Consider the following 134,105-nt stretch of genomic DNA (forward strand, 5'->3'; position numbering starts at 1 on the left):
GAGCTCTTCATCAGACCTGACGATTGATTGTTGATTGATTGATTGATTGATTGATTGATTGATTAATTGAAATATTGTAACAGACTTTCCAGGAAAAGGCAAAGGGGCGAGATGACCTGTTACCGTTCTACTTCTGCCTTTTGAGTTTGCTTTAATATGGGGGGAGCCTACTTCTCCTATTACTGTAACACCTTATTGCTGTGTTTCCGTAGGCTGACGGATACATTAAGTCAACAGCATTTGTCATGCCTCTGCCTGAAAGCGCGTCCACTGTTTTTTTAATCGCTGCCTGACATAGCCTATAGGCCTACTTTTTGGACAAAGGTTTGTCTACACTTAACCTTTGGACATGGCCAAAAAAGCAATTAAAGCTGCTTTTAATGATCTGAGCAAGCCTGAACTGGAGGCATTCTGCAGCGTTTTGATTGATCGCAAAGAAGAACCGCGCATTCGCTGAAGCGCAATCGAGGATAAGAGTATAATACAGATTACAGATAAAATTGTTTCAGCTTTCACTGAAAACCACGCCATTGACGTTGTTGTGGATATATTGAAAGAAATCGACTGCAACGAAGTTGCAAAGGAGCTAGAAGAGAGTAAGTAGGGTAGGCTATAGATCACTTCCATGCTTAATTGTGGGCTCGCTACAGCGAGCACACACTAGTTATTGCCAGCCTATATTTATTCTTTATTTATTCCACCCGTTTTTTTGACACACTACTACTTCCACATACTTTATGCTAGAAATTTAGTTCAAACTTCAAACTGTTCAGCTCTTTGCAGTGATGGGTGCTTGTATTTTTATTTTTACAAAGTTTTATACTTTTTATACTTTTTAACTTTTAAACTTTTTTTTACATCCTTTATAATGAGAGTCGATGGAAGAAAGGTCCCATTTTTCACAGTTAACTTTTTTGAGCTCTTATTACTCCGTCATACTTTCACTTTGAAACTTCATTCAAACTTTATAATGTTCATCTATCTTTGAACTTTCATTGGTGAAAAAGTTGTTTTGAAAAAGTTTATACTTTTTAAAATATTTAACTTTATTTATAGTTTTTGCCTCCCATAGACAATGAATGGGATTTATCTCTAAATCAAACTCACTTTTGCAGCCTCATTACTCTGGCATACTTTGTCGTAGAAACGTGATTTAAACTTTAGAACGCTCACACGACTCTGGACTTTTTCGTGGTTCAAACCGTATTCGAATACGTTAAACGGTTTTTCCAAAATCGCAGTTCAATCGCATGCCGTTTCGCGTAATTAGTGCCATTTTAGAGTGCGGGCCTTCTTTGACTAGAGTGTGGAGACTGAAATTCTTTCCTTGAAAATTTACCAAACAAATTGTCGTCCCGGCCAAAGTATTCATTTTACACGCATGTTCTTTTGTCATTTTGTAGCCACACATGTCCTCTTTCACACAATGTGACCACCAAAGCACAGAGACATACAGAATGTGAACTACGGCCTTTTAAGTGACACAAAAACAGTCAATCTGCTCATTGACCTCCATTGTATAATTCTTACGAGGAAATTATCGCGCTGACAATTCTTAACTCGCTCTTATAACCACATTTTCAATCGTACCAACACCACAATCGCACATGGTGTACCTCAATATCTCAGGCCACTCACAGCGAAAAAAATATTTGCATTCGACTTTTACTTTTTGCGATAGAGCAATTTGTTCGGGGCATAGTTTTCCCCCCTTCAGAACCATTGTAATCTCCCAGTCATAGTACTGGCATAGAACTTGGAAGTCTTTTACTTCCACAGCTGAGACATATAAGGGCTTAATTACAGGGCTGACATTAAAGTTACAAGATCTCAATGAGTTGCTCTGCGATACCTTGTGAGCTTGTAGGTCTGCTATTTGTGCAATTGGCTGGCCTTTACACAGCTCTCGCAAGAGCACGCACGCACGCACACACGCACGCACGCACGCACACACGCACACACACACCCTGTCTTCCTATTGGCTGGCCTTTACACAGCTCTCGCAAGTGCACGCACGCACGCACGCACGCAAAAAAATGAAAAAAAGTATTTTTTCCAAAAAAAAGTATTTTTTCCAAAAAAAGTATTTTTTCCAAAAAAAGTATTTTTTCCAAAAAAAGTATTTTTTCCAAAAAAAGTATTTTTTCCAAAAAAAAGTATTTTTTCCAAAAAAAAGTATTTTTTCCAAAAAAAGTATTATTTTGAAAAAAAAGTATTATTTTGAAAAAAAAGTATTATTTTGAAAAAAAAAGTAATTTTTTGAAAAAAAAGTAATTTTTTGAAAAAAAAGTAATTTTTTGAAAAAAATGAAAACTTAAAAAAAAAAAACTTTAACCTCTTTTTTTTTTTTTACTTAAAATAAAAAACTTGAATTTTTTTAATAAAGATTTTTTTTTTTTCATTTAAAGAAAAACTTTTAAAAACACTTCTACAGCTTCCACATACTTTATTCCGCTTTATGCAGTTATTTATGCTTAAACTATAGTTTTTCCAAATGTTCATACTTTTTTTTAACTTTTACTTCAGCTTTAATACATTTTCTACTTTTGTTTACAATATGCTACAGTCCCGAAATATTGATTATGGATTTAGACCACCAATGGGAACACTATTACTCCGGTCCCCGAGTTTCAAACTTGACACGGCAAAAACTTTATACATTGCAATTTATGCGAGCCCACGCAGTTTCTACAGGAACTGCCTTTCTAGTTACAAATCATATTGCATGAATAGGCAATCATATAGACAGGCCAAGCAATATATGCTATATATTATAATGTTCTTAACCTATAGTTTATAGGTCCGCTCACTCCGCTGTAATTGTCACCATATATTTTGCCAATTTGGCAGTGGCACAGGAACATTCAACATACCGTAGTCATCTTTCTTTCACTTTCACTTTGGGGAAAGTTTTGTTAGTTGTCTTGTTAGCTTGTCAGTCAGTGTTAAATTAGTCGACTTAAATTAACAGTTTGTTGCTATTTATTAACAACTATTAGCTCGTATTCACGTTTTAATTTAAACTGTTTATATTTTATGTCTTGCAGAACAATCCAAAGGAACGACTGCACCTATCCGTGAGTGGTTGACTCTAAACGTATAGTCTCTTTTTGAAGGGCGGGGCAGATTGGAATATCACTTCCACCATGGGCATAAAACGTGTAACAATGTTTTATTTCTTGCAGCCCCTGTAGCCCCAGCCCCACACGTGGAAGTTAGAGGTAAGTTGAATTTGGGTATAGTAGGCCTACTGTAGTTGGGTATAGCAACCAATTACCAAAGTAATTGAAAAAACAAAACAAAAAAAACGACTTTAAATTAAATAATGAATCTAAACTATACATTGAAGCCATCGGATATTATAACTTAAACTTGCCATTCCTATATTTGGCAATAATAATAAAATAATAATCCGTACTGCTACATGGATTCTGCACCATTGTAAAAAAAAGGGCTTCAGTGTTTAATGAGATTAATCGATTTAGTTAAAACAATTTTCTTAATATTAATATATTACTTAATTATTATATAAAAAATAAATTACAAAAAACATGCATCTCAATTATTCAATTAATAAAATAAAAAAATCAATAGAATAATTGCTAAGAAAATAACCCATAGTTGGAGCCCACTGTGATAAAGGGGTATTTTGATCACTTTCAAACAGTGGGTAAACTTTTACAAATTCCATTTTAACCATGTTAGAAAACACACATCCCTGGTTTTGGTGACTGATATTGTTCTTCTAATGTGTTTTTTATTTTATTTGTATTTTTCCAAGAAAATTATAAAAAGAAAAAAGTAATTTGACAAAGATATCCAGTTCCCAGCGTTGCTGAGGTGGTATATGCTAGGCTACCGACACTTCCCAATGCTGAGATGCAGGCACCACCTGCAAAATGTTGCCATGTGCTGGCTGAGGCCGCATCTTCCATCCAATATAAAAAAGTAATGGTCAGGTCATCCGCGTAACCGTATTTTCCGGATGTTGTCTCCGGTAAGTCGTAGATGTTGAACGATGTGAAAGGACAGACCCATAAGGAACACCATTCCTCGGTCTTCTGAGCCTGATGCACTGGCTATCGCTGGTCACTATGACAGCAGCACAACGCCAGATCTTTTGGAGCTTGGACCCCGGAGTCATGATGGGTAGAAGGAGCAGAGCCAAGCATATGTTTTTGCTCTCTGATGGATCAGGGTAGATGTTGTCATGGTCTAGTGATTTGCCTTGCATTAGTTTGCTGATGGCTGGAGCTCATGATGCTGTGAAGTCTCCTGAATATTAGCATCCACACTGGTGGCCCTGGAGAGGGAAGACACCTCAATTCAACTCAATCACACGCTCACCTCACACGCCTCACCTCACATGCTGCCAATCGGGAAAAGTTCCTGTCTGCACCCGGGAAGCAGCCGTTAAGGAGATGGGATGTGATGGTGTTTGGTGTCACCACTCACCAGGCACGTGCACATACTTCTTTAGAAGTGCCGTTGCCGTCACATCCACTTCTTCCTTGCAGCTAGCCTGCTGATCAGGGCCGGCTGTAGCCTGGCCCGGGTGGGCAAGGCGAATATATGGGGGGGGCATCCCGCACGCACCGCATAGCGTAATAATCCCCCGAAATGCATAGAAAACTATGCTATCTATCTTCTCCTTCTTTGACCAACAGTAACCCAATTTCAATCCGCACCCTGTTGGCAGTGGCGTGCACAGACATTTAGAGGGGCAGGTGGGAAGTAGGCGTGTCTGATACAATTTATATCAAAAAACTAAATATTGAATCAAGCAACTTAAAAACTGTCTTGGGTGTATAGAAAAGCCTACATGTTAAAATGACCCCAGAAGTGTTTTAAAGTGAAATACCCATTTAAGTGACATAAATTAACAGTTTGTTTCCAACTTTATATAGGCTATATTTATGCATGTGATTGTGTTCACCTTTTGAATTTGAATGCTGTTTTATTTTTTGCAGTAGAACCCAAAGACGCAGCTGCATCTGTCCCAGGTTGGTGCTTTTGAAAGTTGACTCTAAAATTGAGACATTTCATTTAGGCCTACTTGCATTTAGCATTACTATATATTCACATTGTAGTCTGCACAGTCCTTAGGATTTGGATACTGTATAAGCTGTAGTGTTGTTGCTTAAAATATCCTTTAATTATGCACATTTTGGGGCGCTGAAGGCCTAGTGGCGCATACCAGATACACACAGTATAGGCTCTAATGCAGCCTAACAGCGAGTCACAGGTTCACAGGTTGGCGGCCTTTGCTGTGTGCCACTCCGTCTTTCTCTGTTCACTCTCTGTTTCCTGTTATCTGTCCTTCTTTACTGTAGGCCTACTATCCAATAAAGGCCCAAAACATATCTTGCTTGTTGGCTATTACTGCTATTACTGCATGTATTTTGAGCATGGAGTCTCATCCACAACTAAATGTTCCTTTCTTCAGGGATTGCCTTTGTGAAACAACAACGGGCTAAGCTGATTGAAAGAGTGACCGCGATCTCATCTATCCTGGATATGCTCCTTGAGCATGGTGCTATCAATCATGAGGCCTACAGTATGGTGAGGTTTAAGCCCACCAATCCGGAAAAGATGAGGGAACTCTATATATACCTGCAGAACGACAAAGCCAGACAAATGTTCTATGAAGCTCTTCAGGAACACGAGAAATTTCTTCTTGAGGAGCTGCATGGCAATTAAATTTATTTTTAGGCCAAACAATGTAGGCTACAACTGAGAATACCTTTTTGGACCATGATGCTTTCTGTTAATTCTCATGTAAGCCTATCCCTCCACACTTTGTAATTCCAATGTTTTCCTAATTCGTACAAATAGCAATTTGTTTTTGTTTTCTTAAGATTTTATTGATCAGAATATGTAAAAATATGTTTGTTGAATTTAAAGTATATCATGGTACATGGTATTCTTTCTGATTACTACTTTGTCCTTTTTATTAAAAGATTCTACGCAAATTATTTTTGGCTATAGTTCATAATGTTTGAATTTTCAAGTTTGATTGATTGAATATTTTATTAGACATAAATGTAAAAAGTTAACAGCAACTGAGTACAGTCAAACACATCTTGTTTCCATTTAGTCTCTAGAAGTTAAGTGGGTTTCTTACAAAGAAATGTTTCCTAGAGCAATATAGGATATTATATATAGGAAACCTCTTATCTCCATGTTTCGACTTTGTAATGTTTAGTTCGGCCTACATCGTCATACAAGGGTTTCACATAAAATGAGTGAAAATATAATCTATAAGCGTTGCAATGCGACATGTTGTGAGCTTGTAGATTGGATATTATCACTATTTTAAATGTTTTTTCTAAATAATAAATAACTGTTTTGGTCATACAAATCAAATCAAACTTTATTTCTAGAGCACATTTACAAAGACCAGAGGTCAACCAAAGTGCTGTACAAGATCATAAAAACAACTTAACAAGCATACTGTACAAGGTTTACACCCGATATGTATAGGCTATTCACATTCACATATACTGTATGGGGTGGTATAACATTGGTGGCCCAAATGCCTAGATAATACACTGCACAGTATTCTCTCTCTCTCTCTCTCTCTCTCTCTCTCTCTCTCTCTCTCTCTCTCTCTCGTTAAAGATAAACAGTTAAACTACAATGTGCAATAGTACAATCCATATCAATAGCATAATGTAGCATACCCTAAGGCTGTAGGATTAGGTTTTACTAGGTTTTACTATAAGGAGCTATAGTGCCGAGTCCCGACTATACTGCAGAGAAACTAGTAATTATGGGCAAAATATTATCTTTTTTCCTGGTTCTTGTCAAGGCTGTGTAAAGACGGAAAGATTAGATGTGTCACATTCTGCGACGTGAACTGCCCTGCAGTAAACAGGTGCTGAAAGTTTGATGCAATGCACTGAAGAAGTCATGTGAATGCTATGGGTGGCTTATTCATGACATTTGTCAAATAAAATAATACATACACATTAGTTCTGATCTCTTGTTTGTCTATGTTCACAATATAATTTTGCTGAGGTATCGCATAAGAGGTGGCAGATTACATTAGTTATCACACTGAAGTAACACATTTTTTTTCAATGAATTACTCAAAAGCAATGAGATACGATAAAAGGTAAGCTGAAATTGATAGAAAATATGTGTGTTATAGATTGCCCACAGGGTCCCCACTCCCCAGCAAAAGTATAGTTAACATAGCATCACAATCATTTGAACAACTTCATCCATTTAGCCTATATGTTGGCTATTCAATAATATCAGATCTACAAGCTCATAGCATGTCAAAGACTCACTTCATACAGAAAATGTTTTGAATAATTTGATATTTTTTTAATCTTTTCTTCTGGGGATCCCTGGCAAAACTTTTTCAGATGTGGCCCGGGGCCAAATAGGCTACCGGTACACATTTAATTTGGGGTCCTGCCTTAATTGCACAAGTTGCAGTTGAATGAAATGTGGGTAATATGCCATCCATATAGCTCTAGCAGCATAAACATGACAACATTCGGAAATGGAATTCCCTGTCCTTAAAAATATTTTACATTTTTTTTTTTTTTTTAATAAAGTCTTGACCCTTATTGTTGCTCATGCTCAGTTGCACTTGCTGGGCTGCTAAATGGGCTACCTTATAACTACATTACCCATCATCCTTAGAGCCAGGAAGCTAATAACAACAAGCGACAAGGGCTAGCACCACAGATGTCCTTAGATGATGTCTCCTTGAACAACTGATCTTGGCTTTTGCGAAGATCAAAATAAAAATAAAAGTGCCAAGATTCACAAGCGTGCGCCAAACAGGTTTGTGTTCTTCATTTAAAATGTATGTTGAAAAAAATGCTAGAATGCGGGTGTATATAACTATATATAGAATATCTAGCAGCAATAACTAGCAGCAATAACAGTCAGCAACCGCGGCTTGCATAACTAGCTGCCAGCCTGCCACTGTGAATGTGATTTGCTCGCTGATATTCCATACTACCCCCGCCCTTAGAGTATCCCCCGCCCTAGGCTAGCTCTGGTCCATAGCTAGCCCCAATATGTTCCCCATAATGATTGATTGAAATATTTATTAACAGTTTGCAAAATTACAGTACATTTCAAGCACAACTCAATACAAAGACTGTTAACTGTGAGTGGACGACCCAATAAACCAGTCCATTACACTTGTTTACAAGAGGGTCCACCATGTTCAAATCATCAAAACATTCCTCAGTCTATAGTGGGAATAGGCATGCTTGGGTCCGTGGATATGCACGGTTTGGGATATCCGTGGATATGCCTGTTCCTCTCCGATGCTGATGTGCATCACTTCAATGTCCACAACTTCAGTTATGATATGGTGACTTCTCCTTGCACCAGCCATCCAAATACACTTTCCAGTGCAACTATAGCCCTAAATTCAGTCTCTCCATTTTTCCTGTGACCATTTTCCAATATTGGTCTCCACCAATTAGGAGTCGGACTCCTAATTCCACTGCATCCATCCCTATGATGGGTACATCTGCTATGGGCATTCCTTTTGCTTCCAAGTCCCTCCTTATCTTTCCGTTTGGCGCTTTAATCATAGAAGAGCTCAACTTGGGTGTTTCCAATAAATGGACATCAATGCTTTGATTGTTCTTAATATTTCTCAAACGAGCCTTCACTTTCCTGCAGGTAATTCTCTGGGGTGTTTTGGAACCAAACGCATGCATATTCAACGTTTCTTTACCTATAACTGGCAAGACGTACAAATAGACACTTCTATATAGCCAAAGAACAGAACAGGAATTCATCATAAAGGAGGTAAAAAAGGGAAAAGAAACGTAACAGTGAGGGGAAAAAGGGGTGGGGGGGGGGATTCAGATTCTACGGGGGCCAGTTTCAAATTGCAGCCGTCCGTATAGGTGCCCTTTGAGATCGGTTTTGAAGGAGTCAAGGGATGTCTTAATGACTGTTGGTAGGGTGTTCCACATTTTGGTGTGGAACACCCCCCCAAATCCCCCCCCCCCCCCCCCCCCAATCCTGTTGCCTGGTCAGCTCTGACTTGTGATAACAAATCCATTCCATCTGGCAGAAACGCATATAGTATTTGATCACTACACATTCACACGGACCACATTCTCTGTACGCGATGGGATGGCATTACAGCAGCATAGTAGTAAACTCCGTATGCATTTTGGAATATGAAGGACCAATGCAAACAAGCCATAGGCTTTCTTAGGTTACATATAAATCCTCTTAACAGACCTTGTATTGAACTATAGGCCTACTTCCTGTGTTTATTTCTGCAAACTGTTACGGTATTCAAATCAATCAATCAAAAAACATAAAACATCCTTCAACTAGAAAATGGCCAATGTGAAAAGAGTGGGTATTCCTCAGCCTAGTAGGAAAGTCAGTGAAAGAAAAATTTGACATCAACCGGGTTAACGGTGCCGGAGATTAGCTGGTAACGGACGTTGTCACACACACTCACGGACACACAAGAACGGAGTGCAAAACATACTCTCTCCCCGTGCCTTCGGCCTGGTGGAGACAATAAATCAGGTTGCATGATAATAGTGTTCTATGGCTGTATATTGTATGCATAATATGAACTCTTGCCCATTAGTTATAAACTATGTTGATCTAAGAGGATAGCGCACCAGATAAGAGATTGTGTTTGTTACATAAAAAGTAATTAATATGAACAAAACATCTGCCATTCTAGGGCTGCTTGCCATTGTTTGAATTAATTTACCCATGCTGCTGATCTGGTTATGGAGATGTTGACGCAGTCTTTATACCAAACCTGGCACAAGGCATTTCACTGCTCAGTGCTCAAAATGTAATGATAATGTCACATTGATTGACTTTTAACTGTACTGTCGTCATCTTTAACAAATCATAATGTTTCCTCTGCAGGAGCCTCTGCACAGCTTGCAGATATGAGTTACACGTTCCAGCTGTGTGTCACCCGAAGTAACTTCCATCATGGCAGTTTTCAGCTCCTCTTGGCACGACGGACCTTGCAGTTCCGACTACTCAGCTCCAGCTCCAAGATTAGTCACAGTCTTAAAGAGAGCTACCGACGGCTGCAGCTGCCTGAGGAGGGCAAGAGCAGCCCTGCCCAGGTGAGAGAGGCATACCTCCAAATGGCCAAACTGTACCACCCTGACTCTGGGGCTGCAACAGCAGATGGCGTCCTTTTTGCTCAGGTAGAACAGGCCTACCGTGCCATATTGGCACACCAGAGCCAAGTGAAAAGGAACGATAGTGCTAGGGAAGAGGACGATGACGAAAAGAGAAACAGTGTGGCACCTCAACACAGACATTACCTCAGCTACGAGGGCATAGGTTCGGGTACACCCAGCCAAAGAGAACGACAGTACCGTCAGTTCCGTGTGGACCGGGCAACTGACGAGGTTTTGAACTACCGTCAGATGGTACACGAGAAGGCGGCTGCGGAAGAGGGTGCTCTGGTGGACAGGGATTTGCGTCAGCGCAGCCGCAAGATCAAGATCACTCAAGCTGTGGAAAGATTGGTGGAGGACCTCATCCAGGAGTCAATGGCCCGCGGAGACTTTCAGAATCTGAGTGGATCTGGAAAGCCACTGGACAAGTTTCAGCACAACCCATATGCCGACCCTATGACCCACAATCTTAACCGCATTCTCATTGACAATGGCTACCAGCCAGCCTGGATCGTCACACAGCGAGACATCCGTGAGACAGCCGGTGAGATCCGCAGTAGGCTGCTGGAGGGTAGGGCCAGGTTGGGTGACCCCATGACCCCAAGGGAACGTGCTCAATGGGAGCAGCTATGTGCATCTGTGGAAGAAGAGCTGTCCAAACTCAACAAGATGGTGGATAATCTTAACCTCATCGTGCCAATGCTCAACATGCAAATGGTTCACTTCAATCTGGCACGGGAGGTTAACCGTGCTGAGAAAGGAGCACGCCAGCACAGACAGGACAAAGAGAAAGAGAGGGAGAGGGAGAACAGGAAGGAGAGAACTTCCGCATCTAGACCTAAAAACACTAAACAAGGTCTGATATCATGGATGCAGAGTTTACTGAGGTGAAAATACTGAACATTCAATTCAATTGACAGCAATGTTTGAAATTAACGTTTTTATTACAATACACCAAAAACAAGTCATGAAGATGTACTTTAATCATGGATTTATTTAATATGAAATCTAAGTTATAAGTCACTAAGCATTGATGCTACATAGATACAGTTATACAATCTAGCTTTCTCCTAATCAAATTTATTTGATTGTTTGATTTGTTTGGTTTTCTGGAATCTGGACAATTTCATCAAGATACATTAAGAAATGTATTTGACAAGCAATGTTTTTGTGTTGTGTGTATGACTGCAATGGTTTTCTTGACTTAGAGGAACTGAATGTTGGAAGTGCTGGTTATGACAGTTACTTTCTATGGTGCAAGTGTCTGTGGCATTGCATACATACTGTATTTGCTGAATAATCCTAATTTAGTATCATATTGTAATGTAATCTTTTGTTGCCATGCAACATTACAATTTATAGTAAATGAATTAATATAGTAAACTTTTGCATTACAGTATGTTTCAAACCGCAATCATATGATTTCTAACGCCCAAGCCTCACCAATGCAACGCCTTGCAACAAAACAGTTTAAAGGACATGTCACACCAATGCAACAACTTGGCAACTACCATTGGGGATAATGGTTTCATGCAACTACTCGCAACCATTCGGTTGCAAGAAGTTGCATGGTGAATCATTGGTGAGGTTTGAACCTTAGCCTCCATCTAGCCTTCTAATTGCTCCAGTGTTGCAGGGTTGCAGATGACGATAGAGTCTTTGTCACTGGTTCTATTATCTGCAGCTGGGCCATGCAGTGCTTGAACAACAACTCTAGAAGGGGTTTTGACCTTGTCCCAGTCATACGCAATGTATTGGTGATAGGGATCATTGGAGTTTTCCAGCTTTTTGGAGCGGATGTAGCTAAGCATGATGCCAAATGTGAAGAAACTGAACATGCCCACGACCAGCAAAATATACATAATTCCCTGCGACTGAGCTTGAGCCCTTGCCCCACCCAGCTGGAGCACAGCCTGCTGGGTGCTGTAGTTTTGAGGAGGCACTGGCACTAGTATGCCTGTTCCGTTTAGGCAGTGCTGCAGAAAGGCATACAGGACAGACTGTAGCTCCGTGCTGTTGATGTGTAACATTCTCCACGTCTGATGTCTGTTCAGTGGAAGTACAACCAAGACACCTATGGCCGGAGAGCAGGAGTTGAAAAGAATATTTGTTCAGGTTGACAATCATTTACATCACAAAATAGGAATTATTATCTGAGCTTCCTTACATGTAACAGGAGATGTGTTCTACTTCTCGTTGAGGGAGCACCAGCTTTTCACACTTGGGTCTGTATTTTGGTTGACCTTTGTGAAAGCGAGAAATGTGGTATGTTTTTTGTACAGACTAAAAGACTTGAACCTTACTGCACCTAAAATTTCGGAATATTTGAATAATTTAAGAAATACATTAAAAACACAAATAAAACAATCTTACCTCTTAAAGGATCTGTAATTAGTGCATGTTGCCAAAATTCCTTCAGAAAAGTAGATTATTACTGTTATTCCTAATGGTTAGATATAAGCCTCGTGCACGTCTCTGCAGTCTGTATAATCCAAATACACCTAGACTCAAGATGCACATCTCATCTCCCAACTCTGCCCTCCTACTTCTAGCTCATACGTATGTACACACCAGTCACACAGAATGTTCAACTTGTCAACACATTTAATGAAATGAGGAGGTCACAGGACAAGGTCAGATCCTCAGTAATGGGGTGATTTTCCTTCTTAAATCACAACAGGACATGTAACATCTGTGGACGATACAAACGCTTTACTTTATGTGCATAGTTTGTGTTGGGGTATAAGGCTTATTTTATTTTAATAGTATTCACTAATCTATATGCAACAGTGGTTGATACGTGAATAGGTTTGTAATGCACAGTATATTGTTGCTGTCTCCAGCCACCACGCTATCTCCAAGTGTGTGGGTTTTATAAATATTGAACCATTGAAAAGTATCAACAAGAATTATTAGTTAGTACTAAATAACATTGGATCTATTGGAAAATGTATACGTTTTTTTTCTTCTCCATTTCATTTTCTTAACCCATTTTGGGCGGGAACCCCTTTTGGTGTTTCAAGCATTCTGTTATACTTTAAGTATTGGAAAATAGCAGATCTACAAGCTCATGAACTTGTAGTTCTGCTATTTTTGAAAAATCGTAAAAATGCGGCACAAATCTTTGAATAGGTATATATTCTTTCAGAGCGAACGTTTTTTTTATTTTGACGTCGGGCCTAAATGGGTTAAAATTAACCGTCCGACAGCGATAATATGTACTCTCTGTACAAATGTTGTCATCGTGCATTAGGATGGAGCTGGGCAGTGACAGAACAAAGAGCTTTCAGACTGGCAAGACAGCGGAGAGACCACATCCATACTCAGACAAGATTATGTTACAGCGCAATCACCTCCAAACGTCCTTGTCTCAACGACTGTGCAGATCCTGTGTGTTCGTTCACCAAAAGCCTATGGTAGGTAAAAGGGTATTAAAGATATAGGAACTGCCATGCCAAGTATAACAAAAAAAAACTTAGTTTAGTATTTCAATGTGTAGCAGGTGTAATACCAATTTTCTTGATCTATCACTGCAGCTCCAAATGCCAAGACAAGATTTTCTGATGTGTTTAGTTTGTAAACACTGTAGTAATCACAGGTTCACCGAATATAAAACCATCAATAATTAAATGAAATCATTGATTAATAATCAGTCCATATTTTGGGTTATGTCATACACCAAATGTTTATTTTTATAAAAAATAAAATAGTGAACATCTAAATAGCTATTTTCACTACAAGGTATAAATAGGGCTTAAGTGGTTAATCGATTCATTTACATAATATATTAAAAATATATATAAAAACTCCTAGAATAATCTAATCTAATAAAGTAATCAATAGCTGCATCCCTAGTATCCGAGAAGAAAACATACACTAATAATTATGCTATGCAATGATCTTCAATGATCTAAAACATTCTACATTTTATTTCATTAAGGGATTCAAATCTAAATTCAGACCCGTCTGAAGTGAGTGGTACTGTACTGTACTGTACTGTACTGTACTGTACTGTACTGTACTGTACTGTACTGTACAAGCCCTCCTCCCTGGCCTGTGTGTGTGTTAGGCTATGCAACAGTGACACTTGGTGGTGAACAGACACTATAATGCTATTTTCCTGCTTGGACAGACACAGACCAGGGACAGACAGACCCAGGGACACACATAGCTGTGTAATGGAGTGGTTGCACCACTCAAAAATCAAGATGTTAAATGGAATCTTCTTCAGTTTCGTAGTGTTGTAATCCCAGTTGACAACTGTAGAGTGTGCTAGATGTTCTCTTCACCTGGTAAATAAAACAAAAGTAAAAGTGATAGTCAAATGTCTAGCTGCCAAAAAAGAGCCACTGACATCGACTGCAGAATGTGATATTTTGCAAACCAGTGATAATCTTAATTTTCTTTGGTTAAAATAAATGTTAAAAAGCTCTATATTGTGATAGTACTCATTGCTATAGAGTGTTTGTTCAGTGACACGAGTCTCCATGTCTCCAGCTTTTTATTAAACAGAAAATGCATTTACTGAAACTGCCATGGGATACCAATTTTATCCAATCAGGATAGAGAACGCAGTCAGGATACAGACTGCAAGTGATGACACAAAGAAATGAGCAGACACAATTGAAACTGGAACACTATAAAAAGTTAAGCTCCTAAACAGCTACTCTCTCCTGATTGGCTGAAATTCTGTCACTTACCTGAATTTTTTTCTCCTGTTTATTAAAGAGCTGGAGTCTATAGCAATGATTACTATCAGAATATAGTGCTTTTACCGTTTAACTGTATTATATATCTGTGACATTTTGTTTTATTATCTCTGGGACCCCAATCTACAGTCTGAGGGTGTACAAATGGAACCAAATGGACAGACCCATAAGCATCTATTTGGTGGTTCCTGGGCCTGAAGTTGAGAAACAGTGACTATCCCAACTTTAACTTACCAGGGTTTTCTGGCTGCACCCCACCACAGCTCTCTTTTGATTCTACAGGTCTGGAAACAACAAAGTTAAATGTTAATCGACTAAAACTAAACCATGGCAAAGAAACAATAACATAACAACAGATAATGCAAGCTCGAGGTATTCATCTCATCTAATGTTAACTAACCTATTGGAAGCTAATGATTCTATTGGGAGAGTGTGATGTAGGCTATTTCTACAATGATAGAATTATACATTTATTACCAATAGAGTTAGAGGATGTAAGAGAGAATTATTCTTTATTGCATGAATATGCATAAAATTATGTTTTTAATAATACAATGAGTACAGGACTGAAGAACTTGAAGAAACTGATATAGTTTCTCACACATTAATCAAATGAAAAGCCAGAGTGCTGTGTGGTGCACTGGGCGGTGAGGCTCGTAGACAGAATATTTAGGAGATGAGACCATCTGTTTGTCTTTGTAAACTGTTAGTACTTTATAATAGATCTATAGATTCTTTATTTAGATAGATAGATATAGATTTTTGCTTTTATCCGACTTGTACCTGCACCAAAAATAACAGATGTACAAGCTCACAATGCTCACTCTACAATGCGTTGTGGGATTTTAGATTGGCTATTTTCAGTGTGTGACTCTAGCGTGCAACAAAGTATTAAGGAATTTGTGTACTGCTGCCCCCATTGACCTGGTCACTGTGACCATCATAAAGACCGGAGACTCACGTGTCTTGAGCTTTCAGGGCTTTGCGGGCCGACCGGGCCTCGTGTTCGTCTGAGATCTTCTTGTAGCAGTGCACCATCACCACAATCAACCACAGCTGCAGAACCACGATGAGCACATACATCATGATCTCTGCGACCACAGCCGTCAGCTCTCGATTGGCTGGGGAGAAGGAGGATGGCATTATGGAACTGCAGTACAGTGAATTGTCCTGGGTATGTACTGTACACGCACACATACACACAGTCTAGTGAATTCTCTTGGGTATGTACCTCGCACGCATGCACGCACATGCGACACACACACACACACACACACACACACACACACACACACACACACACACACACACACACACACACACAGTCTAGTCTAGTGAATTCTCCTCAAATGATCTCACTGTGTTGGCAGAACATTGTGTTGCTTTAAATATTGTTACATTTGTTTCATGAAACAAAATTAATTAATCATTTAATTATTTAGTTATTTCTTGAAACAAGTAATTTATTATCATATAAAGAAGAGAACATTATTATTAAAACAAGCTAAATTATATGCCAATGCAGTAAGTTAATTTGTCTTCTAGACATTATGTTGAAAGAAGTCAGTAAAGTTTCCCAAAAAGCAATAAACCTAGCGGCAGCCACAACCTGCCCAACCACTGGTGAGCAGTGAGGATGTTGCAAATAATTGGCAAAACACTAAGACTATTGATAACATAACATTAATTAAAAATATATATAGTGGGATTCCTTGATGTAGTCCAGGAAGTAAGTGAGCCCAGTGTCCATGACATTCATGGACAAAGAAATAATATCTAAAAACACATATTACCCACATAAAAATGTTTCTTGTCTCCCAAACATCATTAAAATAAGATCTGGTTGCAAAAGGGGTGAAGTGTCCCTTCAATAGTTTAACTCCTGCTTCTTAACTGTGCCGTATTAAGAAGCTCTGTTGTTTCTGCGCGGGCGAGGTCGCTTCTCGCCCTCAGGGCGTCTTACTGTGGTATATAAATATACTTTGCCTTTTCAGTGGTCAAATATGGAACACAGCATAAACAAATCACTAGGTTGACTCCTCACCTACAGCCACCACGCTAAGCTCCACGTCCTTCTCTATTATGACATCCTTCTCAAACAGCGGGTCGTAGAAGAGGGCACGCCGGAAGATGCAGCGGTATGTACCCGTGTCGTTGAAGGTGACATTGTGCATAAAGATAGCTCCTATTTGAATATCTTCTTGTTCCGTCCCTTGCCACGTCAGGCGATCGCTGAAGTCTTCATGGAGGATGCTGGCATTGGGGTGGTCATAGTGGAAGATCTGATTAGGTAGACAACAGAGATAATGACTAATTATCTGAAAGTGAAAATGTTTACTGAATATGTGCTGCTACCTGGAGATATAGCATATTTCAACAGTGAATTCATGACTCCAATGGTGATATAATAGATTACGATTGATTGACATGTTATGAAAATATTGTGCTAACCACTTGGTCTATCACCAACAGATCGACAAATGTTAAACATTTTCATTTGTCCAATTTGCCTTTGTCTGTTACAAGGTCTCCTAAGGCAAGCCAACCTGACTGACAACAGCATTCCTTATTTAGCTGTCGGTGAATTAATTGACCCCAGGCCAGATCACAAATGCATATATATACTCACATGTCTGAATTCCTCCTCGCCACTGTCGCCAGCTGGTTGGAAGTACCAGTCCACAGTGGCTCGGGCAGTCACTTCCTCTCTCATCTTGCAGGAAATACAGCCCAGAAGGAATCCTTCACCAGCCACAGCTTCTGTCATAGAGTCCACCTCTGCACAGCCACCATGGCACTGAGACACTATTATAATAATAATAATAATACAATAACAACATTATTATTTAAATAATAATGTAATGTAATGTAATGTACATTAAAAGGTCTTCAAAAGCAAATAAAACAATTTCAAAAAGTTTCAGAAAACATTAGTTTTTGTTATTGGTGGTGGTGGACCAGGGCCAGGTAGACTAGCCCTACACAGACACACTGCACCTGCAGAACCATGTCCTTCCCTTCTCGTTTCACTTACCGCATAGGCAGAAGACAACGGAGATAAATAGGCCTAAGTGGCGTGTCATTTTCACTCCCACTTGGCAGTGTAACGGAACTCGGTCTTGTCCACTTTTGTCAGCTCAAAGTGTTAAGAATATATTGTCTGTGAATAGGATAACATTATTCCAAACAGTTTCCAAAAGAGTCCGTGTTCATCGCGACAAGCCTCTTGCCCTGAATGTTAATCAGCCGATTGTGAGCCTTTTCCTCATATGTTTAGAGATCAAATTAGTAACGATAAGACTCAATTAGAAACACTGAACACTGCGTCAATATAGCATTCAAAAAGGTCCTGTAGCAGTAGGTCTAAAGTCTTCACTGCAGCCACGTCTGAGTCTAAGACAGCTATATTTAGTGTGTGAATCCATGTGTGATGCATGTTTAAAATGTTTCAAGCCCAAGCCAAGTTGGAATCGGAGCAGTTGAAACAGCATTCTACTATCATGATAGGCTACCCATAGCCTAGGTACAGTGATCTTGCCTCTTCTGATTAATGTTTTGCATAGTTGTAAATTACATTTTTATTTAAGGATTGTAATGAATTCAGTAGCAGAGATGCAATTATTAGTTCTAAATTAATTTACCCCGCCGGCATCTATTTCCATTATGTCATTGTCTTGTGTATTGTTCAATGTAATTTTTGATATAATGTAATTTTCAATTCATGCTTCTTAGAAGAATGTTTGCCAGGTCTGATATGCAAAATGATGCTGTTGACCATGTTTTGTTAAGCAAATCAAGTTAGACAAACAAGAGGTAGTCAACAAACAGTGACATAAAGATCTGTTTTTAAGAATCCTATGTCTATCATATTTTTTAATAATGGCGATCAGTCATGTAGCCTTGCATTGGCATTAATTACAAATATCAAGACATTTGATATTATCAAAACAACACTGAATGTGAACAAACAAATAGTAAGCTTCTTAGCAAAAACAGTGATGCCTTATGAGTGATTGTTATTTAACTAAATCATTGTTATATAAAGTTTATGATATGTATACAATTTGTTCATTACAAGTCCACAAAGGCTTGAACCAGTATCGGTTGTCTTTTCAATTACATTTTACATAAAAAATCACACCCGTGTGAAGTGAGGGGCACTAATATATTAAAGTCTCATGTTGATTAGGTGATGTAATGGTGATGTAAAACAAACGGTGCCAACACAAACATAAACGCCATTAACAATAAAGAGACAATAAAGAGCCCCTCAAAAACAGAGCACATTTGATTTAAGATACAATATTGTTAGCCTATACTGTATATTTTCATGTCATATTTGCTTTATTGAGTGTGCCTTGTTTGAGCCAGCAGTGATGATCTTCCCATTAGCTCATTACCTGTAAATCGTGTTCCAGCACATTGTAATTGTGCTGTACTATAGCAATAATCATCTTTCTCACTTACAATATCATTCACACACTACAAGCACAACTATTTATAGGTTTTTACAATATTGTATATAAACCTTTTGGTGTTATTATCAGCATTGATACACACTATCAGAGGCTCGTACAGTCAGTCAATGCCAACAACCACATAGGGAAACAAGGGTACTGAAGTCAAGGCTGAGAAAACAGACATTGACTAAAGTCCTTGTCTTAAACACTGTTTTAATCAAGAAGAGATGAATGTGGTACATGTTAACACACTGTGTTGACATGATGGGACGAGCTTTGTTTTATTTTTCTGTGCTTTGCTTTGTGTCTTTACAACTCTGACTGAATAGGCTACGTCACACATTCGATAGTTTCTACGTATACTGCCAGAAATGTCATTAATGCAACTGGGTTGTGACGCATCTCTTAGTCAGGGTATGAGTATGAGTGCTATTTGACTGAGTTGGATGTCAAGGCTGTTTTCACGTCATGTGACTGTATGACATAGGAACCCCTGAGCTCTCCTTGTCTCTTTTAACCTTGAGGTGGCCAATGAATGATAATGATGCTAACTGAATCAACAGAGTACTAGCAGCACAGCGACAGACATGTACAGTAACTGAGCAGACAGAGTGAGAGAGCGAGAGATACGGGGGCTAGAGAGATAGAGAAGGACGGAGGGACAGAGAGAAAGACCTTGGTCAGCTGCATATAACAAACTTCAAGGAAATGTTGACATAATGATAAACCTGTGTGTGTGTGTGTGTGTGTGTGTGTGTGTGTGTGTGTGTGTGTGATGACAGAGGTGCAACACTCTCTTTCTCACACACACGCACGCACACGCACACACACACACACAGAGTGACACACACACAGAGTGACACACCTCCCTTCAGTGTATGCTGGTGCTTTTTATTTTTAGCTCAGATCGAGTTTCCAGTCCCCAATCCACCGCTCAGAAGCGCTCAGCAGCATAATAGCCGCTAGTGACTTGGAGGGGTGTGCAGACTGTGCACTGCATGGTTACTTACAACACATCCTCTTGCATCCTGCATTGGCACCGATGGAAGTGGAGCTGTCCAAGTCGTAATGGCAAGAAGCAGGCTGAGGTGACAGAAGATTGAAGATGTCCTGTAGATTTTTTGGAGAATTCAAAAATGCCAAGTCATTGCAACACCCATTGTCTAGCGAAAGCACACTCAAAGCTGATAGGCAGTTTGTGGTGAGTAGCCTATCTGCCCTTGCCCTGGCTTGTATACAGTTTATTATTTTAGGAGAGCTATTTGAAATGACCAATCAGATCATGTGTTTACTTTAATTCAGTCATTGTTTGTATTCATAAATGTCTCTAAAAATCTGTTGTTATAAGAAACAGGAAACAGAGTAGTCAAGAGGCTGCAGAGATTTGAACTGGAAGAAGGAAATTTAAATGTTATTGGCATACAAACTAAACGACAGACTTAGTTGAATTTAAGGATGTATATCAATTAATCTAATTCAATTTAATTGTGTGTATTTAATTCCAATGTTTCATTCAGAATGTACTCATATGAAATGAAATGCTACATTTCACAGATCTCCTTTCTTGTATTCAGTCTTCTGACAAGGTGACCTAACCACGTGGTTTGGAGGACAGGATATCATATGCTTACAGGTTGCATCTGACTGTAAGCCACTAGTTCAGAATAGTGAAACAGTGAACATATGAGGCAATGCTGCGGAGGGATGCAAGAGGTAAGTTCCTGAAAAGTTTTTTTTCCAAACATACAATTAATACATTTGCATTATATTACGATCATCACGTCACTTCACAAAATGCACTAAATACCGGTATGTATGATTATGTTATAACAGTATTGTGGGGCAAAGACTCGAGTTCAAAATAACTGCACGAAATCTTATTCGACACAAGGGGTCGCAATATTCCTTCCAGATGCTTTTACTGGTAACTGAATTATATTTTCACTCTCCCCTCAGTCCCTGCCCTGTCCCTTCAATTTAGCTACATTTCAGGATATTTTAGGCTTTCCCAGTTCGCGTAAAATGGTAGTGCTGTTTTCGGTTGTGTATCTAGGAAGGAAACCCATTTTAAGAATACACATTAACACATTTAAAATACTTTGATTGAAAAGGAAAGCATGTAATCGTCAGTTTACATTAACTGACGTTAATCGTCAGTTAATGAATACTGAATAGTAGCATTTTGCCAGTAGCCAGTATGTGATCTAGGTCAGACTAGGTGGGACCACTGGGATGAATGAATACAAGGGAACGGTAGGAATAGGTGAGATTTTGATCTAAACTTCAAACTTCAATAACATGTAGCGTAGTCTACAGTGTTAAATTGTGACATCGAATTGCTGACCGGTTCCGGTTGGCAAATAACATACGCAACAGCGAATAAAAAGTTATATTAATTTTGAGCTTGCGCTGAATCTTACTGCAGAACAGTTGGTATTGGACTGAAGTCTGAAGATACAATATCGGCTTTTGTAGACTCGTGTAGATGGGATGCGCTTCTGAATCTCAGCTGTTGCTTGAGTTGCAGGCAGCCCACATCCTTTCTCTGAACAGTTATTTCCCGGACCGTACCACAAAGTTTGCCATGGGGGTAGTTCGTCTGCTAAAAGAAGACATAGTATGTATTTATTTGTATAATTAGAAAGATAACGGAACCGTGGTGTTACGAAGACACGGAAATGTGTCGGATGGTTTGTGTTTTTACCTCGCAACTATGCAAACACTGTGTTTTCTCACCGCCCCCCCCCGCGTAATGAGTTGATCGGCCCCGGCATCGACTTCATTTCGTTTTACTTCAGAGACAAAAAGCTTGTCTGTGCGAGTTTAAAAGCCAGCAAGCTACATACCTACTGAACTCTACTGGCGTTAGACGGTCGTGTAGTTTGACGAGACTTTTATATAATCATGTTTTTAAATAAAAAAATCGAGAAGTGTCGTCTAGGGTTTTCGTTATTGAAAATGATAATTTATTAGCCCGATAGACATCTTTTCGGGAGCTGTCGGCACTCTAGACTAGAGTACGGAATTTGTAGCTGGCTGAGGCTAACTGTTAGCTATAGCTGTTCGATGCTTTTCTAAGAATGTTGATGTGTTCCTGCGAAAAAGTGGATTTTAATATCACTGCTCGCCCCGTCGCAAGGCTCGTTTTCGAGGCCGAGCAAGATAACAGAAATGGAGGAAATTCATCAAATGGGAGGTAGGAAATAAAAATACATATGCGAATTAATGTCACGTTTGCGGGTTCCCAGTTGGCCCCTGCCTGATTTACAGTTTAGCTTTGGGCCTGGGTGTTTTAATTCTGATGATAAATAAAAGATGCAAAGTGTAATTTGTGTAAAGAAGCCAGGGGCTGTTTGCCTCTCGTATCGTATGTTGCAGATCACACTCAAACCACTAATTTTTACTTGAGACGAATGCGTCACTTGAGCTCAAGTAAACAAACCAACTGAATCTGATAAGTTGATGATAGTGTGATATCACACACAGCAAATCGTGTATGCTGCCTGCGCCTGCGAGACAGCGAGCTGACTTCTAGGGAAGTTATGACTCAGTAGCGATTACGGCACGCACTGCTTTGTTGTTACATGATCTATTATGGGTCAAAGTTAGCTGAACACAACCTCACCTCTGCCCTTTACTGTCTTGTTTTATATATATGGGTATAGCTAGTATAAAATACAAGCCTGTGCGGAGCAGAGGGCAGGAGGAGAATTATGATGGATTACACTGGGCAAACACCACCATGCCAAGATTGTTCTTGTTCAAACAGATCATAGCAAATATTGTCTGGCTTGGCTTGGGTTATTGCTTTGGAAGTGCCTGCTTAATTGAAATCAAACGAGTGACACACATAGTTAACACATACACTAATCCCACATTCTATTACAGTTTTGTTTATGTTATAGCTCTGGCAGTAGAGCTATAACATGCTTTAGTTTGATTGTGGTTGTGTTGTTGAGGCTATTATTATTATTATTATTATTATTATTAAATAGTGACATGCACTCTTTTTTCACTTAAGGATATTGTTTCTAGCCTATGTGAGATCATTTGTCTACATTTAGTGTGGGGTTTAGGAATTTTAAAAGAGAGAATACCACACCGTTTTTAAAGCTCCCCAAACGGTGTGCAGACTTATTCTTTCGTTTGCAGTCTGTTCTTTTTGTTTGAGCACCCGTTTAATTAACCTGGGATGTGCATGCACCTCCTGACCACTTTGGGTTTAGGAATTTTGTCATTGTTGGACTTGGAAACAGCTTTGTATTCATTGCTCACAGTTTTGAGAATTTGGTGATGAGATATTGGTCGAACCTGTGATGGTGTTAACCTGACTCCGCCAGATTGCGGCAGTATTGAGTTCACAAGTTCCCTCCTCCTACCTTGATCTGGTCTCTCTCAAGCAGAAACGATGAACCGGAAGCAGCGGGACAAAAATCTGATATCTCTATAATACTTTCGAGTTGTAGGCTTGTTAGGTTGTGTTTACATTTGCCCTGTGGCACAGCTACAATACGTCACCAGTCTCGTGTTGATCCCGCCTCTAGCGGCCGCATACGGCTGCATATCGCTCTTATCAGATTTTGTTCAGAATTTGTCTCTGCCTGAGAGAGACCAGATGGGAGCAGGACGAGGAACTCATTGCTGCCTCCAGCTGGCGGAGTCAGGTTATGATGGTGTTACCTGAAAATAGTATATTTCTGGTGGTTAGTGCAGTCTCTTTTGTTCAAATTGGTTTGGCTGTTGTTTCAGAGTTACTACTTGAAGGGAGTGCGGATTTGCAGATTAGTCTCCTACTAATATACGGTAGTATCCAACAAATGTTACAAAGCTGGGCAACGTGAAAAAACAACCCTACCTGAATACTAAGCCTATTGATCTGCATCCAAATGGGAACTAACAATCTTGGAATGTGATACTTGACATTCTTGGAATTGGTTATTCAGTTCAGACAGTGTCAGCGAACCAACAGAAACAGTCTTTGCCTCACAATCATTCATTCGAGCGGTCATGGGGAAACGTTATCTTTCAAAACTACTTTATTACAGGATTAGTGTTTGGCTACTATTTTGAATGCAAAGTGTCTCTTCCCCTCTCAGACCCCAGCCACCACCGGACATAGGTCTGTGTTTATCCCGATCCCATGCTTGATGAGACTCATTATGCAAGTGGAACCATGTGAAATCTGCTGAAAAGGGTGGGCCAATATACTGAAGGAGAAAAAGGATTCTAGACCTGGTGAGGTGCAGAAATCAACTGCTTGTTTGGCCACAGGCCTAAGCTTTGACAGGCTGGACATCTAATGGATTATCTTAAAAATATGGTTGCAGAGAGTTTTTAATTTGTGAAGGACTGCTACCACCATCACCCTGATGCATCACTGACTGGGGGAAAGCTCAGAAGAAAAACACCACAATGGTGTCATCTATATTGTTCTGCTGTTAAACTATTATAGTGCATAATGCATTTCTTTGAAAATACAATTTGAGAAATACTTCAACTTAACTAGTCTTAATCCAAGGCGTGCTGTGTATCACACAGACGTTGTGAAGGGATTTTCCACAAAGTTCCTAAGAGAAACATGGCATGACTGGAACCTCCCATTCAGTCACAGTCAACCTCGTCTCTCCAAACCACTGCTCTGGGCCCTTAAACTGACTGAACTGACTGAAATCAGCTGAGGTATGTGGTGGTGAGAATGATGACAATGTCCTCACCAGGCAGACCAGAAGGTAACACTCTGGCTCAGCCCATCTCCATCCCCACGCTGACTATCCTACCACCGTCCTCTGACACAGAGTCCTGGTCTTGCTCGCCTAGCCCCAGAGCCTCACGCTCCCACAGACACACTCGACTGCACCGCAGCAGGACCCGTGCGAAGAAGAGGACAGAGGAAGAGCAACAGGCACTGCAGGTCAGCTCTCCTAAGCGGCAATGGGAGTTGCCACCACAAATTGTTGTGGAGACGGCTGAGAAGAGGCGCAGCGCAAGTTCCCAGAGGAGCCTTTCGCCTTCCCCCTCTCTGTTTTCCCAGACAGAGGGAGAAGAGCATGTCCAGGACCTCCTCCTGCGTCCTCCTTCTCGCTCCTCATCGCGTAGCTCGTCCCCCATCCGTCGTTCCCGCTGGTCCCTCAAGAGCCTGCTCAGCAGGGACTCCGACTGGGACAGTGTCAGCTGCAGGTTAGTGCTCTGGCTTTGCCCCGAATAGAATGTGATTGTGAACACAGGATGACTAAACACTATTGTGATGGTATGCCAGTGGGAATTTAGGTGTACAACTTAAGACTACTGTAGTTAATTGTGGTGTTCCTCTTCGGCCGCAAGTCATGCAGTGAACTATCGGGGTCCTCCCTTCAAGGTTGGGCTCACTTATCTTGTGGCTGCAGCAGCCCGATGTCACAGTGGTTCAGAACAGAGCGTCCTCACAACATCCGTGTTATGAATGTGGGTTATGCTTGTTCTTTTCACTCAAAGGAGAATTTGCATGAATACCTACAGTTGATAACCCTGATTTGTTTGTGAGAGAGACTAAAACCTTGCTGCCTGAACTATAGTTATGTATGGTGTTTAAAAGCCACTGGAAGTGGAAACCCAAAACGATAGCTTTCTACTATGTAGCTCCAAAAAAACTAAACTTAGTTAAAACTATCCTATTTGTTTTAGTGGTGCATGCAACCACTCCTATAGACGGCTATGTGTCTCTGGGTCTGTCCCTGGCTGTGTCCCTGGGTCTGTCCAAGCACAAATAGCTTTTGGTTGGTTTTCACAACCAAGTGTCACTGTTGCGCAGCCTAACACACACACACACACACACACACACATATTAACTGTATATATAGTGTTACAGTACAGGGAGTCAGGGACCCCCTGGGGACGCCCACACGTTGTCGGTAACTGTCATTTCTCAACCGTTTCGGACGCGGGCGGCTTGCCGGAACCGGACCGGCACCCTGGCCAGGATCCTGTGGGCCTGCAACTTCCAGGGACCCCCTGGGGACCCCCACACAGAGTTGCACCACTCACTTCACACGGGAGTGATTTGTTTTTTCTATATTTTTTTACCATGCTTTTGCAACCAATTTAGTTTTCCACCCAGTGTCAAATGTCAATTATCTACTGTAATCCTGGGTGCTACACTCCCTCTGCCATCCTGGGGAGAGCAACTGACTGACCTCATGCTTCCTTCTATGCATGAGGAGTCAATCCGCTTCTTTTCACCTGACGGGGGGGAGTTTTCCCGGTTGGATGTAGCTTGTGGAAGGAACACTGCATGCTTTTTGTGAGGGTACGGGCCCGGGGTACCTATCCTAGGCGACACTGGGAGAACATGAAAACTACACACAGAAAGGCCCTTTCACTAACTCCACCCAGGGTGACAGCCCTACCGAGTACTGACTGTGCTACTGTGCCCCCTCTAACTATGACGAAGTTTTATTTAATAACACTAAACTTTATCATGCATTTTGATAATATTTCAAGCAATATTTTAACCACATTAACTCTAGCATCCCTACTCTAGGCAGTGGGCACGTCATAATAGGCAAACATTCTGCAAAAATAGCCGTTTTGTAAGCTCATAACATTATTATCATGTCACTCACAACGCATTGCTTTGTGAGCTGGTAAATTGGCTATTTTCAGTGAAGAGATTGGGTGTAGGGGGGAAAAGAAGACCATGTACAGACCCCTAATGAACCCTGGTATAAAAGGCATCTTAGATGCCAAAGCGGGGGCCGGGCAGGACAACTATTTTGGAACATGTTGGGACTGGAGTTAATTAGCTAATGTCTGAAACCACAGAGAGGACCGTCCTGATTAACTTGGGTTGATTCATGGCATGATGTTGTAAGACAAATAAATAGAAATCGCAGCAACACCCAGCTGATGGAATGTCAGCGATCAGATTATTCACAATATTGAATTCCAATGCTGTTATTATTTATTATGATGATCCATATTTGATGGTATCCACATTTATCCACATTATACTTGCAGTGAATATAGCCTGCATCCTGCATAGACTCACTAAATTGAGAAAGGAGTAAGGACGCAATCATGTCACCCTCCGGGGGTCCTGGGATGCAATAATGTACTCAGTACTGTACTCTAATGCCGTTAAAGTAGGACTCATAAAATGTCCCTGGGACCCATCTAAAAGACCACCCCTGGGTCCCGGGACCCTTTACATTGAAAACCTATTTACATCACTGACTTGGCAATTGGGCATGTCATTATAGTCATTCTTTCAAGAATGTCACCCGCAATGACAACAAAGCGGGGCTTAAGTGGTTAAAGGTTGTGAGGTATGAGACTAAACAATATTTTAACTGGCAAAACAAGGTTATGTAAAGTGAAAACCGTAAGTTATCAGGTTTATGTGAGGAATGGAACTAAGAGTACAGTCAGTCACAAGTAGCTAGAGGTGGTCTTAATGCAGCACTCATCCTGCCTCTGATTCATGACATCACTTCCCACCAATAGGAGTGGGTTCTGTGTCTGATGATGTCATGTGAGTCCAATCGGAGGAGGTCCCTGGCGCTGCTGCAGTCAGTGTGCTCTGTGGGCCTGTCAAAGGGCTTGTAGGGCAAGCGGAGGGTGTTTCTCTCTTTGCTCCATGTGAACAGCTGTGCCCTTGTCCACTTCATTTACCCAACAATATATTGACCTAGTTAGGTGCTTGATGATTGATCATACATATTGCTTTAACTCTGAGTGGAATTATATTAATCTAATCTTGTGTTGTCGGTTGACGTTTTAAAACGGTATAAGGGATTTACAATTTGGAAAAACCAGTTCACAAAATTAGGGTAAACCTTAAGGCACACTCCTTAAGATAGTGTTCATGTTCTCCGTCTTACATGGTCCTCCACTTCATGTCAGTCATCTATAGACTACAGCCCTCTAGGCTGTCTTTGTCTTGGCTCATAACCAAGACTTGCTTTGGGCTTATTTAGGCACACGGGAAGAAATATTTGACATTGATAAATAATGACAGCAGAGGCATAAACCGTTTATGCTATTGTAAAAAGCGAAAATATGTTTATAAATATTTATTTTTTTCCCGGGCCTGTTGAGAACTCTAGTTGTTGCCGGCTGCTGCACAAATAACTTGGGGCAGGCCCGTCTAGAGTTTGAAATTTGAATGGACAGGTATACTAAGTCAAAAGGGAGACATCAAAGAGGAAGGATGGATGGGGAAGGATCAACATATGGAATGTCAGAACGGGTTCTGATTCTGAAATGTATCCATATATGGAGATCTAAGGGTTTGACGTCCGATGTAGAGTTGCTGGCCAATAGTGATGACACCAGGGATCTCCATATATGGGCTTAACTGCGATAGCAGGTCTCATTACTATGACATCAGGGTCTCCACATCTCCATCCCTGATGATGTCACGAGACCTGGGTACCATATTTGATGCCCGACACACTGACGCGAAATGCTCGAATCCATAGGTTATCGAATCCATAAACCCGATTCGCTCGCAATCGGGAGTCTATACGTACATCATAGATGTATGATGTCACAGACTGGCCACATGAATTCTGAGCTCCACAGGAAGACACACTGTTATTCAACCATATCTTGTTTTTATTAAGCTGAAGGTACTCTTCATTCCTGACATTCTTCTGATGTTCAGCTTTTCTATCTGGAGAGATAAGCCTTGCGCAAACGATGCAACACCTTGCCCCATACCAGCACTACTGTATTCATTGGAAACTTAGTTCTGTCAACAAATCTGATTGATTCAAATATAGGTTGGAAGTGCATATTGGATTTGGACCCTATTAATTCAAGCAGGAAACTAGATTTGGCATTGCTGAAAATGTGCTGAGAGCAATAGTGCATGCACAAAGAGCCCCTTCTAATTGGCTTACAGCCAGGCAATCTGCCGTAATCAACTTGCCTCACTGCTCCCACTTTTAATGCACTCTTTGAGTGATTCTTTTTCATGGTGTGGCATTGTAGGGCCTGAGTCTTCTAGAAAGAGTTCTGTGAGTATGTCTGTCCAGAGTCCAGACCAGGGCTATTCTCATAAACCAGGGGTAAAAATAATAAAGTCTGCACATTAGTAATATGCATTGCTCCACATACTTTGGTTTAGTCATAAACAAACATCTATCTATGTGATCGAAACATTAAACAAAAAGTACAGGGAGAATATCACTGTTGTGCAGATCTTAAGTTCATCTACATCCTGCACCTGGGCACTTCAGATCTCTCTTGTCTAAACTCACAAGAAAGTAACTCCCCCAAATTCTTTTTCACTATGTTTTAATTGTTTTCTAAATATATTTTTTTTTAATTCCTTTTTTATACTGGAAGTCAAAGGCGGTCAAATCGACCAAACCTTGCCCAAATATGGAGACAACAGAGTCTGATATGAACATGGAAGCCACACTGTTATTATACCCCATCTTGTTTTTCTAGAAAAGTTTCTCAAATAAAGTCAAGGGAGTACTGGAGTATTTTCTGGCTTCACCCAGCTAATGGCTGCTCAGATTGACCTTGATGAGTACACAGGGGGAGCTGTTAGGGGATAAGTAGCCTGGGTTTAATATAATTAGTTTTTTTTTTGATCTGTTGAGGAGCAGAATTAACTTTACACCTCGTAATCAGGCGTCCTGTCCATGTCCAAATTGTCCATTTTGTATTCTAACTCGTAGCATGAGTCACAGCGTAGCAGTAACAAAAACGATGCGACGCCAACCAGAACCCCCCCCCCCCACACACACACACACACACACCTTTTTTGCGGCTGAGGAAAGCCTAGTGGCACAAGGTTAGGGGTTGAGTGTCTTGCTCAGGGAAATTTCAACTTGTACAAGGGTCAAACCAGTAGTAACCTTCTGATTCCCAGACAACTTATCTGACCCTGTAAACTACGGCCACTCCAAATAAACATGTTTGGCATTCTTTTTAAAAGACCACACCAGCATCGAATCGATAATATATTATCATTTCTATTCACATCATATCTCATATTTACCTAAACAGTCCATTCTCTTAGTGGCTTTATTTTTTACAGCCATTAGGACAATGAATGTACTAAATCCTCAAATATTTTTCACATAATGTGAATTACTTTTGTATGTAGTATTAATCATGTTTTTTGCTCCCGATCCGATTCCGATCATTTGATTTTGAGTATCTGCCGATCAGATATTAATATTTTATAGAACACTTTTGCCATATCACAATAGTACAATATCACAGACAATATCCAGTCTAATATCATGATATACTAGGGATGTCCCGATCATGTTGTTTTTGCTCCCTATGCGATTCCAATCATTTTGAAAATGACGTTATTGGCCCCCGATTTTCGATCAAGTGATCGGATCAGGACAACTCTACAATTTTGTCAATGTTGACAAGTTACATTTTTATACTTTACAAATTACAGAGAGTCTACTATACAGGTTGGTTAGTTAGACTCGGAGTAGAGCCGCTGCTTATATGTGCTTGGAAAGGAGCCAGCTTAGGTGGCATCTAGTATGGATGCCTCCCAACTACCAAACGTCTCTAGGGAGGTCTTCACTGCACGTCCCACTGGAAGATCCTGGGGCAGAACAAGGACCAGATGGGGGGGGATTACGGTACATGCGCTATTTTTTTTTAATTGTTCAATTAGCCCATCTACATCGACACGTTGTGAGCTTGTGTCTGAAGGAAGCCAAACAAAAATAAGTTTTACTCTTATACAAACTTGAGCTTGTAGATTGGTTATTTGAACTATTCAAAAATGTTTTTCAAAATAGTTTAAAAAAAAAGAGAAGAAAGACAGAGAAGTTTAGGGATAAGGGGTAAGGCACTGACGGAAACCAGCCTACTACTAAGGCTGGGTAAATGGGTATGTTACTAGAACCATAATCTTGTGTTGATAATCTACTGGTCTTGTTCCGAATTTCCGACATGTCAACACACAGTAGCCATGTGCCTACAGACTAGCCTACAGTACTTAACAGGTCACACATGGACCATTTGATATGTACGAGTTGCATCGGCAGCTTTTGTAGCTTGGTAAAAGCTGCGACTGGAATGTATCTATTGTTGTTATTGAGGAGCAGATCTTTTTTTCTCACCTCCGTCTTTCAGCAGCATAGCCTGAGCAAGAGCTCCATTGACTGGGGCTGGGCTGCCCAACAGACACTAGTCACCATACGCTTCTGTTATGGGGGTTATGCGTTTTAGCGTGCACCGTACCGTACCTGCACCGTACCGTACCTGCGAGTGAGTGTGAAAAAAAATATTGGTACCACGCCGTGACACCACTGCATACATACACACACGGCCAGTCATGGAGCAGTTAGGCATAGCTCAAAAGGGCAAGAAGTTTAGTGATAATATAAGGGGTAAGGCACTGGTGAAAATAGGGCCCTATACTGTATCTCCACAGTCCACATTTGCGTGGGAACGCCTCTGGATCCCCTAGGAGGAAGTTGCTAATGTTGCTCTGGAGAGCGAACGGGGAAGTCTGGAGCTCTCGCTGTTGCCCCCCCGCCACCTGACTCCGGATAAGCGGTTACGGGTGGATGGATGGATAGTTGAAGTTTAATTCAATTCATTAAAATACAAATAAATCCCAGAATGTAGCTTTTCCTTTTAATTTAACCCAATACTCTTTAGCCTCTCTTTTATACTCTTTGGCCAGGTTGTTTGTGAGCACTGAGCATATTGCTTGACATACACTGTATGTTGTATGTTTATGCACAGGGTGAGATTGACTGCAGTGAAGGACAGAGCAAGGGCAGTGTATGTGGGTATATGCCTGGGGCTGCAGACTGTGCAGAGCATGTCCACCAAAAACAGAACAGAGCTTGTTGTAACTCTGTAACTGGCATTGATCAAGAACACTTGCAAACCCCCGCTGATATTATGGTCCTTTTGTGCAAGGAGCCAGTAAAATATGACTGGTTTGAAGCCTACAGTAGATTACCCCTGCCTTCGGTTCATTCCTTCATCGTGCCCATTTGGCCCATGAACTCAGAGTTTACAACAGGCCACTGGTGAACCTCAGAAAAGCAGATTACAGAGAGGGAGATAGAATGGAGGAGCTGTGGCTCTGACCAAACCACTGTGGATTATAATGTGGTCTCTAATCCAGAGGGATGGTCGGGAGCCATGTGGTCAAGGTGGATTCTCTAAAGGCAGCCATGGCCTTTATAATTACAGTGCCATAATAAAGCCTGATCTGTCCCATATTTTCGTTATTAGATGAAACACTATGTGGGTTGCCTTGACGTCTATAATTAGCTGAGTCTATTCTAGTGAGATATTTTTTATTTAACCCAATGCATGTAGCCTATCCTACCATCTCTGTCGCGCTGCTTTCTCCTGAACTTTCAGCCCCATGTTGTTCTGGTAGAATAGAACCCCGGCATAGATCGTCTGGTCTCTGACTGAGTCTGCTTTATCATCCTTATCGCGGTCCCTCAGTTGAACCTACTGTAGACTAGAGCCATTCCTCTCACTCGCACAGTGCCTCCTCCTCCCCCTCCCTCCTTCCTCGTCCCTTCTCCCTCTGTGTTCAGTAGTGCAACGGGGATTACTGATGAGCGCAGCAACCGGGTGCTCGTTACCGGGGTCCTGGAAACGGACGAGGTCTTGTACCTGGCTGCGAGTGTGTCGGTCATGGTGGGGAACGGTCTGCAATAATGGGGTAATGGGCACGCATCCATTCGCCAACCCGTGTAGAGGAGAATCATGGACACACTGTAGTAGCGGCTGTTGGACAGTGTCTGTGCACACAAGACCGGTGGTGCCATATTGATACGGATCGAAGCGGCGCGTGTGTCTGGACATCACTTTCATCGCAAACCACTTAATGACATGTTCGAGTAAGTGATACTACTACTACACAACTTTAGCCTCTTGCTTGATGATATTCTCATCGGGGAAGGATGATGTACGTGCCTTTTGTTTATATTAGGCTACATAGCGGATTGAATTCACTGGAGCATTCCGTCCGTGTGATCAAAGGAGTCGCAGCCTGCATATCCAATTGGGAATATGGGTGGGACAGCCATGGTGCTGCTGCCTATTGTATATATATATGGGACCAATCTGCTACCGATTGAATTGAACAACGTGATCGTGTGTGGTTCATTGCTCGGTTACACACACAGTAGTCTCTGCCTCGAGGCGTGCATTATGCTATTCGACCTACTAACAAGACGAGACATCCCAGTCTCGTTGTTTTACTTACCGTATATTATCTGGAATCGTTTCCCTTGCAGTTATATTAACACTCTGCTCCGCCACGGTGTCGGTCGGAGCGAATATGTTTAAACATCTCCCTTTAGGCCTATATAGCATATAGCATGTATGTACACTCATAGAAATGAGAGGAACATTCTGGCTATGTTGCATATAGCCTTTCCATTACGCCTGCTGGAGGATTAAGTTAAGTTTGTAAACACACACTGACACAGATTCACACGAGCACGCGCGCGATTTGGCGGCTGTCCCGGTCATATATATGGATGACACGGTTTGACACAACAAGCTTATTAACGGTCTGCTGTTCCTGAAGGTAGCTTAGCTTAGTGTCACTTTACATCACTCTCGAAATGGTATGGGAGGAATTAGTTCATATTATTATTATTTTTGTAATCAGATTATCTTTAGATAATAAACCAAGCATAAGATAATTATTAGTTTATTATCCCAAATGATTAAAATCTGGCAGGTGTAATGTGCAGCCCTCTGTGCTAGCCACTCCCAATTCCCATGCTGAGATTGACAGCTCTCGGTGTCACCAGTTATTCCATCAGTCAGGGACGTTTCCTTGGAGATGCTGATATTTACACCCTGTACTCCCACCCCCCTACCTCTGGTCACCAGGACAACGGCAGTCCAGTTGCATTCTGGCAGGTTTAAGGGATTGGCGCTGATTCGGAAAGAGAGAGAGCACAGGAAGGGAGGATAATGCAAAGAGGGGGTGAGTGCAGCAATAAAAAAAGAGAACTGAGTGTGCAAGAAAAGGGAAAGTGAATCAGTCAGTGAATATGAGACCGGTTTTATTTGAGGAAAAGAGTGTTCAGTCCTTTCTGAGTGGGTCCTTATCTTCCTTGATTTAATTATTGAAATGATCAAATAAGTTGAGATACTGTTCATTAGGCTAATTTGTACCAAATAGAAGTAACCTAGTACTCCACACTGGGTATACTATGTGTGTGAGTATTAATCACTGGTCATTCATATTCAATGTTATGTAGATTTCACTCCTGGAGGCTAATTTAATTCACACGAGGATAAACGGATGTGTGTGATTCACAGGCTTGTTGTTAGCCTGACTGTGGCTCATTTCACTTTTAAAGGAGTGACGTGCAACTATGTTGTGGCATAAATAGACATTTTCATGGGTCCATGTTGTGAACATGAGATTAACCTGTTTTGGCAGCAATAGAACCCTAATAGAGACTGTTCAAGCAGAAACAATACTTTGGTTTTAACAGAAGTATCTGTATCTGAAGTGTAGGCCTACAAAGTGAGATGTGAATCTACTTTATAGCAGCAGTATTATACAAGCTTGACTTTGTCTCATGGTTCTCTGTTTGTGATGACCCAAGGGCTAAGACAACATTGTAGCCTCATCTATGCTTACATGTTCAGCTTGATTAAGCGGAAATAACCACTCATTAGACAATTTATTGAACTCGTTGCCTTTGCATCTTTACTTTTTTTTGCCCTGGAAGAAAGGCTCAATGGACCTGTTGTAACTTGACCCCACAATCTCTCTTGCAGCAGTCAGCTGTTCATTATTCCCAAGAAAACTGCTAGCCATGTGTAGCTTGCATTTTCTCACTGAGATGGAGGTTCAAAGTCCATTTGCTGTAAATGTCTTTACTGCAGTTCTCTAGCTATAGTAATTGGTTCAATCGATGCTACTGGCAAAGCAGCTGAGTGATCTGTTTATTTTGGTCCCTTCGTGTGGGTTTGGCACACCGTAAAATTCTTAGTGTTAATTAATTTTAACTCCTAAGAGTGTACAAATGGAACCAAGTGGACCTGTAGTGCCCATTTGGTTCCATCTGTACACTAAATTGTACAAAGGGATTATACAAGTGTACAATTTTACAAATTAATTATTAGTACACTTTTGGGAAATGACACTGAGGATTTCAGCTGTGTAAGGGGATTGTGAGATGTGGTATAACGTTGCCTTTCTGCTTAGCCAGGCATTGCTGTCCGTACAGAGTGAAGCTGCTTTATAAAATATGAGCTAACCTCCGAAATCCGAGCTAACCTGTGTCTCTTTCTCTCTCTCTCTCTCTCTCTCTTTTATTTTTTGCTCGTTCAGTACGGCCAGTAACTCCCCACGCAGCACCCCTGGCAGTTCTCCCTCCCTGCGCCGCAGGGTCTTGGGGGGAGGCAGAGCCAGTGAGAGTGAGGGAGCAGCAGGGGAGAAGAGCAGCGGCGGTGGTGGTGGCGGAGGGGGTTTGGACAGTCCCCTGCCACACATACCTTCTGCCGCCTCGCTCACCTCGGCCTACCCCCTCGCCTCACGCCACTTCAGCCGCAATGCCAAGGTAAGGGGATATTACCTTGCATTGAACAAAGGAATAAAATGCCCTTTCGTTTGCCTTTTAGGCGTGGTAAACAAAAGTTGCACAGGGCATTATGACAAATTTACCTAAATATATAAAGAAATGACGAAAATGGCCTCAAGCCTCAAGCGCTGCCTCAAACATGTAAACAAAGAAGTGAAAATGGTCAGCTTGTCGTTGATCTAGGCGACAACGTCTGCGTTACACGCTCCCCGTCTGAAAATACCTCATCTGTGTGTGTATAGGCAACCTACACAGCTTGACCTAACGCAGGTTCCCTGGCTGCTTGTAGTTTAGTTTAAATATTTTCATTAAGGAAGGTTAACATGTTGGTATCAGTGTCTGTCGAGTGTAAGGTTAACACCCACTCCACCCCACCCACTGTAATTCTGCAAACTGTTAATAAATATTTCAATCAATCAATCAATGGCATGGACATCCCCCGATACTGGCTTTCCAGCTAACCAACTAACCGAAGACATGACATCCCTAGTCATGTTACTTAGTGTAGCACGTTCTCTTTTACTGGATAAGATAACATTTTTAAATATGAACTGTCGACACATAAACAAAAAATAAACAAGCTCTATTAAAGCATTCCTTTCAACACAATAACGCTCATGTGCAAATGAAGTGTTTCTTTTAGCTGACCAGGAACAGCAGTCCAGTTGATCACTTCTTATACTGCTAAAATAGTGTTTACAGTTTGCATGTTTCCGCTGAATAAAGTAATGAATGAACAGAAAACACCAACCAAAGACCATAGGACTTTTCGGCAGTTTGGAATGTTTATCTCACTGATTAAATCTCACACCTTGACATTCATGCTGATTATTTTCCAAGCATGACATTGTTTGTTTTCAAGGAATTTGCTTGAGATAGGTAATCCAATTACATTTTGATGCAAGTAAATGTTTTGGTCACGGTGTTTTAATGCATTTTACAAAGCTGTGAATAGACAATGATGTGTATTGATGGCGGTATGGTAACCTCGCCTCACCAGGCTTTCCACCGCCTCGGAGGAAAGCCTGGTCTCTGTTTCAAAAGTCTGTATGATCCGAGCTGGGGCCGGATGATGTGGTTACGTCATGTTGTAGTATTGTTTTGTAGTCGCCAGACAGGATGAACAGGCGGCGACAACTTCCTTTTCCCTCTCAATAAAAGCTCTCACTTACGAGAGCTTTTATTGATTTTATTCAAACAGGAAGCAACAAACAGCTTCCTGTTTGTTGTAGGCAAACCATTGCCTACAACATGACGTAAGCATATCATCCGCCTCCAGCCCGGATCATATACCGAAATGAAATGGTGCCCAGGCTAGCGGTATGGCCCTTTTACACTGTATATATCACGTAAAATTGTAGATCTGTAGGTCTAGCTGATGTTACACTTCATTTATACCCCATTGTGCGCTGGACGGTGTCGTGCCAAAAGTAGACGATCTACTTGTAGTTCAGCTATTTTGGCACGTTCACACTTTAAACACCAACACACAACTTTTGAAAGGGGCGTGTTTAATTACTTTTACCGTTTATCTGTCAGTTTGTGCTTAACATATGGTGCAGTGATTCAGGTGTGTGACACTGATTATGATGATTTTCAAAATGGATCATCACGATTAGAAAAATATACCCCAGGTGGAAAAATTACTCTTATGTGTCTGTAACGAAGACTCGGACGTTGGGCTATATGACATATGACATGTCTAGTATGACAATCCCTATATTTGGCCCAAGCCGACCTAGTGCTGATATCAGATAGATGTGGTAGAACCATATATGGATAGATCGAACTGGCTTAGTCATCGTGACAAGCATAGTCGGAGAATATATAACAAAGGTCGGCTTCAGGGAGAAGGCAGAAGTCGAAGCATCCTGGTTTAAGTTCTAAGTTCACCACTGCGGGGGTCCTAACCTAAGTAATCACTAATCAGCAATAGGGCCTTGAGCTATTGTATAGTGTCTTCATTTTAGACGGTCTGTGGGAACTCACTGGAGTGTTTAAGCTAACATGGCCCTTTAATTAATGCTTAGCAGCTGACTGTTCTAATGATTGTTGTTTTTCCACGTCAGCAACACATGTACATCAGCCTTCAAAAACAGAAGTGCTGCTAATTCTGAAAGTACCGGTACATGCAAACTGCTTTTTGAGCTTGAGGTTTTAAAAGATCAAATTAAAATGAACAAACAATGCTGTTCATTTTAATTTGATCTTTTAGAAGTGTCTAAAAGCCTGACCCTACTACAGCAATACGTAAGATCAACGAGGATAAAAAACACAATGAATGAATGAGGCTTATTTCCATTGTGGTTCCCTGGGGGAAATAGTTATTGTTCGGTTTGCATATGAATGTAGGCCTACATTGTTTGACTTTTATACCTGAAGGTAATGTTTCTACTGTAGTCCTAGAAAGCAGCATTGAGGCAGTCTGAGTCTGCTGTTGCCAATATTTGTAAACTGGAGTGTTCTGTTAGCCATTGTCACATACTGTATACTAGAGAGGACATTGGACACTGTTGACCACTGTATAACTATGTGCTGTTCTTTTCTTTGCAGAAAATGCAGAGCTGGTACAATGTAAGTATACATTAGGAACCCGTCATTAGGTGTTTCCACTTCAGGGCACATTATTTTTCTGATTACAGGTTGTCTAGAGAAGGTCAACAGTAGTTGACTTTGTGAAATGGAAACAACTGGTGCTGAAAACAAGGCTGTTGTGTTGTATGTCACCTGCCATTACATTTTTCTTTTCAACTATCAGAATTTTAAGTTTCTCGCTGTATTTACCCCCTTCCTATTTTGACTTTATGCCTATTTAATCATTATTCTGTTACGTCTTTCAGCCTCTGTTGTTTGTTCTTTTAGACTACGTTTCACAGCCTAGCCAAAGGGCATCGGTTGTACCTGCTTGGAGGCAAGTCAAGAGCTAGAGTAACGGTTCTCCTTTTTCTGCCCTATTGCCATCTCAGGTTCTCAGTCCCACATACAAACAGCGCAACGAGGATTTCCGTAAACTTTTCAAGAAGCTGCCTGATACCGAACGTCTAATAGTGGGTGAGTGGCATGCAACCATGCACGTCATATGTACACACAAACAGTCACACACATTACACAAACAGACCCGAACGAAGGTAGTAGTAGGTGTGCACTCCCTGACTCTTTGTCATCCTTCTCTACTACAAACCTTTCATTGTGAAGATGGCTGCATACCAGCCAAGGTTGGGGTAATTCAAGTTTCACTTCAAAATGTAAAGTGAGAACACTGTTCAGTAATTAAGAAGAATGATAACAGTCATTCAGAGTAAATTATTTCATTTAAAACAAGAACTGATCAATTATCAGTATTACCAGTGGCTGCCTTATATCTCCAGAATTGTGCTATGAAATGTAAATATTTTATATAAAAAAAGGGGGTTTCTTTTTCTTTTTTTAATCTAATCCAGTGTGCACGTAACGACGACATGCACATGATGTGCACAACGGATTTTAATTGCCTTGTATTTGTCACAATGACGATAAATGGCACAACCTCTACACTTTGGTGTCAAGCAGGAGGCACTGAAATTATTAACAACAACAGGATCTGTCGAGGTGACTCTGTAACTGACAGTGTAGCAAAACTCTGATGGAAATGTTTGTATTTGCTTGTATTTGTGCACTCGGGTAGCATATTCTCCAAGCTTGGCAGGTACAAAGAACATCTCTCATGTGTCAAAATCGTGGGGGTCCACGGATCGCCGGGTCGAACGGGGGTCCCCGTGGCGGCGCGGGGGTCCGCGGTAGGCTGCGTGGGGGTCCGAATGTGTTACTGTTAAATCAGCTGGTGTGTTCTGCTTTGCTGCGCTGTGGCATCATGGCGGCGGCGGTGCTCACGTGACCGTTTCGACTATGGCATTAAATGTGTCTTGTTGCGTCCCCCCCCTCTATGGGTTTCGTAGAAAGGCAGCCAATCAAAAGTGCGCGTCAGTAGACGATATGTCAACTCTATGTCGAGGTATTCATAGACCAGTGCTTTTCAAGCCACTGGTAAAAAAAGCATAAACCTTTCTCTTTCCTCCTTGAAAAAAGGTCAGATTTGACCTGCATGAGTATAGCTGTTTGGGTGGGTTTGTCTTTGTGACGGGGCTTTTTTGCAAACCGCAAGTTTCTTGTGCACACTGCCAGTAGTAGGCTATTAATGTTTTTCATATATGTTTTAGACTTTTTGAAATATTTATAGTTACTAGACTCCCTGTGGAGGTGTGGAACGCGTATGTCGAATTTGAAGTCGGTGAGGCGAACAGTTCTCGAGTTATGTGATTTACAGACGTACTCACGTACAGAGACGTGCATTTATAGATATATTATTTATTATTATTAAAATGTATGTCAATGGGGCTCTAATTGGTGTACTACGTCATATATATGTCATAGACGAGTAGACGACTTCATAGATTGCTGATGTCTCAGGCTGCACACACTAAGTCTGAGATCTGCATTGCAGCCACGCCGTTCCCCTGATTAGATTTGTAAATACAATTTACTTCCTGGTTTAAGTCGAACTGGCAATGGAAATCCAGGAAATGGAATTAATCTATGTATTGTAAACTGAGGTCTGCGGTTGTTCTCAGTTTCTTTCTTTGTTTCCTTATGCCTCTCTGCTCTGTTCTCCAGACTACTCCTGTGCACTGCAGAAAGACATCCTGCTTCAGGGTCGACTCTATCTATCAGAAAACTGGCTCTGTTTCTACAGCAACATCTTCCGCTGGGAAACCACTGTAAGACACACACACACACACACACACACACACACACACACACACACACAAGCCCTCATGTAAATTGAATGTGTGCATGGCAGAGAGTTATTACACTCTAATCAGATAACGTTCCATTTAAACACACTTAGTCACTGAGCAATATAGATATACGCCGGTACTTTAGTAAGATAAGAAGAACTTCATATGCATATACAACCACATACTGAATCTGGGCTGGTCCTGTTTGTAGATCACCATCCTGCTGAAAGACGTGACGACTCTGACTAAGGAGAAGACTGCCAAACTCATCCCAAACGCCATCCAGATCAGCACTGACCATGAGAAGGTCAGACACCAGCACAAATTAAGCTCATTTTTTTTACTTCGATATACGACCGTGACAGCAGCCCCATTCTTCTCTTTCTTCCTGCTAGCATAGCCTTGTCAGAGCATGTAAATCATGCTCCGGCGCCCTAGTCTGGATGCATACAAGGCCATTAGTGGCTGTTGTTGCCTCTGGGAATCTGCTATGCACAGCATCTCCAAGTATATATATAAATATTTACTGCTACTAATATTTACTACTGTATGACAGTTAATGTTTGTTTGATTTCGCTGTTGTTTTTGGTTATTGAAGCTTTGGGAAATCAGCTGTTGTTGCCCTTTGATCGTACTTTGACATTGAAAGAGCAAACATCCGCAGGGAGGTCATCCCACTGTCCCACATTCTTTTTTTGTCACACTTTTTTTTTGCCGTCTCACACTATCTCCCTCTCTCCCTCCCTCCCACCTTCCTTTCTTTTTCACTTCCTTCCTTCCTTTCTCTCGCACTGTTTTCCCCTCATCTCAGCACTTCTTCACGTCTTTCGGAGCAAGGGATCGCAGCTACATGATGATTTTCCGTCTCTGGCAGAACGCGCTGATGGACAAGGTACCGCCTTTCCTCCCTCCTACTGGCTGGTGTTCCTGCTGGCGTACTTGACAGAGCTGTAGTTACATAATGACCAGTGGTTCCCAAATGGTGTGCCATGGGTTTGTGACTAGCACACATTTTTATTGCAATGTATACAACTATAGTATACAACACTTTTTGCACTCTCATTTCCCAATACAGAAGCTGTACATTTTAACCCATTAAAACCCATTGGACTGAGATCAGATTCACAGTTTTCTGAAAAAGCTATGTTTCTATGTCAGTCCTTCTTCGATTTCTCAAAAATAGCAGACCTACAATGCTAACACCAAAAGGGGTTACCGCCCAAAATGGGTTATATCAAATGGGCATCATAGCCAGCATGATACATTTACATGTTGTACATATTTGACTGTTTATATAATGGCTAAACCGACAATGTAGTGACATACTGCATAGCAAGACACTGGCCAGAGCTAGAACCTGTTTGATGATATTGAATATTGTGTTCATCCACCAGCCTCTGTCCCCCAAGGAACTCTGGCACATTGTCCACCAGTGTTACGGCACTGAACTGGGACTCACTAGTGAAGACGATGACTATGTCTCCCCCACCGCCGAGCACCTGAACGGCCTACTGTGAGTGTTGAGACATTTTAATTAATTAATTAGAGGTGCACATAGTCTATTTCATTGGCCTTGCACGTACATCTAGTCACTGTCTACATTAAAATCTTCATCACATATCCAGTCTATACCTAGTCTTGCATAGCCAGGCAATTGACTGCTAACAAACCTATAGTGCATTTCTAGTATCTATCCTATACCCAGCCTTATTTGTCCAAGCTGATACTGTGATAAGTTATCTTCCTGTTCACCCGTTGATGAAGCAGCTGACCAATTGACTAAATCAAGCTAAAATGCCACTGTCCTCTGCGATACCTCTAGCTTTGCATGGTGTTGGCTCAAACTAACACAGCTGTATTCATAGATGGAAATAGGCATTGTGTTTTTTTAGTTTTTTGTTAGGTGAAACCTGTTTAGTGAAAGCTCATGAAATGTAGACCACCTAGTCATATTGACGTGGTGACGTGATTGGCTGCTTCTAGCCAATGGGACAGCAAGCAGCGTCAAAGCTCCCTCTGGCCAATGGGAAGGGGAGAGGCAATATCCCTGGCAGGCTGCAGACAGACAGTGCAGAAGAGTAGCATGGTCACACTCACGGGGTGACAGGGAAGGAAGAGTTACGCCCGACACAGCGCATACTACAGTTTTCGAGACCGAAAATCTTAAAACATGAATAACTCTTGATCTAAATCAATCCGTCCAATTCTAAGCAAAGATTCTGTGATAGACGGCCCATCGCGGTCCAGTTACTAGTCACGGTAGATTTAACCATACCTCCCGTTGTTGTCGATCGCCTCTAGAGTGTTTTGGCTACATTTAGCTGCTCCAGCCACATCCGGGATAACATCCGGTCTGTTGGTGAAAGTGCTCCACTGCTATAAATCGCTGGGCCCACTGTTTTAATGGATTAAATAACCCCGGGCAATCGGGGTGTTAAAAAGGGAGCAGAAGTAGCAGAGATGGACTGGACCCACACATACGTGCCAAACGCGCCAGCTTCACTTCCACTGTATGGTGAGAAAAGAGGCAGTGCGTTAATGGCGCTGAAGCGTGTGAAGGCCAGCGGCTTGATGCGTCTGGGTTCAACATTGATGACACCAGTCAATAGGACAGAAGTGCTGTGTTGACCCCTCTTGGCAGCCATATCACTTATAGTTTTCTTTCAGTGAGCCAACACTTCCAAAGTACACACCATAAAAACGGCACTCCAGTCCATACTTATGCCAGCACTGCCCAGAAGACAACATGTAGAATGTTGTTGAGTCCAGCCATAGGGTCCAACTTAGCACATGTTATGCTCTCCTGATTAAATTCCTGAAACGAAGTGTCTGGCGACTCCACGGTATTGAAGGAGACATGTGGTTGTCTACACACTCTCCCTAGGTCAACAGTGGATCTTCTTGTTTTCATTCAGGGGTACATTGGGTACATTGACAGTCATGTTGATCAATTTATATAATTCATTATAACATGTTGATCTAACGCTAGTATATTTCTCAATGTCTTTGTCAATAAATAAGGCGATGAGTACGTAATTAACAGATTATTGCCAACAATTAATCATTGGCCTCGATTGTTAAACCTCAGCAGGTGTCAAATGCCTGGATGATAATGCATATACTGTATGTGTACCTATATTATTTACCCTATTTCCTCCCCTGTCTTCCAGGCCAGGAGATGAGTCAGGCTCCGTCACAGATCTGTTGGACCTGAGCTCGGCATCAGTCCTGTCCTCGGGCAGCTCCACTCCTGTTGTGGTGCCCTCTATGCTGGCCTCTAGTCCCGTCTCTACAACCAGCCTCGGGGGCTCCTCGCCCCCTTCCTTTGCCTCCTGTCTTCCCATAGAGGTGCCTTCCTCGTCCGCCTGCAGACTCGGCACCGATCCTCCGGAGCCGAGCCCGCCCAGCTCCCAGAGCTCGCCGCCCTCCTCTACACATACCAACACCTCTGCCACTGCCTCTGCCTCATTTGTAAGTTTCTAACTCACAACATGCACAAATGCTAGGATATTGGGTATTGGTTTGAGACTCTTGGGATCGTCGGTGAAGCACGCCAATGCCAAGAAACACCACGATTGACACACATTTGTAAACGCTACTTCTTTCAATGGAAGGCGTGTGTTCTTTGGCCCTCATTTATCAATTGAGTGTAAAATCTGCATGAGAGATAGCATGTCGTCAAGGCATAATCAACGTTTATGGAGTGATTTGATCAATGATGATCGAATCATAAACATATGGACGTGCGTCGCCAGCACATAGGCTGCCGGCACACATGCAAGCCTTGCATGTGCACACATGCAAGCCTTGCATGTGTGCTGTTATGTGCTGGCGATCCCGTCCTCCCGACTCCCGAAAATGATCTCGCTTTTATCTGAATGTACTGTCAAAGCACTTATTTAAATGGTGAATGATCAAGCCCCTTACGTCTATAGCCTACAATTACAAGTGCGCTCGCATATATATGTTTAGGCCAGTTTAAAGCACTGTTTGATTAAGCACAAACTAGTACATTGTAAACATGTTATATTGTTTTTAATTGCTTGTAAAGTTGGAAATCTCTTTATTTTAATTTTCTTTACATGTAGGCCTATATACTGTACATACAGTTTTATACGAGTAAGGCGCGCAAACGCGGGAAGCGAACGCAAGTAATTTCGGCGTGCACCCACCCAACGCCGAGTTGATAAATGGGCCGTAGTGTCTAAAATGTCATACAAGCCCCAACTGTGTCCATTTAGAAAATAATTATAGAATAGAGAAAAAAACTAAGGGGGAAAAGTCAGATTACAAATGGGCAAAATAATGTAAAAGAGCTGTGTATACAATTGCATTATTTCCCATATCTCAGAGGGATAGTTTAGTTTCCAAGCAACATTGTCCCCGGAAACTAAACAAAACTAAATCTGAGAAGCCAATGCATCCATCTGGGTTATGGGGACAATGTCCTCAAATGAAAGCGTGATATCGGTGACAGTCCTAGGTGAGAAAACGTACAATCCAAATGTAAGTATAGTGACATGATGTGAACTGCACATGCCTAAGGAATGCTTTTCACCAGGGGCTTCATATATTTAGCTATCCAAGCATGTTCCACCATGTTGAATTAATTCTGTTCACCTAGTCTGACTTCATTTTGAGACAACAACAAAGTGGATAAATGGATTGGTTTGTTGACTGTACTGTATATGGATGTAATGTGAACTTCATGCTGCACTGCGGTATGTGCTACTCGGGCAGAGGCAACAGGCGGTCAAGCTGGGTCTAGCCTCTCCTCTCTGTCATGTGAGGGTGGTGTGATTTCCTTAATAACGTCCTGGTGGTCAACACATTAACCCTGGTGTCCCTATTTTGGGCATAATATCATAGGTGAACATTATGAAACCTTTTCGGACAATTTCCAAGTACTTGCATTTTAAAAAATTGCTGATCTACAAGCTCTCAGCACACCGTGATGGAAGCCTGCAGATACGCTATTTTCACTGTTTGTCATGCGACAAAGTATATACAGCTACAGTATATGTGCAGTACAGTGCTAATGCCTAACATTTTTTATTTTTGTCATCCGTCCCTGCTGCCTTATTAGTATCTAGAAGAGGGTGTTGAGGGTGCGGACAGCCTATCGGATTCAGCCAATCACATGATGCCCCCTCCATCCGCCAGCCTGGGAAACCTGTCGTCATTGGACATCACAAATTACGAAGAACTTCCCACGGACCCCAGCAACTCCTCAGACACACAGGAGGAGAGTGAGTGTTGTTTGGCCTTCCAGGTTATTCATGCGTCGAAGTAGGGCTTAAGTGGTTATGGCACCCACAGTTTAGTCATTTATCAAAAACCAAGGAAACTGGTGAGAGGGGGACATTGTTAGTACGTATATTTAGGGTCAATTTCGTTTTCCTTGTAATTGTAGCTGATGGGATCAAATATGAGAATATTTACACACACACACACACACACACACACACACACACACACACACACACACTCTGCAGTAGTTTTCAAAAAACATTTATTTGTTGGGTAGAGTGGAGTAAGTAGGTACAGCTGTGGGACGAACCATAGTTTATCATAGTTTTCACCTGCACAACAAGCCAAAATTATTATTAATAATAATTATTACAAAACTGGTAAACAACATTATATAAGATCCATGGTGGATTTTCATGAGGTCATTGACCTGGCATGGATCTAGATATGATGTGCATAAAATTCTATAAGCTATAAGTACAGTACAACCATAATGTGGAACTATCTCCAAAATTGAAATGCCTCACCGCCTAACATTGTGGTCTGAAAGTGTATTTCAGGATGCTCAAATGTGCAAACTGAAGACAGTTTTGATAGTCTTTGACAAGTTTAAAGGGTTTAAGTGGCACATTTCTGTGTGAGTGACACATTTATTCTTTTTAATTCTAGAAAGAATTCTAGAAAGAGCACAATGTCACAAAACGCCAATAATTCTCAGTTGTAGCCCTAGATTGTGTAATAATTGATATTTGCCCCGTGCAGGTGAGGTGGAGTCCTTCTGCCCTGACCTGAGTGGACGGCTGCACATCAACATGGTGGTGCGCATGAGCGTGGACAAGCTGCACGACCTGCTCTTCTCCAGCGACACAAACTTCATCCGCCACCTCTTCTCCCAGCGCCACTTCACCGGTATACCATACACAACCCCCACACAGCGTGCGCACGCACGCACACACACACACTCAAGGACCCCCAAATTAATTTACATCTGACAATATCTTTTGCTAGGGACCGCATACAAGATTCATGTTCTTTTTTAGTTTTTCAATGTTTCACATTTCTTTTTAACTTTTTAAAGATTTTTGGGAAAATGGCAGATCTCAGAAGATGACAAGCTCATAATGAGCTTCAGATGTGGATGCTAAATGAACACATTTAGCTGGACAAATACCCAGCAGCGAATCCTAAGAACATTCAATAGTTGGTTAACAGAAGCAGGGCATTGTTGTTGTTGTTATTGTTGGAGGTCTAGCACATGGACACATGCATGTGCAGAATCACATGGCCCCTTGTGAAGTGGACATCACACGTTTTGCATGGGGTATGGATGGTACTTATTTTCAATTTAGCCTTTCTGCTTTTTTGTATTCTGAGTCTAGTTGAGAACACCATTTGGTTATTCATGCGTCTGTCCTCTGCTCTGGGGACATACTGTAGGCGCCACCGCACCGTACCGCTAATGAGCTTTCACAGTTTTTGTTTACGCTGTGTTAAACAATAAACAACCCTACGTCACTTGTCAGCCTATCGTTTGTTTCTCCTCTGTATTTTCATGCAGTCCATTCTTTGGCTCGACAACACATATTCAGGTCACTAGGGCGTCAAGCCATAATAATTCAAGAACTCTCTTTCATAAATGCTGTGTCTTGCCCAGAAACCATGGTAATAGTGAGTTGCTCATTTTGCTGTAGTTTACAATTGATGCATAAAGGAAGCGGAAGCCTTTGAGTTCACTCAGTTGGTGTTCTCCCCGGTTGGTGCCCCTGCCAGCTTGGGGTGAGGGGGTGTTGTGTGAATGTAATGGGGGCATTTCTTTCTTTTGTTTTTCATGAAAGTGTGTGTACTGACCCACTCTTTTTCCAGCTTTTTGTTCCCTCGCCACGTCTGCACTCGCTTATTCTCCTCACCATATCCCACTACACTTCATTGATAGATTCCCAATCTCTTATCTATTTTTGCTCGGTCTCGAACTCACTCTCTCCCTCTGTAACACCATCTTTTGCTTTATCTTCTCTCCTTCCCCGTTTTGTCTTGCATTCCCTCTCTCTGTCTTATCTCTTCCTACCCATCCTGCTCTACTCATTCCCTCTCTCTGTCTTATCTCTTTCTACCCATCTTGTTCTACTCATTCCCTCTCTCTGTCTTATCTCTTCCTACCCATCTTGTTCTACTCATTCCCTCTCTCTGTCTTATCTCTTCCTACCCATCTTGTTCTACTCATTCCCTCTCTCTGTCTTATCTCTTCCTACCCATCTTGTTCTACTCATTCCCTCTCTCTGTCTTATCTCTTCCTACCCATCTTGTTCTACTCATTCCCTCTCTCTGTCTTATCTCTTCCTACCCATCTTTCTCTACTCATTCTCTCTCTCTGTCTTATCTCTTCCTACCTTCTTGCTCTACTTATTCTCTCTCTCTGTCTTATCTCTTCCTACCCATCTTGCTCTCTCTCTGTCTTATCTCTTTCTACCCATCTTTCTCTACTCATTCTCTCTCTCTGTCTTATCTCTTTCTACCCATCTTGCTCTCTCTCCCTCTGGCTTATCTCTTCCTACCCATCTTGCTCTCTCTCTGTCTTATCTCTTCCTACCCATCTTGCTCTACTCATTCTCTATGTGTGTCTCAGATCTGTCTGTGGGCGAGTGGCAGCAGGACAGCAGCAGTGGGAACACCAGCCGTGTGCTTAGCTACACCATCGCCATCAACAACCCGCTGGGCCCCAAGACCGCCCCTGTGGTGGAAACACAGGTCAGTCACTGACAGAAACACCAGGTCTTTGTAGAGACCGCCCCTGTGGTGGAAACACAGGTCAGTCGCTGACGGAAACACCAGGTCTTTGTAGAGACCGCCCCTGTGGTGGAAACACAGGTCAGTCGCTGACGGAAACACCAGGTCTTTGTAGAGACCGCCCCTGTGGTGGAAACACAGGTCAGTCACTGACCGAAACACCAGGTCTTTGTAGGCCACTTTCGTCGCATGGCCTACATAATGTACATGGTGATGGAGTTAAAAGCATGCATACTCTACTGGATTGGTGCTTAGTAAACACTACACTACACAATGCTTTAGAGATGTTTATTTTATTTTATTTATTTTTCAGGATTACTGCTTGACTATTATTCTAGCCTAATAGAAAGGACATTTGGTGGATGTTAATGTAGAAGAGCATTGGTGTTCTATTGGTTGTTTGGTAGCTGAAAACCGATTGGGTGGCATTATTGCTTAATGGCCTCTACAGACTGTAGGAGTTTTAAAGTTGTTGGCGAGTCATTAGATCGTTATGTATTTCACACTACAGGAGTCTTTTTTTTTTTTTAATCGACTTATTATTATCTGTGTGGCTTTCACACTAAACAATTGATAGCCGACTAGGCATCACACACTGCAAGAGTTCACCAAGATGCGATCCAGACCAGATACATATAGGCTACATTTATTTTTTCATTCCAATTGATTTTGACATCTCACGCACGTGCAGGATTTCATGATACAAGCACGAGACCGACACAGGACGCCTCTCTCTCTCTCTCTCTCTCTGCGTGCACGCCCGGCCACACACACAGGATAGCCAGGCTACACAGGGCTAAATGTTTGTGATAGCGTATAGCCTACGGCCTACGCATAGGTGGCGTGTATGTAAGGCTAGGCATGGCTTAGCCTTCCCAAAAATTATGCTGGGTATCTTTCAAATGTATATAATATACAGTATGTGCGCAGCATTATATAGAAGGCTATTGTGTGTGTCTCTGTGTGTGTTGTCACTGCCCCCTGGTGATCGCTGATCGAGTAGGCTAATAATACAGCAACTGGCCTAATCAGCATATGATTGGCTACTTGGCATGTCTGTAAACCTCGTACTTCCAGTCACTTTGTAGCAAACTGTAGTGCACGCTGGTTTGTTTTGGAAAACGGCAAAAAGCTAAATGGATATAGCCTACACCCTACGGTCTTTTTCAAGACAAAGATAAAGTAATTCAGAAGAAGCTGTGAGTCGGCTGTCAGCAGCACCAGTGACCGCATGGTTCATTCACACTCCTGCAGCAACACTGACACGGTCAGTGGAGAGGCTGCTGTCTGTGAAGAGCCATGAGCCGGGAGGGGCAGCAACACTGCCAGGTAATCTCCACACTGACTTGAGATCGAGGAAAAACCCCATCTCAGCCAAATTATCCCAAAACAATGTCTGATCATCTATGGTCTATCGATACAGTCGACAGAAAGACAGACGTGTCTTACCTGTCCCAAGGCAGTGCATATACAGAAGCATCATTGTCTGTCTGTGTGATACCGGGAAGCCACATTCAGTTCATGGTTATGATTATGATTATGACTACAGCCATCAATTATTTTCGAGTTTAATTATGTTATTTTTTGGCCTTCAATCAATTAAATTGTTTACAATTACTTATTAATTGTTGCCCTATATACAGAAGCATCAAATGATTGAACGTCATTGTCTGCCTGTGCTGCTGGTGGTTATTATACCTATGTTGTGCTGTGTCCTCCTCCTACCCTGCTCCCAGACACTGTACAAGAGCAGCGTGCGTGGTGAATGCTACGTGGTGGACTCTGAGGTTATCACCTCGGGCATCCCCTACCAGGACTACTTCTACACCGTCCACAGATACTGCCTCACCTCCATGAACAAACATAAGAGCAGGCTCAGGTACGTTTGTTTTGCCACATCATGGGGTTTGGGCCGCCCTGGGAGGCTAATTGCAACTAGCCAATCTACAAATCTGCAATCTACGTGTCACAAGCTTGTAGATCGGCTGTTTCCTTTTTTCTTTTAAGCCATTTCACAACAGGGGGCCACAGCCAGAAGTTGGGGAACATCTAGCATAGGGAATAACTTAATTCCTGCATAATTTATGCTTCAGCGTGTCAACACCTGGTTTTTCTTTTGGAAATTCCTTTTTATTTTCAAGCGACATGTAATGTTGCACGACCAATATTTGGAACCCTTCCCTATTAGCTGTGAAGGCTTGTAAGGCCTGTCGGAGAAATGCTCTTGCTCCTACAGTTCATGGTGGGAAAATGTAGGTAGTTTCTGTGTTGGTGTTTAAGTTAGCTGTGTTCTCAGTATGGTTTCACATCACCACCTCCACTCCGCCATTTCTGACCACAAAAACATTGCTACTGCATGGGCTGACACTGTGTGTTTTTTTCCCTCTCGTTAGAGTGTCGTCAGACATCTGCTACAGGAAGCAGCCGTGGAGTCTGGTCAAAGCTCTGATAGAGAAGAACACCTGGAGTGGCATTGAGGAGTACTATAGACATATGGGTGAGTCTTTCTTTACCTGCCCCGGGGAAATGGTAGACCTTCATCATTCCTGATGAAGAAGTATTAATAAACTACTGGGAGCTTAACAACGGTGTGCGGACATCCTACCTTTTTTCGAAATGGTTGACCAGCCATTCCCATCCTGTGAGGATATTGCAAGTGGGTCCTCAAATAATTTTGGCAAAACACTGCAATTTTAATGATAATATAACATTATTGTTGTTATATCAATATAGACATAATTATAAACCAATGTCATGTATTTTTTCTTTTGTGATACTGATGAAAGCAAATTAAATGTATTATTATGTATTAAGGCATATTAGCCATGGATTCTTCTAAAGTATACTACGTTTGTTCCATCTATCCAACCCGGACAAAATCAATTGATTGATTATGCTCTGAAAAATGCACACGGCCCACCCATCTGATGACTTGGATCAGATGGGTAGGCCCTGATCCAGAAAAGACGAGACTTCGGCTATATCCGGTAAAATTTGAACATTCTTTCCGATTGCTTGGTTAAAAAGAAAACAACGATAAGTGAGCTAAACGGATGCTTGAGTCACATGCATTACCTAGATATACTTGAAGAATAGTACATAAGCCTACAGCTTGCTGGTTGCGTTTGTCCACATGTGTATGACGAATAGTCTATAAGACTACAGTTTGCTGGGTGCGTTAGTCCACATGACACATGTGTATGACGAAAAGTCTATAAGCCTACAGCTTGCTGGGGGGCGTTTGTCCACACTCCACATGTGTATTGGAAGCTCTCATTAACGTTATCAGTGTGTCACAAGCCTGTGCTATCGTTGGTGATGTGTGCTGGGACATGGACATCCTTTCCCCCCCCCCCCATCAACCCTTTTCAAATGCCTAGATTTTTAATGTCCCCTTCTTAATGTCCAGAAAGATTGTTCCAATCTGAAAGCTTTTAAGACCAAATGTTCATGATATAATCATCCATCCATAGACTTTGAGCAAGACATTTATGATACCTTCTGGTGTAAAGTACATAATGTTTTCCCAAATGTAATACGGTATGTTTAATTTGCCAAAGGAAGACATGTTGTCCACCCTTTGATTAAAAAAAAGTTACTAATTGAGTCCTGATCATAGTATGTATATTGAGTAACCCCATGCCTTTTTTATGTCTAATGGAGAGTCTTGTCCCATCTCGCGCAACTGAAAAGGATCTGAATTCCATACCTGTGTTCAAATGAATCCAATGTAATGATTTAGTCACAGGCTCTTGCTTATACTTTTGGTTGGTTAATATACACACTTACCGGTAACTACTTTGACTTGAGAGGTTTCTGCCTGACAGTGACACAGTGTTTTTTCCCCCCTCCTCTGTTTCTCCAGAGAGCGAGGTATCCAAGCTGGAGACGTTGCTTCAGACGGAGGTTTCTGTAGTGACCACGGGGGAGGTGGTGGACGTGGAAACGACCAAGACGCCACCCTCTCTGCGTCGCCGCAAGCGCATCAGCTCCCGACGCCAGGGGGAGAGGGAAGGGGCGGGTGTATGCGCTGGAGATCGAGGAGACAGGGTGATTGGAGAGGAGAGGGACAGGCGCGAGACCAGTAAGTCAGCAAGCATGTTGGCCCCAGCAAAGTTCAGAATTTGATTATCTTTGGAAATTATTTCTTCAGAAAGGGTGTTATAAAACACTGTTTCTCAACATCTGGTCTGGGGTGCATCAGCGTCCAAATGGACCTTTATGGGTAACTCTGAGAGTGTCCTAATGGAAGCATTTTCTATTTTCGATACCCCAATCTACACTGTAAACTTCTTTGCTCTATCAACTATCAACGTTTGCTCTATCAGCAAGTTTGTAACTTAATTTTGAACTGTAACCAGCCATCATCTGTGCACCTTATTTTATTGTATTTCTTTTAGCTAACTAGTAAAAATGGCAAGTCTTGACAGTCACTTTACCCATTGGACAAGATATTTCTTTCCTTTACTGGTCATGCATTAAATTAGCCTGGCTAATAAGCCAGACTAATATCACACTGACCAACGGCTGATTCGGTCTGGCTTATTAGCCAGGCTAGCATTAAATGGAATTTAGTTATCTCTTCATGTTCAGTGATATGCTGACATCTAGTGGTGGTATGTGGAACTGCCAAACAACACTGAACATCTTGTTAATTTTGGTGTTTTCTAGGTGCTCAGTACATGAAACTAGGAGAACGCTCAAGTAGCAGAGGACAGAACAATATATCCACCATCCTTCTCATAGTCAGCTTCATGTAAGTTTGTGTGTGTGTGTGTGTGTGTGTGTGTGTGTGTGTGTGTGTGTGTGTGTGTGTGGGGGGGGTGGTAGCTGGCCATTGAGTTTAAAAAAAAGAAAAGAATCCTCTCGACTGCATATCAAGTAGAGTTCTCAACGGGCCTGAAAATTAAGGACCGGCCCTAACTGATCAGGCCAGAGGTTCGGCCTGACCCGACTAATTAGCATAGATTTGAGGCCCGATCCGTTGGGTCAGGCCTGGCCGGGTTCGGGCAGAGTTTGAGAACTCTAATATCAAGCAGTTTTCACTTGGTTCTCAAACGTTGAACATATGACGAACTGAGGAAGCTGGACTCAACTGGCTTTGATGATCTTGCAGTGAAAGTGATTTTGTGTGTACCTTTTGTGCTTCTGTGTGTATATTCTTCCTTGTCCTGATCAACAATATGTTGCAGACAGGAATGAAGTCATGTGTGTCTGTCCATTAATTATTAAAGGAACTACAACATGCATTTTAAAACATTCTTTTTATATTTAATATATTGTTTATCGTATGTCCTTCAAACGTATTTCTAGTGGTTTGAGCCTAAATCACCACTCTGATATAACCAGTTCAAAATCTTCCTGATCTTCCTAGATTATTATCTTCCAGGAATTTTCTTTCCTGCTGTCTTGCTTTAATCCACGTCTGAATGTGTACTTGTTCAGACATGGTTGGATATCTCCTCTGCATACTAACCGCTGCTCAATGCCTTTCCTCGCCATTTCTCTCTCTTTTCTCTTCTCTCTCTTACCTTCTTCATGTGCGTAGGATCTGTATCAGGTACCGTATGCGAGGCTTTGATATTAACTACATTCATCTCAAACCATTCATAACAGAATGAGCAGAAAAAGTGCTGAGTGGATTGATGAATGAATGAATATTTCCCTCCCAAAAGGCACTGAACTTTGATCCATTCCTAATGTTTCCATCCATTGTACAACACCTGCATTTTAGTGTTTATTTTTTTGTATTTTTGACATTTTACGCTGCTCACTCCTTACCCCTAATTATTTATTTTAACATTTACATTTTTGACTTGTCACACATAATTTAGCATTGTCGTCTTCTCTTTTCTGTCCATGTGAAGTCTGGTGGTGCTGGTTGCCCTCAATATGCTGCTGTTCTACAAGCTGTATTCTCTGGAGAGAGCGGCTCATACACTGGAGACATGGCACTCCTATTCAGTCGCCGACAGGTAAACTCAAAAGCATTTTGATTTTACTTCATACTCTGACCCACAACTCCCACCCCAACCCCAACATTTGTCCAAGGTGCATGGTCACCTTTTCGTTTGTATTTGAAGTACATTTTGATACCAATAGTTTTGCACTTTTACTCAAGTCTATTTTGAATTCCGGGGTGTTTCTAAGTTTCAGTATTTTCGTCTATCCAGCCTCCATTATATGATTCAGTATTGACACTTTTACTTAAAGATGGAGTGCCGCGATTTTTTTCCACCCTAAAACATGATCATCAGGTCTTTTTTTCAAAAAAGTGTACAGTATTAGTTAAAATGTTATGTGGGCACGCCCACCAGTTCATTAAGTATACCTGAACTTAAGACTCACCCACATCTGTAGTTGTATGATAAAAGGGGAGGGGCTGATAGTGTGATGTCACTATATTACTGTTTATTTCATTGGCCCGTTTGACTGTCAAGGGTTCAGCCTCCAGGAAGAAACCCTAAATACAAAGTGAATATATCATTGCACATAAAAACGACTCCAGGGTGTCTAATGAAGTACTGTCACCTCATAGACACATGAAAAATTGTGGCACTCCATCTTTAAGTAAAACATGTGAGTACTTTTTGCTATATACTAGTGTCATGTCAAGGCCTCAAGGGGGTGTACTTGTACATCAAGCTGCCTCACGCTACAGAAACAGGAGATAGGCCCCTCCCTATGGGCCTCGTGGCTCGCCAAGGCTTACTTAATTACTTTTTCTACCACTGCTGTCAGTCCTCTGCCCCAGACAGCAGGGGAGTGGGCCCAGGTCTTACAACTACAGAGACAGTTCCATCAGGCTCAACTCAACAAGTGGCAGCAGATCCTCCAGTCCTCTGTCTCACTGCTGGACCAGGTGAGTGTTACGCCAGGGCTCCACCGGGCGCGTCACCGTCACAGAATGTTCCCTTTTTTATCAATGAAGGGTGGCTCCACTGCCCGCGTTGCGTCGCGTCTCCGTCACCATTAAAATTGAACCGGTTCGTTTTTTGACACACGCGACGGAGACGCAACGCGCCCAAACGCGCCCGGTGGAGCCCTGGCGTTATACATGTGAGCACACCACTCATTTTCAACATTTTACTCTTTTGAGCTGTTGTGTGGAAATAATAAAAAAGTCCCCCCATTCTGTGTTTTCTAGAACTGGAGGTCTGAAAAAAAATCATTATTAACATTGTCAATCAAACATTGTGAGTGGTATTCCCCATTTCCACACGAGCAAAGGCCACGGTGTAATTTCACCTAGAAGTCCTGACGTCACTCGTTCATCCCCTGGGTCATGGACGTTTTTCTCTATGGATAATTACTTTATTGAATAAACGACAACGTTTCGATCTCAGTAGATCTTTGTCAGGTCAGTCATATACTGACCTGTCAATAAAGTAATTCTTTACCTCCTTCCATGATTGCCTTATTGGCCCTGCACCCACTGTCGAGGTGCGTGTAAATAGGTATGCTCTCTATGGATAATAACATTGGAACATCTTAATATCATCGTTGTCCAAAAACTGTCTCTGCAATATTGTCAGGGAGGTGGCGTTGTATCGTTTACGATTGTCACTCATATTTGATAACACTAGCAGCAGATATGAAACTTGTAACTTGCACTACATAAATGATGGTGCCAGTGCAGAAGCAATGGAGTCTATTCATAGTCATACATAAAGTGATAATGCCTGTGTGACAGCCCTACACAGTATGTAACCAAGACGGACATGGCGGCACGGATTAGCACTCTGTCACCATGTCGTTCTTCAGCCTGTTCTATAGAGTTGACGTGGCTTTTGATACGAAGAAATGTCTAGCCTGTCTGACTGCAGCTGCGTGAACAGATTGTGGCTGCGGTGGTGAGTGCCTTGTTCCGCTCTGCCGTGGCTACACACCGCTCACAGGGAAGCTCACCTTGGTTGACGTGCTGTGTGGGCCATCCGTACCACCATCTGTAGCACTGTGTGGGCCATCCGTACCACCATCTGTAGCACTGTGTGGTCAAAGGCACTGCAGCAGGATGTTCTCAATTAACCAATAAGCATTGTTAACCTATTTAGGCCTGACGTCGGAATTAAAAAAAAATTAGCTCTGAAAGAATATATATTCAAAGATTTGTGCTGCATTTTTACGATTTTTCAAAAATAGCAGACCAACAAGCTCATAGCGCGTCACTCGGTGGCGCGCTATGTGGCGCGCAAGTTGAAACTTGAGAGACTTCACTGTATTTCTTTGTCTCTCCCCCCCTCTCTCTCCCCTTCCTGTATCTCTCTCTCACAAAGATGAAACAGTCTTTAGAGAAGCTCCACCATGGCATTGTCATTCCCGAGGCGCAGCAGGACCTCCCCACAGAACCCCCGGCAGAATCCCTGACCGAGTCCTGAGCCTTTCCCCTCCTCACAGCACCTCCCCCTCACAGCCTGGCCTTAGAAGAGCCCTGCCTAAAAATAGAGCCTGCGGAGTGACGTGGGAGGATGGCTGTGATGGCACGAGGGGGTGGAACGTGTCAGGTTAGGTCTGTCCACATCGAAAACAGGAAGTGACGTGCTGGAACTATGTTACCCATATCTCTCCTGGCCTGAGAGACTTGAAGCGGTGGCGTTGGCCATCTGCCAATAAAAAATAAATAAAATAAACTATCGCAAAGTTCGCAAACATTCAGACTGGAAGCTCTCAGGACTTCAGCAATAACATATAGCTGCAGCTGGGGATCTCAGCCAGTGAGTACTGTATAAAACAAAAGGCTACAGGGCCATTCACTCCAACAAACCACTTCACCCCACCCTTCATCCAAGGGACATATAAAAAAAGGCCAGCTGCATTTCAGGGTGAATTGAACTCAAGCCAACTGCATTTCAGTACTCTCATTGGGCAGTGACAGACCACTGATTTCAAAATGGACGCTCCTTTTTTGCCTCTGAGAGTGTTTCCGAAATGGAGCGGCTCAGCAGGGAAGGGAAAGGGCACAGTGATTCTTGGAAGTTGGAGGTCGAGGTCGGTCCTCCTAGTCCTGGGAACATAAGATACTCGTGGCCTTGATCTCAAGCCTGCTGATGAAGTCTGACTCTGCAAAGGGTCTGATGAGAGAGACCACCACAAACAGTAGCGGTGGAATAGAGAGTGCCTGATGGGGAACAGGAGTCTCCCAGTGATCCCTCTCTTTCCTCGTCCCTCCCTCATTTCTCTCCATGGGGATTTGTTCCTTGACTTGATCCCCATCAAAGATGCTGCATCTTCTGTGTGTATAAGGGGGTTCGATTGTGTTTATTTAAAAAAATCAATCACACTCCATATCCATATCCCACTCACTCTGTGTTCCATTATGTAGTAGCCATAATAGAAGTTTTTTTGTTTTGTTTTTTATGGCAAGCTGGCCTGTGCTGGTGCTAGACTTTTGCTCGGTCCTTATAGAGGAATAGTTGGGGTTCTTTGCTCTCATAATGGCCTTTGATAGTGATGAGGAATGGTCTGATACCACAACATTTATTTTGTCTTGCAGTATAATGAATTGTCTGTCCACAAAGCATTTTCTGTATTGTCTGCCAGCAACACAGTCGGTCAAGCAAAGTATAAATTAGGCTTACAATGCAGGACAAGTGGATGAAGGGGGACTTCTGCAATAGCCTTTTCTTTTAATTTAAAACTTTTCATTTCATCATTTCAATGTCAGTCTGACTGAGTTCATCGGGACAGCGAGCTGCTGGTGGGTGTTGCCTCGGACCGCTGCAGTATTTATTACCAAATGACTTTTTGAACTTTCAAATAGCAAAATAATGTCCTTTTCACAAGAAGGCATTTGGGCTTTTTGTGCTCTGTTTTGCTGTTGGACCAAGAAAAGAGCTATATGTGAATTCTCTGAATCATATTGGGCATAGCAATACGGACAATTCGGTGATTCTAGTACTTTTTGAATGTTTCAAGTAATGTAGAATATAATGATAATAATACATTGTGTGTGTGTGTGTGTGTGTGTGTGTGTGCGCGTGCGTGTGTGTAAATATAGAGGGCAGCAAGATAAAATAAAGAAGACGTGAGTATGGACTTGTCGGACATGCGTGCGCATGAGGAAAGGTCCTTGACGTTACATCCTCAAATGTTACATTACATATTGTGATTTTTATTATGAGTTGTGTGTTTTTCTTTTTTTTTGTCTGTTTATTATGGAGATTTCTGTTGCATATTTGGTCACTCACTCCTACCTTGGACTGGAGCAAGACTTGAACTGTTCAGGGTTACTGTAGACTTGACCAGGTAGGACTGTAGATGCAATAACGATATAGATGCAATAACTACTTTGTGGTCCAGCCAGGCTGGTGTTTTTGAGATGAAAGTACAAAGAATGACAGAAAAAGGACCAACTTAAGGCTTGGTTGAAGGAACAAAAGGGAAACTACTTTTTACAGTATTCTGTTTGTGTAAATTTCAGCTGACCTCGCCCATTTCGTATATAATTTTTAATTATATATATTTTTTATTGGTTCTCTTCATTTTGTATCGTCTTTATTTTCTAACCTATTCCCGCTGTCTTTTGCTACACTCCTGTGTTGTAAAACTATTCACTTTCTACCCATTCCCTCCATGCTGTCCATCCTACTGTCCATCCTACTCTGCCATCATCTTAAAACATGTCTTTTGTACGTCGGCGCTCTTCTCATCTTTCAACCCCCTCCCCTTCCTCTGTGTGCTCCCTCTCTCATCTTCTCCTCTCTCTCTCTCTCTCTCTCGTCTCCTGTGCACTAAATAACAGCTATGGAAGCACGTAGGCCCTGCTGTGCACGGCCAGTCGTGGTTAATGACAGGATGTAATATTTATTGTGGGGGGGGTGGGTTGGTGGGCGGGCGGGAGGGAGGTTAGGGAAGATGGGATTAAGAGATGCATGGGAGATGGGGAGAGAATGTCATCTAAAGAATTTATTGTACACAAAGCTGTGGAGAGAAATGAAAAGTCCTAAATTATCAACGATTCCTCGTTATTCCATGAGTTTTGTTTTTGTGTTTGTGCATGTGACTGACATAAGTAAGGGCACGCAAAGGATCTGTGCATTGTCTTTATTTAGTGGTATTTAAAGAAATATTCTGTTCTCATTGAGTGTTTCATAATCATTATTTCCAGGAAGGCTGATAGCGAGGGATTATTGTTTTCACTCCTGTGACTCACATCTGTCCTTCTGTAAACCTCTGCCCCACATCTTTTTCAAATTGGCCTGTTAGGTACGTGAGAGATGGCGTTCCCACACACACACACACACACACACACACACACACACACACCTCTGCTTGCATATTGTCAGTCAGAAACGTATGTCCAGAAATGTAACTTTTCAGGAAATGCCATTGATCCAATTTAGTTATTGAGTATTATTGTTCTTGGGTTCAATTATGTATATAAAAAACGCACCCGTGTGAAGTGTTTGCCAAAAGTTTACGTCATATTTGGTGGACATTTGACCTAATTTCTCCTTTCATTGTCATGGCAAATATTGAGACAAATTGTGGGGACAAAAGCTGTGTATATAGGAGGGGCTAGCGCCCCTCAAAAACAGCCGAGTACAAGGTGTCCACCGATATGCCCAGCAGTGATGCTACAGCATATCGGTTTCATCGTCATTAGAATGAAACTGACATCCCACCCCACCACAGTGCTACTGAGGCCTTCCTCTGGTCCCAGGCCATGCTGCTGTCCTTGTTCACCGATATTGTCAGAGTGTTTTGTCCCATTGTTGAACTGTGAGCATGCGAGTAGTGAACATACTGTATGGCCAACTGTCTGGTTATACACATAGAGCAGGCTTTAAAAAATGTATAATCCCAGTTTGACCCTCTCTCGCGTATTGATTGCATGTGTAACCGTCACTGTCGTCACGCTGATGATGGAGGTAACATTTATTTTAAGTGCAAGGATATTGTAAACAAATACACACACATACACACAAATGTATAGCTGAAACTTATTCGGGCAAATTAATCTGACTAGGTTATGACAATTGATGCAAGGATTAGGACTGATAACCAAAAATTATATTCCCATGACTTTATTTATTTTTAATCGCATTTTAGCAAGAATCATCTCCACACATTTAGACTTAGAGAAAACTGGAGGTATGCTTTGCTGAAGAAAATCATGTGGACAAGGTAGGCTGTTGTCAAGAGCAATATTTATCAAACCAATTTTATGCACCAGATTAGGCCACAGATAACCATTTGATAAGATTGTTTTGTCTGATAACTCATTGTAAAACTTGTTAGACATGATTTGGTCTGATATGGTCTGCCATTTGTTTCAGAATTCCTTTTCTATGTACAGGTGGGTATATTAGATATTGTTAAATTTCAAAATGTGGCTGGGGCCCTCCATGATTAGGCATTTAGTACACTCTTAAAGTCTTAATCCAGAGTGTGATCAAGAGCATCCTTCCTTGGTCAGCAGGTTTATGATATTATAGAGTAAGACTAGACAGCTTGTGTATGCTCCCAAAAAGCAGGCATTTAGCTGCTAAACATACAAAAAGACAGAAGGCATGCAAGTGTAGGCAGTGTTATATTTTGCTATCTAGTCAAGTGTAAAGAGTTGCCTGCCAAGGAACTGGAGTAGTGTAATGTCACTTAGAAAAGGTAGTAAAGGTTTTATGTAAAGCTTTCCCATGTTCCATACAGGTCTGTAGGGACAAATTAATTAATGTTAACTCCTCAGTCAATACTACTGCATCTCTTAACTACCGCTACTTCATGTAGTTCACAGGCCTGGGCTGGCCGAGCGGTCCAGGCACCATAGGCTGGTAATCCAGCCTGACAGCGCGTCGTGGGTCGAGTCCCGATCCTGACGACCTTTGCTGCGTGTATTTCCCGCATCCTTCCATCTCTCTCCCCTTTCCTGTCTAACTACTGTAAAATCTATCAATAAAGGCAAATATATCTTTAAAAATATATATAAACTGATGGCTCACAGAAATATCTATAATTGCAAATTAATTTGCCATGACTATTTTATAATCTGTATTTCATTAGTAGTTGTTACAAATGGCACATAGTCATACTGTACCAAGGAGGTACAGTATGCCCCTGTCATGCTTAATTAATTAGGTAACTATTTTTATGTAGTTAATTGCAACGCAGTAGTAGGGGCTGACGTGTTAATGTATGCAGCGCTATTAATTTTGCATAGTTGCCTAATAAAAAGAGCATGTCACTTCCATAGGCTTTCCTGTAGGAAGAACACTGGACAGGTTTGTGGTATTGGTCCCCATTATAGCCCTTATTTTCTAAGACAGACACCTGTAGGAAGGTTAAGCCACATTATACTGCTTCATTTCCATGCCCCCACATACATAATTAAAGCTTCATTTTTGGTCTTGAGTGAACATGATATCAAGTGGCACACAGGGTTGTGGTTAGCGGTAAGTATTGTCTTTTCAAATGTCACAGGAAGTCGCACGCTGACTGCAGCTCCTATGTTTTGCTTCTGAAGCAGGATGTGTGAAAGTTATTCATATTGGCTGAGCAAAACATTTCGGTAGTTGTTTGAGAGTTTGCAAAAGCATTCTTACTTTTTTTTTCTTTTCTTTTAGCTATGAAGAAAAATACAATCTCGTAGCATTATTCTATTGCAATGTTTGAGCTTGTTGAGTTAATAACTATGCAAGTCACTTCTCTGTACCAATGTCGGACTGCAAATTAAAATAAAATAAAAACGTTTAGTTGAGAATAAATAGATCTTGAATGAATGAAAAACAGGTACAACTCTGTTGGGAAAATTGTTTGGTCTAGTTTGAAGGAATGACAAGCTAAATGTCAACTTCTGTGATTAAATAACGATGTATGTGACTGACTGTGTGAACACAAAACACCTTGTTTTGTGTCAGTTTGATCCCAGAGAGGAAGGCTACAGTAACATTTTGGTAGACAGTCGTGCTTCGTAGACAGATGCCGTTAAACCAGACCTGACGACACCTTGATGCATACAATCATGACTTGCGTAATTAACCACTGCAGTGCTCATTGAAAAAATGGACCTGCTTGTCGCTAATCTCAATGTGCATTATCTTTGTAGTTTCCGGCGATGTAATCATCTAATGTTGATTAATTTCTTGATTAAGACTAACGAGAAGGTTGAAATGTTCTTTGCAATATATTGTGTGTGATGAAAAATTATGACACTGACAACAAATTAACCAAACTGAAGTGAAACTACCTAAAAACAATGCAAGTGGTGAATATGCAATGCATGTTATAATCAACATACTGTATGTGTTGATGTGTACACAACTACTGTATATACAGCTCTCTCTTTCTCGCCTGTTGAACAACAGCCAATTATGTTCCATTCTGTGACCGAGAATGGAATACAATTAAATCCTTCCCATCTCTTTTGCAGAAGAAAATCTGTGAGCGGAGTTTGTGTCCTGCGTGGTCCTCATCTTTCCCCATCGTTGAGAAGAGAGTTGTCGGAAGTGAGTGGCAGTGATGATGGAGATGTGACGCTCCTCAAACTTTTAGAACCCCGTTTCGATCTGCAAGAATGTTAAAAACTGAAACTGACTGTCTAAATAATAATCACATTTTACTACACTATGGGTGCGGTCACACCAAACTTTTAAAAGTGTAAAATGTGTTATGTCCAGTAAGTAAACATTACAGTATCCACAACATAAACGAGATAAAGTACAGCCAAGAGACAAATCTAAAAAGAGAAGAAATTGCATACTGAGAATCCACACCTACCAGGGCTATTCTGCCACCTGCACACCTGCGCAATTATCTTTACTCTCCGATGCTATAGCTAAATACTCCGCCCTGAGAGAGAGAGAAAGGTTGAGGGAAGAAAGGTACATAGGAGGAATATCTATAAAGTATGAAACTGAGAAAATCAGTGGTTCTCAAACATTCTCATGTCAAAGACCCCTAAATTGATATATACAATGTATTTGGCTGCAGACCCCCACCTGAAAATATGTTGTGCCAGACAGTTTTCCCATAATTTTTCAAAATGATTATAAAATAGATCTACAAGCTTGTAGATCGCTGTTTGCGAATAGACAAAGTATAAAATTAGGACCCAAGGAGGTGCTCCCTGGACCCCACTTTGAGAACCAGTGAGTCAGTGAATAGAAGTAGCATTAAGGCCTATTCATACTCCAGATTTAGGTGATAAGGTGACCATCCAAACGGTAGCCTGGGAGGCATACCATTTCGGGTTTATGATCCGATCGGGAGCGGATGATAAGTTACGTCATGCTGTAGTCTTGTTTTTAGTCATCAAGCCGGAAACCCTCAAACTGGAATCAGAATTACCCAAAATAATTCCCAGCATCATAATTTTCGGGCCTAGTCAATAAAAGCCTTGATGTGGATGTGAAGCAAAACAAAGCAACACTGAGGTTTATTTTTTTAGTTTTCATCATCCGGTCTAAAAACGCCTAGACCGGATCACATGGGAGATTTAGGAACACAGACTTTCCTCCGAGGTGGAAAGTCTGGTGATGCGAGCTTCCCAAAACGGTGTTTAGTAAAAACAGAGAGATGTGTTTGGGGGTGGGCGCCTATGTTGGTCTGACGTACTACCAGTCCGACATGCAACAGACACATGCGTGGCCGGTTAAGACTCACCCGTGGCTCTCGACATGCGTTGCCAGTTAAAACTCACCCATGGCTTCCCTGTGAGGTTAGGGTTAGGTTAGGGTTTGGGGTAGGGTGTCGGACCAATGCCTGTTGGACTGTTAGTATGTCGGACCAAACACATCACCAAGCGGTGAGTCGCTTACCACCGCGGCGTGACGTCTTCCTGTACGTTTCAATGGTCACCTTAGTATGAATAGGCCTGTGAAGTAATTTCAGCAGAGAAAGGAAAATAGAATACTTTTTTTTAAAGATCGATATAGAGGCATGCAGATTGAAAGATGGGTGACCCATGATTTGGACGGCCCAGGCGTGATCTGGAAATGTACTGGCCTTGCGTGTCTGTATCAGAATGTGAGTGATTTGCATGTTTTGTGTATGTACGGTATGTAGTACATGTCAGTGCTGCGTTTAAATGTGCCACTTACGCGCTCTCTCTTAAGGCTTCCTCTCCTGCTGCTGATATCTTTTTGTAGCAGTAAATCATCTCCACTAAAAGCCAAAATTGCAGCCCAATGATGGTGACGTACATCATGACCTCAGAAAAGATGGATGCCACGCTCCGGGTGCCTGTACAGAGAGAGAGAGAGAGAGAGAGAGAGAGAGAGAGAGAGAAAGATGAGCCAAACACGGTAAGTAGCAGAAATAAATAATTAAGATTAAATAATTACATTTCTACAACAAACAAGGCTGAAGGCTGGCTTGGTATACATTTTTCATAGAATGGCTCATAATTTGGTAAAGTTCTCCAGCATGTTGCTTCATATCAAATCTCTTTTTGCGTGGCCACAAGGGGACAGTGTTCTACTTGAAATGTCACTATTTAATTGTTGTTGACAATCTTTACTTTAGAATATTAGCAGCATACTACAGTCAGTAAAGGTCCACACTTCTTAGCGGGTGGATTCATTAATGACCATGCCACATCAGTGCTAAGAAAGCGTTCTAATTGGGTATTCCTTCATTTCTGAATTTACTTTATGACTTCAGGAACCTCTCATAATCATATTCCCTTCTGTGCCCTTGGTTTTTTATTATCCAGTTAATACTGTATTCCAAAAATACATACATACTGTACATACATACAGCATTCCCATCTTGAGTGCAGAAATGAGGATATTCCTGAATCCTACACACAGTTTACCTTCAGTTCATTTGTTGTCAATATTTGGCTCTGGGAAGTGGGAGATACCGTTAAATGTCTTTCCAAGACATTGTTAACGCACTCGCAGTATTTTACTCACACAGACACATGACATAACGAAGTGTCTGTGTGTGTGTGTGTGTGTGTGTGTGTGTGTGTGTGTGTGTGTGTGTTTTTCTTTTTCTTTTTCTAATAATATCCCGGCACCCAAATGCTTACTTTCTGGCACCACTCTGAGTTTGACGACCTTGGTGGCATTGAAAAAGTACTCATAGGTCCCGAAATTGAGGATGCGATTGAACAGGCAGCGGTAGGTTCCTGTGTCATTGAAGGTGACGTTGAGGATGTAGATGGAGCCGTCCTGTAGGTCGTCGGTCTTCTTGCTACCATTCCAGGCCAGACGCTCGTAGAAACGTTCATCCATGATTTCACCGTCCTTGTCCGCATAGCTGTAAATCTACCAGAAAGAATGGAGAAGAATTTCATTATGTTTATTCAGTTTGGTTCGAAGCCTACTGCCCTATATCTCAAGTTTCTTTATATATTATAACCTACCTGGTCTTCACGGTAAGTAAGTAAATATTAGACTACAAAGTCTAATATGTTTAGTCGTTTTAGTTTATTAGATGATAGGGCCTACCATCTACTCAACTAGAGTGACTAAACATGTTGGACCTTGTAGTGTATCAGTACCCAACGTGGCACTGTGGGATTAGCTCTGATTTAATTATGCAGTAGAGCCATTTCATTAAACATGGATGTGATACGGCTGCATGCATTTGCAGTATCTCACCGCAAACACATTTCCAACTAAAGGAGAATCCAAAATAAAACAAGGCAACAAGCTAAACTAAATCCTGCGGATTAAACACCTCTTAAAACACCTAGAATAACTGTGTTACATTTACGGTAGCTGAAAACATACCATTTGTTCCCTTGGTGTGAACACTGCATCATCATCTTTACTGATGGGTGCCTGAATCATGCCATTGCTAACTGCCTGCCTGCCTGGTGACCTCTGTGCTCTCTGTGTCAATATCTTGGGTATCTTGGGTCAAGGATCTAATCTCCACCTGTCCTTGGGTTTTGTTTCAGTACAGTCACACAGCTGGTGTTGCTTTTCCCGGAGTGTGGAAGAGCACATAGCTCATCCATTTCTGGCTATTTATTCTATTTGTCTCTACGTGTGATAAAGGCTTGTGTAGGCCATGTTTGTTTTCACATGCTTTCACTTGGGTGTCAGGATGTTTTTCAGCATGTTTCACAGCGATTGTATAAGGTGTCAACACACACGCTCTATCCAGCCTCAATCTGAAATGGCAGTTTACGTTTCAGTTTCCACATTAAAAGAACAGGAAAAACAGCCATCAACAACAACCACCTCCCCCAACCCCACCAGTCATTTATCCTTCCTGGTGACTCACCCAGCACTGGTCAAGGCTCCAGACCTGACCACGCCTGCTAAATTAATGGAATCTCACTGACACCAATGAGACCTCTCTCTCATCCACTTAATGGACATAATGGACTCCTTGCTTTGCAGGGGGAAGACTTCCACTGCACTTAGCCAAGGCAATGAGAAGGTTTTCCCACTAACACAGAGGAAAAGAGCCTGCCATGAAAGATGCATGGTGCTGCACTCTCTTCATGATAAATGCATGGCAGTTGTTTGGCCCAAAGGGAAGAGGAGACGATGAAACTCTTGTCCACTTAGCTGTGTATATAAGTGGCTCCTGTTATGAGTTGTGTTTTTGTGTCATGTAATTGGTTGAAATACACATGGGCATGAGTCAGCTGAGTTTACTACCTACCAAGGAATTATCTACGTATTGGATGTATCAGCAAGCATTCATTTACATTTGACGTGTGTGTGCAGAGACGGAGTAACCCCCACGATGGCCCCTGGGGTGATATTTTTTGGAGACGCTATTACTTTTTTGCTTTTTCTTATCATCTTTTTTAAGATCCAATGAAGGGCCCCAGAAGCCCTTGTCAGGGCATCCCAGTACCACGCGGTCCAGTTTCCCTGAAGGGCCCCTTGACCCCAGGCCCACCAGTCTAATGGCTAATTTGGCCCTGCATGTGTGTGTGTAAATATATATAGTATATAGTATATACTAAATATTATTTAAATGTTGTTTTATTTTGAGTTGTATGCATTCTGTTTTATAGTTATAAGAAGAGAGACAACAGAAGCAAGTCTTGATTCATATCAGATCCAACCCCTACACACTACTAAACACACTCTGTCTTGAGAAATAAGCTATACTCACATGAGTGTACTCTTTCTCATCTACAGCCTTGAAGAACCAGTCAACAGTGGCGGTCGCAGGCACCTCTCCCCTCTTCTTACAGGAGATACAGCCCATCTTGAAGCCTCCTTTGGCCACGGCCTCTGTGTCCGAGTCAACTTCCACGCAGGCACCATGGCACAGGTGAACTAAAGTATGACGAGGATGGGCAAGATGTAGTTAGAAAACTGCCATTTTGGTTTTCCTCTATTTCTACAATAATCTTTTAGGTGGTCAATGGTCATCATCCTTCTTTTTGTCAGGTGAAACCTGACATACAACAGGCCTGTTTTTAATAGTGACCTAGTCATCAATGGGAGTCGCCCCCCATGCCGCCAAAACGCTGCCTAAGCCAATGGGAGCGCCTAAACGCCACCAGCCAATCGCGTAGTCGCGACCTAGTCATGATTGGCTGCCTCCTAAGCTATGACACGGGCACGGCGTAAGTCTGCAAATCTATAATGCCCAGACCACACTCTCAACCATAAACATATAAACACCGCAACGGAGCGGACTCAGCGGAGCGCCTGATAACACCGCCTAATGTTATGAGCAAACTGGAGAGCAGGAAAGATGCACAACGGAGCCAGTGTTTGTTTCACCTGACAAATATGACTATGTAATATTTATTGTTTTTTTATTTAACCGTGGCTTGAGAAAAATGCTGATAAGAAAAGCTCTTGTGTTTTCCAATAACATATTACTTGCAGGCAAACAATCAATTGGACAAAACAATGCTAATTGTTGTAATTATTTGCGTGCTTAATCCCATGGGCCATAACATGCTTGTTTTATGGAACAGGGCATAGCGTTTATTTTGTTTTATTTCCACTCATTTCATGATATTGTTTGTTTTGACTTTCACCTCATTCTCTTTCATTTTTGCTTTTGGGGTGTTTTAGATGATTTGTTTTGTTCACTTGAGAAACTGAGGGGAAATAAACAGATTGCATTGAGCAATACTCTTCTACATTTCCTTGCAGTATGTGTTTCCTCCAGAAACTGAGCTTAATTCATATATAGAAGCTGGAGTCTATATATGCCATCAGCATCATCATCATCATGACACATAACTGCTCATCGGCCATAGAGAAACACACCTGTAACTCCAAGAGTTTCTCTCTCACACTGCACTCTGCTGTTCCCACTGAGGCCTCAGCATCGATCTCAACCAATGATCCTGTGCTATTTTCAACTTTGTCCTCTGTGGACGCTTTTGATTTGATTCATGAGAACGGGAGGGGGCATGTTGGGGTAGGGTAGGGTGGGGTGAGGGGAGGGGAGGGGCAGGAAACACATGGCAGAACTGGTCAGCGGTGGCTTTGAAAAATCATCCGTAGTTTGGCTGAGATTGATAAAGACTACACATCATTTTGCAGTAATCTTTTCCTTTACAGAACTCGCTGGGATGCAAGTATTGCAGCATATTAAAATTGAACATAAAAACAGAACCTCTGCTGCACTCCAGAAAAGAGGGGGGGGGGGGCAGACGAGGAGAGAGAAATTACTTCTAACATATACTACTACTATGCTTACTGAAACCAACAGATTTCCAAGTTAATTTGGCTTATTTTTGGTTGAGTGACACTACCGTGCGATGAAGTAAATATGACTTAAGGAAGTTCTAGGAGTGAAAGAAGAGAAAGAAGGATAGACTTAGTTAGCATAGCCTTTCTATTATAACTACTATTTCTACTAAAGCATGGGGAGAGGCAGGTTTCTGATGCACTGGAGGAGAAGAGAAAACAAAGGAAGGGTAGAGCAGAGGAGAAATTTAAGAACACAACACAACAGCTCTTAGGCAAGCAGGATTTGCAAACAATTCAAAGTATTACTTTTAGAGACTTCCGAGACATTCACAAGAATGTACATTCATTCTTAGAAAGTAATTACGTGATTTTACAACGTAGGCCTACAGTCCAAATTGTTAAAAAAATGTCTCTACATCTCATAACTCAATTAAGCATTTAAAAACAAACTCTTGGAATTATTTGCAAAAACTAGGTTTAGTTACAACTACAAGACATTCCCATCATCACATCAAGTTACACTACATGAAGAGAGCAAAACACAGAGGTTATGGAGTTAGAAAGAGAAAATTGAGTAAATATAAAAAGGCACAGATAAATTGAAACAGGAACTTGGATATTCCATGCATATAAACACCTATGTAAGGGTTTGAAATGGCTGGTATATTGACTGCTCACAGAGAGGGAAGTGGGATCTGGAAAACAGACAGAGGAGAGGAGACACCCATTACACAGCCACATGTGTGACGGACAGCTCATCCAACAAATGGCAAATAGGAATGCCATATAGCAAAAGAGACTATGGGAGTGTGCATTGTTGCTTCAAGCCAAATTGAATGGCACATTGGAGAGAGAGAGAGAGAAGGAGGGATGGCGAGAAACATGATACCAAAACACTGTAGCATTACAGTATACACAAGTGTCAAGCAATACAAGACAGGTGGCAAGGCAAAGATTTCCGCATAGGCAGCAAATATGCAGCTGATTGAGTAGACAGGACAGGTGAAGGCACGAGAAAGAAAGAGGTTATGGACAGATGAATAGACATCCACAGTGCACAGTCTGCAGACTACAAAGATCCACCAATCTGCAACCATTCTCACTATAGTGTTCACAACACACAGAGTACAATATTCAAATCCATTGCTTAATCTGTGGATGACAATGAATGCAATTCCACAAACTGCAGATTAGTAGATTTTACTGATGGTGCCGGGTGGTGGACTAATCCCTCATATTTGCTATTGCCACAGCAAAATATATATATATTATATATACTGTATATTATATATATATATATTTATAAACTAAGCTACACAAAAAGATAACCCATCCCAACCGGGTTAGCTAACTCAGATGCCTAGGAACATACAGATCAGGTTGTTTGCTTAAACCAACTGAGACAGATGAGGACGAAATCCGTTTCCATGCTGGGATTGCCACCTGTGTAGTGACACATGCATGTACACGCACGCACATACAGGACAGACAAGTACCCACACACACACACACACACACACACACACACACACACACACACACACACACACACACACACACACACACACACACTCTCACACACACACACACACACACACACACACACACACACACACACACACACACACACACACACAATCTGGTTTCCCCTGACAGAAAGCGAACAAGGAACTTTCCATTGGAGTGAGTACAGTAGGTCTGTTCCATTTTACTCCACAAAGCTGTCACATCCAGAACAGCTGTCTAGTATAGTGACAGCAGTAGCAACAACGAGCTTGGGGATTTGTTGACTCTGAGCTCCAAATGGGAATTGTCATCTTTTACACTTTTATTTTACATCTCAACAGTCTGGGTCTTCTTGAATAGACAGTGTAGGTATTTATTTTCCCAAATGAAGTGGCATTATCTTCCTTTATTTGGATTCCTTTCTTTGCCCACTTGAACATTAGGTTCTACCTGCCTATCCATTTAATCTGGACTTTAAGAAGCACTCTCCTGTCCTTCTTATGCAACTATAGGCTACTGTAGAATAGAGTGAATAGTAATTTGTGTTCAGTAATCAAATCACATTTTTCATGTTGAATGATTAAAGAATGACATTGAAAATGGTTCGCATTTCTATACTGCCTTTAATCTAAAGCTCTTTACTATGTGCATAACATCATTACATTACATTCACACTTTTTGCTTGACAATATATATTTATTCTAGAGAGTGACACTGTATTCCGTTCTTTATTTATTTCCCTAATTGTTTCTTTCCTACTTCCAATCTTTCTTTCTTTCGGATTCTGTCTCTTCCTGAACAATTCACAGAGCTGTATTTTGGTTGTTCCTTTGACCACAGTGCAGATTGACATAATTTGTACACTGGGCTGGAGGTCTTCAAAGCCCTATTTACATAATTTAATTCCCACCCTCCATTAGCTACAAGGAACAATGGACATTCTATCCTCTGTGCCACAGCTGGAGGAACAAGGCAAATGTTTGTGTGTGTGTGTGTGTGTGTGTGTGTGTGCGTGTGTTGATTGATTGAACATCTTATTAACAGTTTGTAGAATATGCACAGTTCGAGGAAAGCACCGTTCAATACAAGGTCTGCTAAGAGAATGAAATACCCAGTCTTCCATTTTAGTGTGTGTGCGTGCGTGCGTGCATGTGCACGTGCAGAGAATAGCAGAAAGAATTAGTGAATAAGGGACATGCAGCAATGGCATGCAATTAGATCACGACTCTAAAGTGCATTCGTGACGTACAATACATCCCCTTTGTGGCAATTTATTAGATCTGACAATCAAATTGATAGAGTTAAATGTCTAAGTTAAATGGCATTAGACCCTACCTCTGCAGAGTCTTGCTTTGTTTGTAAGCCTTGCCGAGCCATGAGGCCCATAGGGCAGGAGCCTGTTTCTGTAGCGTGAGGCAGATTGATGTACAAGTGTATATCGCAGTGTATGTCGCAGGGACGTACCTCAATCCAACCCTTTATGCTGAGTGCCAAGCAGGGCAGTCTTTGTTATGACCCGGCGAGGGGTCAAACCCTGACCTCTCAGTCTGAGGGCGGACACTCTAATCACAAGGCCACTTAGCAGAGTCTCTTACAATAACCACAATTGGGGCATGATTGAAAGATCATCTGTGCATTCACATTCCTTTTGAGATCGGAGCCCACTCAAAAGATGGAGGACATCAGACTAGAATGCCTTTGTTTGGAACACCTGCTGCTATAGTAACCACCCACCAATATAGATCCATCCATTATACAACCTGATGACAGAGAGAGGCTTACAAGAGAGGCTTGTACAAGCACTGTATACGGTATTGATACATACAGTAATTAACCACTTATACCCTAGGGCCTATATACTGTACTTCATTGACCGGGGTCCCTCAGGGTTATATCCTTGACCCCCCTTTTTTCCCCTCTACACCAAATCTCTTAGGAGAAAATAGCTGATATCCAAGCTCACAACACTGTTACATTGTGAATAGGAGCTTGTAGATGTGTTATTTTTACTGAATATTTATTGTTTAGAGTGTTGTTTTAGTGTCTAGAGTATTCTAGTGTTGCATTCAAACGGACAGTGAAGTGGATGTGCACACTTTTCTCAGCAATTTGTGTTTTCCACCATTTGCTGCCTTAATGCCTTAATCAAAGATGCTTCTATGATGTGGAAGTGTCGATGCGGGCATGCGGCTGCCTTCACCATGGCTCTCAATTGACCACACTCGGTTTTATGAGGCTCTGCACTGGACTGGTGACTCAGTCCAGTGATTGGGATGGTTTATGGCATGTCATATGAGGAGCAAAGGCAGGAGCACTTACAGTATGCCCACACTGTAAAATCTCAAATCTCAATTTAACTCTGAGTGTACAAATTGACCCTTACAGATCCATTTTTACACTCTCAGTCAAATTGACACTATGGATTTTAAAGTGCATGTGATTGCTGCTCTGATTTAGTAGATCTAATATCTGAGCAGGATGGAGATGGATGGTGAAAAATATGGATTTGAAGTCCATGTACGCGCGCGCGCGCACACACACACACACACACACACACACACACACACACACACACACACACACACACTATCCTTGAAATAAAAAATGAATCAACGATGCATACCACCTTTGAACTTAATGCATAGTGGACTTCATGATGACAGACAACATACAGCAATTCATGTAAACCTTACAAATGTGTCTTCAACATCCATGTACGCTTGCATGCCTAGCAGGAATAGATACCATGTTACTGGCTTGGAATTTCAAACAAGAACCCATTACTCAAGGCTGTTGTTCATGCTAAGCTTCTCCACACTGGCTAAAATGCAAAAGAATGCAAGATATATGGCTATATGTTTTTTGCTTGAAAGATGTTGATTATATCATGTGCATTGCCAACATTCCCGTTATAGATGAACATTCGGGGAATACAGGGGATTCAAGTCACACGCACGCACGCGCACACGCACGCACGCACGCCCACACGCACACACACACACACACACACACACACACACACACACACACACACACACAATTACAAAGCAACCCCTAACAAACCCACTGCCCCACTCACCTTGCAGCACCAGAATGGTCAGATGTAGCAGCAGCAGCATGACTTCAGACATCCTCGCTGGGGAGAAGGATTGGCCGTACTCAATGCTGCTGGAACACACACGCTCTCTGGCACCCTCTCACACATTCACAGTCACACTTTCATGCTGAGGAAAATGCAGAGACAGACATGAGGCGAGGTCTGTGCATGTGTCTCAGGTGTGTGTGTGCAACTAGTTTGTAAGATGTGTGTGAGAGCAAAAAGAGGAAGCACAGAAAAAGCCCTTTCTTTCATTTTAGAAGGAATGTGAAGTCACGGAGGAGGTCTGTTCTTTCTTCAAGTCTGCTGTTGATGACACTCAGGTCACTATAGCTGTCAGATTATCACCTCCGCTTTCTCTTGCTCTTACTTTATGAAAACAAGGTGTTCACTTGCCAAAAGTAGTCCAGCACACCACATCAGCAGAGCTCAGGTGTGGCTGCCATGCTTATCAAGTGTTTTACACCAGCAATGTGGCAGGTCGGTGGTGAGTGGTGACACTCCCACTCAACTCGGACAGAGAGACCCCCTAATTCAGATGCTTTCCGCTTTGGGAATCTGTGTGCTCTGTTCTTCTAAGTGTCTATTACCACTGGTCTGGATCGCACCACACAGGGCTTCAGATTTCTTTCTGCATTTGTTAAACAATTTATAATCCACCACCAGAGAAGGTGCTATAGTGACACACCCTTAGTTTTATGCAGTACCTATCTTGAGTTACAGGCAGGCAGTGAATCAATGGCACTATTGATGATTCAAAATTACAGCTTGTGGAAGACATAGGGTTATATTCTTGAATTTATGAGACTGAGTATAATGTCAAAGGATCTGGTGTAATCTGTGCACAATAAATTATAATCTAATAATCAAAGGTGCTGCAGTTTGAGTTGAGTGAAGTAGCCTACAATTCAAACTCAGTGATATATCAACTTGGATGCATTCTGTAACGCAGTTTAATGTCCTTACTTCAGAATCAACTATGACATGCATGGGCAAAAGAGGGGAAATTAAGGCTAGAAAGATAATGACCAATATACCAACATTATAATTTCTATAACAGAAGCTATATGTAGCCTACCTCTTGATATGGCATGCCGTGATCTAGGGACGGTCTCTTGTAGATGTTGAGATGATTTTACAGCTGGTTTGAGATGAAAACGATATTTGATTTATTTACATTATATGCCTATCTCGCACAATCGGAGGTTACGCCATATCGGTGTTAGCTTTTAGACCCCGCGCATGGTAGACTTTATTATTATAGCCTTGCCTATAGGCCTATACCATTGGTCCGAAATGCTATTAATCAGAAGGGGGAAATGGCATAGGCAGTAGACAGTAGATAATCAATGTTCTAGAAAGTATTTAAATGTGAAATATGAAATTATGCGTTCCAGAGGACAGGTGCCTATGTGTAACACCATTACCAATAAGAAAGCAATCAACTCGGACACACTAAAAATCCGGACACTATTAAAGGTGGTTGCACACTGACGCGTTTTTCGGAAAACCGATGGAGAAACGTCGAAAACGCGCTCTGTGTGCAGGGACCTAGCCCAATTAAATCAATTGGTTGTCAGCTTGGCACTTTTTGGTTGCCTATATAAAATTATGTGTTCCGTTTTTGTCAATAATTTGAGTTTTCCAAAGATGTAACCTCCTGATCCAACGTGTAGGCTAAAATCTTGTTAAGAAATCCTTTTATCTCAATTATGTTCTTCTTTGTGGTATCGCTTGTCCCAAATCCCATTACTCTAAATGGTTAAGGGGTTCGGGTAATTCCTTTTCCAAGTCAGATAGGTCCTTTCCGTCACATCGGCACCAACCTCTGCTGCAGCCTGGGGCAAAAGCGTGGCTTGAATTTTTGTTTTCGAACAACAAAAGAAACACCCTCTTTCGCTGTTAAAGATGCAGACGCGCTTTGAAAAATACATGTTCAAGATCCATGATATATTCCATTTTGGATAAGGTGACTGAGACGTGAAACTATAGCCTAGACGCGGCTACATGGAGTAGTGGACCACTGGAAGCGCTGATCAGCCTGTGGGGGTGGTGGGAGGTGGATGTGGGAGGAGGAATAGAGTGATGCATTGCAGCAGACAGTGCAATGAGAAGGAGGAGAGGTATGTAGCTGCTGTTGTTATGGTAACTGTTTTTATTATTATCCCCGCCTTGGCGGCGGCGCCTTGTGATCGCTTATGTGCGCGCGCGCCGGGGGGGGGGGGGGGGGGGGGATCAAGTGGGCACCAAAACCAACATGGACGTGGGCACCACCTGACTTTAGGGTCATAGGTGGCAATACACTACCCGATTTTATATCTGAAATCTGATAGCATCTCACACTACTGTCTACTCTACAGCAGGGATACTCAAATAGATTTACCTGTGGGCCACATTACAAAAATGGCAAGGGGCCAGGGGCCAGTAGATAAAATTACGACATTAATGATACTTAATAACTTCTCTCTTTCAATTGCTTTATTTTCGCAAAATGTATCAAAGTAGCCTACAATGTGCATGCACACAATATGTAAATAAATAAATGTGTTACATTTTCTTGCATAAACACAAAGAGCTGTTTTCATAACTGCACAAATTATTGCACATAACATGAGTAGCTGTTATAATAACATCATAACATAACATGAGTAGCTCTTTGCCTGCCTGCCTGCCTGCCTGCCTGTCTGTCTGTCTGTCTGTCCATGAGTAGTTATTTGTCTGTCTGTCAATGAGTAGCTGTCTTACTGTCTGCCTGTCTATGAGTAGCTGTCTGCCTGCCTGTCTATGAGTAGCTGTCTGTCTGTCTGCCTGTCTGCCTGTCCAATTGTCCATGAGTAGCTGTCTGTCTGCCTGTCTGAGTAGCTGTCTGCCTGCCTGCCTAATTGTCCATGAGTAGCTGTCTGTCTGCCTGTCTATGAGTAGCTGTCTGCCTGCCTGCCTAATTGTCCATGAGTAGCTGTCTGTCTGCCTGTCTATGAGTAGCTGTCTGCCTTCCTGCCTGTCCAATAGTCCATGAGTAGCTGTCTGTCTGTCTATGAGTAGCTGTCTGCCTGCCTGCCCAATTGTCTATGAGTAGCTGTCTGTCTGTCTATGAGTAGCTGTCTGCCTTCCTGCCTGTCCAATTGTCCATGAGTAGCTGTCTGTCTGTCTATGAGTAGCTGTCTGCCTTCCTGCCTGTCCAATTGTCCATGAGTATGTCTGCCTGCCTGTCCAATTCTCCATGAGTAGCCTAGCTGTCTGTCTGCCTGTCTATGAGTAGCTGTCTGACTGCCTGCCTGTCCAATTCTCCATGGGTAGCTGTCTGTCTGTCTGCCTGTCTATGAGTAGCTGTCTGCCTGCCTGCCAGCCAGCAAGTTGGTTAACAGAAAATAAATTGTTATGGCTGAGTAAAATAAAATACAATAAACACAATTTGCCTGAAAATAGATTACCCAGCTATGACCTTTTTCATGAAAAAAAATGAGTAGTGATATGGCTAACTGAATAAAATAAAACAATCTACCTGAAAATAGATAGCTATAAGTGAAGAGCAATTTCCGCAATTTCCGCAATTACCATTTCCGCATTTTCCGCAATTTCCATTTCCGCAATTTCCTCAATTTCAATTTCCGCAATTTCCATTTCCACCATTTCCGCAATTTCCGCAATTACCATTTCCGCATTTCCGCAATTTCCGCAATTTCCATTTCCGCAATTACAATTTCCGCAATTTCCGCAATTTCCATTTCCGCAATTTCCGCAATTTCCATTTCCATTTCCAACTATTAATGGCAGCTGGGTTTCATCATTCAAATAAAATAGAATTCTGTCTGTTTAGCTATAAAACTATGTCAGGGAATAGGGATACACAGTATATGTCTTTCATTTGCATTGCATCTCCCCCCCCCCCCCCCCCCCCAAGCTTTTATTTTCGTTCGAGTAATAGTACAACTCTAATAGTATTACTTTATATAATAATGTAATTAAAGATTTTTTTTTCTTCTTTTTTTTAGATTTTCATTGGTGGGCCAGTCATCAGGGGTTGAGTATCACTGCTCTACAGGATACTCTTTTCCCGATTATCGGGTAGTGTATAAGGTCACCTTTAGGAGTCATGTTTTTTCCTTTGCATAGCATGCTGCTTTGTTTTTGGTATTTATTGATATTTAATCCACTGTTCTTAAACCCCCAAACACGCACAAGCACGCGCGCGCGCACACACACACACACACACACACACACACACACACACACACTTTGCCAAAAACATAAAGTCCCATGACACTGTATGAGCATATGAATGATATGATGCATGATGCAGCTAAAGCTGGCCTGACCCCACTATGCAAAGTCATTGGACTCCTTAAAGCAGGAGTGGGGAGTCGGGACTGCATGCTGTCTGAAAAGCAGGCTTATTGTTGATGCTCTATGTCTAGTGTCTACTAGGGCTAGTCTGGCCTATAAATATTTATGTTGTGGCAGGCAGCCAGGCCAGCTAGTGCCTGATCATGCCCAAATATGGACATGCTGTGGGTGGGCGGATCATGCACAAATCAGCACTGTTAGACAACAGTTTATTTTTTCCCAATATGTTTATTGCATTTCTACAGTTCTGACTTCACAGAGGACTGACATCATAGACTGGCCTTGACCTACTATAACAAATTAATGTATATACAGTATGTGTCTGCAACTCTGCATTGTCTGTCTCTGTCCACTTTATGCCCATATATGGAGATCCCCTTTTCCATCATTGTGATTGTGATTGATTGATTGATTGATTGATTGATTGATTGAAAATGTTATTCACAGTATGCAGAATGGGTACATTTCAAATGACAGCACAAGTCAATACAAAAACTGTTACTGTGGACGACACCATGAATTAGCATTACGCTTGTTTACAACAGGGTCCACCAGGGTCCAATTCATCAGAACATTTAGAGACGTACAAATATATAAAAACATCATGTGAAGGAAATAAAAAGGGAAAAAACATATACAGTAGGGGCGCCCGCTGGCCAAGTGGTCACATATAGGCTTTGGCCTGACAGCGTGTTAAGTGTTCGAGTCCCGTTCATGACGACCTTTGCTGCATGTCTCTCCCCTTCTCTTTCTTCCTGTCCATCTTCACTTGATACTATCAATAAAGGCAGAAAAGCCAAAAACAACATCTTAAAAAAAAGGGGGGTAACTTGTTCCGTTCAGCCTCTGAAGTGGATTCAGACCAGGCTATTTTTTGCACATACTGTGAGCACTCATGAGAAGGTGTTCTGAGTCTGGTTTGCTTCAAGTCCACATTGTTATTCACCTGGAGGCTATGTACGTGTGCATACCAGCAGGGCTGTAAGCAGGGCCAGGAGCATGGTGAGTTGGACCAGGAGGAGAGGTACAGTACGACTACGTACAGCAGCCATGGCTCTGGGTTCATCCCCTGTACCAGCAGGGCTGTAAACAGGGCCAGGAGCATGGTGAGTTGGACCAGGAGGAGAGGTGGCTCTGGGTTCATCCCCTGTACCCCTGTACCAGCAGGGCTGTAAGCAGAGCCAGGAGCATGGTGAGTTGGTCAGTTGGACCAGGAGGAGAGTTCATCCCCTGTACCTCTGTACCAGCAGGGCTGTAAGCAGAGCCAGGAGCATGGTGAGTTGGACCAGGAGGAGAGTTCATCCCCTGTACCTCTGTACCAGCAGGGCTGTAAGCAGAGCCAGGAGGATGGTGAGTTGGACCAGGAGGAGAGGTATGTACAGCAGCCATGGCTCTGGGTTCATCTCCTGCTCCTCTGGCTTCTCTGGAAACATAAAACCACTGGTGTGAAAAGACATTGTCATCATACTGTACATTAAATTGGAGCCCCTTAACCTTATTGACATGGCACATATTGCATCTTACGTCATAACTGAGGAGAGGGGGGGACGGGGGCAGTACGTTTTTTCACTATATTACACACTGTACACACAGTAAAGGGAAAGTTATTGGAAGCTAATTTAAGTACAGTAGGCTACATGGAATTTACAACATACAGTAAGGATGTAAAAAACCCAACATGAACCAACTGTTTGTACCCTATCTACTAGTACTTACATTGTGTTTTTCCCTAGTAATGATTTATATATGGGGGATTTTTCATATCAGATACTAACACAGACGGTATTATGACAGTTAATTCAAGGCCATTCAAGTTTATACACTGGAATGAAGCCATTGTACAATATGTTTTTACCAGTTCATTCTCCATCACTCCATGTGTACGACAAGTACATTAAATAGCTTATCAGTCAATTTTGTAAAAAGGTTCCTACCAGAGGAGACATAATGAAAGTTCTTTTTGAGTATCAGACTGTTGCGCAGGTGGAGCAGGCATTCATAATGTCCTCTGTTCCTCAGAGAGATGCTCACAGAGAGCTTAACATGGGGCAGAGATGGGTCATGGTTGTTATTGGCATGGTCACGGGTTTGGATCAGTCCACCATGAGCTACAGACAGGACAAAGCCAGGATCCTGAGACACATTTATGTCACATTTAAGGTGGTTGACATTTTCACTGGTGGTGTTGAAGTGCATGGTATCTGAAACAAACACAAGCAGAAAAGTGGGCATGCAAATCTAGCACTATAGTCACCTGTTGAAAGTACATTTAAGTGAATATCAGTTACAAACACATTGAGACAACTGCGACTGTAGGTTACACACACACACACACACACACACACACACACACACACACACACACACACACACACACACACACACACACACACACACACACACACACACAATAATAATGCAATGCAATTCGGAATCATTCACACTAGCTTTTTGTTTTACCAGGTCAAAATGTCCATACAAAATAATAATGAAGGTAATCTTACCATAGACTCTGAGAATAGTGCCATTTCCTTTCTTCCTCTCTGTGGTGTTGACTGTTGCAACAGAAACTTTACATATGTACTTCCCAGCACTGTCCTGCCACTGGATATTCCTGAGTCGAATGGACTTGTTGGCTGAGCTGGACTTGTTGTCCAGGCGTTCCACACGTTCCTGAACTTCCTGATATTTTTGTACTTTTGTTTTGGGCCATAATCTGAGCCAGGTCTCATGGTGAGGAGAATTTGCAAACTCCCAATACAAAATAGGCATGGCGATCAAATTATCCTCTGGGGATTGAGAGAACTCACATGGTAAGGTAACACTGTGACCGAGTTCAGTCACAACCACAGGGTCCTGGTTGACAGTCATGAGGCCGCTTGTTACTGAAAGAAAAGGAAACAGGCCTGTTGCAGTCATAGTTGCAGTAACCAATTCCTGTCAATGTACTTAAAGGGCTTAAAACTAAAAGTGGGAGAAAAGTTACATGTAGTTACTAAACCTGTAGGGAAAAAAAAACAAAAAAACAATACTCCTGGGGAGTTATTTTTCCTGCAATTGAGCAAATAAGACAATTGTTTCATCTATTTTTATTTTTTAGTTATACTAATGCTACAAGATACCAGGGTTGTGGCTATTTCAGAGCAGGAACTCTGGGTGGTGAGAGGGCTAAAATACAATTGTTTTGTATGTTTGTTTTCTTTTTCACACATGATTTGAACATGTTAATAAAGAAACTTTGAACAAAACAAAACAAAAACGGAGACTATAGAGATACTGTAACAGCTGAGTGGGTGGGTTGGGGTTACGGTTACAGCACATAAATGAAAATAACTGATGATGAGATTAAATTTATTTTTTGAGTGACATTAAGCATAATGTCAGTGTTGATGAAAGCTGTGGTCTAACACAATTTACACTTCAATATCTGATTTTAAAAAATGAAACAAAATTCTCACCTGAAAACAGTAAATTGAGAAAAATCCAAGAATGCACACATTTCTTCCAGATTAAACACTGAGGCAAAATAGAGAAGACAACCGTAAACATCGTGAATGAAGATACCTTCCTTCCAGTATTGCTCAGTACAACTGCACTGTAGAACTATTACAAATTAGGCTTTAGCAGACGCTTTTATCCACAGCGACAACGTGAAAGTGCTGTGAAAGTGCGTGTGGTTATATGGTAGCTTTCTGAACACTTCCTATGATCTTCTATTTGACTCAACTTCCCATTGAGATGTTAGAAGGGAGACCCTGGCCAAGACAGCAGCAATAACAATGACAGTATCACACATAATAACAGTAGGTTAAATGCTGAATCCATTTAGAATGTATTGGTATTGAATTACTGGTACAAAGGCATGTTTTTGGATTCACCACTTGAAAACCCTGTAGCCTTCTAAATCTAGAATGAACGAAGACAATCTTATACATGAACGTGTCACCTCTGAGTTGATGTTTGCAAGAATGGAACAAGTCAGAGATCAATGAATTACTACTTACACATAAAGAAGTAGTACATGGGGAAAGTGACAAATAAAGTTTATGATTCTGTATGGTATGGAGTGCAGTATATATACATATACATATTTCAACTGTACACAGTCTATTCCATGGCCGTACAACAACTTGAAATGTTGACTAGATAAAAGGGAGTGGATGAAATACTTTTGTGCAAACCTACTATACGAATTGCAGTTTCTTTTCTCACACTTTCTTTTCTCACACAAAAGCTAGTTGCTCCACTTTGGTTTTGGTTTTGGTTTCCTAGTAAGCCTAAACTAACGAGTTCAGAAATAACAGACAACATTTACATTTCCTGTACAAGACCGTACATATAAGCAGGAGGGACGAGATCCCTTTGCGACTACGACGTATAAGTTCCAGTTAAATTAAACACAACATAGAGGGTGGGGGGCGACTATCAGCCTGAACTGGTTGGGTGGTTGAGACTTGAGAGAGGCATGCGGCAAAGATGCACAGCATTCTATAAATCAATAAATGTTCAAAATAACTTAAACTCACCTTTCAGGACTTGTTGTAGCATTACAGCATAGCATTATAAAGAGAATGCTTGCAAGAGTAGAGATAAAAGAAGAAGAAGGAAGAAAAAAGGCTACTGTACAAATATAATAGGCCTAAGGGGGACAGCAACAAAGCCTGCAGGGAAATATCCCCCCTCCTTTTCAATGTAAATTGTTGTGTAAAATTAACTTGAACATGCATGTTCAAGTTTGTTTTTCAGAATGATAGCGCTCCTTGCCAAATTATGCGTCCATGGGCCACCTCCACCTTCTCAGACCAGGTTAGTGTACATGATTGTATATGGAATTGGCTGTGCCAACTCCTCACACAGCCCCAAAGACACATTTGATCTCACTGACTGATTAGGCAATGCCTGGTGAGTGTTACATTGAAATTCGGGGTTTTTACTTGTGGGTTTATTAGATGATTTGAATGCTTCTGTAAACAAAGTTAAAAAAAAAAGAAAAAAAGATTATATGAATTATTTGATTATTAATTAATTATTAAAATTGTGAATGCATTCATAATTATTAATGAATGGATACCAGGCATGTATCTGTCTGTCTGTCTGTCTGTCTTTCTTTCTTTCTTTCTTTCTTTCTTTCTTTACTGCTGCTTAGAACACCATTACCCAGAAACACGTCAGTATGTATAGTTATAGTCTCGCGCGAGGCGCGAGATAATACACACTACACAGATCGTAGACAAATTCAACATGGAGGATATCGTCGCTGTAGAAAAGAACCCGGTATGAGTTCCTTCTGATTCTGACAGATGTTTTTTTTTACAAATTAATAGTTCTCAATTATAAATTTAAAATACACACGATTGAGATCGTCTGTATGTTACGCTTTGTAGTGGTCTTAGTTAACGTTAGTTAAATGTGTAAACGTGCCACTGTCCTGTCAATGCAAGTGCCGTGTCATGCAAGCTAACTACTGTTAGCTGCTAGCATGAGCTCAAAATTAAATAAAACATATTTATCCCAAAATATATCAGTAGTGTACTACTCTAGATGCCTACCTGCGTTCTCTTTTTGTTGTATGCAGATTATTTATATTTTGATCCTTTGTCTTTGAAGTTAAGCCTGCTCAATTGCTAATGAATTCTAATAACTGTAGCCCATTAGGATGAATGGAACGAGTTTATTGTTGCTGTGCCGTTTTCATAGTCATGTTAACAAGAGTATGCCATGTTGTTGCCTAATGCCTACAGGATGAAGTGCCAGCCATGGTGAGCTCCAGACCTCAGACAGGTCTTTCCTTTCTGGCACCAGAGCCAGAAGATCTTGAAGACCTCTACAGCAGATACAAGGTTTGTTGTCATCCCTTGTGTGGTGTCATGTTGTCAACATACTGATCTCACAAGTTGGAAGTATAATACTAATCTGGTTTTCTTTGTTTAGGCTTATGATGGAGTAAAGAGGTCGCAAGCATATCTTAACACCATTATTGCACACTACTTCCTCTGTTTATTCTTTCCGTCAGGTTTCTTAGCAAAACATTAAACAACTGAATGGGCCCTTAACCACGTGAATCCTAAAACAAACATTCAGCGACTGTACAAGCTTACCCGATACATGTTGAAATAACGAATATGACTTAATTTTCTTAATTAGCATACTCTGTAAAGGTCCTTTCAAACGGGCAGCAATGAACGCAGACGTCGCCTGGATCAACGACAGGTCTCCTCCAGGTCTGCTCAAGAAGGCAGCAACAACATAAGCGTAAAAAAAAACATAATCCAAGTCTGGTGAGTTGCGGGCGTCTGCCCGTAACGAGCATGCGCCCAACAAGCATGCATGTAAATTCGCTTGCGATGTTGCCCCTACAGAAAATAAAATCAGGTCTCATTGAAAATGAACTATAGGCACATTAAATCGCTTCCCGTTTGAAAGGCCCTCAACTGTAGTTCTCGATAAACGTATATTTGGACAGGGGACTGTAGAGTGGATAAGATGTGACGGGTGACATTACCAACCTAACAATTTGTACAGCCAAGGAATCTCACCCACAGGTTTTGTAGCCAGGATATTGATATTCACCTCTGGTCTCTTGACACCCCTTCACGTCTCTCTTCCTGTTTGTTGTGTGTTGATGTAGAAGTTGCAGCAGGAGCTGGAATTTTTGGAGGTGCAGGAGGAGTACATCAAAGACGAACAGAAGAACCTGAAGAAGGAGTTCCTTCACGCCCAGGAGGAGGTGAAGAGGATACAGAGCATCCCGCTAGTCATCGGCCAGTTCTTGGAGGCTGTAGATCAAAACACTGCCATTGTTGGCTCCACCACAGGTACTGCTAAAAGAAAGATTCATCGAAAATATTCCCTTTGTCTGAACTGAAGCTGCACCCACAGCTGTGGTTGTATGATAAGGGGAGGGGCACATTTGACTGTCAAGGTTATTTAAGAAACCCTAAATACAAAGGGAAGACATCATTGCACATAACAACCACACCAAGGGGTCTAATGAAGTACTGTCAACTCATTAACACAAAAACACTGGAAAAAATACAAGCACCTCATCAATGTTTACGCCAAACAGATGAAACGTTTTCATGTAGTTCTTCATATTGTGTGATGCTTATTGTTTTGATTTCAAATATGTTGACATTAGAGTCTCCACACTCGATTTTCATATTATTGTAAATTAGATTTGTTATTTTGTATTAATTAATGAATTGATGAATTAACACCAATATACAGGCTAATGCTACTGTGCAGAAAATAGCCATTGATTTATTGTTCACACTGTCAGCTGTTTAAATGTATAACTTGCCAGGCCCAGGGCAGTCAAATATTCAAAGTTGTCGCTTGTGGAGATTGTATAGCATTTGCAAAACCTTTACATAATAGTTTCAGCTGAGAGGGGACTTGAACCTGGCCTTTAGGTCACAAAGATCAAATGATTCACATCCACCTAATTGGATGATGGATCCAGTGGTTTGGAATAAACAATCTCTCAAATTTTCCCCCACTGACCTAAATGATAAAACACAATGTGTCTGAAACTAGATAAACTTATTAAGAAATTATTTGTATGAAGCAGTGTATGAAGTATTTTGAAAGATAACATTGTGCAGATCTATGTGCACTGCACTCGTATATTGTTTGTTTTGATTCCTTCCTTGGCTTAAAGTCATATTTTTTTTAACCTTTCCCCCCTCAGGCTCCAACTACTATGTGCGTATCCTGAGCACCATTGACAGAGAACTGCTGAAGCCCAATGCCTCTGTGGCCTTGCACAAGCACAGCAATGCGTTGGTGGACGTGCTTCCTCCAGAGGCTGACAGTAGCATCATGATGCTGACATCTGGTATATCCCTTCACAACATGCATTTTTGATCCATTCACCATTTTCTCTTCTAGAACTGAAAAGTCATAACGGATACGATTCTTTCAAAAGAACAATCTAAAAACATTTTCTTGTGCAGTCCGCCTGTACTTAATTAAAATCCTTCTTTAAAATATTTTAGGGTAGATATGGTGGCATGACGAAAGCACTTTTATGATGTGCACTAGTTTTTTACCAGTTTGACTGTTTGTCCTTCTAGATCAAAAGCCTGATGTCATGTATGCTGACATTGGAGGAATGGACATCCAGAAGCAAGAAGTCAGGGAAGCTGTAGAGTTACCCCTCACACACTTTGAGCTCTATAAACAGGTGATGTCTAAGAAATAATGTTTTGTTGCGAGTAGAGTCATTATGGTTGTGGACTCTTAACCCATTTTGGGCGGGAACCCTTTTTGGTGTTAGCATTATGTTATGCTTTAGCTATTGAACAAGCCCAAATTGATTAAATCAATTAATTACTAGCTGCATTATTATTATCTGTGGGTCTGCTGCTGACGTTATGCCACTTTTTAGCTGCACTCCGCTGTTATGCTCAAATTAGTGAACTGAACCTAAAGAATTCTGAGACAACATGGCTGGAGACGAGGCAGCCAATCAGAACTGCTCGACTAGCCATGCCCTGCAGACGATGGGATGTTATGGGTTGTTGCCAGTGGTGGCAACTGTCGTGACAGAAATAAGCTAAGCAGCCTCCAAAAACCATCCACGTTAGGCTGGAAATATGCAGGGTTGACAACCAGTAGCAGAAAAGTATCTCCAGTGTGTACTACCCGGTCGGAACTATGGCATGCTAATATTGACCAGCTTGCAGCTGGTAAAAATAGCAGATCTAGGTCTGCTATTTACTGACATAGAAACATAGCTTTTCCAGAAAACTGTCAGGATGTAGAAAACATTTTTAGAATCTGATCTCAGGTCAGAATGGTTTAACATACCTTTTTGACACAACTTGTTGGGGACAATGTCCATTTTTGATCATAACTAACTGTTCCTCTTCTCAGATTGGCATCGACCCACCCAGAGGTGTCCTCATGTATGGACCTCCGGGCTGTGGCAAGACCATGTTGGCCAAGGCTGTGGCTCACCACACCACAGGTAGACACCTCCCTCCCTGCAGAAGCATCACACAGTAACATCTTCAGGATTTTATTGTGTGTATATGCATCAAACTGCACTTCCTCTGTAAAGCACAGTTCACACAGAGCACAACAACCATAACTACAAATATGTCGTTTTTAAAGTTCCAAGTTAAGTGGATGGCAGAGTCCACAACACGACTAATATGACAAAGATGGTCATAAACGTTTGGATCACTTGAGATGAGACTATCAAGATGAGTCATGAGACTATCAAGAATTGCCAACGCTGGTAGGCTATCTGGCATTACCTCAAGTACTCGCATCCTTATAGTTCATAATCATAGTCAGATTATCCATATATCCTGTTGCCTGCGTCTTTCAGCCTCACTGAGATGCATGTCTCTCTCGGAACACAGCTGGACTGTGTTACTGTTTGGTGCCACTGTTTACAGAACGTATCATTCATCTGTGTGGACACTCACATTATTGTTATCGTGCTGGATGTGAATGGCCCTTAAAGACTATACTTGATGTGTTAGATGCAGTGTTTATTCTGTATTCCAATTTAAGGACATTTTCAATATTGTGCGAACTTGAGTAACATTTGGATTGGTTTTTGAAATGCAGGCATCCCTATATGATTAAGAATCAATAGTTGCCACCTATTTGAAACCTCCTGTAGATCCTGTGAGTAGCAACTTATCATAAACGTTTTTTCCTCCCAGCTGCCTTCATCCGTGTTGTAGGCTCTGAGTTTGTCCAGAAGTACCTGGGTGAGGGTCCTCGTATGGTGCGTGACGTTTTCAGGCTGGCAAAGGAGAACGCTCCCGCCATCATCTTCATTGATGAGATTGATGCCATTGCCACGAAGCGTTTCGATGCACAGACTGGAGGTACTGTTCAGTCTTGTTATCCCCCAGGCATTTTGATGTGTATATAATTCTGTGCTAATACTTAAGTAAATACATTTTCAACACTGGATGGATTGAAGGTTCAGCCTATGCAAACTCATTCAGTTTAATTGAAAAGTATGAACAGGATTGCCATAAAAGCCTTCACTTAAAAGCTATACCATGTTTCCCTTCCTTTTCTAATAGCTGACAGGGAAGTTCAAAGAATCCTTCTTGAACTGCTCAATCAAATGGACGGCTTTGACCAGAATGTCAACGTCAAGGTGAGCTTTGTCGGTCCATTTGAGAATGATATTAGCAATTTCCCCTAGGGGTACAGTTTGGACAAAAGTCAGTCACAAAGTCAGTCACCAAGCCAGTTCTGTTTAGGCTCAAAGAAGAATTCCATGCTAGAAGGCTTTCTTACCTTTATTTGTAGTTGTTGACCACCAAAGAGGTCCTGGTGTGTGCAAAAGTGCATTATTGGCTATTTTCCCTACCATAAGCCCTCAATGAATTGAATTGCATTGAATTGAATGGGGCATTGGGATGTTGTGCTAATTTGCTTATTTCCATCGCTATATATCCTCTCTTCATAATGTAAATACTAGTATCCCAAGCGACACACTTTACTACTTATTTCGATGGAAATAAGCGAATTAGCACAAAAACCCAACCCCCATTGAGGGCTTACTGTATATTCCATGCATAGTTGCCCTAGCCTCGACCTCCTACAGACGTATGCATAGGCTCAACTTATGTACCGGTAACTTAAATAGCATTTTATTTAGACATAGCACTCTATAGTGTATACACATATAGTTTCCTTAGATAGATATTCCACTGTTCTTAAGCTTACGTAAGATTCATGATGACTATTTTTTATGCTTTGATGTATTACCATGTTTTTTGTAAATCGCTCTGGATTAAGAGCCTAAATTGTGAGAGTGCGTCTCTTGGCGAATTCATATTATTTGAATATCTAGCTATGCATCTGAAGTGTCTGTTCTTATGCTAATTACCTATCACCCACCAAGAGTCAGCACAGGTCTAGACAATCTTGGGAATTTGTTTTAATCGTACTCACTGATCCTAAAACGTTTGAGGTAACAACTAAGGCTACTAAACTCCTTTGATTGTATTAAGCATGCGTTTGGTCCCACTCATAAAGAACTATAGACTTACACGTGGTTTAGACATTAAGGTAAATCAAATACTGTAGCTGATGTAGCAGTGTCTATCAGATGGCACTCGGCTTTACATGCCACTAGCATCTGAGGCCCACAGGTCTATCAGCTCCCTGCTTGACATAATATACTTAAGTTGTGCATGTCTCAGACCTTTCTTGTAAACGAATACAAGACTAAGGTCCATGTTATATGAAACTCTACTTGAAGTCTGACGGCCAAAAACCACAACAGAAATCCAGTTATATTCGATAACGGCATGTTATCGAAATTATCATGGACCTTAGGATAATACTAATCCCTGGAATTCCCTTCCAGGAAACCTTCACTGCTATCAGCAGTGTCAGCAGTTTTAGAAAAGACATTTTTTCAACAATGTATTTATTTTCCTTTTTTACACACAACTGACAATACAAACAACAATGAACATTACAAGACAATTACTGGTATAAAGAAAGCAAAACAACAATAACCAAAAAAAATAAAACGGCACTACTCCTCTTCAGCTCCATCCATTAAATGTGACAAATTATTGTTCTTTATGTAACTTATAAAACGTCCCCACACCTCCTGAAACTTTTCTTGTTTGTCCTTAAGACTGTATGCAATCTTTTCCAAAGGTAAACATAAAGACAATTCCCTGAACCACTGTGTAATACTTGGTTTGTCTGGCCTCTTCCAGGTCAATGCTATCATTCTCTTAGCTTGTAAAAGACATATATCTATAAACATTTGTTCATTACGCATTATCTTGTGTCCCTCTGGATATAGACCGAGCAGGAAGAACTTTGGTTCTGGTACAATATTTAAGACTTTTTAGCCTTTAACCTTGTAACTAGGGTGACCGTGTTAAATTCAAAACTTTCTATAAATGTCAAAAGTTTCATGCCTTTGCTTTGAGCTCACTGTCATAATCACATCCACTGATGTTTGACCTCCCTCAGGTCATTATGGCCACCAACAGAGCAGACACACTGGATCCGGCCCTACTGCGTCCTGGACGTCTGGACAGGAAGATTGAGTTTCCCCTACCAGACCGCAGACAGAAACGCCTGATCTTTTCCACCATCACAAGCAAGATGAACCTTTCTGAAGAGGTCGACCTGGAAGACTGTATCCTTATGGCCCCCAAAAAGGCATCACATTTGCCGCGTGCATGCTTCATGATCCAAGGAATCCTGTGGGGAAAAAAATGCTTATTGTACAACCAATGGTCAAGAAATGTAAAGCGGCCACCATGAGGCCAATTTGAAAGATTTGAGGTGTAGTGTCTTCCTTGGACTACTGGCAGTGTGCATGAAAAGTATAAACCCTGATCGGTCTATTGGTTTAAAAGATTAGCTGCACACAGACAAACGGGGATGAAAACATAATCTCCACATACCGGATTTCTGGTCTGGTGGATTGATTCACCTAGTTGAAAAAACAAAAGGTGACTTCTATAATTCCCCAACTAATGCCTGTACTTTATACAGAAGTTGGCTATTAGGAAATTGTTAGTTTGTAATTTTGGCGAGAGTTACCCTTGACGAATGTGCAGATGTGGCCAGACCAGACAAGATCTCCGGAGCTGACATCAACTCAATCTGCCAGGAGGTGAGTGTACTCCTAAGTACTCCTAATGGACACTAGTTTGTCTCTAGAGGCATATCAGAATGTATTTATTTTTAAGGGTCAACTGAAAACAAAAACATTTTTAATCTTAACCGTAACATTCTTTTGTGATGAGACATGAAAATCGAATGCAACACTTATTGGGAGGATGGAGGAGGAGGATTAATCTGTGTTCATCTCTTCTGGTCTTTCAGGCTGGCATGTTGGCGGTGCGTGAGAACAGATACATCGTCCTGGCCAAAGACTTTGAGAAAGCTTACAAGACTGTTATCAAGAAGGATGAACAGGAACATGAGTTCTACAAGTAGACAAAATACAGCCACATTTACACTTTCCCTCTTCGGGGGATAAAAGCAAGGCATTCAGACAGTTTGTTTTGATTTGGGTGTGTCTGTATCTGTTATGTACTGTATATGTTCCATGACACTGACTTGCATTGACCTTCAACTTTGATTTCACTGTCGAAATGCCTGATATCAAGTTGGGGATTTTGATTCCAGCCTTGACTTGACACACAAATTCACTATACATACACGTAAGTAATGGAATCTTTTCGAAAGGCATTCTGGAGATTCCTGACTATTTGACTTCATTATAGCTAGAATAACATTATTGACTTTGTATCCATATGTACTCACTTGATGAAACAGTACCCTAGAAATGACAATTAAAGATGTTTTCCATAAAAATGAAATGAGCACTGTTGTACTAATTTATTTTGAAATTGTACTGCTTTTATTAATTGTTTTAACCAGCCCACTAGTAAGTAATTAGAAGTTTCAGAATCACTTTATTTGTCATTTTCCTATGTACTTGCATACAAAAGAACATGAAATACCGTTTCCCCTCAGTTATTGGCAGTGCAACATAAGACATAGTCATAGAGCCTATTTAAAAAACATAGCTAAAAATTAAAACAACATGGACAAACATTTAAAAAGAGCCCCAGTATGTATGATGACCTGCACTTCATATGGAAAAGTTAAGAGTTACCAACACCACGCACAACCTATCCTTAAAAACAAAACGTTACCAGCACCGTTTTTTAAAGTGCTGTTGTGCATCCAAAGTGCTTTTTTTTTTGTCCAGTTCAGTCCAACGCTTCATTCAGTTTTGCCAGGGGAGGAAGTGCAGTTCGTTTACGAGCCTCACTGCACTTGGGGAAAAAACTGTTTTTCATCCTAGTTGTCCTTGCCCTAATACCCTAGTACCTTTGTTAGTGGTTTGCACAAGATTTGGTGTAATTGTGACAGTAATTACTGTCTTAATGTTGTAACTTACATTTACAACACTAGTAACTTGTTCAGACATTTTTGTGGGTGGCTGTGGCTCAGGAGGTAGAGCAGGTCGTCCAATGATCCCTGGGTCGGCGGTTTGAATCCCGGCTCCTGTCGATGTGTCCTTGGGCAAGACACTGAACCCTACATTGCCTCCAATAAGTTGGTCGGTGTGAGCTTGCCACCATTGGAGTTGGAGTTTTTTTATTGATTTTACAATAAAGCATACAAAATACACAAAAGAAAGTGACAAGAAAAACAAAACCAACTTTTTTTCATTTCCTAAAATAAATCGTGTGTGTGTGTCAGTGTGTCAAATGTTTTTTTCTCCTACATTCTGAAAATTAAAAGAATCTTGAAAATACACAGCTCTACAAACTCATTGCAATGTGAATGTGTGAGCTTGTAGATCTGTTATTTTAATGTTTAATAGTGGAAAAGTGGTTAATCCAATGTTTGGGTCCCGGAAAGACACCAAATGTATATTTTGGGTCTCAGCTGAAGAAGTTTGGGAACCAGTGAACACTGAACCACACAATGAACTCAACAAATTGCAGTTCTCTCTTTATGCCACAAGGTGGAGGGCGTTCTATGGCATCAACCTGATAGGTATATTGCATAACCGCGGGCACAGTATCATTAAACAAGCATGAGAATTTGAGAAGCATTCCCTGTTCCGATACCTATTCTATTGAAATTGTAAGTCTAGCCACTTACTAGATCATTGTTAGTGAGGAAGGAACCGTCTGGGATCTATAATAACACGTCTGGCGCTGGGAATTGGGAATTTGGGACATCCTAAATATGGCATCCAGACGGTGGTTTGGTCCATTGTGATGATTGTCTACCCCGTTACTGTAACAGGGCCATAGCTCACTAGCCCCGGTATTAAATAAATTGATTGATGTTAGACACGGAAACAAAGTCTGATTTACTTGATGATTGATTGATATCTTGATCAGGGACAAATTAGCCATTGGGCCCCAGTGGGACCGCGCGGTACTGATCAGATTGATTGATTGAAACTTGTATTCACAGTATGTATAATGGGTACATTTCAAACGAAAGCACAAGTCAATACAAAAATACAAATACAAAAACTAGGATGAAACCAGAAAAGTTACTAGTAAAGACATCAGGGTCCTCGATCCAGACCATAATGTTAACTACGTTTAACAATTTCATTCTTTAGACTACTAATCCTTATTTTAAATTGATATCTGTAGGGAAGATGAAGGTGATTCACAGTGATTTTGTATACTTTATGTAATGTATTAATAACACACGCATCCACATTTGGGCTGTACCAAAGTTGAGTCACCAATCCCCTCCTGTGTGGAGATGTCGACATGCTGCTGTGTCGATGGTTTCCGTCTTGAGGGTGGAGACCAGTGTTGCTGCCTAGTGCCTGCTGCTGCTGCTGGCTGCTAACAAACCGTTAACTCACACAGCAGCACTCACTTCGAAACCTATCGGAACCGAATGAGAAAAGGAGCAAGGGGCTGTTATTGGGACCCGGCGGCGACACATTACCAACAACTGCAGGATAGAATAAAGTCCAACGGTAAGGATGAAACGACGTTAAAAAAAGCAAGAGGCTCGTAGCGTGTGTGGCTAACGGGCTAGCTACTAGACGACTGTCTGTTTTCACAGCTGGATAGGAAACTGTTGGGTAGAAAACCGATTAGGAATAACAACAGTCCTTCTGCTCTGGCGTGTCATTGGTATGATCAAAGGACAGTATGATGAGGCTATGATTACTTTACTACCACTACATCGACCACTAAAGGTGATTTTTTTTAAATGATTGCTCAATCGACCCCCACCCCCTCTCCAGCGCTTGGATTCCTTGGAAACACATTTTATTTAGACGATTGTCTGCTTGCACAGGCATTAGTACTCCTGACAGGAGCCACGTTTAAAATAAGTCTGATTTTGAATTGTGAGATAGAGACAGGCTGGTTACTGGTCAATACGTGGTCTGATAGGAAGTTGAAAAAGTTCAGTCTGCTACTTTGTGAAAATGGCTCATTTATAGTTGCATAGCCTAGCATCGTTTTTGTAACTTTACGCAGGGATTAGATGAGTTTTTGCTAATTTAAATTTGTGGAATGCATTATACAACTCTGAGTTGGTCACATTTTGATTACGGTAACCAAATAATAAACGACCTGGCTCAACCATGTAGTCTCTGTACCTCAGCTCCAAGCTCTGTGTTGTTTGTGCTTGTGTTCTCACACCAGGGGAAGAGGAGAGACTCAGAGCAGGAGAGTATCTGAACAAAAGGCCCTGTTGCCCCTCTTGTTTAAACTGTCAGAGTGATTGAGTCAATACTTTGAGAGAGAGGAGCTGTTGTGTGTGTGTGTGAGGGGGGGGGGGGGGGGGGGGGGGTAGTACTAATTCTCTAAGGGGACAAACTTGATAGCCTTATCTCTATACAGTCTGGATGTTATCTTTCTTAGGATCTCACAAGCTTTTTGCCCATTGCACGTGTGATCGTTACTGTTCAAGTGTTCATACTTTTTGGACTAGAGGGCAAAGAGACATTGATACACCGCACGATATCAGTATCAGCCACACTTCTACTGATTCAGAGATCAAGTCAAGCAAGCAAGTTTACTTAATGTTTAGAACATGTTACGGTTACAGGCTACGGTGGCCAGGGTTGCTAATAATGTCCTGTGGGCTACAATCCCCTGAGGAATGCCTCTTCAAAGACTATTTTCCTAAGTGTTGCTGTTAGCCCACTTTTCATGTATGAACTGAAGTTGCCAGATTCATCTCCAACCCCCCTCTTCCACACACACACACGCCAGTTACAACTCTTCGCCCTGCCTTGTTAATGGCCTGCTTGGTCAGCAGCACTGATATTCTCTGAGCAACTGTCCATGGCATAGCTTGAGTAATGTGACCCAGTCTTTTCCAACTCCCTTTTATCATTTGGGAAAGTCAACATTAGACACAACATGCCCATACCCGAGGTGGGGTTGGCAAAAGGGCTTTTCTGTGTCTAGTTTGCATGTTCTCCCCGTAGGTACCCTCACAAAAAACATGCAGTAATCCCGGTCTCTAAACTGCCTCCCCTGGCCGGCCTGATGGCCACCCTGATTGAGGGGAAAGGAACTGGTTGGAATAACGTGTTCCCTCCACACGCTGCATCCAACCAGGGAAACTCCCCCCTGTCAGGTGTAAAGGAGCGACTTGGACACTCATGCATGGCGGAAGCATGAGTTCAAGTCCGTTTCTCTCCCCAGGTTGGCAGAGGGTGTGTAGAGCCCAGGATCACATTAGATAATTGACACAGGGGTGAAAAATGGGTTACAAAATCGTGGGATAAGAAAAAGACACAACATTCCCATCTAACAACTAGTACGATCACCCTCCCAGACGGATTCATCCCAGCTGCTATTTGTCTTTGTTTTATGTGGATGGTTGTAGCACTGCTGATATTGAATAGCAGCACCCCCCCATATAAAGCATGGTTTTGTTGTGGGTTCATGTAACCGTATCTGGTGTTTTTGTTGTGTCTTCATGATCCACGCACATGGATGTGATTTCTTAGGTGGTTGTCAAGAAGCCACTAAGAGATGCTCATCATGGTTGTTTAGAAGGCTTCCCCTGAGGAACTGGCCACTAACAAACTTGCTGCACTATGGAAACTGCATGAGCTGCAGACAGTGCAGAGTGAAGAAAGCGTTCAAGAGAATGCATGAGGAATAGGAGGATGTTATTTTTTTTTCTCCCCTACTTGAACAGCCTGTCCCAATGGAGTCAGACCTAAGGGAATCGCCATAGAGACGTGTTCCAGCTGCACCAGCAATGAATGGCTAGAGAGAGAGGAGGGGTTACCATGACAGGGAAGCTAGCTCTCGTTGTTATGTAGACACCTCTTTTCTCAGGACATGTTTGCTCATGATTCCATTGCCTGGTCTTGCACAGTTGATGGATGAGAGCATAGTTGCAAATCCAGAAACAAAAGTGGTGTTTTAATTATTCTTATTAAAGTCAAGTAAAGGAAGATAATAATGTTGTATTTATACCGTATTTTAACCACATTTGTGGCAGCTTATATCCACACTTTTGGGACATTTTGGAGTCGGGGGCAGTCAGACAGATATTTCGTGAAGCCACTAAGGAATTCAAGACTTCCTGAAAGTTCATATAATGGCCTGTTGTGGCGCTGTCATTGGGCCCAAAAAAACCCATAGCTCCATAGAGGTCCATGTATTTGGGCCCAACTTCACCTAGACTGTATTACCTTAATAAACAAGGTCATGAATACTTTCTGCTTCCAGTCACTAGTTTAAAGTCTCATTTCTCATGTCATATTATTCTTTTTGGAAAATTATGGTCCCATTTATTTAAAAAAATTACCATAAAGTCGCGTATGTTCTGAGGGGCGTGGCTACCGTTACAGTCTATGAACGGGAGCCACCCCCGTTCAGTCAAAATAAAAACCAACGAAGAGTAAGGGGGGAAGTCCCGCCTCGTTGTCTGGGCCAGCCAATGGCCAGCTGGGCCAAAACGGATCTAGAAATATGGCAACTTACAGTGCAAGGAATGACAGGCTTCATTTTACGTCCATGTTAGACACCGGGTCTAGACCCTACTAAACTATGATTTTAGGGTATATTATATAATTTAAATCGGAAACAGAATTGGTGTGTGACTATTGTCACATCACACGAAGTGTGTGTGAAAACCTTTTCGTGCAAACTCTCAACATTGCTCTTACAGGAAGAGTTGGAACAGGGAAGGAGAATAGAGAACTCCCCGTTCTCTCTTTTATTATTTGTATTATTGCTAATAATGTCCCCATGTAGGCTATTCATTGCAGTTTTGTAGCTTATTATTACATTATCTAGTCTAGCCACTACGGTTGTTATTATGACACGATGCCTATATCTTATGTCTGGATTTCTTGAATTTCTTAAAAGTACAAATTACCCCGTCAACAAAGAGCGTATCGGTAGCATTATATTCTTTTGTGTTTAATACACAAAGCACTGGTTCTTGTTTTCCTTGGGCGATCACCTTCCTTTCTCACAGTCTCCCCCAGGACAATGTGTAACTTGTGTGCTTTGTCAAATCATTCTCCAATGATGAGAAGCCACAAAATTCAAGGTGAATTTTGATTCCATCTGAAAATGAAACTCGCCGTGGTGGGAAATTCACTGTGGCACAACTAGGTAAGTGACTGTGACCACTGACCAGACAGCAAGGCCAGGCTATTGAATGCATTGAGCTCAATTTCAAGTGGTGCACCCGCCTTCTTTCTCTGACAAATCTTCAACCACATCCTGATCCTAACTGTATCTTGTATTGAAAGATGTCTAATACAAGCAGAGTTAAGGAAGAAGAGTACGAACAATGGGAGAGTGATTTGCCATAAAACCTGTTGGGTAGGGTAAGGTTAATTTATAACTTTACAGGAACAATGAGATTTGAAGGTCAACTTAAACTTTAAGTTAAACAAAATTAATTTTTGGTTATAACACTATTTTTCACAATCATTCCACTTTTTTCCCCTCCTAAACTTCTCTAAATACTATTCAACCAATATGATGTAGGCACCAGAAATGTATTTTTCAGTTAATCCTTTTTGAGCTACCAGAGTGGCATTGCCCAAAAGACTAGTAAAACTAGGCGCTCACTCACTCATGTGTCCGTCCGACAGATAGCCAGGCCTCTTCCCTATTCACTTTATTCTATGGAAGAAATGGGAAGGAGTTGACAAGTTGAACGTGTTGCACCACGTGAAGTCCATTGAAGTCAATGGTTCTCCACCCATTGATTATAATCCCACTGCCGACGTGTTGTCTGTCAGACATGATTGAGTGAGCCCTACAAGAGTGTGCTCCTGGGAGCGTAAATCTCCGGTCGTGTCAGTCGCAGGGTGCAGCCATCAGGGGAAATTGCTTGTACGACTGATTGATTAATTGATTGAATACTTTATTAGCCCAAAAAATTATACACTTGGGCTAAAAGGATAACACAAACTAAGTCCTGGGAAGTTGTTTCCGTTGTGCTCATATGTATTCAATTTATCAACACACCATAGAACACAGTAATACATGTCATGAACAAAAACAAATGGCTATTTTTACAGAGGAGAAAATGGAGAAACTTATAAATCCCCTCATTTCAAGGGAATGTTAACATCTATCTCCACTTGACTTGTAGAATTCTGACAGATGCTTTTTCAGAACAGTTTCATGGATGATGTCAGGGCTATTAAGGAAAATATTAATATCCAGTATTCCAGTCAGGGTGAAGTGTTAACAATTTATTGAAGAATATTCTAACAGACTAACAGCATTACAGATGGTGGCAGAGAAAAACTAGAAATGCACTCTGTCGAGATGCCAACTTGCGCCTTGCACACAAGTAGGCCATGTACATGTATGGCCTACTTGTGCACAAGCAGAGCACGCCATGAGGTGTGCTCACCACTGGCATCACTGCTTTGTATTGTATCACTACTAATGTTGTCTAATACAACTGCTGTTCTCCTTTAGACCTGTTGACCTTATACCTTATACATAGTCCTGATGTTGATTCAAACTAAGCCCTGCCCAGCGCACGCTCTGTTTGTAAACTATGATATGTAGTCTGTAAACTATGATAATGTAGTCTGCAATACAAGGTTGATTCAGCGTTCTGAGGTTGTCAGCACAGGTTGCTTGTAGACATTTTTAACATTGCCAGCACGTCTAAAAAAAAATCGAACTTCCTAGTTTAATCTCATACACCAGACTGGGCAAATAGGAAATACAACCAACCATACTGAATGGTCCAGCGGTGCCAGAGATTCACAGACAGACAGCTGGACAAGGATAAAAACAAAATCTCCAGCTTTCGGCCATCCCACCTGGCGGAGATAATGACAGTATGACTTCAAGAAAAGTTGGATACAAAGTTAAACATCCTGTCCTTTTCTATTGAAAGGAAAATAAATTGTCCCAATGCATATTGTGGCATGCATAATATTGGAGGGATGCAAACCACATTGCCTTAGGCTAGCTTATAGCCTGCAATATTTCCTCCTCATCTTGGGCTATATTCAGAAATTATAGACTGAAAGTAAATGTTTCATGGGATTTCATGGCCTTTCCCCCTTATCGTTGCTGTGTTTGAGTGGATTTGTCAGGGAAGGTCATGCTTTTAAGTCTAGAGAGAGAGCAAGCGGCTCATCCCCTGATGCGATGGGATGGAGAGACCCGACTAGATGAGAGATTTTACATCCACTAACCCGCTTTCATGGGTTAACAGGTTATGGCCTTAACCAACAGACACCACAGTCTGGCGGTGTAGCATGTTTGTCAACCTTCACTACTGTTATACTCGGTTGCTGCCTGCTGCCAATCTGCTCTTCTTCAGCACAGATGCTTGCCAGATGTTCTTTTTCTCTACATACTTTCCTTCCGCTTAAAAAAAAAGAAAGACTTTGCCTCCATTTGGTTTCACAGATACTGGTTCAGCCAGGTCAAGCATGCGTGTGGTGCTACAATCGATAACCAATAGCTCTCAGCCTCTTTCTTGACTTTTCTCTACTTTGATTAGACTGCCTGCTTATGCCCTTCCTCCCTCCCATCAACCACATCCACCACGAGACCCAGGCCATAGATAATCTATATACATCTCCCATACTCTAGCCTCGTACTTATTCTCCTGTCTTCTTACATATCAACCCCCCCACCACCACAACCGCACTGGCCTCCATGTCTGCTCTCGCATTCATTCGAGTCACTGTGTGCAAGCAGGCATGTGGACATACCGTATATATGTAATATTAATGTGCTGTGGGCAGATGAGAAAGCGTCATTTGTTGGCTGTTATTTTTCATCCTCGTTTGAAGCTGATTAGCACAGTGGTTGATGGAGGAGGTTTAGTATAGAAGGAGAATGAGGTGGGGGCGGGGTAGGCGATGTTGAGTTAAAAGGACTAGAAAGAGGATGTTTTACTGTGACATAATGGAGGCTGTTATGTCATGCCAATCCTGCATCGCTTTGAGGTTTGAATGTTCAGAAGGATGGGAGATATCTGTGCAGAAGACATGGGAAAGCATAGTCTTCAATTTTCCTCTGGTCTCTCAAGCTCCCCTTTATTTTGTTCCATGCCTTTCTCTTCTTTCGATCGCCACTCATCTTGTGATGGTAAGCTCAGCCTTGATAAAAGAAAAAGAAAGAAGCCTTTAAATCTTGTCCCCGGGTCGTCTTTGTCTCCATGCTAGACCAAGGCTTTGGCTTTGTTTGAAGAGGCGCCCGCCGCCCCGTTTTCCCACTGTACACCCCTCAAGTACAAGATGGCCCTCTGGCACTAAACGGCCCCTTCTAAACAGAAAGATACTCTGTTACATATACTTGTATGACCTGTGGCTGGAATGGGACAATAGGACTGGTGCATCAATAGGAGGTTAAATTTCCAATCCTGGAAGCTTCCTCTGTGTTGGACTTTGTAGTGCGTAGCCATGCACTAGCAGGACTTATTGATCTAATTGTGTTGTTATTTGACACATTGAGCAGTTGTGTCAGGTTTGGCAATCAGTGAGAGTGAAATCATTAGGGTTTAGTTTTGTTCGTGGGGGTTTCTGCTGTTTAAACAGTTTATTTTACTATTGTTTGCTCAAGTCTAGAACAAAGGACAGGTATTGTTGCTTGTATGCACTGGACAGGATTGGCCTAGTGTCCAAGATAGTTATTTAGGGTATTAGGCACACTATTAGGACTGGATTATATGGACAAACAATCAAATATTTATTTTAGATTTATTTCAGACAGACAGTGAATGGACAGGAAAAGGAAGGAGAGAGAGGCCCATAATATGATTCTGGCATGATATCCAGCCAGAATTGGTTCACAATTGTAAGAATCCATATTGATTATTAATATTATTATATTCAATATTATTGCCCAGCTAGGGATGTTAATAGTTAATCGATTAATCAGGTTATATTCGGTTAAACTTAACCCAATTTGTGCCCAAGACGTCTCCAGACGTCCTAGGAATTATCAGTTAATAACTAATCGTAATGAATCGAAAATGATGCGGTTCTATCATTGGGTTGTTTTCTGTGAACGTGTCTGCGTGCGTGTGTGGCAGAGGAACGCACATACAAAGAGGCCGTTGCCTGGCCCTGTATCGTCAATGGTCAAATAAATATTTGATTAAAGGGGGAGTGTCAAAGCCCGAGATTAACATTGCTGATAAGGTACATCACGTGGTCTGAATGAAAACAGTTTCAAACGACACGTGACTATATCTCAGGCTCTGACGTGACCTAGCATCTAGCCGAGCTGAGTGGCTAGCGCACAAAGGCTAGTGGTTTTGAGGTAACCTTTTGCGTCAGACTAGGTGAAAGTGTAATCAAAAAAATTATTTTATTGCTCGGAAATCTTCCTTACAATGACATTGAGTTGTTGCACTGAACTGAACTGAGCTGTTGCATAATCGCAATTTCGCGTGACTAGTCCGTCTGAAGCCCACCACACACCGGCTGCGAAGTCCCCCGTGTGTGCGAGAGAGAGAGAGACCGCCCCTATATCGGTGTGTGTGTGTGTGTGTGTGTGTGTGAGAGAGAGAGAGAGAGAGAGAGAGAGAGCGAGCGCGAGCGTGTGTGTGTGTGTGTGTGTGTGTGTGTGTGAGAGAGAGAGAGAGAGAGAGAGGTGGAGTAGTCACAGGCAGTGGTTACGTGAAGCTCCAGGGCTCCGTGAGCCCTGTTCAGCACTTAGCCGGCTGAGGGCGTGTCAGCGGGGGGGAGACAGATAGACAAGATGGGTACGATGGAACCCGTCGCGCGGAATTGCGATTATGCAACAGTTTTCCCTAAAACTTGGACGTCAACTCGGTGTCATTCTGGCGAGTTTTTTGTAGCAAAAAAGTAATTTTTCCACCAAACTTTTACCCAGCTATGAGGCTGAAGGTGGCCTCAAAACCACTAGCATGAGTTGATAGCCACCAGGAACGCTAACTCGCAGAGCCCAGAGCCGCTCTGACATTTAGACCAGATACAAGATCAATTTCATTGGTCAAATTGAGCTGGCCCGACTTTACGTCACAATCTAGATGCTAGCGTTAATAGCCTTAATAGCTTCCCGAGGGGCGTGACATACCCGCTTTAAGGAATATAATATGCCTTGTTATTTCTGTATATCAGCAAACTGTAGATTTGTATTTAGACACTGAGGGAGATTAAGATTCTCCGATTTTGTACAAAAACGCAGTTTATCAACTAAGCGGTTAAATTAATCAATTAACTATTAATGAATTCATCGATAATTCATCTCTCACAAGAGATTATAGGTCTCTTTTTTCCCCCACTGCATTTTTGTTCCTGATCATATCCCGCAGCTGTGGAATTGAAACCCTCTCCTGTGGGATTAACCAGAGTATTTACAGTCTGTTCTATATAAACCATACCATATCCATCTATCAGGTTTTTATAGTATCCACCAGGCAAAGCCAGTGAGGGTCAACCTCCTGATTCTCCTCCCCATCTGTTCCCATTTCCATGTGCAGATGAGAATGAGAAAATCATCTGCAGAAAGCAGCGATTAGTTTTTCTTATCTGTGTGTTCTCTATGAAGAAGAGTAGGCTAATGAACCCTAGTCTTCCACGAATGGTATTTTTGTCTTGCCATTGTACGTAGAATGAGGGATGGAACCCTAATGGAGCCGCCTGTTTTTGGTCAACTACTAGGCAATAGGCATGCCATTTATTCTGATCTTGCACTATGGATAAGCATGTCCCTCTATATTGGATTCTTTGTTTTTTTAATGTTTTGTTTTTATATATTTTTTTATAGAGGGACAGATAGTAGGCTGACAGGAAATGGGGGAGAGACATGCAGTAAAGGCCGTCGGGATCGGGAGTCGAACCCGCGGCACACCGCCAGACTTGGGCTACCGGCCATGGTGCCTGGACCGCTGAGCCACGGCCCCGGCCTTGGGCCCAAGCCTAGCGGTGTTTGTTAAAATAAAAGTTGTTCCCCACCCCTTCAACAAAGAACAGTTGTTCCCCACCCTTTCAACAACCCCTGGGGGTCCCTGGACCCCACTTTGAGAACCACCGTATTAGTAAACGTCTGGGTTTCCGAGGCTACCGTACTAGGGATCGACCGATGTGGGTTTTTCATTGACGATACCGATTAGTAGTGATCAAAGAGACCGTTTGCCGATATTAAAAAACAAATTTTTAATTGTCAAAATTTACAGTAACACAAAACAGCGTTCTTTAAATGCATTTAAGAATTTGTATCAACTCGGGGGGACAGATGGGACACCTTTATAAGGTGGTATTAAAATTTCCTATAAATTGAACAAATAAATGTAAAGTATTATAGTATTATAATTGGCTCCCATTTAGCAGCATCCTACTATAAATGTGCCACGGCTCTGCGTGCGTACGTATTGTATGTGTGTGCGTGTGTGTACGGTTGTAATGCACGTAACTCGAGAACTGTTTGACCCACCGACTTCACATTCGACACACGCGTTCCACACCCCCACACACCCCCACAGGGCATACACAGATATCCATGTAGGACACCGGCTGACAGTTAAAACGTTAGGTTCCATTAGGTTCCCAAGTTGCATCGTTCCCAAGTAGGCTGGTGGCCGACTGCGATTGGCACGTACAGGTCTAGTGGTTGTAATGCACGTAACTTGAGAACCGTTTACCTCACAGACTTCAAAATTCGACACACGTGTTTCACACCCCTGCAGGGAGTGCAGGCAATAGCCTATCCTATCCGTTGGGGGGGGGGGGGGGGGGGGGGACGACGACTGCGACGCTCTATAGTCTATAGTATAGTGACAGAATGGCGCACCCCCCCCCCCCCCCCCCAAAGGTGCGAGGTTTGCATGCCGTATTGCCTAAACTAATCCTGGGCGCTAATATCTCTCTGCCAACCTGGGAAGTGCCCCGAACTGAGCTCATGCTTCCTTCAATGCATGAGGCGTGAGTAGGCCGCTTACTGTGCCACCGTGCCCCTATGTATTATTATTTGAGGTGTCTCTCAGTCTCAATACCGCATACCGTCGGTAAACCGTGATTACCGCAATAACACAACGTTTGTAGATGTGACATTTCCTGCAGAAACTGTTGACATGACACAGAATGCTAATAAAATCATATATCTCTTACACAATATTGGCCTACACGTGTACTGGGGCAGAACAGCATGCTGAATTCACTTCAATATTGCAAGTTTGGTTCTAAAGTCTTCCTCCCAGAGGCTGTCGTATGGGCATTTAAAGATAAGCGGAATACAAATAAATAATTAGATTTTGTAATAGTGAAAAGTGTCATCAGTTCATGTCATCAGTGTCTTTAAAGTTTAAACGGACGAACAGAGGGATTAATATAAGGGGATTGGTCATAATCTGTGTGAAATCCATTGGAGAACATTCTCGGTTCTCGCAACCTACAGAGCTACTGGAATGGTCAAAATATAAATCCTGACTCGTGAGTCATAATACAATGTGAACTTCCTTATGCTCACACGCTCTGTTGACTTTTACATTTTTGTTCATGTTTCTGAAGAATACTTTTATAAGTCCCTGTATTTATCCACCACTCTCATATCTCTGTTTTAGTACGCCAGCTTCAGCCCATAGCCAGCGGGATTAGGATTAGGACCAAGGCCGGCTACTTTAACGAGCGCTAATTGATTTATGAGTGAGCATGTGTCAGATCAGACAGTGCTAGAGCATTTGGGGATTACACAACTGTGGTGAATGCAACATCTTTTAACAATCCCTGCCACACAAGCATAGAGCACTTTGGCTTTAGTATTTGGGGGTTTCATCCACACTTGCAGTTTGCCTCCAACATATTCACAGTATTTGGATTTGGCTTTGGACCGTTATAATCCCATGACGGGGGAAATTCCGTTTCAACGTCACAGCAGATTAATGACAATCATTCACTTTGTGATCCAGCATGACATTTGGCACAAATACTCTGTAAGGGCCACTTTTATGGAAAAAGGTGCCAAGATGGCACCCACGTAAGCAGATAGCGATATAATCTTTCCAGTTGTGATGCAAGGATGAAATGTGGCACATATCTGCGAGACGGAAGACGGCAGGACCATCAGAACTGAGACAGGATTCTACGATGTAGTTGACCAGTTCTGAGAGAACCAGGGGAAACCTGTCTGGTTCTCGTTCATTCTCTGATAACTCTTTTTCAAATGCTTTTAGCTGGGATCTCTCTCTGTTGTAGAGACCAAAACAACATGCACAATAGTATTTCAGCTCCTGTGCTATGGTATTTCCAATAGACCCACATGGGGGACAAGGGGAGAGCAACGGACTTGAACTCATGCTTCCTTTATGCCTGAGTGTCCAAGTTGCTCCTTTACACCTGACAGGGGGGGGGAGTTTCCCTGGTTGGACGTAGTGCGTGGAAGTAACCAGTTCCTTTCCCCTCCATCAGGCGCCCCGGCTGGCTAGGGGGAGGCATTCAAGTTTTTTAACCTGGGCATTTCCCAGAATATAATTTGCAAGTGTTCCTTGTTCCTTCTTCCTTGTATTATTATTTTTACGTTGCTCCTCTGGTTACATTTGGTAATGTGACATATGGCTGAAAAAAGGCTGAGAGACACTTTTTGTTCATAGCACACACCCGATAAAAGACCATTGATTTGAAATATTGACGATATGATGAGTTCAATAGAATCGTTTACATGCGATGCACATGTATGTGACTTTGTTATAGACTAGTCCGACGCTACATTATGTCAGGAGATATAGTTGGTTGGCCCTTGAGTGTTTTAATATTTTCTAATATGGCCCCCTTTGAAAAAAGTTTGGACACCCCTGGGTTAGATGCAGGGGATGTTTTATCACAAAATGTTTTATCCATTTCACTACTTTGAGCATCTTACTGTCGCTTCCTATCACGATAATTTAGTGTCGTTGAACATGTGTTGACACCTTGTGTGATTTGTGAACCTCAGTGGTTTCTGGGTCCAAGATCATTGGCATTTAATTGATCTCACGAAGAGTAGAACAAGCATAGTATCAACATAATTGATGGTGATGCTAGGGCATCGTTATTTCTGTCTGTCTCACAAACACATTTTTCCAATCTGTTTGGGGTTTTTATGATTCTGAATCCATTGCATTTGTTTTGCATTTGTTTTGCACGAAAAACAATCTTTGGGCTAAAGCGGCCATAGCCACTTGCCCAAATGTGATAACCATAAAACCATCACATTTGTGATGACGCTATGGACGTTTTTAGCCCCTCGCGATCCCCCAGGAGTATAAGCGGTTGAAGATGGATGGATGGACCTATTTTGAAGATGTAGGAAACCTTAAGTTAAGACCACCAGGTGGCTAAGACAGGCATTACATGTGGCGTGGTGAAAGTCTATTCCATATACATGTGGCGTGGTTAAAGTCTATTCCATATTTGGGTGTTATCAGTACTGTTAGGGCTAACATTGCATGTCATGAGCAAAGGGCCATTTAGGTGTGGAGGTGGGTGGGTGTCGTACATGGTTGGTTATTATAGAGATTGCTGGCTTTTCAAAGAACAGTGTTACTTGAACTCAGGATGAGATCAAGTTCTACAGTTTGGTAAGGTAGCTTTGATAGTTGGTGACATTGATTGATTGATTGATTGATTGCAATTTGTATTCAGTTTGTAGAACAGTTCAAAGTTAACGGGTCAATGGAATACAAAAACTGTTACGAGGATTGGGTCCTCAATTTTCAATTCATCAGAACATTTAAAGACGTACAAGTATACACTACTATGAAGAAAGGGAAATCATCTCGTGTGAAGTGAGGTGCGCTCTAATCGTACATCATCGTACCTCATCAAGAACGGTGGTCCCTTATTGGCCAAGGGTGGCATGCCCAGCCAATTTGCTCAGACACATATGACGTAAATTCTCCATTCAATGTCAATGGCATTATTTAAAGTTTGTGTTCAGACACTATAGCTGTTATATGGAAAAACGTGTACAGTATTGGTGGGGGGGGGGCGCATTACATTTTTTTTTATCTATAATTTTGCAACCCATTTCTTTCACCCAGTGTCAATTATCTAATGTAATCCTGGGCGCTACACTTCCTCTGCCAACCTGGGGGGGGGGGGGGGCAGCAGCGGACTTACCTCATGCTTCCTTCATGCATGAGTAGTCCAAGCTGATTCTTTTCACCTGACAAGGGAGAGTTTCCCCAGCCGGACGTAGCGCGTGGAAGGAACACGTTATTCCAACCAGTTCCTTTCCCCTCCATCAGGCGCCCCGGCTGGCCAGGGGGAGGTAGTTTTTAGAGACCAGGATTACTGCATGTTTTTTGTGAGGGTACCTAACCTAGAGGACACGGGGGGGAACATGCAAACTCCACACAGAAAATAATTATGTCCAATACGTTTTGTTATTAAAATGCAATCTAGTTGATTGCTGTGGTATCAATCAGACGGTAAATGATCAATGAGTAACGTTAGCTCTGACTCACACATTATGTGAGAACACATAATGTATCACATATATAAAAGGCCTTTAATATAGCCTATATCTATGGGCGCTCGCTCGCTCCTTGTAATGACAGGACAGGAAGATGCAGCAACCTCTGTGCGTACCTGTGCGTAATGTGACTATATTGTTAGATTGGAAGACAATACAGTCTTGGCTGACAACACCAATTGAAAGTAGAGTTCCCAAGGATTATGGCGATCTTTTTAATTTTAAGAATCGCTTAAGAAATAAGCGAGATATGCCTTAGTATAATGTCAGTGGTCCTGGAGCACACACAAATACATTTTGGTAGCCGTGACGGGCACGCCTAGATTTTCATTCATTTTTCAGATCATTGTACAATATGTGACATATTTCTTTCACCCGGTATTATTGATGTGAGTTGATCAAAAGTTAACATTATAGCCTAATGCTTGACTTGTCTTGTAGCCTAGGCTATAGGCCTATGGTATATAATGCAGTGGTAACACTATAAATCATATACTTATGATGATGCATAACCTTCTCTTTCGGACATGTTCATTGCGTATTGTTCCCCAGGTGATTTTTCTTTTAACTGTCATCAGTCAGCAATTTTATCATTTAATTAACTTTAGCTCTGTTATAAAACCATCATTAACCAATATAATCATATTGTGTATATGTTATTGATTGTGTTGTGTAAAGCAATGTGACATTCTGTTTCTTTAAGACTAAATAGACAACCCTTGACTGTAGAAAACGATGAATAAAATGTATCGACATAATACATCGATCATGACTTATGACTTATAGGCTTCCTCGCTGTTCTCAAATAGACTACTAATAATGCGACAATACCAGAAGTCCATTAACGTAACCAAAACGATGCAATGACAACAAAAAGACAGTGAAACTAATCACATATTGACTTCCTCGTTGCAATGAACATTGAACAGCCAACTCAACCGATTGTCTTGGGTCACGTTTGAAAACACAAAGATCATGACATGCTAGACTAGAATGACAAAAAATCACACCCGTGTGAACCGAGTGGTGCAACTCCCCTCTCTCTCTCTCTCTCTCTCTCTCTCTCTCTCATTAGCAGGCAACAGTGCAGCACTGTCTCTCACTCCGTTTCTGGCACAACAGTGGCCCTACTGATACTCATACTCATTAACCAACACATAGGTGAACACGGACATTGCTGTTTTTTGGAGTGGTTGGACCACTCAAAAATAGCTGACAGTTTGAATCAAACTTTATTTTTATTTCTTTATTTGTCTTCTCTGTTGCTGCGGGAGGTGGGCCAGTGTGGGAGGACAGTTTATTAACCAGAGTTGTGGCTATGTTTGTAAAGAAGATGTTTAAGTAATTGGCCACATCAAGCTTGTCAGTGCTACACTCAGACTGATGTCATAACTTCCTTCAATGCATAAGGAGTCCAAGCCACTTCTTTTCAACTGACAGGTTGAACGTAGCGCGTGGAAGGAACACGCTATTCCAACCAGTTCCTTTCCCCTCCATCAGGCAACCCGGCTGGCCAAGGGGAGGCAGTATAGAGACCAGGATTTAGGAGTTGAGTGTCTTGCTTAAGGGTACTTTGACACATTGACAGGAGGCGAACTGGTGACCATCTGAGTTCAGGCTCTCTACCCACTAAGCTACGGCCGTCCATAATACTCTTATCGGTATCTGTCTGATTGGTATCTGTCTTTCGGCCCATATTGGAGCCCACAATGGTGAACCCCCACTCTCCAGCTGTGCTTGTTGACTGTGTAAACAAACGCAATATGTTCATATTTTTGCATCTGCACTATGCACCGCTAGTCATCGCTTATGCTGTAAATAACACATGCTACCCTGTCCCTAATTACCCAAACGTGCAAGCATCAGCACTTTAACCAGAACAGTAACGGTCATGAATGTAACCTCCTGTGTTGATGTTTGTCTTTCAGAGGCCCGCTCGATTGATTGGTCCAAATCCCCTTCGTGTGGTGGTCTACCGAGCCCCGCCTCCTCTTGACCCCCAACCAGCCCCTACAGCGGCTTCTCAGCTCCACATTGGATCCCCAAGATGGGACAATAGCAGTGGGCATCAGACCTCCTCCTCCTCCTCCTCTTCCACTACTTCCCTACTTCTCTCTGTGCCTGGCCCTCCTCTGACACACAAACGGACATACCCTGACCACTCCTCCCACACTGGTCTACTCCCCCACTGTCTCTGCCAGCCAGCCAGTCAGTCCATCAGTCGGCCAGCCCTCCCCAATGAGCAAGAGCAAGTTGAATAATCCTCTGTAAAAGATAGGGCCTGTGCGGCCGCATATGTGCCTTTTGTTGGGGTGGGGTGACTGCTGTTGTTGCTGCAGCGGAGGCCTCCCCCCAGGAGAGAACAACAGACGGCAGAGAGAACAGAAGGCAGGATAAAAAGCACGCCACGGGAGAAAGGGAGCAGAGAGACTGATGCTGCAGTTTGTTTTCTGTTTTGCTTTTTTGTTTGGACACGAGGAAGAATGAGCTGTGCTGGACGACTGATGGCATTCTGTTGTGGCGACGCTACATGATGTGGAGCTGGCATTGCCATCCCACGCCAGGCCACCAGAGGACCAACAGCAGCTTTCAGAGTTCTCTGCCACATCTTGAACAGCAGCGGTGGGGAATGTGGTTGCAATAGACACACAATACCTTATTCCTTTTTTTCCCTTTTTATTTTATTTTTTTCCCTTCATTTCTGGATTTTTTTCATTTTTCCAGCAAAAAACTGGTTTTGTCAAGTTGACAGTACACTTGAGTTGTCCCGAAGTGCCTTCTATAGTAAAATATGTCTTCCTCATTATATATTCCATCATATTGAGTGAAAGAACATAATGTACATAACGTTCCAGACTTCTTCGCTACTGCCATGTTGTACAGCTCTGTAGTACGACTTGTCCTTGTGCACAGGAGTTTAGAGTATCAACACTAGCCCCCCTTTGAAGACTATTGACAATCAAACCATCCACCAAGTGAGGGTAGGGTCAATCCACGCCTTGGAACAACCCACAACAAACCCACGCTGCACTCAACCTCATCCTGCCCCCCCGACGCCTGCTGCACTGACAACGCAGAGGTAGGACAGTCAGTCATACATGGCTAATCGCAATTAGTTGAGATAGCGGTCATAATTGTTTCCATGTTGAAAAGTGTTATATACTGTATTTGAAAAGTTTTAAATATATTTTCGAACATAAAGTGGAAACTGCAGATCTACCAGTTAACAGTTAGCTTGTAGATATGCTAGATATGATATTTTGCGGAAATAAATAATGTAATATGGCACCCACATTATTTTTCTTAATAGTGGATTAAGAAAAATAATGTGGGTGCCATATTACAGTTTTTATTTTCATTATTTGTAGCCAGTGTTTCTCCTAGGCAGTAGGCAGAAGCTGATTGTGTGGAGGGGAGCTTTCACGCATGCATGCTTGTGCAGCACTCGTGCATGCGTCGGACCCGTGCAATTAATGCATATATAGGGGAAACACTGGGTACCGGTCATTATCTGAAATGTCTTTGTATATTTTAGTTATTTATTATATATAACCTGTGCAACTTTGCTTATTTACAAAGCATAAAAGGCAAACAGAAATAAAAATTCAATCGTTTATCACAATCATTTGTACGACAATTAACCATCAACTACAATTTTCATGTTGGTGACAAACCCTACACAGAAGCTGTCGCCATGTTCAGCATCCAGTCCAAATGGCGTTACCTGTTCATGTTCCTGGGCGTCCAGCTGGTGGTCATGGCGCTGCTGTCCCGAGAGGGCTACCAGAAGCGGGTCAACTACTTCATCCGTATCTTCCGCAAGCCGGAGAGCCCCCGCAACCACACGGCAGGCGCAGTCTCCTTTGGGGGAGATGTGTATGCCAACCTCTCAGCCCTGGGCAAGGCTCATCACAAAGGAGAAGACATGCCCTTCTGCCCCAAGATATCACCCTTTATAGGTGAGCACAATGTTTATACAGTTTTTTTGTTTTTGCGGCTGTATGTTTTCTGTTTGACCAGGGTTTGTCTTTTTGACTTCACTTTTTGTTCACTTTTGTCACACACCGCATCGATCCAAGCTGAAATACTGTAGGCCCACCTATCTGACTCCTTACACGACAGCCATTTAGCTGGATGGTTTTAGATGGACAGGCATATTCAGAGCATGTTCCTATTTATATAATATACCACATTTTTCATTTATACTATGTTGTCAATGCAATCTTGCAATACCCTTAGCTTTGTTGTTAATTGAATGGTGGCGTTGATTAGTAAAAAGTAATTGCAACTGATTCAATTGTTCTAAAATTATATGTTCAAAAATGTCAACCTCTCTCACCAGAGATTGGTAGTATAAAAGGGTTAGGGAGAGAGAGACTGGGAATGACACGCAGCAAAGGTCGTCTGGATCGGGACTCGAACCTGTGACACGCTGTCAGTCATGCGCCTATGTGGTATGCGCCTGGACCGCTAGGCCAACGGGTGCCCCCCAAAATCTATTAACTGAGGAGTTGGAACTTTGGTTAATGTGATGTAAGACATTCGCCCAGTTAACTATTTCTGTAACTTTGCAGACACGTAAAGAAATAACAGCACCAAAATAAGAAGCAATGTACAGTCTAGCTAGATTCACCCACTCTTAACTCTACTCCACTCTAAGTCAAAATGGCACATGGCAATCAATTATCACCACATTAGAATGATAGTCTTTGACTTGAATGGTCTGCACGTCTAATACTGGACCTTCAATCATCACAGAACATAATGTGTTATTCCTCTCACTTGGACTAATACCATTATGAGTGATGTTTTATTCCATGGGTTTTCAACAGGTGGTCCGTGAAGGTGTTGCATGTGGTCCCTGACCATGCATTTAGTAATGTAGGTAATGTAGTTAATGCAGATTCGTATTTGAATTTATTGTATTGGGTTAGGGTTAGAGAAAGTTGAGAAACAACGCAGTAAATGATCTGGTGACAAATGATGACGAGTCGATGTTGTCAGTTACTGGGAAGTCGGATGTCAAGAACTTCCACAGAAAAGTGAGTTAGAATCTCAAGGGAAACCGTACCGGATTGCCTGGTTGAGTCAGCATTATAAGGAAATGTGCCCATAATCAACCGCAAGTGTCTGCTTACTCATAGAGTAAGTTACAATGAACAGCAACATGAGTTTAATATGGAAGGTTAATTTCTTTCCCCCACACCACGACCATATCCCCCCTCCCAACACAACAATGGTCCCCAGGTTGATTCTCAGTCAGGGTGGTGGTCCCTGGTTCATAATCAGTTGAAAACCACTGTTTTATTCAGTCAACAAGAATACAATCTCAATTATTTAGTAGCATTCATTTATATCAAATCTAAACCCAAATCATGACATTTCAAATTAAGGAGACTGAATCGCCTTCATCTGCATTTCAAGCGTCTTAAGCCCAACACACACCGGCGCGACGCGTTGCCGCGCGGTGACGCCTGGAAAATAGAACTGGTTCTATCGGCGCGTCAGGCGAGGCGTCAGCGCGCGTCGGACGCCACCGGTGTGCGATAGGTTCATTGAAAATAATGGAGGCGGCTGTTATGACGGTGGGCGCTTTCTTTTTTTGGACGTGTCATTTGTTTACATATTTGGTACGCTTTACAAAGTCCTGTGTGAACACCAAACAGACCAAAATCAAAATGCAAATATTTGGTCCTTGATCCTTGATCCGGACCTTCTAAGCGAACTTTGGGTGTGAAAGCGCCCTAAATGCAAACAATCTAATCCAGTCCAATTCAAACAATCAACGCAGAAGGTCAGAGTCCATTCATAGTTTGTGTACCATGTACAGTAGCCCTGCCCTCTGCTCCGTTGTCCTCCCCATTATTTCTGGTACAGTAATATCACACTAGAACTTGATAACCGATCTACATGGCATGGCTGAACTAGAATGAAAGGATTTTTTTTACACTAATACTGGAAGAAAAGAAAGGTCACTGGAGACTAGAGTCCCTCACTGCCAGGAAGAAGAATGTAAGCGGGAGCCTCCTGGGGACTCATTAATAAAGCAGGTTTGACGAGGCCAGTTACCGTCATTCAGCTCTGCCAGTAATGGTGGGTCTAGTTTGTGGCTGAGGATGAATCAAAGCAGTGGTTCTTTTTCATGTCAAGGGCAAATTAAATAGGTATTTGACTTCGCACAAGTTCGCAGTCGCGCACTCCCGCCTGAAAATATTTGTTGTTAAAATGTTTTTAAAAAGATTCCATGTTTATTTAAAAAAAATCAACTGGCAGATCAACAGCTTGTACATGGAGTTACAAGTTGTTAAACTGATTTTTGCCTAGGGAAAGTCACAGTTCTGCATCTTGCATTATTACACAATCACATGTAATATGAACCCATGCAAATTCTGGGGGTTTAACTGGAGGCAAAATGCATTTTAATTTGCCCTCGCATAACCTTACCTGTGGCCTTAGTCACAACTGACAAGCGAACAATCACGCAGTCTGCACACTGGATTATGTTGCAAAAGTTTTACATTTATTTTCTTCCACTTTTCTTCGCACGTGACGTTTCAACCTGAAGATATACATTTGTTTCCAATTGCTTTACTTTGGTCGTACAGGTCAGCGTTGGTAAAAAAGAAAAACCCACCCAAGGTTCAATATATTTAACATAATTTCCGTCTACTCTATCATTTATGAGCAGCAAAACTAGTTCCTATTAGGGGTGTTCGATATGGTGATAAATATTGTTGGGACGATACAATGTCTCCACGATATGGCTTTTTAGAGTTATCGTTTCCATCACAATAAATTTGCTGCATCAGATGCAGTGAATGCACATTCTATGATGTGTAATTTATACTTCTGCAGTACGAGGGTTTCGTTCACCAAAAATAACGCATCTACAAGCTAACAACGCGTCGCCACTGCAATGCAAGGCATTGTTTGCTTATAGATCGGTTGTGTTCTAAGCTCTCCCAAAGTCCCCGCCCCCTTTCTTCTGCATGGGCAGAGGGAGGGAAACGGGACACACACAGGAGTTTGTCTACACTCACTCACTGCACTATGTAAAGAAAGACGGAAATGGACGGCCAATTATACTCTGATGTCGAGGGAGTGGAGGTTGAGGAAGGGCTATTTCCCAAAAAGAACTGTACGTCGGTCGTATGGAACTATTTCGGTAAGGGACAAGGACCAAACTCCTCTACAGTTTCGCAGACAGCGACTTCATACTTCATAAACACACTGTGTGTGTGTGTGTGTGCGGCGTGCGCTGTCCATCAGTGTCCCTTGCTCTATAATGTAGCCTACATTAATCTGCTCCGCCAAAATTCAAGAAACTTTCATAATGACAAATTAAAGTAAATCCTACTGGATGCGAGTGACGTCCATTGATTGTAGCCTACTCCTTGTAAACTGAGTTTGAAACATCGCTATGTTCAAAAGTGTATCCAGCAAACCAACTCTTCAGCAAAAAGTTATAGTATTTCATTATAGTTTCACTTCTCTAAGGAATGACATGAGGTATTGTTTTGCCTTGGAAGTGTAGTAAATAAAGGCTGAGTGTTGACAAAGCACCACTCAGTTCACACGGGTGTGATTTTTGTTTATATCTTAAACGCAAATACAATTGTTAGTCACTGTTTTTTTCCCCCTCAATTTCATGATCGTGACAGTTCTAATGGTATAAAAATACAGTCCTACTGTTGGTGAAGTCAGTCTGCCAAATGCCATTGAATTAATTCATAATAATATTTAACAGTGTGTTAATGATGGAGCATTATAATAACCTCATATGCTGGTTACCTCCTGTGTTGATATAACGATGTCGGATTGGTTGACTTACAGTATTGGGGAAAATCTTTACGTCATTAGACTGCTTTGATAGATAATTTTAATGAATTATGTAGATGTCACAAATTACAATCTACACGCAAGACTACCGGGAATTGATTGACATTTGTTATCTAAATAAACAAACTAATGTCTATATGTTCTATATCTGTATTCGCTCTATGCCAATAACTTACTTATCTATATAGAGAACCTTTTGGCATAGAGCCACACAAAAAAGGGATGCTCATGAGCAGGGAACATATAAAATATGTTGTGTAGCACTAAGTCTGCTCTTATGCAGCAGTTTGTTCTGATTGGTGAAGTATTAATAAAGATCGCTATTATAATTTTGCCAACTAGGCCCATGGCATTAATTATCATAAGCAGCCAGTCTGTATTTTTCAAATTCCCAATCCCCAAATTCAGTACTGAACACTGCATTTTTGTATCGATCAATGGATAGATGGACTAAATTGAAAATAAATTTCATATGATGAACAAAAAGGTATGATGTTTCTTATTTTGGTAGGACTCGGCCATGGTAACCGGAATCCCTCGCCCTCATTTTTTTCTGCCGAGTGCTAAGGTTAGGTTTAACCGTTTAAGGCATAGTTTGCTGAGCTTACGTTTAGCATTACCAGGCTAGACGCCGGCTAGACACCCGAGGCAACTGTTTTGAGGCGAGTGTTCTGGTATTCCTTGTAATACCCCTTTTATCCTTGTTCACAGGTGGACCCATCCATGTTAACCTCCCATCAGGGCTAACCCTGGCAGAAGTCCAGAGGAAGAATCCGCTGGTGGTCCGTGGGGGACGATACAGGCCACCTGACTGTGTGGCACGCCATCGCACCGCCATCATCATTCCCCACAGACACAGGGAACACCACCTGAAGTTCCTACTTTACTACCTGCATCCATTCCTGCAGCGTCAACAGCTCAACTATGGAATTTATGTCATCCACCAAGTGAGACTCTTGCTCTTTCTGATGCACACACATACAATCCAAGATGCCATGCCATTGTTCTGATTTCCCAGGACCCCTTATTCCGAAACCCCAATATGCTGGGAAATCATCCCATTTGGACCAAAAGTACTTTAGCCTGACGGTAATCCCCAAAACAAAATAGTTTCTCCAAAGGTTCATTGCTCCGAAAATTAATCATTTATATTTGAGGGATATCTTTCATAATAATAAATAAAACATGTTCTAGACATTCTAACATATATTACAGTTATTTTACTTACTTTTATCAGGGTCAAAGGTCATAGGTTAATAATTGTTAAAAATTGAGTCCAGATATTTTTTATTTGTGTGAATTTCAGCCTCTGTGGGGGGTATATATATATATATATATATATATATATATAAAGGGGGTCGATCTCTGAAAATGACATCAAAGAAGAGAACCTGCACACTGTCAGGACTTTGCAACAGGTTACACCCAGTGTGTAGACTTTAAATGTTTTGGTGGTTGGTTATTGTGCCCTGTATTGTCTGTCCTGATGAACGTCTAACCAAAACATAGAATAAAGAGAGACATTTTTTGCAAGTTCCTGACAGTGTGCGGGTTCTCTTATTTGATATCGTTATCAGAGATCCCTTTTTGAATATACTGTATGCAATTTTTGTCCTACACACCTGTCGCCAACCTTTTGAGGTGTGCATCTGCTCTTTTCTAAAAATACATTTATGATCAAATAACCACAGACAAAAAGTCGAAATACACTATCAATGGAAATGCATTATCATGAACAATGGTTTGTCCCTACCCACCCATGCTCAAGAGGCTAACGATGCATCCACTGGTAACCATGGTAACAGTTTTCTCTTTAAATATGTGATTTGGGGTTTCCTTGCTACATGAGTGAAAGTGAGCCATTCAGCGACTTGACACCTTTTGTTTCAAAACACAGTTGTCGGCATACAAAAAGAAAAAGGTTCCAAGGACTCTCTCCCATGTTAAACATCTTTAATAAAACAGCCTAGTTAATCTTTGGACGATAAAAACATATGCCTACATGTTTCAGATGGCCTTCTTAAGGGCAAACAGTTGCATGTTCAATATTGGGGCACATGTAGAATTTGGCTGGATCAATAGTGCCCCCTTGTGCTCATTGTGTGCACAATCTGGACATGCATCTCTTTGTAAATTGTGGAGTTCAACTAGCCTGGGTAGAGTTCAACAGCTTAGGGGTTTAATGTCCTTGTAACAAGCAGCTTCATGTTTCTTCCCCAAGCATTTTATCCCTTACATCTTTGGAGCTTGTTTTGCCATTGCATTGTTTCTACATGTTGCATTCCTATTATCCCTGTCACCTACATGCTGTGTCTTGCATCTGCCAAGTCAGTAATCAGCATCTTATGTCTCTCGGGACCTAGACTTGGGACCATGAATCATGCATTGGACATAATGCATTTGTTCTCCAAATGGACCAGCAGAAAAACAAACATGCACAAATGCCTAAAAATTAAGACCACCAATGCAACCAGTTGCAACAAAACAGGTTTAAGGCCAGTCCACAGCAATACAACTCCTTGCAACTGTCATTGGGGATAATGGTTGCAAGTATTTTCATGTTGCAAGTAGTAGTGGTGTGGACTGGACTGGCCTTTAGTGTATGACATTGTCCAACAGAGTGATGTCATGAGTCATGTGTGATGCCAGATTAAATCATGTACGGTATGTTCAAAGATGCTATTTCACTGGCAATTAGTTGTTTGTTATCTGCAATCCTGACATGGCATCTATATCATAATCCTAGAGACATGTGCACATATACATCTGTGCCATTGTTGGCCTAGCCTGGCATGGCCAGACTAATATCACTGCGTGGATATATTAGTCTGGAACTTTGGTGTGGAATTTCTATCTCCAACTCACAGTTAAAAAGAGATTCCAACGTCACAGCAAAGTGTGACAGACCAATTCTCCAAAGGGATTGTTTTTTTCCTGTGGTAGATTTGGCTTGTTTCCAGGCTATTGTTAGCCCATAATATAGTACTCTCCAGGTCAACCACTTCACAAGACAAAGGTGAAGGTGAATACATGCACACACAAACACACAATACCCTCTTATGCTGTTTAGGATTCTGTGTGTTGAGGGACATGCAAAAAGATGCATTTCAGTTGCACTCAATGTAGTCTTGCATTGCCAGACCGATCGGAAATCTCCGTCTACCGATACATCTGGGCACTTCTAAATGCAGCTGCTAGAGGTGCTAGAACGGCGTACAGCCAGCCACTAACAAAACGTAGTCCTACTGCTTTGGAACCCAATTCTGTCACCGACTCAATATGAACCTCCCTAAAGACTTTGGATTGCTCTTCAATGCAGTAGAGAAAAGCGGTTAGAGATTGAATTGTCAGTACCCTTGGTGTAAACGTTGACGTTCTCCTCTGTGTCCTTTTCAGGCGGGGAACTACACATTTAACCGCGCCAAGCTAATGAACGTAGGCTTCCGGGAGGCCATGAGGGAGGAAGACTGGGACTGCCTCTTCTACCATGATGTTGACCTCATCCCAGAGGATGACCGCAACTTGTATGTCTGTGACTCCAACCCAAAGCATGCTGCAATTGCCATGGACAAGTTTGGTTACAAGTGAGTCTTTTTGTATTATTTATTTGTATTTGTATTCGTATTTGTATTTGTATATACACAAGGGGAGAACATGGTAAGAAGATGGACTATGATAGTGATACTTTGATTCAGTTTTGCCATATCACAGGTTCACAGTTGTAAATCAGTGAGTGATATATGCGTTTTGGGCAAGCTCCATTTTGTTGTTTCCAGGAAAGAAAATCAAAAGCATAAGTATTCGTATACACATAGCAAAATTAGCAGCAGGTACAGTATGTACATGAAGTTAGGTCCAAAAGATTGGAAACGCATCAGTAGGTCGGGTATGTGCATGAGGGTAGATGTAAATGGGTTGTAGTATACAAAAATCATACCCGTGTGAAGTGAGGCGCGTTCTTATCATCGTACATCATCATGACGTAAAATAGACACTGGGCTCCATCTTGCGCCACCCCTTAACCCTTATCCCTAAACTTATTTGACATTTTTTACTATTTTAAAATATAAAAAATAGTTCAACTAGCCAATCTACATCGACACGTTGTTAGCTTGTAGATCAGCTATTTGTACTATTTTAAAATGTATAAATAAAATAAAAAATAAAATTGCAAATAAGTTTAGGGATAAGGGGTAAGGGAACCTGTGATATAGGGCACTATGCCTATTTGCTCCGACACTATGACGTAATATTCTCCATTCATTGTCAATGGGAATTTAATGTTTGTAAGACAAAAATAGACACTAAAAGCTGAATATAGGAGGGGCTAGCGCCCCTCAAAACTGTAAAACAATATATATTCAATTTCTTAATTAAAACCCTGAAATACTAGGGGGGAATATGGTTAGAAAAATTGTCATGGCAACCAATAGAGCGGAGCTATCTTCACTTGATTGCTTCAGCAACACTAGCGCACTTAAATGAAAGATTATTTGTTTTGTTGTCCTTACAATATGACAATAAAACTGCTAATATACTCTTCAGACATTTCATTACAATAGTCCTTTTATTTTTTTGTCTTTTTGTTGCACAACATTCCTCTCCAGGCTTCCATACAAGATGTATTTCGGAGGTGTGTCTGCCCTAACTCCTCTACATTACCTGAAGATGAATGGCTTTCCCAACAACTACTGGGGCTGGGGAGGAGAGGATGATGATATAGGAATCAGGTGAGAATGCTTAACTTTGTGCCGAGTTGACTTTGTTTTAGGCACTAATGGCATTTTTTTACAAGGATATGATTAACTGTTATTTTTGTTCACGATAAAGAGAAGCACTAAGATAAACCAACTCTTATTGAGTTTACAGGAAAAAATTAATTGGCTATCATCTGGCTCCACACCAATTACATTTAAGCTTTTATGCATTGTAAACTAAAATTACACAGGGCAGATATGACAAAATTATACAAAGAAATGAATGACAATGACTGGTGCTAATAATCAGTACTGTAAATAATGTACTATGACTAAAATAGGCCATATTTTAAAATGTATTACTTTTTTTTTATAGTAATTCTTTTTTATATAGTGTGTCACAACTTATAGATATGCTATTTCTGCTTTCAACGTACAAACGAAGACATTTTTATCAGGCGATTATGTAGTAATTGTGACAATTTTACTCTGTCTTCCTTGTAAAGGATGACAGTGAAGGCCATTAAGTAGTTTATATTAACTGAGATAACCTCAGTGGTATGTGGAAGTCTATTGGCACGGCAATTCTTTTTCCACGTCATATCGAGTGTCTATGAAACTGTGACGCCACCATATCATAACTGAGTTATGCTCATATACAGTTCTCATGTGCTCATACTTAGAATGGCTGGATGAGTTCCTGTTGGTCTGTAAAAGTGCTTTGGTGAAGTTAATTTCCCCCTATCATTTTAGAGTCTCTTTGGGTGGGATGTACATCACTCGTCCTAACCTAAAGGTGGGCCGCTACAAGATGATCAAGCACAAGCTGGATAAAGGCAATGATGTCAACCCAAAGAGGTACAGACAAAAAGTAGCCACGTTTGCCTTTCAGATTCAAGTGCATGCCGTTGCCATCAGGCAGCAACCTTGTATCTCCATATTCTATCTTTTTATGTGAAATGAAGAGTATTAACAAGAGCTTGTGAGTTGTGACCATATCATTTCACTGGATCCATTTGAACACAGGTTCTTTTTTTATATTTCCTGAAAAGTAATGGTTTTGGACAACAACAACATTTATGATGAGTTTCCTGCAGGAAATACAATAGATGTGTCAGGTCTTGCACGTCTTATTGTCTTCACCAGGCCGAAGGCATGGGAAGAGAGTAATGTTTTGCACTCCGTCCATGTGTGTGAGTTCGTCCGTCCGTCCGTCCGTGTGTGTGTGTGTGTGTGTGTGTGTGTGTGTGTGTGTGTGTGTGTGTGTGTGTGTGTGCGTCCGTCCGTCCGTCCGTCCGTCTGTTACCAGCTTATCTCCAGAATTTTCCAGAACGGCCTGTTATAGCGCCACCAGGAGGCCGACTTTTGTGAAACACATTTTTTTATATTACTCCTCCAGATTCTTTCCCAAAATCCCGCAAATCATCAGACGGATCTGTCCGGTATTTCATATTCTATCCTAATTGGCTAACATTGGCTTTCAAAGTTTGCAGGATTGGCCCGTTTGAACAAAAAGCCTCATATCATGAACGCAGCGTGCAATTTACGTGAAATCTTTGGTGTTGTTTGATGCATTTTGCTCCCATTTCAAGGTTCAATATGCTGGCCAAGACTCGTCAGACATGGAAGCTGGATGGCATGAACACCGCTGAATACGAGGTACTGTCAAGGGAGTACTTTCCCCTGTATACAAACGTCACTGTCAACATCGGCAACGAGAATGGTTTACACTCTCCTCCCCCTCCTGTACCGACTCGATCGAAAGACCCTCCCCCCAAAGGAGCAGTCAAGCCTCCAGCCAAACCTCCAGCTAATACCCCAGTCAAGGAAGCAGCCAAACCCTCAGCTAAGAAACCTGCCAGTCCTCCAGTCAATCAACCAGCCAATCCCCCAGTCAATCAACCAGCCATTTCCCCAGCCAAAGTCCCAGACAACGGGCCTGCCAAACTCAAAGAGGACCACCCACAGAGATAATGCTTGAAGCCCGATTCATACTTTGTCGTGTGACGGTGTTGTGCGCAGAGAATAGCCAACTTACAAGTTCAGAACATGTTGCATCCGCAATGTTTTGTGGGCTTGTAGGTCGGCCGTTCTCAGCGCACAACGCCATGGCGTGGCGGAGCATAAATTAGGCTTAAGCATGAGGAACCCAGCAAGGCTGACTATTGAAGATGCCTCCCTTTGGCTTTTGTTCTCTTTAGTTTTTTTACTTCCTTTTGGTTGATCATTTCAGTGCCTACTGCAGGATTTGATGATTTCTCCTGGGTGGTCTGCAGTTCACTCACACCTTTTTCATCTCATTTCCTTCCTTGATTTCTCACTTCCCGGAATTAGCAGACTTCATTACTGGGAAGGCTCGTGATTTGGGGTGATCGTGGCACCCTTTAGGATTAAACATATAGATGCTGTAATCGTTGACACGAACCCTTACGAGTCTGTGAATAAATGACTGCTCTCCGCCCTCATCCTGCAAGTCCTCATATACTCCTATCACTCTACTGGGTTTTGACTTCTGAGGGATCTGTGGCAGAGAGGTGGAGAAATCTAAAAGACAGACTCTATGAGTTTATATATCCACAGTGTTGTGGGATCGCTGGTCAAACCGTGTGATGCCTTAGAATCTTGTGTGCTTTTGTTTATTTTTTTCACTCTACCTTATGTTTAAAAAAAAGTTGTCAGGGACATGTTGCCGCACATTACATTTCACCAAAAAGCCACAGAAAACGCAGCACAGATAGGGACCTTAGTTCCCTCAGTGTGAAGCTTAAACGGTGAATAGTGAATGAAGGAACTTTACTGTGGGGTGTACGTATATACAGCAGTGGTTCTCAAAGTGTGGTTTGGGGACCCCCAGGGGTCCTTGAGGGGGTCCCAGGGGGTCCCCAGCAAAATCAGTTTTACCACTTTTAACCAGCTTTTTGAAATCCGTTGATCTATTATAGATCTTCTTTTTTTTTTCTTAAATCTTGTATCTACAGTCTTGGACCAATTACATATTATTTGAGGTGTCCTTGACATGAAAAAGTGAGAACCACTGATTATACAGTATGTCATAGCTTAGAAGCTGCTAACAGCATGCATATCCTGTTCACAGCCAACATGTCATGGGGCCTCGGTTATAAAATCATTCTGATGCACATATTTTATCCTTAAGTCTTCAATCCGTAAGTTATCTCTCTCATGATGGATAGATGTAATTTGCAACAATGTAAAAACTATGACAAAATAAAGATTGCCGTGTAGAGTACATTCAGCACAATTAGTTCTTTAAATAATGTTATTGACATTGTCAACCACTAGGTGTCCTACCAGTCAAAAGGGACAACATTTCTCGAGACTACCTGCAACCACTGCAGATGTGGTAAATCAATTATATTGTTTGGTAATACGTTAACATACTCTTAAGACTGGTTCAAATAACCTTGGCTCATTAAAATAACTCTAATATTGTAGCTTTAATCCCACAGCCAAGGTTATTAAATGGGAACGGTACTCTGCAAATGTCACTGTCCTCGATGTACAATCTACAGCACATGAGAGTATAGTGCTCAATTTGGGTCAAGTAACCCTGACTTGGACCCCACTTTGAGAACCACTGATCTAGGTTACATCTGAATGTTTTATGAAGGAGGCCCCTGAGATCATAAAACTGTAGGTACAGTATAGGCCTACTGTAGGTAAAGCTATTGTGAATAGTTTTTATCATTCATTATGGGTTAGGGTTAGGCTTATCTCTGCATATCCATATGCAATATCAACCCTCTGTTTATTGTTTGTGTGTGGTTGCATACTGTATCTGCCATTGTCAAATAGAGAATGGTTCTGGTGACAATGATCAGCCCACTTCCATCAGATTTAGGGGTGTAACAGTTAATTGAAGTAATTGATTTAATCGATTATGAATAAAGCTATATTCGATAATTTTATAAAATAATCGATAAATAATATATCCCTATTTTGTCATTATAGGCAAAAAGCTAAAATAAAATCTGTGTAGCTTGTATAGATTACTATTTTCCCCTTTTCTGCACAATGCTGTTATGTGATTAAGTAAAGTGGCTAATCATCGATTCGTTATAAAATGATTTTCAAAATAATATGCTATTCGAATAATCGATAGAATAATCACTAAGAAAATAATCAATAGTTGCAGCCCTAATCAGATGAACTGCCCATTCACATTCAGACAGACCCATATCTCCCTTCTTCCCCATGTCTTATCTTTGTTTATATCAGTGGTTCTCAGCATGAGGTCTGTGGACATCCAGGGGTCTTTGAAGGGATTCCCAGTGAAATTATTCATATAGTTGAGAAGCGTGCAAATGGAATGATTTGGTCCCATTTGTGCACTCGATGGATTTGCAGAGGATATTACATTGGGGTCAAAGACATACAAATGAAGTCAATCAAATCAAATCATGGCCCAAAAGATGAATCTGTGTGTCCTTGAAATGAGAGGGGTTGAGAATCACTGGTTATAACTAAGCTATTACATATTTTACTCTGGTCGTATCTGTGCTGGCTTGATCCCTCAACAACAGGCCTCATCACAACTATACGCTGTATGTGTACATATTCAGCGTACATATATACACACATTCACACTGTCAATTCTGGAACTTAACTGTGTGCTGTACCCCCAGCTATCCTGCTTTTCCTGTTCTGTATCCATGTCTATCTTTTTGAGAAGTCACTGAGAACTGTAAAGGCAAAGCCAGTTTTCCCAGTGTTCCACTGAATGGCTTTAACTTGCACAGAAGCCCTCTTGGTTTTGGTGTGGTATTGTCTGAGTTATACTCGGTTACACAATGTGTCAAGCACCGAAAATAGCATATCTATTTGTTGATGTCGGGAGGAAACCACCTAACTCCATTCTTGAGGGTTTACATTTTTTTGTGCATAAATCAGTGCTATTGAACACACTTAACGTCTGTGACGTCTGTGATTGAACCAATGGAAAGTAGTAAAAAGCGCTTTGGACAAACCCCCTCATCTCCATTGGACCCTCAAACTGTCTGCTAAAACAACTAATTCCACCACCTCTGCCACTCTCATGCAAGTAATTGACAATATATAAATCACAACATCAACTTTGATGAGGCAGTATTGCTTTGTTTTCAAAATAGCCTTTCTTAATTTCCTGGGAAAAAAATATATTTTTCATTTCCTGAAAAATGAACATTTTGGTTAGGTGGTTTCTTCCTGACAGCAGAGATGTATAAGCTTATCGACTATTTTGGTACTAACACCAGCACAAAACTAAGTACAAATCACCCGTGGGGAGAAGATGAGGAGAAGTTCAAGTTACATTTGAGGCCCTTTGTCCATCATTCACTTTCACTTTAGATGAGGGATTTGAAAGTGGAATCATAATGAGTGCCCAACCCCAAAGTACAACACTAAATTGTAAAACAACAAATGTGTGCATTACTCTATGACAGGGGTTTTCAACTGATTGTGAGCCAGGGACCACCACCTTGACTAAGAATCAACCTGGGGAGTGGGGACCACTGTTGACCACCTTTATCCCTAAACTTTCTTTTCTATATTTTACTATCTTGAAAAATATTTTAAAATAGTTCAACTAGCAGATCTACATCCATACATTATGGCTATTTAAACTATTTTAATAATAGTAATATATATATATATAGTAAAAATGGCAAATACGTGCAAGATATAGCACATGATGACATGATTATATGGGCACATTTCCTAATAATGAGGACTCAATCAGGCAAGCTGGTACACTTCACCCTTCTTGAGATTCTAACTGCCTTTTCTGTGGAATTTCTTAACCTCAGACTTTCCAGTAATTCTGATAACATTGACGCACTTCCACGGAACAGTGCACAGACGGATTAGTGCACTGTTCCGTGGAAGAAAATACAAAATCTTCACTTTGCTACATACCACATGCAATACCTCCACGGACCACCTGTTGAAAACCCCTGCTCTATTACATTTATGAAATTGGTGAAACTTAACAGCTTTAGAACATTCTTTAACAATGATGACTTGTTAGGAAATGACATTTCATAACATATGGTGGTCTGTCTTTCACACACAAATAAGGGATTTCAACCATTCTAAATAAGAGTGTTTGTGTGTTTCCAGCATCGAACATTCTACCCAAAATATGCTGTTGTCATAATTACATTTGCATTGCAACTTTTGCATTAATTGCAAGTTGAGGTTGCGTAAAGTTGATTTTCTTCATTTTTAAGAATAATGCTCCATGGCATCTGCCTTGTCCTTACCACTAAGGCCCACGTACTGCATGTCATCTTTTTTCTTCCCTTTTACCCTCTACCTTTTTGGATATGATCGTTTACACAAGTACGCAACTCTCTGTAAGTGTATAGGCTGAAACCAAAGACAGCTCTTTGTGTGTGTGTGTGTGTGTGTGTGTGTGTGTGTGTGTGTGTGTGTGTGTGTGTGTGTGTGTGTGTGTGAGAGAGAGCGAGAGAGAGAGAGCGAGAGAGAGAGAGTGTGTGTGTGTGTGGTTGTGTGTGTGTACTCTGCCTGTAAATATTTTCTCTCGATCAGTGTATTACACAATCGACTGGCCTATCTCATTTCATACAAGTTGGCATTACAATTTCACCCAGAAGACCTACTGTCATTCTCTACTTCAAGGGTTTAATTTTAGAAAGTATACCAGTATACCCCAAAGGGTTGTAATGATGGTCAATACTAGAGTTTTACTTTAATTCCAGGGTTTAGTGTTGTGGTGTTCTCCCCTGCTTTGGGAGATATGGAAGATATACAGACAGGTGACAAATTAAAGAAGAACTAACGCAAAGTGTCTTATAGTGACTATCGGAACAGAACAGTTTCTCTGCGCCTTGGCATGTTTTATGAGTTTTGGAACTGTGCTGGAGGGATGGCGCTTTTGGTGTTTTGATTATTGTGATGGAGAGCACTTTTTTATTTTATTGTGGAGGCCATAGCATAGATGCATATCATTTTCATACTCTTCAAAGTAAACCATTCAGTGACGATATATCATCCTGGATGAGACCACTGTCACCAAGAAAGATGTTTCATCGTCAAAATAAGTTCCCACTGGACTGTAGGGGTCAAGCATTAAGGCCTGTACCATTCTCTTGGTGTATGCCACTTTCCCAGAATGCCCACACATGCACTCACTGAGAATATGATTAATGACTCATCTGACCATATCACTTTTCCACGTCCCTGTATTTATATCAGGGCCTATGGGTTTTGCACCACTTAACTCTGAAATGTGCATGCATCTTTGTAGTTTTAATTGAGTTTATGCACTTATGCACTGCAACCCTACTATAATATCCCTGAACTGTTCTCTGCCCTGATCACATCCTGTATTGACATTATCGTTTGGCGTTTGTTACATTTCCCCAGTCTTTTATTTATTTTATTGGTTTTTCTTTTAAATTGTCACCAATCTGTATGTTTCTGGAATGTAAATCTTAATTTTGATTCCATGTCATGTTTTTTAATCCACTATCAATAAAGAACACATGTTTTAATTGCTCAGACCTCACAAGATAGCGCCACCTGTCCATTTATCTCAATGGAAAGGGGGGTGCCATCTTGTGAGGTTGTTTTCTCTCTAAAAAAAAAGAGAGAAAAGTTAATGATCTACCAGTGGCATTGGGGGCCTGTGATGTTGTGTTGCATATTGCAGGACAACAAATAGTCTTATATTCTTATATGATGTGATTTCTTCATAATCTCCTATGGCCTTAGCAACAATGTGTGTCGCTTTGTTGGCTAGAATAATCAGCTATTTTCGGCGATCGATGCTGTCACGCGACAGAGTATGAATTAGGCTTAATACTAGTCAATGTATGCAATACTGCTTTCACCTTTATATATCAAGACTGAATATGCATGACACATAGCCTTTGTAAGGAGACCAGAATGTGTATGGAACACAATATACTATACAAAATTCTCTTCTTGACAAGTTGGAGCATGTTAATGTGTCTGTGTTGTTAGTGCAAGTGTGTGAGCTCAGAATTACAGGGTTCCAAGTTATCAGGTGTTACACTTCACTATTGGAAAAGAAAAATACATTGTAGTGTTGTTTTGTTTGTTTTTTAATTCACATTATTGTGTACACATTATTTTTCTATACAGTGCTTTCTAAACATTATCACATTATATGAACAAAATTGTCAAAGAATTTTTTTTTGGACACCCAACACCTGGTTGGAACCTTATAATTCAAGAGACATGATATACTCTCCATTATGTATGGTTTAGAACAGTGGTTCTCAAAGTGGGGTCCAGTGATCCCCAGGGGTCCTTGAGAGGGTTCTGAAACGTCACTAATATTTTCAGAAAAGTATGTGGCTAAATATATATTAATTTGGGGGGATCCTTTAAATGAAAACCACTGGTTTTGAACATTTCATGCAGTATTTGATTTCATATAGGCTACATAAAGACTGCTCTGCTGTTCCATTTGATTTGCCTCTATTGTGAGGTTGAAATGCTGTATTGGTCAGCATCTGTAGAAAGTCCTCATCACAGGTAGTGTTGATGTAAACTAGGACAAAGCTTTTGGTGTTATGTTTTGTGTTTTTATTTCAGATTTATCATTCTTCTCTTTGAGTGAATTCTGCACATAGTCCACAGTGGCCTTATAAAATTATTAATAAAAATGATTACTCAAAAATGCATCTATTTATACATTTATAGTGTCATAATGTGTGTTGGCTGACACACTAGTTGGTTCATATGATTTGTCTGTTTTTCCTTTGGCAGAATATTGTGCAACTTGACTGACCCAAGGTAAAAGTGCATAAAAGGCACTAGTCTACTCTAAAAGTGATATGAGTGTATGAATTAATGGGGCCAGAATACAGATCTGTGACTGATTTGATATTGTAACATACAGAATGTTGACCATAGGAGCATGCACAACATGTTTGTTTACCCTGTGTAGGTAGGAGCAACACTTTCTTTGTTTCTTTCTGAATCGGTACAGCTTAAATGAACAAACCTGTTTACATTCCAGCTGAGTGTTTGGTATGTTCCATTTAAAAGGAACTAAAGAAAATGAATGTTCACATTTTTTGTAGATGTTATTTCAAATGGAAACAATCAAGTGTTATGCCTTGTGTCCTTATTTGTTTTTGAACCGTACATCGTCATACTTTACTATCCTACCACCTCGTGTCACCACCTCTGTCTGCCCCCATGTTTCAACTTCCCCATCTTTTTCCTCAAAGTGACGTACTGTCACCACCCCTGTTGTAGGCAGGCCACAGGGGAGATCCTTAGTGGCCTCCTTGTAGAGCATCATCTTCATAAAGTCCTGACTAAGTCCTGTTGTTCCTGCTGGGACCAGCGCCTGGGTCTTCTCTGTTGGCCGTGGTGAAGGAGACCTGTCACGGTGTGTTACAGCTTGAGGATGCAACCCTGCGTTTTCTCGTTTGGGAGAGGCTGCACGCTCCCACCTACTCGGTGATATGGCTCTCTTCACTGGTAATGTAATTATGGGTGATGGAGCTAAGCGATTTGGTGATGCAGTTCTGCCTATTGGTGATGGAGATCGGTTTCGCATTTCTGGTTGGGTCAAGCGTTTCGGGAGGGGCCTTCTTGCTGGATGTCCACCAGTGGTCCCTCTACCCCCGGGCCTCCTTATGTCATTTATGACACCAGCCATGGAAGCCCTCAGAGTAGGGTCACTCTCCACCATCCTACAGACTGCATGGCAGTGCGGCTGATCCCGTAGGGTCTCCTTGACCTTAGCGGGACAGACACTGGGTGTGTGCAGTCTAATGCGGGCACAGAGCTCTGCAATGATTTTACCCATGGCCCACACATCTGAGCGCTGGTCACGTTGGCTGCCCCTCTGTAGCACCTCGGGAGCTGAGTAGGCTTCGTTGCCCATGTCTATGGCAGAGTTGAGACCATTGCGGTAGAACTTGGCCAGTCCTAAGTCAATGATTACGGCCCTGTTTGTGGCATGCTCAACCTGGAAGATAATGGTGGAGTTTAATTGTTGTCAAGCTTGTCATGCACTTTCAAATAATGCTGGTATATTGAAGACAAACTCACCATAATGTTTTCTGGCTTGAGGTCTTGATGGACAATGTCTTTAAGGTGGAGGTGAAGCAGACCTTCACACATGCCTAGGATAATTGTCCCCTTGTTGGATGGAGTCAACTGTAGTGACAAAAAGGGTAAAGAAAAGTTGAATGTTTAGGAGATTATATATATATATATATATATATATATATATATATATATATATATATATATATATATATATAATTACTGTAGGCTATTTATATACCATTTTAAACACACTTTAGGAAGGGAACCATTTCAGGCTGGAATAAGGGAGCAAGAATACAGGTATGTGAAATACTGGACCAACGACTGGATGTAATTCGATACCTGGTTGCCGCCTAGACCAGCCAAGGCAGCTTGACTGCCGCAAGTGAAAATAGCATTATAAAGTCAGAAGTCTAAAATGAGTGTATGAATTAATAGGGACAGATCTGTGGTTAATAACATGGGTATAATAAGAAATACCAACTCATTTATTATGCCTGTTGAATAGGTACTTAGGAAGGCATGATCAATGGAATCCTTGGTTGACGTCTTTAAGAGGCAGCTAAAAACTTGTTTTAATTTGACTCTTTACTAGACTTTAACTTATTTGTTTAACCTGTGTTTTTTACTTGAATGTAAAGCACTTTGAACTACATTTATGTCTGAAAGGTATAGGCTACTGTAAATGTATATTATCTCAGTCTTGCGAGGAGATTAAGTTTGGAAAATAACTTCTACGGAATGTGCCTAAGCGGAATTACAGGAAATACAAGATTAGATGCTGTCCAGTCTGTTGGAACAGTCGTAGCTTAATTATTCCATGACCTGTAGCCTACTACCAGTAGACAGTTTCTGCAGAAGTTCTTGGCCAGTCTACCTTTGTCTTGTGTTTGTGATCCAAGTCACAAATTACATTTGTAAATGATGTCTTAAATCATGTGAAGGAGCTGCTCCACAACAACTTTTTCCAAGTATTTTGGAGAACATTTGAAGTTTATAGGCTTGTAATTCTTAGGCTGTATTTATGGAAGGTCTTAAAGTAAGGAACACAGCCAGGGACTGGTAGGCTATAGAATGGATAGGAGATAGGGACTATGACAGGCATATCTTAGAATTTGAAATGTAATATGGATTACTTCAAAGGGCTAGAATAAGATGCAGGTGACTATATCTAAAACGTGTTGAAGGGAGATAGGGGTGAACTCAAGTAAAATAGGACACATGGGTGTTAAATTGTGGCACAAGGATTCAGGCTTATAGTTAAAACCATTGATCTCATAAAAGAAGAAAGATATTGAAAACATTTCACAATTGACAGAGGAGGAACCAGAAATAGCAGTAGCAACAGAATTTACAGTACAGAATGATTAATATTACTTCAACAAGAACCACATCTGAATAATGAGTTCTACTGTAATTTGCCAAATCTAATTTATGTCTCAGCCATGGCAAGACAAAATATTTAATTAAGTTCACGCTGTCCCTCATGTACATTTTGCATTCATGGTTGAAGTTGATTTATTGTTGGATTCAGCTGAATTAATCACACCGGGAGATTAGATTACTATTTTATCCTTATGAACCCTGTGATTATTAACTCCAAATCCATATTTGACAACCCCATCCCTGAGAAGTGATACCTGTATTTACCTGTATTTTAGACCTCGATGCTTTAAAGATGGTGGTCTCTAAATCTTCTCCAAAGATGAACTCCAGTGGCAGGACCCATTTGGAATCCGTGAGAGTTATGTTTCCCAGAAGCTTCACTATGTTAGGATGAGTTGCCTTGCTGCAGATGACCATGATCAAGACAAAGGATTACCCTCGTGTTTTTTTTTCTGGTTGTATATCATGTATCATTTACTATTAGCACACTCATACTCACTTATACACTTGGCACTCTCGCTCTAGGTCCTTCTTGCTGATGAGGTGCTGTGGAACCCTCTTTATCGCAGCCCATGTATCATCATACTTCTCTTTGTATACTTTTCCAAAGCAGCCTGCTGCAATAGTCTTGGTAGAGTACGCCATCTAAAGGATTATGAATAAGATGGAGAGCAGGGAAGGTTTTGTAAAAGGTTATTGGCTATTATGCAGTATATTCTTCTGTGTTTAAACTATCTGCTCTTGTCTTTCAGTACAGTGTCTCTTCTAGTAGAGTCACGCTGTTAACATTCCTGACAACTGTGAGAAAGATAGGCGATCATGGGTACACACAGTAAAACCCTCAGTGTTCAATTCACTGTGAGAGTGTAAAGATGGTCCATTAGGTTAATATTTAACACTCCCAGAACAGTGAGGAGTATTTCGCTGTATATGGAGGGTGTGCCACTACAGATGTCTGACAGTTGATGGGGGAATTCCTAGATGCTTAGATTAGGAAACAAGTTATGCATTGCACCAACTGCATGCATTGCATTATGCATTGCACTAACTGCATTGGAACATGAATCTTGCTAGTCAATGCCCAGATAATTTATGTTCGCTGCTAATGATGTGTTAAAAAAAAGATCTCTTGGATAAATATGTGCTCTAAAGCTAAACTGCAATTATTTTAAAGGTTTTACTACCTGCCATCAGCGTTCTGCTTGTCTCAGAACTTTGAGCTTAGTTTTGTAATGGAGTCGTAAACATCCTGACAAACTGGTAAGTTAGCATGTAAAAAATGACTAGTTTCACATTGCTCAGCTTGTCTTACAAACCCATGAGGGACACGGAAATAAAATAATCAGTAAATCAATCAAAGAAACATTATAATGCACTTACAATGCTTCACAACACTCATACGTTTTTATAATTATGCATAACAACTTATAACCAAAACACCATAACTATCTAAGTTAAGATAGTTATAATGTGCTGTTCCACTGAGCTTATAATGCCTTACCAGCACTTAAATGTTGTTATAAGTTGTCATACATGATTATAAACATTTATAATGAGTGTTATACTGCCTTTTTAGAGGATTATAATGCATTTTAAATGCAATTAGAATGCATCCTAGACCCAACCTTTAATTAAGTGTTACTGACAGGGTTCTATTCTATAAAGAGAAGCAAAAATACTTTAAATTGTTACCTATACCTGCTGACAAGGTTTACAATAAGCATCCTCTATGTTTTTGACAGATTTGTTAAAAAAAATCGTATTTTGGAAATTATGTTAAAATCAAATAAGCATACATACATGAAATATAAATAAATATATAGGACCTTTTTTTTTTTTACCTTATTTCCAGGTACATACCTCTGTAGTGTTGAAAGATGGGCTGGCAGTATCAGGTCAGGTCTCAACACAACATAGTTGCCTGTTTTATACCACTTGCATGGTTTGTCCTGACGGAGACACGCCTTTCTCCTTGACTTGCGTAACAGGAAAAACTACCATACAATATAATGTCTAAACACAAAGACATTTAGGACACATGATATTAACCTTTTTATGTTATATTTATTATATATTTAAATATGATATGAATAGTCAAGAGGACTATTAGGAAGGATCCTGATTGGAATGTGTCCTCCTCAGAATAACAAAATTACATTATTATTTATGCCTCATTTATGCTCCATAGTACAATCTTAGCACAAAAGTACAAAATAGATTATCTACAAACTCACGGTAGATCAGCTATTTTCCACGTGCATGCGACCGTCTTAAAGGAGTATTTCACCCCAAAACATGACACCGCATGAAGCCTAGAAAACGAGGGAACATGGAGATTTTTTTTGGTTTTTGTTGCATTCCTGAGCCAATAATTTGATGACCAGCGGAGTCTCCCAAATCTCCTATACTGACCGATGACCCGTCATCAAATGATTGGCTCTGCAGGAATGTGAAAAAATCTCCATGAATGAAGATGTAGAAAAAAAAAAATTCTGGCCACTGGAACAGATA

The 134,105-nt window shown here is 41.5% G+C and overlaps 7 protein-coding genes and 1 long non-coding RNA gene across 16 annotated transcripts; 5 read left to right on the plus strand and 3 right to left on the minus strand.

The window, feature by feature from the left end:
- The first annotated feature begins 223 nt into the window (after positions 1-223).
- Positions 224-5,969, plus strand: LOC308318440. The gene is made up of 5 exons (XR_013964359.1): positions 224-605; positions 3,048-3,077; positions 3,186-3,221; positions 4,971-5,003; positions 5,447-5,969. It is a non-coding gene; the product is annotated as an uncharacterized lncRNA (long non-coding RNA).
- Positions 5,970-7,673: 1,704 nt separating this feature from the next.
- dnajc28 (DnaJ (Hsp40) homolog, subfamily C, member 28) lies at positions 7,674-15,129 on the plus strand. The gene is made up of 4 exons (XM_080769157.1): positions 7,674-7,800; positions 9,889-11,044; positions 13,411-13,573; positions 14,996-15,129. The coding sequence occupies exons 2-4, from the start codon at positions 9,912-9,914 to the stop codon at positions 15,062-15,064; spliced, it is 1,365 nt and encodes a 454-aa protein (XP_080625283.1). The 5' UTR covers positions 7,674-7,800; positions 9,889-9,911; the 3' UTR covers positions 15,065-15,129.
- Positions 13,817-18,255, minus strand: LOC308319220 (sodium channel regulatory subunit beta-1). Of its 3 annotated transcripts, none has more exons than XM_080769161.1 (7): positions 17,901-18,255; positions 17,496-17,671; positions 16,911-17,148; positions 15,828-15,987; positions 15,101-15,150; positions 14,180-14,446; positions 13,817-14,148 (listed from the first exon to the last, which is right to left on the minus strand). In XM_080769161.1, the coding sequence occupies exons 1-6, from the start codon at positions 17,947-17,949 to the stop codon at positions 14,430-14,432; spliced, it is 690 nt and encodes a 229-aa protein (XP_080625287.1). In that variant the 5' UTR covers positions 17,950-18,255; the 3' UTR covers positions 13,817-14,148; positions 14,180-14,429. The 3 variants fall into 3 exon arrangements, with proteins under 3 accessions (XP_080625287.1, XP_080625285.1, XP_080625286.1); XM_080769159.1 differs by having other exon boundaries at positions 14,190-14,447; positions 15,099-15,150; XM_080769160.1 differs by having other exon boundaries at positions 13,817-14,153; positions 14,190-14,447; positions 15,099-15,150.
- Positions 18,256-20,496: 2,241 nt separating this feature from the next.
- On the plus strand, positions 20,497-59,498 carry gramd1a (GRAM domain containing 1A). Of its 5 annotated transcripts, none has more exons than XM_080769152.1 (21): positions 20,497-20,527; positions 20,881-21,039; positions 24,423-25,503; positions 35,633-35,861; positions 38,436-38,456; positions 38,849-38,933; positions 40,533-40,636; positions 40,869-40,964; positions 41,469-41,549; positions 42,052-42,170; positions 43,828-44,128; positions 45,744-45,906; positions 46,670-46,816; positions 48,531-48,652; positions 50,428-50,570; positions 51,085-51,188; positions 52,557-52,775; positions 53,363-53,447; positions 54,559-54,666; positions 55,433-55,553; positions 56,968-59,498. In XM_080769152.1, the coding sequence occupies exons 3-21, from the start codon at positions 25,022-25,024 to the stop codon at positions 57,067-57,069; spliced, it is 2,832 nt and encodes a 943-aa protein (XP_080625278.1). In that variant the 5' UTR covers positions 20,497-20,527; positions 20,881-21,039; positions 24,423-25,021; the 3' UTR covers positions 57,070-59,498. The 5 variants fall into 5 exon arrangements, with proteins under 5 accessions (XP_080625278.1, XP_080625280.1, XP_080625281.1 ...); XM_080769154.1 differs by having other exon boundaries at positions 42,067-42,170; XM_080769153.1 differs by lacking the exons at positions 20,497-20,527; positions 20,881-21,039 and adding an exon at positions 22,466-22,522.
- Positions 59,499-60,729: 1,231 nt separating this feature from the next.
- Positions 60,730-75,301, minus strand: scn1ba (sodium channel, voltage-gated, type I, beta a). 2 transcript variants are annotated; one of them, XM_080768950.1, is made up of 7 exons: positions 74,943-75,301; positions 73,847-73,991; positions 67,715-67,881; positions 65,661-65,898; positions 64,726-64,867; positions 63,404-63,475; positions 63,070-63,192 (listed from the first exon to the last, which is right to left on the minus strand). In XM_080768950.1, exons 2-6 carry the CDS (start codon positions 73,896-73,898, stop codon positions 63,409-63,411), a joined length of 666 nt encoding a protein of 221 aa, XP_080625076.1. In that variant the 5' UTR covers positions 73,899-73,991; positions 74,943-75,301; the 3' UTR covers positions 63,070-63,192; positions 63,404-63,408. The 2 variants fall into 2 exon arrangements, with proteins under 2 accessions (XP_080625075.1, XP_080625076.1); XM_080768949.1 differs by lacking the exon at positions 63,404-63,475 and having other exon boundaries at positions 60,730-63,192.
- Positions 75,302-83,434: 8,133 nt separating this feature from the next.
- psmc4 (proteasome 26S subunit, ATPase 4) lies at positions 83,435-91,548 on the plus strand. Its single transcript, XM_080767979.1, has 11 exons — positions 83,435-83,482; positions 83,950-84,048; positions 84,837-85,023; positions 85,899-86,045; positions 86,284-86,393; positions 87,086-87,179; positions 87,889-88,056; positions 88,261-88,337; positions 90,185-90,353; positions 90,781-90,836; positions 91,049-91,548. The coding sequence occupies exons 1-11, from the start codon at positions 83,450-83,452 to the stop codon at positions 91,160-91,162; spliced, it is 1,254 nt and encodes a 417-aa protein (XP_080624105.1). The 5' UTR covers positions 83,435-83,449; the 3' UTR covers positions 91,163-91,548.
- A 1,977-nt stretch (positions 91,549-93,525) lies between these two features.
- On the plus strand, positions 93,526-123,326 carry LOC308318938 (beta-1,4-galactosyltransferase 3). Of its 2 annotated transcripts, none has more exons than XM_080768671.1 (8): positions 93,526-93,695; positions 109,545-110,695; positions 111,300-111,575; positions 116,167-116,402; positions 118,852-119,039; positions 120,063-120,185; positions 120,906-121,010; positions 121,745-123,326. In XM_080768671.1, the coding sequence occupies exons 3-8, from the start codon at positions 111,311-111,313 to the stop codon at positions 122,124-122,126; spliced, it is 1,299 nt and encodes a 432-aa protein (XP_080624797.1). In that variant the 5' UTR covers positions 93,526-93,695; positions 109,545-110,695; positions 111,300-111,310; the 3' UTR covers positions 122,127-123,326. The 2 variants fall into 2 exon arrangements, with proteins under 2 accessions (XP_080624797.1, XP_080624798.1); XM_080768672.1 differs by having other exon boundaries at positions 111,303-111,575.
- Positions 122,849-133,522, minus strand: LOC308318939 (uncharacterized protein). Its single transcript, XM_080768673.1, has 5 exons — positions 133,455-133,522; positions 132,094-132,239; positions 131,859-131,997; positions 130,209-130,316; positions 122,849-130,125 (listed from the first exon to the last, which is right to left on the minus strand). Exons 2-5 carry the CDS (start codon positions 132,237-132,239, stop codon positions 129,271-129,273), a joined length of 1,248 nt encoding a protein of 415 aa, XP_080624799.1. The 5' UTR covers positions 133,455-133,522; the 3' UTR covers positions 122,849-129,270.
- Between the last annotated feature and the right edge of the window lie 583 nt (positions 133,523-134,105).

The sequence above is a fragment of the Protomyctophum bolini genome (assembly GCF_963924005.1).
Source record: "Protomyctophum bolini genome assembly, chromosome: 7".
NCBI classification, from domain to species: domain Eukaryota; kingdom Metazoa; phylum Chordata; class Actinopteri; order Myctophiformes; family Myctophidae; genus Protomyctophum; species Protomyctophum bolini.

Bases quoted from the DNA above. Each gene is read 5' to 3' on its own strand.
- gramd1a (XM_080769152.1), top strand. From the start codon at position 25,022: ATGATGACAATGTCCTCACCAGGCAGACCAGAAGGTAACACTCTGGCT. The intron at 45,907-46,669 runs GTGAGTGTTGTT...TGCCCCGTGCAG, and splicing joins CTCAGACACACAGGAGGAGA to GTGAGGTGGAGTCCTTCTGC. The intron at 54,667-55,432 runs GTAAACTCAAAA...CACTGCTGTCAG, and splicing joins TCCTATTCAGTCGCCGACAG to TCCTCTGCCCCAGACAGCAG.
- psmc4 (XM_080767979.1), top strand. From the start codon at position 83,450: ATGGAGGATATCGTCGCTGTAGAAAAGAACCCG. The intron at 84,049-84,836 runs GTTTGTTGTCAT...GTGTTGATGTAG, and splicing joins ACCTCTACAGCAGATACAAG to AAGTTGCAGCAGGAGCTGGA. The intron at 87,180-87,888 runs GTAGACACCTCC...TTTTCCTCCCAG, and splicing joins TGTGGCTCACCACACCACAG to CTGCCTTCATCCGTGTTGTA.
- LOC308318939 (XM_080768673.1), bottom strand. From the start codon at position 132,239: ATGGCGTACTCTACCAAGACTATTGCAGCAGGCTGCTTTGGAAAAGTA. The intron at 131,998-132,093 runs GTGAGTATGAGT...GGTCATCTGCAG, and splicing joins CGAGAGTGCCAAGTGTATAA to CAAGGCAACTCATCCTAACA. The intron at 130,126-130,208 runs GTGAGTTTGTCT...ATTATCTTCCAG, and splicing joins TCAAGCCAGAAAACATTATG to GTTGAGCATGCCACAAACAG.
- LOC308318938 (XM_080768671.1), top strand. From the start codon at position 111,311: ATGTTCAGCATCCAGTCCAAATGGCGTTACCTGTTCATGTTCCTGGGC. The intron at 120,186-120,905 runs GTGAGAATGCTT...CTATCATTTTAG, and splicing joins GATGATGATATAGGAATCAG to AGTCTCTTTGGGTGGGATGT. The intron at 121,011-121,744 runs GTACAGACAAAA...TCCCATTTCAAG, and splicing joins AATGATGTCAACCCAAAGAG to GTTCAATATGCTGGCCAAGA.
- LOC308319220 (XM_080769159.1), bottom strand. From the start codon at position 17,949: ATGACACGCCACTTAGGCCTATTTATCTCCGTTGTCTTCTGCCTATGC. The intron at 15,988-16,910 runs GTGAGGAGTCAA...CCTTCTCCCCAG, and splicing joins GCTTAGCGTGGTGGCTGTAG to CCAATCGAGAGCTGACGGCT. The intron at 15,151-15,827 runs GTGAGTCTCCGG...TGTTGTTTCCAG, and splicing joins GCCCTGAAAGCTCAAGACAC to ACCTGTAGAATCAAAAGAGA.
- scn1ba (XM_080768949.1), bottom strand. From the start codon at position 73,898: ATGTCTGAAGTCATGCTGCTGCTGCTACATCTGACCATTCTGGTGCTG. The intron at 67,882-73,846 runs GTGAGTGGGGCA...GTCATACTTTAG, and splicing joins GACCATTCTGGTGCTGCAAG to TTCACCTGTGCCATGGTGCC. The intron at 63,193-64,725 runs GTAAGTGGCACA...ACATTCTTGCAG, and splicing joins GAAGCCTTAAGAGAGAGCGC to ATCGAAACGGGGTTCTAAAA.
- dnajc28 (XM_080769157.1), top strand. From the start codon at position 9,912: ATGAGTTACACGTTCCAGCTGTGTGTCACCCGAAGTAACTTCCATCAT. The intron at 11,045-13,410 runs GTGAAAATACTG...ATCGTGCATTAG, and splicing joins TGGATGCAGAGTTTACTGAG to GATGGAGCTGGGCAGTGACA. The intron at 13,574-14,995 runs GTAGGTAAAAGG...CCCAATCTACAG, and splicing joins TCGTTCACCAAAAGCCTATG to TCTGAGGGTGTACAAATGGA.